The 144,179-nt window shown below is 45.3% G+C and overlaps 3 protein-coding genes, 1 long non-coding RNA gene and 1 pseudogene across 10 annotated transcripts in view; 1 reads left to right on the top strand and 4 right to left on the bottom strand.

Moving 5' to 3' along the window:
- Positions 1-20,999, bottom strand: part of LOC133510585 (uncharacterized) — a 29,293-nt gene extending 8,294 nt beyond the window's left edge. The window contains exons 1-2 of the long non-coding RNA XR_009797648.1: positions 20,557-20,999; positions 7,174-7,213 (exon numbers count right to left, since the gene is read on the bottom strand). This is a non-coding gene — a long non-coding RNA (uncharacterized LOC133510585). The remainder of the gene's footprint in view (positions 1-7,173; positions 7,214-20,556) is intronic.
- The window catches only part of bcl2b (BCL2 apoptosis regulator b), a 39,572-nt gene extending 10,551 nt beyond the window's left edge, over positions 1-29,021 (top strand). Inside the window, exon 2 of the mRNA XM_061838649.1 lies at positions 25,388-29,021. Within this exon, the coding sequence (XP_061694633.1) occupies positions 25,388-25,528 (141 nt within the window). The 3' untranslated portion in view covers positions 25,529-29,021. The remainder of the gene's footprint in view (positions 1-25,387) is intronic.
- A 4,598-nt stretch (positions 29,022-33,619) lies between these two features.
- On the bottom strand, positions 33,620-65,518 carry prkag2b (protein kinase, AMP-activated, gamma 2 non-catalytic subunit b). Of its 3 annotated transcripts, XM_061838646.1 has the most exons (17): positions 65,179-65,518; positions 63,190-63,252; positions 59,131-59,377; positions 47,121-47,347; positions 43,402-43,453; positions 42,116-42,222; positions 39,879-39,960; positions 39,355-39,413; positions 39,237-39,282; positions 38,199-38,253; positions 37,981-38,107; positions 36,985-37,150; positions 36,864-36,901; positions 36,639-36,785; positions 36,452-36,545; positions 34,638-34,698; positions 33,620-33,652 (listed from the first exon to the last, which is right to left on the bottom strand). In XM_061838646.1, the coding sequence occupies exons 1-16, from the start codon at positions 65,260-65,262 to the stop codon at positions 34,667-34,669; spliced, it is 1,626 nt and encodes a 541-aa protein (XP_061694630.1). In that variant the 5' UTR covers positions 65,263-65,518; the 3' UTR covers positions 33,620-33,652; positions 34,638-34,666. The 3 variants fall into 3 exon arrangements, with proteins under 3 accessions (XP_061694630.1, XP_061694632.1, XP_061694631.1); XM_061838648.1 differs by lacking the exons at positions 59,131-59,377; positions 63,190-63,252; positions 65,179-65,518 and adding an exon at positions 57,120-57,141 and having other exon boundaries at positions 33,620-34,698; XM_061838647.1 differs by lacking the exons at positions 47,121-47,347; positions 59,131-59,377; positions 63,190-63,252; positions 65,179-65,518 and adding an exon at positions 43,760-43,902 and having other exon boundaries at positions 33,620-34,698.
- Positions 46,416-46,535, bottom strand: LOC133511601 (5S ribosomal RNA; annotated as a pseudogene).
- A 3,934-nt stretch (positions 65,519-69,452) lies between the features above and the next one.
- On the bottom strand, positions 69,453-143,272 carry kmt2cb (lysine (K)-specific methyltransferase 2Cb). 5 transcript variants are annotated; one of them, XM_061838641.1, is made up of 61 exons: positions 142,330-143,272; positions 134,477-134,665; positions 122,883-122,971; positions 121,344-121,494; positions 120,335-120,541; positions 118,950-119,059; positions 117,885-117,994; positions 117,219-117,381; positions 116,975-117,146; positions 116,617-116,731; positions 115,961-116,136; positions 115,141-115,493; positions 111,846-111,905; positions 111,092-111,759; positions 107,101-107,223; positions 104,077-104,193; positions 103,811-103,915; positions 103,446-103,550; positions 102,637-102,818; positions 102,383-102,547; positions 102,204-102,310; positions 100,857-100,928; positions 100,556-100,768; positions 99,448-99,570; positions 99,072-99,197; positions 98,427-98,563; positions 97,397-97,589; positions 95,089-95,181; positions 94,813-94,860; positions 93,655-93,795; positions 93,497-93,529; positions 93,228-93,374; positions 92,996-93,137; positions 92,674-92,909; positions 92,485-92,558; positions 91,843-92,043; positions 89,673-91,607; positions 87,895-88,190; positions 86,261-87,789; positions 85,841-85,952; positions 85,563-85,629; positions 85,412-85,472; positions 85,048-85,280; positions 83,047-84,672; positions 81,893-82,084; positions 80,590-80,754; positions 80,376-80,505; positions 79,955-80,102; positions 79,673-79,857; positions 79,444-79,580; positions 78,998-79,262; positions 77,426-77,565; positions 77,157-77,261; positions 75,589-76,693; positions 75,347-75,483; positions 75,128-75,270; positions 73,246-73,414; positions 71,900-72,016; positions 71,751-71,824; positions 71,164-71,272; positions 69,453-70,220 (listed from the first exon to the last, which is right to left on the bottom strand). In XM_061838641.1, the coding sequence occupies exons 2-61, from the start codon at positions 134,662-134,664 to the stop codon at positions 70,128-70,130; spliced, it is 14,718 nt and encodes a 4,905-aa protein (XP_061694625.1). In that variant the 5' UTR covers position 134,665; positions 142,330-143,272; the 3' UTR covers positions 69,453-70,127. The 5 variants fall into 5 exon arrangements, with proteins under 5 accessions (XP_061694625.1, XP_061694626.1, XP_061694627.1 ...); XM_061838642.1 differs by having other exon boundaries at positions 80,376-80,502; XM_061838643.1 differs by having other exon boundaries at positions 91,942-92,043.
- Between the last annotated feature and the right edge of the window lie 907 nt (positions 143,273-144,179).

The following is a 144,179-nucleotide window of genomic DNA, read 5'->3' as shown; positions in this document are numbered from 1 at the left end:
AGGATACGTACACGGAATTAAGATTTTGGACGGAGCGGGACGCGATGTCAGAGTCACAGCAAAACGTTGGCGATCGATGCAAAAAAAAAAAAAAAGTTTGACGCCTGACAAACTTCATATTGAAATCCAACAGGATCAAATAGTGGAATCGTACTGCGCATGTAAAGCGGGGTTGAGTACTTTTTACTTGGAAAGATCACGAGTAACATCATTGTAGTCTTTGGAAGTGAGTTCGGTTCCATTTTCTACATTTAAACAGTGGTGATGAAGTCAAGTCGGTACCGTAGTCACCAGATGAAAAAGTTTGACTTGGCTTGTAATGGAAGCCAGTGCTCTGTCTTAAAAGTCCGATTTGATACAAATAGGCAAATAGACATAATAAAAGACAAACATACAGGCTTGTGTTTGTTGATATTGTCCACATTTAGTTGTACGTGCGCTCTTGCGCGACCCTTAATCCATCGTAGACACTTGGTCGACTGTGTTTTAGGCTTTGGAAAATGAATCGAGCGGCCCCCTTGTCACCTAGCCGGGTATCTTCCATCAGAATTGCACGTTTCCCAAGCGCATCTGAGGACCATTTTCTTCGTAACATTATTTTTTCCAAGCGCACGCTACTGGCAACCAGTATTGCTTGTGGGACGATACGAGGGGCGTGTCAAGCCAATGCGGCTATTTGATTGGCTATTATTCCACGAGTGATTGACAGGTCAATACTAATCCCACTTTTTATACAATACCGTATTCTGTACGTGGTTGGACTATTCAGTTTTTAAGGTTTTTGCCTGGCCTGAAACCAGCAAGCTCTATTTTAGTCTTCGATTTAAATAACTGGATGTTAAAAACCTCATTCAGGGAGCTCGTTCGATAAATAAAACGTGTTTGTACGGTAGGGAGTGTTCATGTTTGAAAGTTGAATTCCTTCTGCCCCAAGCTGTCTTTCTATCTAGATTAGATTGTTTTACATTCTTGCATGTTAGCCAACTTGACGTCGACGAGCAACTGACATCGGAGGATAGAACTAACATAAACGGACGCTAGCTTAAGGTAATAATTAGTAGTTAGCATGTTGTTATCATGCGTTTGATCTTGTTCGTGGCGGTGCTCTTTAAAACATGCTGAGCAGACGACATGATTAAGCCTTCAAGGTGTCACTCAGATATCATTATGAATGTAATGGTGGCGGCTCCGGGACGGTGGATCAGCTGGTAAAGCGTTGGCCTCACAGTTGTGAGGTCCCGGGTTCGATCCCGGTTTGCATGTCCTCCCCGTGCCTGCGTGGGTTTCCTCCGGGCGCTCCGCTTTCCTCCCACATTCCAAAAACACGCAACCTTAATTTGGGCACTGTAAATTGCCCATAGGTGTGACTGAGAGCGCGACCGTTTTTTGTCTCCATGTGCCCTGCGATTGGCTGGCGACCAGTTCAGGGTGTACCCCGCCTCTTGCCCGTTGACAGCTGGGATAGGCTCCAGCACTCCCCGCGACCCTCGTGAGGATAAGTGGTGAAGAAAATGGATGGATAGGTGGACGGTGGCGGCACGGTGGTTAAGCTGGGAAGCGCTGGACTCACAGTTCTGAGGACCGGCTGTTCAAATCCCCCCTCAAATTGCCACTCATCCTCATGAGTGCTGGAATCTATCCCAGTTGTCAACATCAGGAAGCGGGGTACACCCTGAACTGGTCGCCAGCCAATCACAGGGCACATGGAGACAGACAACAGTCGCACGCACAATCACACCTATGGACAATTTAGAGTGTCCAATTAATGTTGCGTGTTTTTGGGATGTGGCAGGAAACCGGAGTGCCCACCCGGAGGAAATCCACGCAGGCACAGGGAGAACATGCGAATTCCACACAGGCGGGGCCGGGATGGAACCCGGGACCTCAGAATTGTGAGGCCAACGCTTTCCACCTGAGACCACGGTGCCGCCCGAGTTATATTTCATCAGTTTAGATGGCAACAATATGTATGCAATCTTTTTCGAGAGCTCACCGATGGTGCAGTGGTCGAACCCACGTCCTCAGAACTGTGAGGCCGACGCTTTAGCAGCTGAGCCACTGTTGACGCCAGGCTCACAAAACTTAACATTTATTAAAGTCAGTTTTTTCATATGTGGCCTTTCACATATTAAAAAGTGACTCTGGGGAGAAATGGATATTTATTACAGCGATGGGCTGCATTCGCCCTTTTCAACTTCGCACACACGCGCAGGCAAACAGAAGCGGATGTGCTGGTGCAAATCAATTATTTGCCGTCCACAAATGGCGCCCGTGCGCGCCGGCAGTGTGTACACACGCACAAGCGGATGTGGCGGTGTGAATCAATAATGCCGTGTTGTCGCAATGTGACATGTGAGCGCGGCGGGGAGCAGATGGCCCCGGGGTGCCCGCTTGCTCTCTTAGATTCAGGACACACACACACACACACACACAGTATCAGTACCACAGCTGGGATTTCCTGGCGCAACGCTGGCCATTAACAAACAGTATGCTATTATTATTGTTGTCCAAAATGCACGGGTGGCGTGTGCGCACCCCCCCCCCCCAACCACCCCCCGGCAGCATCTGGAAACGGGATCTGTCCACAGAAAACGGCAAAATGAGGTCAGCCGTTGCTCGGATATCATCGCCGTATTGATTTGGACGTTTGAATGCGCTCCAAAAGAGATCGTTTCTAAAGGTTGGATCAAAAATTCGGCCTTTTCGTGGCGATCAACGGCGGCTTTTTCGGCACGCTCGTCGACTTTACGCCGAACGTCGCGTGACGCTATCCGGAAATTGGGAGAACTGACTTCCTGTGTACGCTACACCACCGATCATCGCGACCATCTCATGACAATTATTTCAAGCTGAACTTGTTAAATTTTGTCCTCATTATGGCTGGTGCATTTGCCAAAAATTAATTCATGTAAATGATTTATCTAGACCAGGAGTCTCAAACTCAATTTGCCTTGGGACCACTAGAGGCGGAGTCTGGCTAAGGCTGGGCCGGACTTATGTGGAATTTAACTTAGAAATTAAAAACAATCTTATCTTCTCAAAGATAAGATGAAGAAGGACGCTTGTGTGCAAAAACTTCCCCCAAAAAGTTTTTTAAAATATATTAATTTGTCATCGGCATTGGCCAGTTCATTCTGTCACGGACCAGCGGGATGGGGGCGGACCTGAATGCAGGACTCCCAGGCAAAGGCATGATGTTCAGAGTGGTTTTATTCCAAAAAACAGGTGAATACCAAAAGGCAGTGCAAAACAAGTAGAAGCACAAAAACGCTAGGTGAGTAAGCAAGGTCCAGATACACAAACGAGGTCCGATGACTGTGAGGCCAACAGAGAAATATGACAAGACGTGGTCAGACTAAGGAGGCACAGGCAAGCGATCGCTCTACACTAAACCTTTGCACAGCAGCAAAGTATCCAAGGAAGCAGCAACGAACCAATGCCGATGACACATTTCCCATTCAAGAACTTAGTCCATTATTGTCCAAATGTGACACATTTGTGACAACTGTCTGAAGTGGCCCCGCCCAGGGCAGTGGCCTGGCCACGCCCCTCCCAGGAAGCGCCGCCCACGGCAGTGGCCAGACAATGCCCGTGACAGTTTACTTGTTTTCAGGAATCTTGCCAAGTCAAATGTTCTTTTTCTATTGGCAAACAAGAAGTCGAAAGGCGAAGCTCTCAATTTACCAGTCGATCTACGTTCCTACCCTCATCTACGAGCATGAACTGCGGGTCGTGACCGAAAGAATCAGATCCCGGATACAAGCGGCCGAAATGAATTTCCTCCGCGGGGTGTCCGGGCTCTCCCTTAGAGAACGGCTGAGAAGCCCGGTCATCAGGGAGGGGCTCAGTGTCGAGGAGCCAGATGAGGTGGCTGGGGCAACTGATCCGGACGCCTCCCCGGTGAGGTGTTCTGGGTATGTCCCACAGGAAAGAGACCCCAAGGACGACCCAGGACACGCTGGAGAGACTGTGTCTCTCGGCTGGCCTGGGAACGCCTCGAGATCCCTCCGGAAAAGCTGGAAGAAGTGGCTGGGGAAAGGGAAGTCTGGGTATCCCTGCTGAAGCGACTTCCCCTGCGGCCCGAGCCGGAAAAGATGGATGGATGGATGGATGGATCTTTAATGAAGTAATATACAATATTCCTCATTTCGTGACTTTTCTCTGAGTTTTCAGCCGAGTTTTTTCAAGTGGTCTTATGGTTCCCAGTAGCGGGCGGGCGGAGGGGCGGTGGGGGGCATCCATTTCACTCAAGGCGCACATTTTAATTGGTTGTCGGCCTGTCGCTGCAACTTCAAATATTGCCATCGACTTCAAAGAAAATGGCGAGAATTGGAAACGAAAGAATTTGACAGACTGATTTCTCCCCCCCCCCCGAGCCGTTTCGATTTGCATTTTATTTTATTTTCGTGTGTGTGTGCGCGTGTTTGACAATAAGGAACGCCGGCAGGGATGCCGCCGTGCGCGTTTTCTGTTCCAGTCCATTTTTTTTCCAACGCCTTCAATCCATCGACGTCATTTTGCCGTACAGAGGACGTGTCGACATGTCTAGACGAGGGCAGGGGAGGAAGCTTGCCGGTCTAATTAAGTCTGCAAATTGACCTATAAAGTGCTTCATTTGTCTTTCACATTTGATAGCAGAGGGCTGCAACCAAAAAAAAAAAAAAAAAAATCTAATAAGAATCTATTTTCTCTCCATTTAATCAACGTAATTTGAAAAGATTAAAGTAGCTTGCAGACTGACCTTCATTTGCTGCTTTTTAAATTTTAATTTCAGAACGTCGACTCATTTCATGGAGGACGAGACAAAAGATTGAAAAATATTCCAAGACGGAGGTTCTTGGAAAAAAAAAAAAAAAAAAAAATCAAGGCAAGGACTTCCGAAGACCTCGTTCTACCGCGGGCCCGACATGAGGTTCCAGGGTCGTGCATGGCATGCAGGCAACTATTTAGCGTCGTTATGATTTCATTCCTGAGCCGGTTCGTCGTTTAGCGCGTGCAAATCCGCCGGCACGGAACCCCCTCGGAAAGCCAAAAGTCTTCTGGAACGCAACGCGGCAGTGTGATATTTACCAAGTAGAGGTGAAGCAACGGCATCGTGCAATCAACGTTCTGGGTTGTATGAAATGGTGAAACAGGACAACCGGTTGAGACGGATTCAAAAAAACGAAAGCAGGAGACGTGCTGTCCGTTTTTTTTGTTTTTTTTTTTTTTAGTCATCCGACTCGACGATCATCTGATTCTCAGCTGACGCGCCTGCTGACTGCGACGGACCCGTCCAAGCGTCCACACCCGCAGCGCTGAACGTTCTTTTGGGAAGGAACGTTCTGAGTCAATGTGCCATCATCGGCCATCGCATCTGTCGGGAGTGCGAATGGAACAAACGCAAAGCTCAAGAACAAACTTGTGTTTACAATGGAACTGAAAATTCCACAAAGTTTATCTCAAGCGCTGTCTCGTTGCCCGTGGCTCGGCATTTAACGAGACCTCGTCCGGTCTGGTTCTTCCAAAGAAGTTCACCGGCGACTTTGGGGTCTCATTCCGACTGTTTGTCCGGCTACATTTTTTTGTTTTGTTGGCCGTAAAACGTATTTTGTCTTTTATCACCGTCTTTCCTGCTTGACTTGTTGTTAACCTTTGCCCGACAGAAGCGTCCACAACAGGAAGTCGCAATCTAAAGACGTTGAGAACGCAGGCGAGGAAGTTCCCTCCCACCACACAGACGACGGACCTCGGCTGTCACAAAAGCGGACTCGTTCTTCTCATTTGTCGGATGCTCGTTTCCCTGCGATGGAGGTCAACGCCGGGCCGGTTGCGCAGTTCAAAGCGACGTGCGTCTCGCACAAATGCACCGCAGCGCGAAAAGAGGAACGAGTGGCGTCAGGAGGAGTTGCTTCATCGCCGGAGAATGTTTAGATGAAGTTATTCGGTTACATCATGCTCAAATGAATGCGTGGAGCAAAATTCCCCCGCAAAAACTGCAGACTTGCTTATCCGGAGGCCGACTCCCTGTCGCTCCTCTAAAACGGCTTGTTTGTTTCCCCGCATCACTGCGTTCCTGGCATTCCTCTCCATGAAAATCAGCTGGTTTCCAGAGCGAGGTCATTGAACTTTTCCTGAGACTGAAGAGGAGGGCGGGGGAGGTGAACGCAGGAAGGGGAGGAGGAGGAGCGATCTCAGAGGAGTTTGGCAGGATTCATCCGATTGTTTTGAAGAGGGATGGTGAATTGAAGCAGGGGGTAGACGAGACTTCAAAAGTGAGAGACTCCAAATATGATGAGAAAAGTGGTTTTTTTTTTTTTTGTTTTGTTTTTTTTTTTGCTCAAGTCGTTTGCGGTGGACTTGAGATAACCAAAACCGCGCAAAACCAGATCTCTATTGAAAAAGGTGAGTGTTGTATCAAGACTGTAGACTGGAATCGCCTTGGACTACGGTGTTCGCAGATGATATTGTGATCTGCGGTGAAAGCAGAAAGCAGGTGGAGGAACCATCAGAAAGACGGAGGCACGCTCCAGGAAAGGAGAGGAATGAAGATTAGCCGAAGCAAAATATGTAATATATGTGCGTGAATGAGAGGGGCGGAGGGGGAAGAGTGAGGCTACAGGGAGAAGAGATGGCGAGGGTGGATGACTTCAAATATTTAGGGTCAACTATCCAGAGCAGTGGTGAGCGTGGTAAGGAAGTGAAGAAACGGGTCCAAGCCGGGTGGAACAGTTGGCGGAAGGTGACACAAGAGTCTCCACTAGGATGAAGGGCAAAGTCTACGAAACAGCGGTGAGGCCGGCCATGATGGACGGATTAGAGACGGTGGACAGGAAGCAGAACTGGAGGTGGCAGAAATGAAGATGCTGAGGTTCTCGGTCAGAGTGAGCAGGTTTGGATACGATTAGAAATGAGCTCATTAGACCAGACTTTGATGGTTTGGACATGTCCAGAGGCGTGAGACTGAGTAAATTGGTAGGAGGATGGTAAGGATGGAGCTACCAGGGAAGAGAGAGCGAGAGGAAGACCAAAGAGAAGGTGGAAGGATGTTGTGAAGGAGGACATGAGGACTGTGGGTGTTAGGGAGGAGGAAGATCCACGAGATAGGCTTAGATGGAAACAGATGACACGTTGTGGCGACCCCTAGAGGGACAAGCCGAAAGGAAAAGAAGAAGAAGTTGTATCAAAACTCACCTGTGGGAGGCACTGTGGTGCAACAAGACTTCTAGACTGTCTGAAAATAGAAAGAAGAAGGAGCTGTAGTAGAAGAAGAAATGGAAGCGGCTATTCCACTTGTTAGCTTGATTATCATCTACGGTTTAACATTTATTCTCCAAGAATGAAACATCGCTCTTAGCACACCCCACCCGTCAGGATAATCTCACGATATTCATCCATCCATTTTTTGGAGCCGGGTATTCTCACGAGGGTTGCGGGAGTCTCTGAGCCTGTGCTCAAATGTACCCCAATTATCATTTTATGTGTGCCCAGCTGAAGAACCTGGATTGGTCTTCCGTCTGGAGGTCACAAGTTCAAATGAGACATGACGAGCAACGGGACTTCCCCTTCTTACCTCATTATTTCACTTTCCCTTGCCGTGCTCTTTTGACCTCAGCGTCCTGACCTGACACCGACCTTAACGACACAGAAACCTCACCCTTTAGTTACCCTACCACTGTGGTTTTTGCACACGGGTGCCTAAAAGTGGCAAGGTACGGATGGGAAGGATGACAGTGGCAGTGTAATGGGAGACATGCAGCAAGTAAAAGTTGACTTCCTGTCCCACTGGAAATTTTCATGTGCGGTAAAAAGGTCAAAAAGCTCATTGAGGTCCTTGCAAACGTTCCCTTCTCCCAGTTTTCAGGACTACAGCACTGAAGTCACTGATGGTGTAGTGGTACACACGCCTGCCTTTGGTCCAGGCAGTGTGGGATCGATTCCTGCTCAGTGATGGTGTCGATATCTGCCTTGCAGCTAGGTAAGGGTGCAGTCTGCCTTTCAACCGAAGCTAGCTGGGTTTGGCTTTGGCTCTCCTGTGACCCTTGTGAGGATAAGCGGCTTGGATAATGGCTGGGTAGATGAATTCTACTGTGGAAAAAGTTTTTTTATTACACTACTTCCTCCTTCTCTATGTACACAACCACTGACGTGGGCTGCCAGGCCTCGAAACCTGTGGACTGTTATTGCGCCTGAGTCCACCAGTCCGGTATTGAGGATTTTCGGCCATTCGGGGCTTGAGAAGTGTTCACTCCGAAGCCTCAAGTGGGCCACACCGGTACCAACAATCGGGCCAAATTTGGGCATTTCCCTCCCTTCCGACCAAAGTCAGCACAGGCCCGTCTGCGTGCGGGTGCCCGACTTCTTGCGCACAGAATTTCGCGCCGCAATCCTTTGTTCCGTATCAAAAACTGGTGCCGCTTGCCAACTTTTTTCGGTGGAGCCAAAGTAAAATAGTAAGAAACGGCGCTGCCGGCTGGCTGCAAAGTGTTAACAATACGAGCTGCCTCGGCTGCGGCTCTGTGGGAGTTTCTTCAGAGCAGAGTCGACTCGTCTGTTCCCACTTCAAAGATTCTCCCGAGGGAGGCGAACCTCAAACGCTCGATTGTCTTCCGCGACATTATCGGACATCTGAACTGTCGGATCGGCTTCGCTCCGCCGACGACTCCCACCCCTCCGTTCTCCCAAATACCGGGGGCCTCTCTCGGCGGCGCGAACCCGAAACCGCGTCCGGTTCTCGTCGAGCGAGCGAGGAGCCCCCTCCCGGATGAAAGAGGACACCGAAGCAGACGGCGGAACTTTGATCTTCCTCTACTTTCTATCATCCGACGTGTCGAATTCTTTCTTAGATGTCATTAGACGGCGCTTGTTTGGCGAATCCCCGCAAATTACAGGGCCAAGTTGGGATTCCGTCAAAGACCGCGCATTTCTTTTGAGGGGAGTCAACTTTACTCGGGGCGAGATCTCAGCAAACGCTTTCAAGCAAACCGAAAATCTCTTGGTTACGACATCTAGTGGCGCGCTAGCCCTCCCTTTGCCGGCTTTGTCTCCGCGCTATATGAGGGCATGTTTGGCCCGCCTGCACTCTTTCCCTAGTTACACGCTCTCATTTCACCATACTTGGCTCTGCCACAGTCCGGCTTAAACCAGACGATGATGTCACCCCGGGGGCGTCTGGCACAGGAAGTGACTTTACACTAAGTGAACTGTTGAGAACTTTAAAAAAAAAAAAAAGTTGCGCAATCACTCCCTGAAAAGGTTCTTTTCAACAAAATGTCAGTCTTGTACTGTTGCTTCACTTGGGAGACGACAATGGAGCACTTGAATGCAGCGCGGGGACAAAAACAGAAACCTCAGTGACGTTATTGCTCGCTTTTCAAATCGAGAACAATCGGCTACCTTATATGCACACACAGGCGCATAAACACAAAACATTTACACCATTTTCCCGCAGGACAGATGACGTAAATGTGACTTTTCAATGTCTTGTAAAGAGATTGCGATTGCGTGTCACTCGTCAAATGTTAAAATAAGCTAGTGAATTGTTGTCTTTCCAAACAAGACCTTCTGTGGTTTACCCAACAGTGGCAACACAATTTGGCAAATTTAGATAATCGCTGCCCCCCCCCCCCTCCCCCCCGCACACGACTTGACAGTTAGGGACTTACCTCAAGCGACGGAAAAATACAGCAAGCGCGATCATGTGCCAAATGTTAGTGTAGCGTTGCGTTTACCGTTAGCCCTCGGCGCTACTAGCGTTGATGTTCGCTAATTCACTTGAACGTTCATATGAGTTGCCAAAGTGGGTGTTTGTTTTTGCCGATGTCACGAAACGCACAGCTGCACTGATTGACGGTGTATCGTTTGAGAGCTCGGTGCTGCCTCTGCTGGTGAAAACTTGTATTGGCACTGGAGTATGGTTAAATTAGCCCGTGGTGACAATGGACGTTTCTGACCTTGAGCTCCGCCCCCTTTGCTACAGTTGCCATGGCCCACAAGCTTCCAAAATGGGGATTGAACAGAACATGTTTGAAGTCGATTCTCTATCGCGTATTCCAGATATGTTTTTTGCCAAATGCGTCAGACTTGTCCAAGAGAGTTCTGCAGAGAAGTCTCAACTATGTCAGATTTACAGCAAAATGTTGGTGATCGATGCAAAGAAGTTTGAAGCCTTACAAACTTCAATTGAAATCCAACAGGATAAAATAGTGGAATCGTACTGCGCATGTAAAGCGGGGTGAGTACTTTTTACTTGGAAAGATCACGAGTAATATCATTGTCGTCATCCTTGGAAGTGAGTTCGGTTCGATTTTCTACATTTAAACAATGCTGATGAACTCAGTCAGTACCGTAGTCACCAGATGAAAAGGTTTGACTTGGCTTGTCATGGAACCCACTGCTCTAAAAGTCCTGATGTGTTTTGACATAATAGACATAATAACAGACGAACATACAGCCTTGTGTTTGTTGATATTGTCCACATTTAGTTGCACGTGCGGCTCTTCCGCGAGGCTTGATCCATCGTAGACACTTGGTCAACTGTGTTTTCGGCTTTGGAAAATGAATCAAGCGGAATTGCACGTTCCCCAAGCGCATCTGAGGACCATTTTCTTCGTAACATGAACTTTTCCAAGCGCACGCTACTGACAACCGGCATTGCTTGTGGGACAACACGGCGGCAGGGGCGTGTCAAGCCGATGCGGCGATCTGATTGGCTATCATTGTACGAGCGATTGACAAGTGGGAAAGTCAAAACAAGAAAAATCACTCCATTTCTTGCTAGTTGCTTTTATGAAAAATAATCACGACACAAAACTTGTAACGCTGAGAAGGCCGAGCTCCGCCCCCTTGTTGTCATCATATTTGACAATTGCTTGAACTGATGTGCAGTACGCTGTCATTTTTAAAAATCCTTTTGTGTGTCTGACCAATGGGGAAAAAAATGAACAAGTTGTGGCTTTGAGTAAATGCGGCCCATTTGCAGTCTGGATGTCCAAATGTCACCCCCCCACAAATGAGTGATTTCAACCAGGGTGTGGCAATATTAAGGCTTCCATAATTCTCTATCCTTTGTTTATTCTAACAGAAGAATGTTCCATACAGACTTCTGGCTCGTGAAAAAAATGGCAAAATACTGCGTATGTCCTTTCATGCTAGCCGAGTGACAGGAAATGAGATCGTCTGGCATGTTGATGGCTTTTGCGACGGGAGCGCACACCGGACTCCGTCCCACGCTTCACTGTCGGGACGTTCCAATCCGAAGAGGCCAGACTCCGAGCGCTCGCGCTGTTTTGGTTTTGTTTTTGTTTTTTTTTTCCATGGCTAGCGTTGCGCTTCCTGTAAACACTGAACGAGAGCAACGTGAAAGATTAGCCAGCGTGTGATCACGGAGCGGCTAACAGATCCTTCTTTCATTCACTCCGGTGACTCATGGATGTATTCCCGGGAACTCATTAGAGCTTCTCAGCAGAAGGCGGCTTCCGTGTAAGCCGCAATCGCGTCACGGCAGCAGCTGACGGTCTTTGCCGGGGAGCCGTTAGCCACCGGCCGCGGCAGACACGGCGGCGTTACTGGCGCAGCAATGCTAAAGCCCGATGATATATTTGCCAAGGCTGTGACTCAGCATCGCTTTTCCGTCTTTTGAAAAGTCGGGGGCAGCTGCGACGGGCCTCCTTTTATTGGGTTTGCCGGCGCTGCGCCGAGAGCCCGGGCCCGTCGTTATTTATAGCGAGCGTCGCGGCACTCAAGACTCTCCGTCCGACTCGCCTCAGTCGCTTCCTCTTCCGACCGAGCGTTAGAACGGCGGACGTCGGCCCCTTTTAGACTCTCCCGGGAAGCCATTTATAGAAGAGCGGGATGCCCGACTCACTCCGTCTTCGTCAAGCTCGTCATTTGAGGCTTTTCATATCCGTCTGGACTCAGACGGACGGAGGGACAGATTTATTCCAAAAAAAGGGGGGTTTTGTTACAACGCTTGTTATTAAAAAGTGGTTCCGATCTCTCAATTAACATAAACTAGATGCAGTAATTTGCTTTAGCGGGCCTCATGAAATGCTGCGCTGGGCCAGGTCCGGCCCACGGTCCTCGGGTTTGACGCCGGTGCTTTCAGGCTTTCAATTTCAAGGTCAGAAACTCAAGTGGTCCTGGTTTGAAACAATGAAAGCGAGCCTCAGAGGCGAGGTGATTGATAGTCTCTGCATGCTAAAGGGGGAGTGAAAGTAAATGATGAAAAGAAGGAGGAGGAGGAGGAGGGAGCGCAAATGACAGGAGAGCAAACACGATCTGCATCCATCCCTTAATACTCGCCAAAGCCCCACAGGTCACCTTGTAGTCTGGTTCACGTCGGATCGATCAAAGGCATTAAGGCCTTCTGTAATGGAAGTTGGAGCCATCCACGGTGCGACATAAACAAACAAACAAACAACGGCGTCTTTGCCCCATTTGTGGAAACATTTTCATGTGCGTCAGAGCAGAAACGTGCGCGCTTGCTTTTTTTTTGGAGGTTGGACACCGGATGATAATGGAGACAATAGAACGGCAGCGGGCGAGCGTGGGCGACGTCGCCGCGACGGCGTTTCGTGTTCCGCTCCCACGGGGGGGGCCGCGCGCGGCGTCGCCGCGCGTGTTTTGTCAACACACAAACGCTGCTGACGCACATTTGAATATCGATGAGCCTCCGGGCGTGCGAGCGGCGCGGAAAGAGTTCGGCGGAAGCGGGCCGGGCCGGCCCCCGCGACTGCGTCTGTTTACTGGCCCGCTCGGACGTGAACGGTCGTCGCGCAGCCTGGGGGACAGACGAGAACGCCGTTAATCAGCGCTTGATAAGCCGAGCGCCGCCGGCGCCAAATGGATCCGGTTTGAAATGTTTTCCTCCACCGACTGAAGCCAACAATTGCCACATGAATGAGTTTTTGTTTTCGAAGCTTGACATTTTTGTTATGAAGTCGACTTTCGTTATTAGCGCAGTGCACTTCATTCATTGATTACACAAACACTGACGACAAGTTTATAAAGGCAAGACCACGCGTGAAATGAAATGGCTTCTGGTTTCTTCCCACATCCCAAAGACATGCATTAATAATTATCCGCCCATCCATTTTCGGGTTGTTTCGGGAAGTAGCTTCAGCAGGGATACCCAGACTTCCCTTTCCCCAGCCACTTCTTCCAGCTTTTCCGGAGGGATCCCGAGGCGTTCCCAAGCTAGCAGACAGACATAGTCTCTCTAGCGTGTCCTGGGTCGTCCTCGGGGTCTCTTTCTGGTGGGACGTGCCCGGAAAACCTCACCAGGGAGGCATCCGGATCAGTTGCCCCAGCCACCTCATCTGGCTCCTCGACACCGAGCCCCTCCCTGATGACCGAGCTTCTCACACGTTCTCTAAGGGAGAGCCCGGACACCCTGCGGGGGAAACTCATTTCATCCGCTTGTATCCGGGATCTTGTTCGTTCGGTCACGACCCACAGCTCGTGTCCATAGGTGAGGGTAGGAACGTAGATCGATTGGTAAATTGAGAGCTTCGCCTTTCAACTCTTTACCGCAATGGACCGATACAAACAGACGCCGCACCGATCCGTCTGTCTATCTCCCCCTCCATTCTTCCCTCATTCGTGAACAAGACCCCGAGATACTTGAACTCCTCCACTCGGGGAATGCTCTCATCCCCGACCTGGAGAAGGCACGCCACCCTTTTCCAACTGAGGACCATAGTCTCGGATTTGGAGGTACCGATTCTCATCCCAGCCGCTTCACACTCAGCTGAGAGCTGGAGTTCACGGCTTGATGAAGCCAACAGAACCAGATCATCTGCAAAGAGCAGAGATGCGATTCTGAGGTCACCGAACCGGACACCCTCTACGCCTCGGCTGCGCCTAGAAATTCTATCCATGATCGGTGACAAAGGGCAGCCTTGGCGGAGTCCAACTCTCACCGAGTCCGACTTATTGCCGGCAATGCGGACCAAACTCTGACAGTGGTCGTACAGGGACAGAAGAGCTCGTATCAGGGGATTCGGTATCCCATACGTTAATAATTAATGCATGCCAAATGTTGGACACTCCAAATTGCCCTTTGGTGTGATTGTGAGTGCGGACAGTTGTTTGTCTCAATGTGCCCTGTGATTGGCTGGCGACCAGTTCTGGGTGTACCCGCCTCCTGCCTGAAGTTAGCTGGGATAGGCTCCAGCGCTCCTGCGATACCTGTGAGGATAAGCCGTTCAGAAAATGGATGGACGAAATGACTTTACACGTGATATTCGATACCGCCTCATTCTGCATTTCCTGCACGACACGGACTTAACCTCCCATCTACTTTCCATACCGCTCATCTTCATCAAGGTCGCGGCTGAGCCGGAGCTTATTGCAGCTGACTCGGGGCGAAACGGCCAATCGGAGGCCACATCGGACAACCGCTCACGCTCGCATTCACACCTCGCGACAATTTACATCCATGCATTTATAGCTGTTATGATTATTTGTAGGTTTTGCCGTTTTTGGGGCAGCCATGAAGACTAACAAAACGGGGGACCCTGCTGTCTCCGGGGGAATAAGCCCAGCTAATTAGCACCAGCGCAAACGACTCAATCATCTCGGTTTTTTTTTTTTTTGTTTTTTTTTTGGGCAGCGGGTCAATGGAGCTCACACGGGGGACACGCACGATTGATGTCCACCTTGCCGCAAGGTTACGTTCCGTCTTGCCGTTGTGCCCGCGGGAGGTGCGTCCGTATCGTACTTGAAGATTCACCCGGCGCGTGAACACTGAAAACGAGCGAACGTGCACTTCTGCTTGCTCTCGGCAGGCCCGCTTTGCAACGGGGAAACCGCGCAAATGTAAAAGCGCTCGTCGTCTAAAAGTACTCCAAAAATCACCGGTCCGGTCTGGTTCGAGGTTGACTTCGGGTCCGGTCGGGGAGGAAACTGCAAGGCAAACGTAAAAAAACCCAAACAGATTTACTGACAAAATGAAACGTCGACACCTTAAATTCTTGCTTCTTGGGAAAGTGGAACATCAATAGTTTGTCTTGTTTTTGGAAATCAAAGGATGCAGAAAGGTTTATTAAAATGACATTTGTTATTGCTTTGGCTTCGTCTGAAGAAGCATTTTCAAAGCTGATAGAAGTTTTGCAACATTGATATTTACTTTCTCGACAAAAAAAAAAAAACAAAATACAAAAACCTACCGCTATCTCTTGCGTCAGTTCGCCAGAAGCAAAGGATTCCTGTGTTTGTCAACTGGGTGTGTGTCGAAAGCACTGACACTCGCCGCTCACCTCACAGGTCTCGTGTCTTATTGCCACATTTATTGCTTCTGCTTGTCACTTTCCTATGAATAACACGTATTTTGTACGGTTTTTATGCCTCCTACCCGATGACCACCGGAATTGGCTCCGTCACTCTCGTGACCCTTGTGAGGATAAGCGGGAAAGAAAAATGGATATATGTCTGTGTGTGTGTGTGTGTGGTGTGTGTGTGTGTATATATATATATATATATATATATATATATATATGTATATATACTGTATGTGCGTGTGTGTATATATATGTGTATATATATATATATGTATGCGTGTGTGTGTGTGTCTATACAAATGTGTATACATATATCTGTATATATGTATATATATATATATATATATATATATATATATATATATATATATATATATATATATATATATATGTACGTGTTTGTATATATATATATGTGTGTGTATACATGTGTATGTATATATATATATGTGTGTATATATGTGTGTGTATGTATATATATGTATGTATATACATATGTGTGTATATATATGTGTATATATGTGTGTGTGTCTATATATTTGTGTGTAAATATATATGTGTAAATATGTGTTTATATATATATATATATATTTATATATATATACACACACATACATATATATGTCATTATCCAAGCTGCTTATCCTCACAAAGGTTACAAGAAAGCTGGAGCCTATCCCAGCTAATATATATATATATATATATATTTTTTTTTCCCCCTTAGTAGCATTATAATTCATAGCCTATTGGCAAGGCAAAAGTATGCAGTTACTGTATACTCGAAGGGTTAATTTGAACCTCTTACAGTATGACCCGTGTGTATATCCAGATCAACACAAATTTATTACACGAGACATAATTGTCTCGCTGGCTTCCCTTTTTTCCATCCATTTACCCTCCCTTGACTCCCGCTTTTGTTTCTTTGACTTTAATTAGCTGAGCAGAAGTCCGCTGGAAGCTCATTAGCTCATTTCAGAAGAGATTTGAAAGTTCGGCTACTGGTCTGGAAATCACTAAATTGGTTGAGGTCCTGAATACATGAAACAAATACAAACCCAGTCGAGCTCTGAGAGCGACTGACTCGGGTCTAATACTGGAGTGCGGAGTCCGAAGCAAACATGGCGAAGCAGCAGCATTCGGCTATTATGCTGGTGCTAAAAAAAAAAAAAAAAAAAAAAAATGAAATAAGTAATGTCAGCCTTGAGTGCGAGTGTTTTCCAATCCAGATTAAAACCTTTTTTAAAAAACTTTTCATCATGTAAAAGGCATTGAGTTACCTTGTGTATGAAATGCGCAATACAAATACATTTGCTTTGCTTTGCTGAGTGTGCAGTATTTCAAATTACCGTAATTTCCAAGCCTACAAGCCGCCACTTTTTTCACACGCTTTCAACGCTGCGGTTTATGGGGTGATGTGGTTAATTTGTGCATTTTTTTCTAACGTCCGTAAGGGGGCACTCGAGCAGAAAAGGTAAGAATGAGACCTGCGGAATATATGTGCCGAGGAAATGACTTTTACCTGCCCTGTTAGTGCTGTGCTAGTGTTATAGCGCTGTGCTACCGTGTTGCTGCTGTGTTACTGCCGTGTCTCAGTGATATTTACCAGTAAGTTTTAGTTTAACTGGCCCTGTTACAGTTAGCGCGGCACCAGTGTTAGCACTAGCTTTAGCACAACATTAGTGTTAGCGCAACTGTTAATGCGACGCTAGCGTTAGAGTGGCGCTAGCATTACCGCTAAACTCTTTTTGTGTACCGTCTTTGTAAATATCTCGTGCTGGCGTGCCTCAGTGATATTTACCAGTAAGTTTAATTTTAACCGGCCCTGTTACCTTTAGCGCTAGCGCAACACTAGTGTTAGCCCTGGCTTTGGCACAACGCGAGCGTTAGCGCTAAACTCTTTTTGTGTACCATCTTTCTTTGTAAATATCTCGTGTTGGCGTGCCTCAGTGATATTTACCAGTAAGTTTAATTTTAACCGGCCCTGTTACCTTTAGCGCTAGCGCAACACTAGTGTTAGCCCTGGCTTTGGCACAACGCGAGCGCTAGCGCTAAACTCTTTTTGTGTACCATCTTTCTTTGTAACTATCTCGTGCTGGGGTGCCTCAGTGATATTTACCAATAAGTTTTATTTTAACTGGCCGTGTTGCCTTTCGCGCCAGCGCCACACTAGTGTTAGCCCTAGCTTTAGCACAACGCTAGCGGGTTTGTGGGTTTCAATGTGGGCACTTGCGGCTTTTCCACAGCTGCGGCGTGTGTACGCACCAAACGGAATTTCCTTTCCAAATGTACTGGGTGAGGCTTGTAACCAGGTGCGCGCTGTAGGCCGGGAATTACGGTATGTCAGAACGCATTGGAAATAAACAGCGTTTAATCTGGCCGATCCACGTCGGGTTCCTTTAATTACGAGCTGAACTTTAGCCCACATCCCTTTCTCTGCCCTGCCAGGCAGCCAGCCTGCAATTACCCGCCAGAACATTCACACACACACACACACACACACACACACACACACACACACACTCGTGTGTGTGAGTCTTGTTGTGTGTTGTGCTCAAGATGAACTCATTTAGTGTCCTGACAAGGCCTCTTGTGGAAAGGTCCGTTCGAGGAGGTCCGAAATTCTGCGAAAGGCAAACGCGAGGCAGCCCGCTGATGGGAAAAGCAAATGAACGAGGTAAACAGGACCGTCAGGTGGCTGATCCGTCCCCCGGCCCGGCCCCAAATGCTCCAATGCAGGCCTTTGCCGGGAGCCGACCTGGCAACCCTGGTAGCTCCCGTGACCTTTTAAAAGCCGTTGATCCAAACCCCGCCGCCCCCCCCCCCCCCTTCCCTCCCCAAAAAAAGAATCCCACAGAGAACTGTTAACCGGATTTTATTTCCCAGGTGCACACCTGCTGTCAAAGGCAGATGGTTTGCTGCGGGCGAGAGACGAACCCGAAGTTTACACACTCGATTGCGGTTGTGATAAATGCTGCCGTTTGCGCCCCGGCTCGACATTTGTGTGCGTCGTCGTGTTGCCAGCTGCCTGATTAGGATTCCTCAAAGTCTCGCATTTCCATAATGGAGGTCACGTCAAGAGGAGCAAGGCAGGGATTCTGTTTGGAAGGACTTTTGGAAATGATGAGCTTTCACTCTTGACGTACGCTCAACAGTGCTACACCTCCCATGTGTGGTTCTCCATTCATAATTTCACATGTTCACGTTTTTTTTGTGTGGAACCTCTTCTCGGCCATTCAATGAAACATTCGCTTACTCACATATTTTTGTTCATAATGAAGAAAAATAGGACAGAGGCGTGTGCCCAGTAGTCACAGGGTCTGCTGCGTTGTTGGTGTGCTGTCATATAATGATTCCGCTGTAATTTTACAAGTGATCACCTGGGGGACTTGTTTGGCCTTCGTCAAAAGATCAAACGATTGTACTCGTACTATATTTTCGATTGAGGTCTGCAGAATGTAACGAGGCAGGCACACTCCAACTTCACGAGTGTGTTCGGTGACACTTTGCAAATGGGAGCGAATGTGTTCTTTTGGAATACATACAGTATTATAAGTAGTATAAAGTGGATTAGTTGAAAAATATTAGTTTCGGAATGCTTTGGTTAAAACGCTTCATGCCAACAGCCTGATTTTAAGGAATTTATTTTGCCTTGTAACGGTAGAATACAGCAAATATTTTGTCAATATAGTCAGCCAGCGCTTGAAGAATGCAAAGTTATCAATGTCCTTTCTTTTCGGTCAAAATTTATTGCATCTTTTGGTCTGCAAATTCCGGACAAAAGTCCCGTCTTTGTTTTAATTCCTCATTAAAATAAAAGAAAAAGACATGTATGAGGGCAGCAGAACAGCGGTGAGATATGGCGTAGGTGTGTCAGAAGAATTTAAGGTGGAGGTGCATCAGGGTTCCGCGCTGAGCCCCTTCCTGTTTGCCGTAGTAATGGATAGACTGACGGACGAGGTTAGGCTGGAATCCCGTTGGAGCATGATGTTCGCAGATGATATTGTGATCTGAAGGGAAGTCTGCTCTCTCGAACCTTGTCTCCAAAACATCCATCTTTTGGCTCTCCCTCGAATAAACTCATTTCTGCTTCCTGTCCACCGTCTCTAATCCGTCCATCACGGCCGGCCGGCCTCACCACTGTTTTATAAACTTTTCCCTTCATCCTAGCGGAGAGTCTTCTGCTGTCACATAACACACCAGACACCTTTTCGGGTGTTAAGAGAGGCGGATCCACGAGATAGGCTTAGATGGAAAAACGGGACAAGCCGAAAGAAAAAGAAGATTTAAAAAAAAAAAAAAAAAAAGAGAGACAATGAGGCACCGGAAGTCATATTAATGGTAAGACATACTTTTGTCGTTATTGGTTAGCAACAACGTAACAATGTTATGTAAAAGAATTCCGACACTTATTGTACTGTGTTGATCTTAAATAAATGCGCATATACACCTGTAGTTAGGTTTTAAAATACTGTATGGCTCTTTTGAAATTACATTTTAAAACATTTGGCATGGTGGCGCAGCTGGTAAAGCGTTGGCCTCACAGCTCTGAGGTCCCCGGTTCAATCCCGGCCCCGCCTGTGTGGAGTTTGCGTGTTCTCCCCCGTGCCTGCGTGGGTTTTCTCCGGGTACTCCGGTTTCCTCCCACACCCCAAAAACATGCAACATTCATTGGAGACTCTAAATTGCTGGGAACCAGTTCAGGGTCTAGCCCGCCTCCTGCACATTGACAGCATGGACAGGCTCCAGCACTACCCACGACCCTCGTGAGGATAAGCGACGAAGAAAATGGATGGATGAATATTTGGCCTTTATGGCTCTCCCAGTCGAAAAGGTTCCCGACCCCTGAGCTAGACTGATGCGTTCAATGCCTCATGTTTTCTGCAGTTTCTGCCAACGACCATTTTGAGGCAGAGACGCCCATATCACAATCCAGCCCTATTTTATTAATTTTTTTCTTTACAGCTTTCTATGTTCACTAAAATAGTGAGTAATCCATATTTAAATCATGCAAATGTCGATTATAATGCAGTAAAACTCCATCATCTCAATTTTCTGTGTCGGGCAGAGGTGAACGTGAAAGTTCGCCTTTCCGCGAAGTCACGTGATTGCGTCGCTGGCTCTTAACAAAGCGGGTCAAAAGTTCCGGGAGGGAAAAGCGAAGCACGCTGGAGTCTCATGACATCCACCTGACGAGGCTCCGGGATCAGCGAGCGGCACCGTCCCTCCTCCTCCTCCTCCCCGACTGCCTCACGGGATTCTTTTTTAACATCCATCAGAGCTCCTCGCGGCCTCTTACCGTAATTGGCTGTCTTGCGTTTCCGATGGGGAACACGCGATAATCCCGTGCGGTCCGTCTGGGTCGCGTCGAGGACACGCGTCGTGAGCTCGTATCGTCAGCCCTCACGTCGAGATGTCGTTTTTTTACGGGAAGAGGTGGGGAAAAAGACGGAGGGAGGCAGAGAAAGAGAGAGCCACCGAGCTGGAGCAAAACATTCCCCTCGGCTGGAGGTCGGACGGGAGCGGCTTGTTCTCGCGTCCTGGAGACCGGGACCGGGAGGCGGTAGGAGGAGGCCGCCACGTTTTCCCCAAATCAAACCGCTCAACCGAGGAAATGGCGTGCGGTTCCGCAAGTGGCGACAGTTTTGCCACCCGAGGGGCTCCGAGGACCAGCAAAGTGCTGATACTGACACCCGGAGAGAGAGAGACCACCTAAAAAATCCCCCCCCCCCCCCCCCTGGCCTCGGGAATGCCATAGGACAGGAAGAGGGGGAGGGGGAAACAGGAAATACTTGTGTCTCCCCAAAGCGCGTATTAATAATTGAGCTTGCCTTTTTATAGTTTTTCTTTTGTTCCATAAACGTAGCACAGGATGCTGCAGAAATACGTGACTCAAAACATGTAAATATTGAGAATCTCGCGTTCGTATCCATGTTGCGTTGAAACCAAAATACTATTGTGCGGATGCTCCGAGTCTCGGGATTCAAACGTTCATCGCCGCGCAGTTGCGGCGCAGAGAAGTGACCGCGAATGCTCGAATTTCAGCTTTTCCCCCAAAAACTCTTTTAAGGATTTGTACAAAATCAGCGTTGCGCTGCGCATGTTGGGCCCGGCCGGGGCCTGAACTCGAGGGGGCGGGGCTTAAAGTGCCAAAAAACCACATCGCGAGGCGTATTGGCGGATGTTTACCAGGCGGCGCGACTTTGCGAAGGTGATCATTTAAAAATGTAAACACTAGCAGACATTTATAGAAATAAAGATTGCAACTGTTTGTCTCGACGTGCCCTGCAATTGGCTGGCGACCAGTTCAGGGTGTACCCCGCCTCCTGCCCGTCGACAGCTGGGCTAGGCTCTGGCACTCCCCGCCCCCTTGTGAGGATAAGCAGCTCAGAAAATGGATGGATGGAAGAGTTGCATATTGATTTCAACTGTTTCCTAATTACTGTGCAAATTTAACCCGTCTTTACGTCGACGAAGACCACAAATTATTAATAATGGCACGAATCCTATTAAATTAGCTGCGAGACAACGGCCAACCAATCGGAGGCCGAGGAAATCCAGGGTACGGCAAGAGAAACATGTCAGGGGGGCTGTGCGGCGAATGACGTGAGAAGAGTCAATATGACATCCGATTGGTTAAGGGGACCAGCGGTCAACGCGCTGAAAGCCGCAATGGCGAACCAGAACGCGCCGAGGGCAGATTACGTTGACGTGAAATCTGATTGGACCGAAAAATAAAAGCAAAACAACTGGAAGCTGGACAAGCCAAGACAAAAGACGATTGGAAATTCCATCCATTTTTCTCTGCCGCTTATGCCCACGAGGGTTGCGGGAAGCGCTGCAGCCTATCCCAGCAGTCGACGGGCAGGAGGTGAGGTATACCCTGAACTGGTCGCCAGCCAATGGCAGGGCACAGAGAGACAAACAGCTGCATGTTTTTGGGATGTGGGCGCAAACCGGAGTGCCCACCCGGAGAAAACCCACGCAGGCACGGGGAGAACATGCAAACTCGAACCCGGGTCCTCAGAACTCTGAGGCCAACGCTTTATCAGCTGATCCACCGGTGCCGCCCTATTGGACGTTAAAAAAAATATATATATATCTTGTGTATAATAGTAACCGATAATAATAATAATTGTGTGTGTCGTTTTCAGCCACCAGGGGTCATATTTGCGCGGCATCTCGGTTTTGCTGACGTTGTGCGAATGCAATTGAAGCATCTTTCGGAATTCGGGCTGAAATCCGCCGCGAGTGATTGTCAACGATCACCGACCCGTTCAACAAGAATTGCACGGCACAGCTTCGGAGCCGCCCCGTCGCTGGCGGGTCACGCTGAGGTCGACGCCTTCGAAAGGAGGCCCCGCGATGGAAAAGGGCCCGTTAGCCGACAGCCATCAGCCCGGGAACTGAACGGGTCTCGTTCTCCTCAGCAAGTCGGCTGCATTCTTGTTTCCTTCACGCATGCCGGACGGCCGCTTTCGCAGCGTGACTTCCTGTCCAGCTGTTGCCGCTGTCAGTACGCGTGAACAGATGCGTGGGTGGAATTTGTCTCTCACATACACGCTGACGGGCTTTTCTCTCAGGCTCGTTTCTTTGAGGAGCCGACATCTTTGAAAACACTCGACTATTTGTTGTGCTCGAGGAGCGTCGCGCCGCAAAAATGCGCCATCTGCTACAAGCGTGAGCAAATTTTTTTCGGGGGGGGGGGGGTGATTCCCGTGTTTTTCAAGCGCGTCCGCGTGGGCGGGTGTGCGGCAGCGTAATGCTTCTGCCGGCAGCGCGGGTGCAATAACAACAACACCCATGTTGAAGGCTGTGCTGAGGGGGATTTACATTTTTAAAAAAAATATTTTTTTTGCGTTTATCTCAAGTGGGTTGCCCCCCCCCCACTCCAAACTGACTCCCACCGTTGCGAAGTCTTCTGGGAAAATGTTTTGCCGTCGAATGTTTATTCACGACCGCATTGACGGCCGTGCACTTTGCTCCGGTTTTTTCTTTTTTTTTTTTTTTTGATCGACGGCGACATCTTGACTCCGCGCAGACGTTTCGCATCCCGCCAAGTGCGATTTGTAATCGCCTAAATAAAGTTTTGGTTTGTTAACGCCGCCTCGAGCTGTCATAACATGTGACGATGTTGCAAAATACAAGCGAGGAAGCGAACAATCATTTCTGTGACGACGACGATGATGGCCCCTCACCCAAATTACACCGGCTGTAATGTCTTTAGTTAAAAGATTTGTATATTTCACAAGAAAAATATGTGGATTTCATGATGCAATGTGTTAAAATGTTTTAAAGGAAAAAGCCTCAGAGTGACACCTCTGAGGATCATTGTGGAGGGAGCACTCTGTTTATGGCAATAGAAGATCTTTGACGCATCTCCGTGAAAAAATTAGCATGGTGAACATTAAGTTTGAGAACAATTCATAACTACTCTGAATGTGTTTGAAATTTTGAACCTTGGGAAACATTCGTCTTTAAGTATCGTATGTTCACAATTACATTTTATTTGAAGGCTCGACGTAAACGAGAGATCGTTTTTTTTTTTGTCGCGTTTAGCATAAATAAGCTAGCTGCCAGCACTTTGCACAATGGCACACAGTGCACAGTCTAACGTATATTTTTCTGCATTTTTCAGTTACGTTTATTAATTCGTTTACCACAAGAGACCAAGAAAAGAGCGCCTTGCGTACGGAGTTTCTTTATAAGTTCGCTGGCTGTCGAGCTTCACTCGGTAACGCGAGGACAGCGCAACTGGGTTTTAGTTCGACTCAGCAGAACCCGGATTCAAAACCTGCTAAATGCAGACGAAGCTAAAGTGGCGTTGCTCTCAGCAGGAACCTCGACCCGACCGTCACCTTTTCAAGGTTCGCGGATGATCGATGAGTCTCTCTCCTGGACTCGTATTCAAATTCTTTCAGGATCATATCCTGCCTTTCTTCAGAATCCGGAAAGAGAGGAAGAAAAAAAAAAACATGTTGCTAGTTTTAAGTTCTGCTGAAGTCAAGCGCGTGCCGGCCTCATCTGGGAGTTTATTCGCTCTGGATTCTGCGTACCGTGGGACCGTCATGCGGTCGCGTTGGGACGGGTCGTCCTTGCCTGAACGCAGACGAAAATATTGATGTATTTTTTTTTGTTTTTGAGGCAGTTCCTGCCTCCAGATCCCGCCTTTCTGCCTTCTGACCTCCATCAGGCACAGGAACTCTAAAATCCATTATCCTCGCTCCCAGGTTGTTTTTCTTTTCTTGTTTTTTTTTTGACTGTCGGTCCCGAGAATCAGAACTGAACTTGGAAAAAGGGACTCTAAGGTTGCTACGCCCTGTTTCCTGGAAGGCTCGAAGCCTCAAGATCTGGTCTCGTTGGAACTTTTAAGACCTTGGTGGAAAACAGGGAGGCGGGCGCATCCGTTTGTGGAGGCTCTGATTTTTGTGCCTCTTGAAATATTTCATATTTTCTTGTATATGGGATTGTTGAGTTCTTAACCTCTTGAAAAAGGTCTTGTCATCATCCAAGCCGCTTATCCTCACAAGGGTTGCGGGAAAGCCGGAGCCTATCCGAGCGAAAGCCGGACTCCACCCTGAACTGTTCGCCAGACCATCGCTGAGCGGGAATCGATCCCACGCTTCCCACACCAAAGGCGGGCGTGTGTAACACTACACCATCGGTGACTTCTTGAAAAAAAATGTCTTCATTTTCCTGGTGACATACATATTGTTGCCATCTAAACTGATGAAATAGAACTCGGGCGGCACGGTGCCTCAGGTGGAAAGCGTTGGCCTCACAGTTCTGAGGTCCCGGGTTCGATCCCGGACCCGCCTGTGTGGAGTTTGCATGTTCTCCCCGTGCCTGCGTGGGTTTTCTCCGGGTACTCTGGTTTCCTCCCACATCCCAAAAACATGCGACATTAATTGGACACTCTAAATTGCCCCAAGGTGTGATTGTGAGCGAGGCCGTTTGTCTCGATGTGGCCTGCGATTGGCTGGTGTAACCCCGCCTCCTACCCGTTGACAGCTGGGAGAGGCGACCTTCGTGAGGATAAGCGGCTGGATGGCTAGATATTATGAGACTGTCCAGGTGTTTTGTTTTGGGGACAAACTAACGGGAGCTTGTTGTTGTTTTTCTGCGCGCAGGACGCTTTCGTGGAGCTGTACGACCGTCAGCAGAGGGACTCGGTCTTCAGCTGCTCGTGGCCCTCCATCAAGACCGTCTTCGGCCTGGCCGCCCTCGGGGCGGCGAGCCTCACCATCGGAGCGTACCTTACGCAGAAGTAACCCGCCTCGCCCTCCCCCGGTTCACGCCCCCCCCCCCCACCACCACCACCACCGCCATCACCGGTAAAAGACACACCGAGTCACGTCCGCGCCGCCGACGGAGGACGACGGAGGATTCTTCTTTTTCTGCTTTTCCCAAAGCCGCCCGCTTCTCTGCTAGTCGTAGCGTGAACCTCGTGTTAGTGTAGAGCGTAGTTGCATGTGTCCGAGCGGGAGACGAGACGAACGGGACGGACGGCCGCGGCGCCCCTGCATGCTCGGGCGGAGGACCCCGTTTGAAAGCGTGGACTCCGGTTACGCCCTCGCCGCCCACCCCAACCCCCCCTCCCTCGGCAGCCGCCCGTCAAAAGGACTTCCTGTGAAGAACAGCTGCTCAGAATGTATAATGGGCCGGCCGGCTGCGTCAGCGTGCGCGTGTGATCGTGTACGCTGTCTGGACAGAAGTATTGCGACGCCTTGCGGGAAGCCGTCGTACGGGAACCTCGAAAATCGAACGCCATCCAATTTGCTCCATCGGAAATCACAAGTCAGTTATGACTTTCGTCGGAGGGCCGCTACGACTCAGAAACTAATTTAAATGAAAGATGACCTCGTATGCTGCAACTCCGTAGAGCACCGGTGTCAAACTCAAGGCCCGGGGGCCGGATCTGGCCCGCGAAGGCAAATCATGTGTGCGGACTTCCGCGATCCTTACTCAAATCTGGACCAAAATTTCACATTTTCATGTATAATTATGATGAGGTGATTAAAAATGTGTATGGTTTCACAGTCATAGAGGCCTGAGGGAAACCGTAACTACAATGTGGCCCGTGACAAAAATTAGTTTGATATTCTGCCATAGAGTATACACGACAGATTGTTTTGAGAGCAGAATCCTATAAAAACACATTTTTCAACTATTACATTTCTTTTACAAAGCTGATTGCCATCTCAACGGTATTACACCGGAACACTAGTAGCAACTTTGATTTCCTTACGAATGCCAGATGTGGCCCCCGGGCCACCAGTTTGACACCAGCGACATGGAGAGAAAGAATCGGTTCCTGGGTCAAACTACCCCGCGAATAATTTAAAAGATAAAATCAATATTAACGCAACAGGCCACGTTGGCGGGCACCTGAGACTTGAATGGGGACGCAGACGACTGGTCGCGCAACGTACGAGATCCGCCGGACGTCGGTCACGAGTTCTGCTGCGATACTCGGGGATGAGAATGACCAATTTGGAAAAACTCTGAAAATGTCGGCCTTAGGCGCGAACATTTTTGATGAAACACACTGTTAAACGGTGACCTCTGGTTACTTCCAACAGTGTAACTACAGGGCAATCATAACATTTTGAAAACTTAAAAATATGAGTCCGAACAACCATAATAATTTTGCCAAAATTCAGACGTAAAAATATAGACTGAGTGAAATTTATATCGCTTACAGGTTTTACTTCAGAAATAAGTACACAAGTAATTTGTGTGTATATATATATATAATATATATATATATATATATATATATATATATAGACAGCCTCACCCCGCATCAAGCTGCACCCCCCCCCCCCAAAAATATACACGTTTCACAAAAACGACATTTTCAGCTGAAAAAACTTTGAAAATTCTCATCCCTGAATACTGCAAGAATTTGAATCGCGGATGAAGGGCGTCGCAATGTCACAGACGTAACGACGCAAAATTTGCATTTTGACCGATTGTGAACTTTCCGACGAGTATTTGCGTTCCATTTTTTTTCCAGGTCCGTCGCGTCAAAAGGTTTGTAATCCATTGGTTCCGTGTCTTTTGCATTTGATTTCATTTCAGATTCCAATTAGAAATTGAACTGCATTACTAATGAGCTGGAAAAAAAAAATTGTGGCGTTGTAATTCGTGACCTTTGATAAAAGGCGCGTCCGTCCCGCTACTTGTGTTCACGCATCGCACTCCATCCGGCTGGGTGTTGAAAAGTTTCCGCGGGTGGAACTTTGCCTCCAAATCGAAATGGAAAGGTTTTGGGGGATGCGAAAAAGAAGAGCGACGGTGGAGAAAAAGGAAGGACGAGCACGTCGAATCGAGCACAAGCGATTTAGCATTTTCACGAGGGGAAGTAGCAAAGCAGCATTCCTGGTGTTAAAAAAAAAAAAAAGTCTGCGCCAACTTCACGACATGTTTTTTTTTGTTGTTGTTGTTCTTGTCGTTGCTTTTTTTCCACCTGCGTAGCACTGACACATACTCATGTGTTCCAGCTGCTGCTGTCCCTAAAAGCTGGCTACACAAATATAACTCTTATTTTGATATTTTGGTGAGCGCGCCAACACATATCCCGAAGTGCGCGCCACGCTAAATACTGAACGCGTTTAACGTTGACGATCGTCTCACCCGACCAATCTCACGAGCGGCGGACGTCGCTCGAGATCGTCGTTCAGAGACGTACGAGAATCGGGATTTTCCTTAAATTTCACCGGAGGTGGGAAAAATCTTGAAAATTCTTGGCCCAGTTGTGTACAAATTAATGTTAGGCTTGTGGTCCGGTCCACGAGTGACTTCAACCGTTAGAATTTGCAAAATCACAGCAGCAGCAGCAGCAGCGGCGACCCCTCCCCCAAAGAAAAAGGTTCCTGTGTGCCGGAACCCGAGAAGTCCCGCCCCCTCATCGATGGACTCATGTTTTATTGATGTTTGTCTTGTGTTTCCGTCTGAAGCAAAAACTGGAAGTGATCCATTTTTTTTGTGTGTGTGTGCGTGTGTGTATGTACAGTGTTTTTTTTTGTTTTTTTTTAAATCTTAAAAAGTCTTTGCATGAATGAAAAGACACTGATGTCTCACAATATTTATAGATCAGAAAATGCACAGAAGGGGACAACAACAACAACATTGTCTATTTATTGGGAGGTATCAGATTTTTAACAGTAAAGTCAGTGATTTTTAACCTATTTTTTTTCCTCCTTTCTACAAAATAACACTGTAACGACATTATTTTCTGGCTGCTATTGTAACAAAAAAAAAAAAAAAATGTTTTCAAGTGAATTTCAAAGTGTCCGTATTGGCTTGAGGCTGCCACACAGTTAATTTCACGTATACAGCTTAAACTGCCAGAGTCTCGTTGTAGATAGCTGCAAACCAAAGTCCATTCATGTTCTATTCCTGTCGAATTTAAATTGTCTACGTCACGTTGTGCGATACGTATAACCCGCTTCACGCCGTCAGTGGTTCATTTACGTTTCCGCGACTTCATCTCCTGCAAAAAAAAAAAAAAGATCGGCAATACAACTGTATTTTTCTCTGTCGAAATCCGTATTTCCCCCGTGCATATAAGAATGTAGGCACGATGGTTTGCTGTACTGTTTCACACGTATAATCGCAAAAACCTGTAGCACTTAAAAAGAAAAAAAGAAAAATGTTGTTTTTCTGTTATTTCCTGCTATAATCCACGATAAGCTAGGGGATCCCGTCGTTCCTAATAAAAAAATAAAATAAAAAACACTTCTGTCGAGTAGCCGCCAACTCTGCCTGTCGAGTCTCATTTTTTTTTTTTTTTTTTTTTTTTGGGCCGGCATGGTACATCGGTCACATTGATTGGAGACACATTATTGGGTCAAATGTGAAATTGAATAACCAAGTCAGTTTTTGCCTGCTTGGAAACGGAAGTGAGGCCGAAATTGCGCCACACAGTCACGCTTAATGGTCCGTTCCGACTCCGCCCCCTTAGCTACAGTTGCCATGTCCCACAAGCTTTACTGCTCGGATCCAAAATGGCAACCGAACGGAACAGGTTTGAAGTGGATTCTCTATCGCGTATTCCAGATAATATTGGGGTAAGTTTTTTCTTTTGCCAAATGGGTCAGACTTGTCCAAGAGAGTTCTACAGAGAGGTCTCAACTATTTCACCCGAGGATGTGTACACGGAATTAAGATTTTGGACGGAGCAATACGCAATGTCAGAGTTAGAGCAAAATGTTGGCGATCAGTGCAAAAAAATTTGACGCCTCACAAACTTCATATTGAAATCCAACAGGATCAAACAGTGGAATCGTACTGCGCATGTAAACCAGGGCGAGTACTTTTCACTTGGAAAGATCACGAGTAACATCGTTGTAGTCTTTAGAAGCGAGTTAGGTTCCATTTTCTACATTTAAACAACGGTGATTAGCTCAGTCGGTACCGTAGTCACCAGATGAAAAAGTAAGTAAAGTAAAGCACTAAATAGTTAAATCAAACTCAGAGAAGATTCTTCTCCCTCACTCGCCTTGGCACATACGGCCTTGTGTTTGTTGATATTGTTCAGATTTAGTTGTACGTGCGCTCTTCCGCGAGCCTGAATCCATCGTAGACACTTCGTCGACTGTGTTTTAGGCTTTGGAAAATGAATCAACCCAGCAGGATATCTTTCATCAGAATTGCACGCATCTGAGGACCATTTTCTTCATCGCATGAACTTTTCCAGGCGCAGGCTACTGACAACCGGCATTGCTTGTGGGACAACACGGCGGCCAAATGCGGCTATCTGATCGGCTCTCACTGCACGGGTGATTGACAGCTCGGAAAGGTCCATTCCCATCATGAACTAGCCCCCCTCCGGCCTCCGCCACCACACACGTAACAGATTGGCAACTAAAATGACCGAAGAGGGACAGTCAAGCCCGTGGATCTGTTCCACAAGTGGGGAGACGTGAAGTCTTCCTTCGGGTCCGCTTCACCTCGCAAAAAGAAAACTCGCATGCGCCTTTCGCCACCTCAACACCTTCGAGCGGCACATAACACGAAAATTAATTCAACGTACAGCTACAGACCGCAATGTTCAGATTGCTTGCAGCGGTTTACTCATCGCAAACCTTTGAGGGCGGCGGGGAGAGTGGCCCACGATTTGCGTTTCGGGTCAAGTGCTCCCCCACCAGTAAATGTTATTTCATCATCTTTATGGGCACTTTGCACACTCCGGGAACCGCTTCCGCACGTGCGAGTCACCTCGGTCCGAACCCATCAGGTGCTGCCCGCGGTTGTCATGGTAACAATCAGACGACTCACAACCTGGCTGAGCGGAACACGAGGCGGGGGTCCACGTACACTTGCTGACTCGCAGCAGACCGCCACTTTCAAATGACGCATAGTAAAGCGTGCTAGCCGGACAAAAGAATGAAATGCAAGTTATGAAAATAATGCCCAACGTGTCGTTCGGGTGGAGCGGCTCCCGTGACGGAGGTTTCGCATCAAAGCTGCACTTGCCAGACTGACTCCCATCCGCCACGAAACACAAGTGCAGAAAAAAAGAAAAAAGATAAATGCCCTGCGGGCAGGTTTTTACACCCCCCCCCCCACCGCCTCTCCTCTGATCACATATCCCTTCAAAGGCAGCAGCTCAGTAGAATTTGCGAAAAGCACGATGGGCTAAAACTAATGTTGAAAGAGTGGAGAGAAAACGAGCGCGGGGGGGGGGGGAGTGTGAGAAGGCGAGCGGGCGGAAGACGAGTTCATTCGGGCGACCCCGCCTTTCGCTGTGCATGGAAAATGCGCGACACACTCGGAGGGGGAATTTTAAATTAGCCCGTGGATTTTCAAAAGACGCTCCGGCCGGCCCGAGTGCGGCTGGCGGAGGAGGGTGGAGGGAAGGAAGGAAGGATGGATGGATGGATGGATGGATGGAGGAGGAGGAAGAGGCCCTCCTGCCTCTCCTGGTGTAGCAGGAGGCGGCCATCCCATCCCAGCGCCGGGCTACCACAGCGGTGGGTTGCCAGATCAAAGCGGGATCAGTCTGGACCGGCTCGCTTCCCTCATTTGGAAGTCCGTCACATCCACTCGCGGTCCCGCCGCCTCATTTACGCGCCCAAAAGTTCCTGCTGAAACGGACCCTTTTCCCCGCCACACATCAAACGCGCGCGCAGAGTAGCGAAATCAAGCGCCGGACCGAGATGGAAATATCCAAGCGGGGCCCGGGGCCCAGGGCCCGGCTCATTCATTAGCGCTTGACTGCGCCCCCCAAACGGGATTCAAGTGGGATACAGCGCCACCGTGTGTGGCCTTCAAGGGTTGCACTCTTTTGAAATTCAACTTCGGTATAGAATGATCCATTCATGCATTTCCTTTCTGATGCGTATCCTCACGAGTGTCGTTGGGGAGCGGTCGACAGCCAATCGGAGGGCACACAGAGACAAACAGTCACACTCAAAATCACACCTCGGGGCAATTTAGAGCGTCCAATTCATGTTGCCTGTTTTTTGGGAAGTGGGAGGAAACCGGAGCACCCAGAGAAAACCTACAGAGGCACGGGGAGGACATGCAAACTCCACACAGGCAGGTCCGGGATCGAACGCGGGACCTCAGAACTGTGAGGCCAGCGCTTTACAAGCTGAGCCACCGGATAGAACGATGAGGATCAGAAAAAAATTCAAGGACTGCCAAAGTCCGTTCCCACTTAATCGTTTTTAGCGTTTTATAAAAAAAAAAAAAAAAAAAAAAAAAAAAGCATATATTTCCTCGCTATTGCAATTATAACGGACTTAACTTATTCATGGATTTTTGCAATTCACGACTGCAGAGATTCTGAATCCAAACCCGGCAAATCCAAAGATTTCGGGTCGTCATTTTCTCTTCAGCATCCGGTTAAGATTTTACAAAATGCCATTTGCAAGTGAACACTCCGATCCCAGAAGAAAAGTTCATTTTAATCTAAGGTTACTCGTGCCGACCATTACCAGGCGCCTTTGCGTTTGGTTTCTCGGGAGTTCGACTCTTTTCCGGTTGACGAGAAAAGCTCACAAGGCGGCCACCCAAGAGTCGTCCTTCCAAGTGAGCACTCGACGTTGTTACCCCAAAGTGGAGAGGTGATGATAAAGCCATTTAACAAGCACCTGACTCGCCATTCTCTCACTTCTGAAACAAAATATGAAATACTGTGAAATGAAGCGCCCGAGCTAGTTTTGGCGCTTACTCACCGTGGAAAATTTACCCTAACACGTCATCGTTGAACCCCCATCACTCAGCGTCACTAAAATTCCGAGTCGAAACATCGTCATGATATAATTATATTATAAATATTGTAATCGCAGATCCGAAAAGCCACATCGCCTCACAGGGGCGACGGCCCGCTCAAAGCCAAAATTCCACGTTCACAAGCATAACAATCACCGTAATTTCCGGCCTATAAACTGCAACTTTTTTTCACATGCTTTCAATCCTGCGGTTTATGCGGTGATGCGGCTAATTTTTGCATGTTTTTTTCCCTAACGGCACTTGCCCGGAAAAGGCAAGAGACTGGTGGAATATATGTGCCAAGGAAGTGACTTTTACCGGCCCTGTTAGAGTTAGCGCTGTGATAGCGTGTTGCTGCTGTGATACTGGCGTGTCTAAGTGACATTTACTGGTAAGTTTCATTTTCACCGGTCCTGTTAGTGCTAGCATTAGCGTGGCGCTAGCGTTAGTGCTAGCTTTAGCACGGCACTAGCGTTAAACTCCGTGTACCATCTTTCTTTGTAAATATCTCGTGTTTCGACGTGGGTTTCAATGTGGGCACTTGCGGCTTTTACACAGGTGCGGCGTATGCATGTACCAAACGGTATTTCCTTTCCAAATGTACAGAGTCAGGTTTATAACCAGGTGCGCCCCTTAGGCCGGGAATTGCGGTACTCTTCTGCCATGATTGACAGATGTCTAACACTGATTTTTAAATAAGCATACGTACACAATATCACTGTCAATCTTTTCAGGAAATGTGACAAAAAGCCTTTGCGAACATCGATGGAAAGCCAGTGAGAAAATTTTGCCCAACTATTGTATACGTACACCACACGAAAAAAAAAAAAAAAAGTATACATAGACAAAATAAAAACAACTGAGTTTAACATACATTCAGTGTCTTTTATTTTTCCCCCAGGCAGAAAAATACAAAAAAAAAAAAAATGCAAAAAAAGATTGATACTGCTGTTAAGTGTAGTATGCGTCATGCTTGCACATTTACAGTACGTGTGGCTCCAGCATTCATATTTACAAAAACCGAAAACAGCAGCTTCTCTAATGGCGCACTCATAAAAAAATAAAGCTTCTGTGACCCCGCCCCGAAAAAAGAATCCTATTTACAGTCCGCCGGGAAGATGAGTTACACGTCCAGCCGCAGTCATGTTTCTTTTATTAACGTCATCTTCCTTGGAAGAAAAAAAAAAAAAAACGCGCACTTCAGACATCATGAAACGCATGACCCGTATTTCCGCAAATATCGCCCGTCTGCGTGTCCCAGTGCGTCTCGTCGCCTTGCAAGAAACCCAAACTGTCGACTCCCTTTATCGCCCCCCCACCGGGAACAAAACCGGTAATCACTCGAGCAACCTCCTAAATCTTTATTGTCGCTGCACAGATTTTAGAACGACACAGAACTGCGTAGCCCTTTATTTGGCCGACCAACGCAAACCAACAGCGTCAGATTCATTGAGTGAACCGGGGGTCCATTTAAAGCCGATTTTGGGTTCTCTTGAAAAACGATTAGCAGGACCGCCGTCGCTCCGCAATGCTGTGCGTATACAGTAGCGGTAATATTTCAAAATGACAAAACTCCCGACTAATACATTTCTGCTGTGATCTGCACCTGAGCACCTGCTTGCAAGAAATACGGTATTTTCAATTTGTGTTACTTTCTTATTTTTATCCAAAAACTGGAAAAAAAAAAAAACATTTGAAGATGGAAATGACGCTTATTAGCCAAAATGAACGCTGGCTACACTCATGTTATAAACATTAACATTACGTTTTGAAACATCGCCGACGCAAAAATGAACCGCAAAATAATATTTCTCTAAAGTTGGACTTTTTAAAAAAAAAAAAAAAAAAAAAACCCTTCGGCGTGACAAAATTCTGGCAACTCAAAGCACTCGAGAATTTCCAAGCCCGTCTGCTCTGGTCCGCCTTTCGCCGGCAAGGCGACCAGAAGAGTGTGTTTGTATAGTATTTCATATTCATACATTGCTATGTACACAGCGTATTGTACGTACACGTACTGCTCCGATGGCAAATTATCAACACATACGGCACATTCAACAAGCGCAGTCCTCTTTGGTTTCTAACGTAGCATCAGCTCGCTTTTGCTTTTGAATGTTTTGGTGGTGGTGGTTGTTGTTGTTGTTTTTGAGCTCTCACCACGTCTCCTCTTCAGCTGACGCCTCCTCTCACTCGGGCAGGTTCTCCTCCTTGCAGCCGTCTGAGGAGGACGTAAGATAGTCTGAGGCACGCGTCGGCGTTCGTATTTACAGTGGTAATACGGTATATTCATCTGTCGAGGGGGTTTTATGAAAGGCTTCAATCAGAATTTGCGCATAATAAAATGCGAGCGCGACGTAACTCAAACTGAAGCAAAGCGCAGCCTGCAGCAGAGCAGAGCGAGTGTTTGCGGAAGCTCGTCACCTGTTCCCACGTCAACATGTCAAAGTTGGTCGTCTGCGAGAACCAAGCGACAACGGGGCCTTGTGTACGGGGGCCCGCTCACCTGACCGCAACATGAATTAGCCCACTTGCTGCTTTTATTACGCACTCTGATGTTTAAAGACATATTTGTCATGTAAAAGTACCACTTCCTGTACTTAATTAAGTAGACTTCACATATCTGTACATTACTTAACCGCCCCCCCCACCCCCCCCTGTCAATTTTCACTTTTACCCACTACATTTCCTAAATTAAATGCCCACTTTTAGTCCACACAATCTGAAATCCGACAGGGAAGCTGGTGACGAGTACGACGCCGGCGCCAGCAGCGTGCAACCTGCGTTCCGTCAGCTTTCTCAGTCCCCGCCGGCCGACGCTGGCGTCGTGCTTGACGGCCGCGCTAACTTGGCGCGTCACTAGCCAACGACCGCGGGACACCCCTTACCATTTGTTTCCGGCCTATAAGCTGCAACTTTTTTTCCCCACACGCTTTCAACCCTGTGACTTATGCTAATTTGTGCATTTTTTCTAGCAGCCGCAAAGGGGCACTCTACCGGAAAAGGTAAGAGTGAGACCGGTGGAATATATGTGCCGAGGAAGTTACTTTTACCGGTATGTTTTTATTTTTTTTCCACCGACCCTTTTAGTGCTGCACTAGCGTTAGCGCTGCGCGTACGTGTTGCTGCTTTGTTACTGCCGTGTCTCAGTGATTTTTACCCGTACGTTTTTTTTAACCGGCACTGTTAGCGCCGTGCTAGCATGTTGCTACTGTGTTACTGCCACGTCTCAGTGATTTAGATGTTTTTTTTTTTTTTAACCGGCCCTGTTAGTGCTGTCCTACCGCGTTGCGACTTGTAGCTGTTTTTTTTTTTTTTAACTACTTACTATTACTTCTACCGTGTTGTTGCTATGCTAAGCTAAGGTATTAAAACTCTGTGTACCGTCTTTCTTTGTAAATCTCTCGTGTTTCAATGTGGACACCTGCGGCTTTTACACAGGTGCGGCTTATGTATATACCAAATGGTATTTCCTTTACAAATGTACTGGGTGATAATCAGGTGCGCTTTGTAGGACGGAAATTACGGTAGGCTACTGAAAGTTTTTATCAAACATCTGACATCCAAATCGACCCCATGGGAACCTGCGTTTCTACCGCGCGTGACTACTATGGTCGCATTCCTGCAAAACGTGCACTAACTACGGCGAAATCAAATGAGGCGCAATCGCTATCTACCGACCACCGACCTCAGCTACCCGCAGAACTAATTGACAGCTGTAGGTGCAATCTGGCTTTGGCAGGAATGCAAAAACGCTCGTGCTGACACCGCAAAGACAGTCCACACCATTGAGCCTCACAATTTACACAAACTCAAGCAACCGCCGACATGCCCAAACCCCCACCCACACCCCCGGCGTGGACGCTTCCTACCTGGGAGCAAGTGAGAGGGCGGGGCAGTAGGGGTGGGGGGGGAGGGGTCGACGTGTCCGGGACCGAGGGGAGTTGCGCTTTAGCTACGCTGAGCGTCGATACCTGCCGGGCTGAGCACCAGGGCCTGGAGGATGTCCGACAGGGAGACGATGCCCTCGATGCTGGAACGCTCGTCCACCACCACCAACCGATGCACCTGGTTCGCGATACACAAAGTGTTCAATGTCCTACTCGGGGACGCATCGTATAAAGCGGAGGCCTCTATTTACGGAGAAAGCTGAAAACTCACTTCTGCTTTCACAATTCTGTCCACAATGGTCTCCATTGTTTCCATCTTATGGCACTTCATGACTCCTTCGAAGTATTGAGAGCGATGCTTGAGGGCCTGGGTCACCGTGATGTCCAGGTTGTTGTAAGTCTTCTCGGCTGCCAGGTTCTGCACACAGAGATCGCTCTTGTGACTCCCCGACACAGCGGCCCAGTCTCTGCGCCGGCCCGATGTTTTTCCACTTACGATGACGTCAAACTTGGAGTAGATGTCCACAACCTTGCCTGAACGGGGAGAGCGAGGAAATCGTGAGCCCTCCGGAACTTTTCCCGACAACTCGTGAACACCGCGCGGATCTTCCGCTGACCTGACTCGTCGACCACGGGCAACGCGGACACTCTCCTCTCCACGAAGATGTTGAGGGCTCGGATGATGGGCGTGTCGGGGTGGATGAAGGCAATTTCCTGGTACGTGCCGATGCCCAACTCCCCCAGGGTCTGCTTCATGAAAGCTGGCTTCGGCATCTCGCACATCTGGACAAGGCGGCACAGCCAAAGCCAGAAGTGGGCCGCCGGGAGATAGCGGACCAAAGAACGTGAACTGGCAGATGGACTAAGGCAATGGGACAAAATGTTTGTGCAAGACCTCGTGATTCAGACAACAAAGAAATTTAGGGAAGGCCCGTTTCCGTTCCTAGCGTGGTAAACAAGAACCCTCAAGGCGTCCAAGAACCTGACTTCAACCCCATCAAACACCTCTGTGACGACCTACGATACATTCAGGAGGGTTTATGACCATGGACGGCGCACATTGTACTAGTTTGTACAATTCAGGCGACATTTTTCATTTGTTTAACATTTATGACCTAAACGTTTTATTCAATATTACTGGAATTCCAACTTTGCTACTGTGTTAGCTTGGTTAGTACAAACTGCTACAGGAACATTCGTAAACAGAGGACTCTCAGTATTATGAGCCGAGCTCGCTCCTGTATTTCTAGACAAAGGACAAAAAAATATATACTGTAATTCCCGCCCTACAGAGCGCACCTGATTACAGGCCTGAGTACACAGACAGAGTTTAAAGCTAACGTGGGGCTAGCACTAAACTCTTTCTGTGCACCGAGGCTTAGAACCAGGTGCACTAACGCTAGCGCCGCACAAACGCTAGCGCCGCATCACCGCAGGGTTAGGGCGGAAATTCCGGTAGAAAAATCCCAAAGCCGCACTTGGACCGGGACCTCATACACAGTCGGCCTTCTGATACAATCTGCAACAGAACTCCACGTGACTTGGCTTTCCCGAGACTTTTGCCCTCCTACTGACGCCTCCCCTTTTGGTTTTCGAGACGGCGATGGACTCACAAAGAGCTGGAGGAACTTGAGGATCCTCTTGTGCGTGAGAATATAAAGTGCGTTCCCGGTGACGGGGTCGATGACAGGCAGGCGGTGAATTTTGTTTTTGATGAGCGTGTACACGGCGTCGAAAAGGCTGCAGCACAAACAAACACGATGACGGCAACAAACCTCCGAAAAAAAAATGAAAGGTACCGTTCTCCGTTTCGACGTCACGGCGGGCGTACCTGGCGTCGGGCGATATGTTGACAAGGGGTTTGAACGTTGCTTGAAGGTAAACCTCTGAGGGGGCAAAAATCAAAGTAGAATACATATGCATTTAACCTTTAGGATCAGTTTTTTTTTTTTTTGAAATTTTAAAATTTTCATCCTATAAGCCGCGACTTTTTCCCCACACTCTTTCAACCCTGCGACTTATGCGGTGATGCATAATTTGTGCATTTTTTTCCCAACGAGCGGAAATATGTAAGAGTGAGACCGGTGGAATATACGTGCCGAGGAAGTGACTTTTACTGTTTTTTTTTTTCTTTTTTTTTTTTTACCGGTCTTGTTAGCGCTGCGCTAGACTTAGCGCTGTGCTAGCGCGTTGCTCCTGTGCTACTGCTGTGTCTCAGTGATCTTTACAGGTATGTTTTATAAACTGGAGCTGGTAGCACTGCACTAGCATTTGCGCCGTGCTAGCGTGTTGCTGGTGTATTACTATCGTGTCTCGGTAATTTTTACTGGTATGTTATTTAGTTGTTTTTTTTTTTTTAACCGGCCCTGTTAGTGCTGTGCTACCATGTTACCGTGTAACTGCTGCGGCTGTTTTTTTTTGTTTTTTTTTTTTTTTTTTTTAACCAGCCCTGTTCGTGCTACAGTGTTGTTGCTATGTTATGCTAAGCTAAGGTATAAAAACTTTGAAAACTCTTTCTTTGTAAATATCTCGTGTTTCAATGTGGGCACTTGCGGATTTTACACAGGTGCGGCTTATGTATGTACCAAATGGCATTTCCTTGACAAATGGACTGGGTGGGGCTTATAATCAGGTGCGCGCTGTCGAACGGAAATTACAATATTTGTGTGGGTACAATTTTTGCTCAACTTCTACGTGCAACACTATTAACTGAACCTTAATTTGGGTCTTTTAAGTTCTTGCATTTGAGGGGGGTCTTTGTTGAAACGGTGCACAATGTCACAGTGGCTTACGTCATTAAATATTATTTGACTACATTACTTTCAGAAAAATACCGTGGTTTTAGGTCGGGAACTGGTGTCATGCTCACCTCTCCACGTCTCAAGCTTGTGTTCTTCCAACTCGTATATTTGGACCTGACACACAGCGAAGGAAACGGACGTCAGAAGTCTTGCGGGGTGAACTCGTCGCCATAAAAGTGCACCTACCATTGGCGACTTGTAGTATCTGTGGAGTATGATGATGAAGTCTGTGATTGTCAGCATGCCTGCGATGACAAAACACGGCGTTAACAAACTAATAATGAGGATGATGATTTTTCTAAAAATGGCGGGAAGGCGCGGCCCGATCGCCACATCTTGACTCCCTCTGCTTCGTGGCTGCGTTTACTTTGCATCCATTATTTATCCCAGGCGGTGACTCGCTGCAATCCAGTTTTCCCTCAAACAGTCCGACTCCTGCTCAATAGCAGACGCTGAGCTTTGGAGCACTTTTAAGGACCTTCATACATAATCTCCCGCGCCGCTAACCGTGACCGGCGGCGTAACACAAAGTTTCCACTGTTTTCATTCACCAGCGGCCCAAACGCGGCAACGTGACGACGATGACATTGTCGAGCGGGCAAGAAAAAGATTAAAAGGATGAAATGTACGAACGCAGACGCTGAAGACCGGAAGGAAAATAAATGGCTCCCCGACGAAAGACTAAGCTGGACTGGATATGGACTTCTTACCTATAAAGCTTTGTTTTTCGGTGTCCCACAGCGGAGCCGCTCGCACGCCATTGGCGACCAAGGCAAAGAAGGCTTTCTTCACCTGCCAAATATCATTTTCATAACAATATCAGCTTTCATTGGGACTTTTTTTCCCCGGGTGAAGGGCGTTAGGCTTTACGATCGAGAATGCAGCGATAAAGAACAGAGCGTCTACACATTGAAATGATATTGGACTGAAATTGAAAACTTACTTTCATGATCAACATTCCATTGACAAACAATGCCTCATGCCTACTAGCAGCCATAAAATTTGGACTACTAGCCAATTTGGGATGTTTGTATCAGGATGCTGTTTGGTGGCAGAATGCAATATTCACGATACTTCGTGAACATGTTCTTGTGGAACTAGCCGTATTTTTGCTTCTCTATTACTGTGTCCAGTTTCCTTTTATTTCCTATCCTAAGATTGGCAGAGGCAAATTATTATTGCCTCGAGCGGTTTGTCACCTTAAATGTTAATTTGAAGTCCTTTCAAAACAGTTTGACTTCAAAAAAATATTAGCCAACGTCTGTTAGCTTCATGCTAACAGGCAAGGGGTAATACCAGGAACAGGGCGGTACGGAGGTCGGTTTTAAATAGTCAAAATGTTTTCTTGAGCAAAAGCACGGCAGTTACAGTAATGACTCAAATGTACGTACATACTGTATTTTCTCTGCACTTTGTACAAAATTGGAACCACTGGAGTTTAGCGTTAGTTACCGTAATTCGCGACCGATAAGCCGCGACTTTTTTCAAACTTTCAACCTGCGGCTTATGCGGCTAATTTGTGCATTTTTTTTAACAGCCGCGATGGGGCACTCGAGCGGAAAAGATAAGAGTGAGGCCGGTGGAATACATGTGCCGAGGAAGTGATTTTTACCGGTGGTTTTTTTTTTTTTTTTAAACCAGCCATGTTAGCGCCGCGCGTCTGTGATTTTTACCAGTATGTTTTTTTTTTTTTTAAACAGCCATGTTAGCGCTGCGCTGGCATCAGCACCGCGCTAGCTTTAGTGTGTTGCTGTGTGTCTCAGTGGTATGTTTTTTTTTTTTTTTAACCGGACCTGTTAGCACTGCGCTTGCGTTAGCACTGCGTTACCGTGTTGCTGCTGTGTTACTGCCGCATCTAAGTGATTTAAGTACGTTTATTTTTAACCGGCCCTGTTAGTGCTGTCCTACCGTGTTGCTACTGTGTAGCAGCTGTGGCTGGTTTTTTTTTTAAACAGCCCTGTTCGTGCTAAAGTGTTGTTGCCATGTTAACCTAAGCTAAGGTATTAAAACTTTGTAAACTCTGTGTACAGTCTTTTTTGTAAATATCTCATGTTTCAATGTGGGCACTTGCAGCTTATGTATGTACCAAATGGTATTTCCTTTACAAATGTAGTGGGTGAAGCTTATAATCAGGTGTGCTCTATAGGATGGGAATTACAGTAGTTAGTATTCAGTGGGTGCGGACTTTATAACTTAACTTTTTACAGTAGCGGTAGTTTGCCTTTGAATCATGACATTTAACAAGGACATTCGACACACGGCATTCGTGTTTTCCAAGATGCTCAACGGGCCGGCCGGTGCCTCCTTTCTCACGGGAAGTGGGAAGCAGAGGAAGTCGTGCGAGGTGAAAGCCGACCTCTGGATTCTCTTTCATCTGCTGGGAGTATTTCCGCTTCTCTCAGATAAGCGTTTGTAACCCTCGTCTCTGTGGACTCGGCGCTCGGCGAGATACACTTCAAAGACCTGCTAGGATTACTCTTTAACAGCTTTATGACGCTCTCGTCTCCATTTCAGCCCGGAGCCAAAAAAAAAAAAAAAAGTGCCCCGGGGTCAAATATATCACCCCGGTCTCCATTTAGTATTAACCCGACGGTGCCAAGAACAAATGCTCTCAAAATAAGAAATCATAAACCAGTAAAAGAAGTGGACTTCATCACATGTACAGTGAAAAAAAAAAAAGACGAACCGCCGACCTCAATGTTCGCCCATTTAAAAAAAATCTCTTTTATGGTTCTTTATAGATTATGGTAAGAAACAGAATAGTAGTGACAAATCAAAAGAAAAAAAAGTTGAAAGTACACTATAGCGGATGTACATACAAATGTGAAATTTACCATCCGTCCATTTTCCGAGTCGCTTATGCTCATAAGGGTCGTGGGATTGCTGGAGGCTATCCCAGCTAACCAATTTACAAAATAAAAAAAAAAAAAGAACATTTCGTACTCACTTGTAGAGCTGTGTCGAACACAACCAGCTTGGAGCTGGTTGGCACAATGTCGTAGCACTTGTGTGATTTCATAAAGCGCATGTAAATATCGCTCTCGGGCTCAGCGGCTGCAAAGAAAAGACAAAAAAAAAAGGAGGGTAACGCTGAGGACTCTTGAAAACAAGGCGCTTTACGGCCTAAAATGGAGCGCTCGCTTTGATTTGAATCTGAGCGACTTTCTGACTTTGCAACCCTTTATGAGCATCAGCCACACGTTTAACAGAGATGAGAATGCCTCAGAATTGTAAAAACACTGAAAATGTCTGCCTTGGGGGGTTCGGACTTAAACATGTTGAAACAGTTTTCGTTCCTATACGTCGTACATTACACTTTTTTCAAGCCATACGCATCTGAAACTTTTTTTTTTTTTTTACCCCGTTCTTTGTTCCTGTTACCGTTACCGGCAAACGTGCAGATCGCCCGTTAAAATATGCGTGCGTATGCCTATCATTATAACTATGCCGTAGTAAACAGAATGCTTCTCTATGAAATGTTAGCATCAGAGTGAAAATACTGCCAAAATGCTGCCGGAAATCGGAATGTCGTCGTTATCGTAAACAGATGGAGCAGATAGCAATACCGTTTTCCGCAATTAAAACAACAAATAATTAAATTTTACAATTCTCAACGGATTTACACATTCCACAAAAATGACAATTTTGGCTGAAAAAAACTCAGCGAACCCCTGGATTTACTGAAAATGCAAAAAAAAAAAATCAAAATCAGGAACTAGTTTAGTGTATGTGTGGTGGAGCTTTGAGTTCCAAGGGGTGTAATTTTTGTGTGTGTGTGGGTGGGGGTGGGGGGGGGGACTGGAGAAGTACAGTAATGAAAGTGTTTCCACATTTGTTTCACATGCACGAGAGACGCAAAAGATAAAATAGGATTCAAATATAACTATTAATAGTATATAGTTATATGTATGCAAATGTAGGAGAGGCAGCTGTTGTTCGGGTAGTTGCAATTGCTTTGAAACGTTCCCCCAAGTCGTAAACATTTTTTTTGGCATGAAAACAAAACAAAAAAAGATGTCGCAGCACCTGCCCTCCGGTCAATTCGCACTTTCATTTTAAATTCGTCAGCTTGCGGCGACAACTGCGACGTGGACAACGAAAACGGAGCACTGATGGAATTCAGTTGAAAACACCGAAGCTGACGCCCACCCAGGGAGTCCGTGCAGCCCGACAAAAAAAAAAAAAAAAAAAAAGTGGGCGCAAGCGGGAGCCTTAAGGCACCCCTCAACTTACCGTCGTCGTCGAGTTCAAGTTTCTCCAGCATGCCTTCGAATAAGCCGGACACCTAAACGACAGGAAACACCGAGTTTGTACTGTGGTTGAATTCCCGAGCCACTCCGCCCCCCACCTCAAAAAAACCCAAAACAAATTTCAAATCAAAACTCAGGAAGAGAAGCGCATCCGCGGTGCACAAAAATAAACTTCCCAGCTAAAAACTGTGCCACCGACGTGAGGGGCTTTTTCCCAGAAGCCACCACGGCACGGCAGACGACTACGACCGGCGTTTGGACCCCCTCCCCTCCCCTCCCGAGCCACCGAACCGCTCCGGTTTGGCTAAATATACACACGCGCCGATAAAAAGGAGAAAAACCTTCGCTCGCTTGTACGGCAGCCGGACGCTCCAAGCCGGAAGCGGAAACCCCCACCGGCCTCTCCAAGCTTAGCCCGACTGCTTTCAAGTCAACGCCCGGCACGCGGAGGAAGTCGACGCCCGGAACGCGGCGGACGACGAGCAGGAAGCAGATCCGCGCCGGGCGGCGGCCGACGCGCTCCTGCGCTCTCGCACCATATTTGGGAAGGGCTTGTTGCTAGGCAGCAAGAAGCTGGGGATGCCTGGCCCCGCCATTGGGTGACGGGAGATTTAGGGCGGGGCTGCGTTCCACCCAACCCGGAAATTGACCGGGGAGCGAACGGAAACGCTTGCTAGCAAGAAAAAAAAAATAAGAAAAAAATGGCTACTTTAGGTTGTGGTCGTACAAAATAGCGGTTTGGCACCATTAATTATTAGTTGATTGATAGTTATACTTTATCACTGCTTATTCCATAAATGTTGGTGAAGATTTTTTTTGGGGGACAAATGTAATCATGGATGCAGATTTTTGCTACTTGTGGTCTGGCCCCGCCCCACGTACAGTCAACGCTGCTGCAGGTAGGCAGGTGGAAACACAAACGTTGAGGCGATCTCAGCCGTTTATTGAAAGGTACAAAAAGTACACAAACACAAAATGAAAACACTTGCAATGTTCACAATTTGGCTGACATGCTTGTTTTGTCTTTTTCATCAAAAATACAAACTACTTACGATCCATTTCCAGTGTGAAGTAAACGCAAGCAATTGTCCTTTTTTTGTTACTCTTTTTAATGCGGTTATTTTATCCTCCTGGCTTGCAGTGTTCCTCAAAACAAATATTTACTGTAATTATACTACATAAACAGTTTCAAGCTTGTGAATGAGAGTTAACTAGTTAGCACCACTGCATCAGAATACGTCGTCCAGCACAGAAAGTCACAGCCATAATTACTGTTGTTTACTTTCATACAAAAATGTACTGTAATTATGACTTATTAAATACTGCATTAGGATACGCTAGTGAGAGACTATAATGCGTTCTGACCTGGGGTTAGGTCAGCAGCTAGGTCTGTTATTTCCAACCTTTATAGCGCCAAGGCACATATTTTAAAAATTGAAAAATCCCACGGCACACCAACGAAAGTAAATGTCACCAAAAATGGATTGATGAATTACTGTATGTACTTCCTGCCATCTAATAGAAGAGGATTTTTTTTTTTGTTCTGTCTGTCATTGTGCCTCACTGGCATAAACAGATGAATGAAGATACATTATTTCTTGGAAATATTTTTTTTTTTTTTTTAGCAATTACATAAAATTGGTTAACTTCCCACAGCACACCTGAAGTGCGCTCACGGCACCCTGTTTGGGAATCACTGAGCAAGGGAATGGAACTCTGTTGTAAACGGTACATCCGTCCATTATCTGAGCCGCTTATTCTCACAAGCCTATCCCGGCTATCTTCGGGCAGGAGGTGCGGTACATCCTGACTCACAGTCACGTTCACACCTACGGCCAATTTAGAGCCTTTAATCAACCCTTCATGCATGTTTTTTGGATGTGGGAAACCGGTGGGTGTACCGGAGAAAACGCAAACTGCACACAGGCGGGGTCGGGATTTCAACCCCGGTCATCGGGAACTGTGAGGCAGACGCTTGAACCAATTGTCCTCCTTGCCGCCTATATTTCAACAATTCAGTACCGCATTCTTTGTCTGAATTCACTTTACTTGAAATTCATTTACAACGAGGATTACAAATACGTCAGGGCCATCAGCCATGTTATTTTTTGGGTTATGTTGAACTCGGACCACCTGGAAGATTTTCAGATCAGATCCAGTAAAGCTTGGAGTGGGAAATTTCCTTCGACCCTCCCCGCCGGACGCATATCGGCATGACGTTGCTTGCCACTGCGGCGGCGAGGAAAGCCGCCCTTGCCGCTCAGGCACGCTCATCCGCGTCGCGCCGCAATCGTGACGCAGCGGTCATCCGGCCAAACATAAATCGGCCGCATCCCGGCGGGCCTCCTCGGCCAACTCCGGATGTTTACGATCCATTAAATGGATTGCTTTTAAAAATTGGCTTTTGGAAAAAAAACCAAAAAACAAAAGTACAGTGCATCAGCGGCGCCTCCTCGGGCGTTTACCCGCCCCCCCCCAATCATGAGCGGCGCTCCTTGGGTGTTAATATCAGCAGTGCGCAACACTGGAGATGAAATATCGATTCGCGCCGGCCGTCTGCGCCCGAGCATCCATCACCGCTTCGCAAGATTTTCCCATAAATCAGCGCGGCGCACTCCTCACTCACGACAGCGGCGGCACGACTCACATGTGAAGAGAGCGCCGGATACATTAAGGCCGTTTCAGGTATGGCCAACGTCCCAGGATAATAATAATAATCAAAGCAGAAATGTATTTAAAAGTGCCAGTGCGGGACCGCGACGAAACAGCAAGCGCTTCTTCCTCCAGCAACACCTCGACATTTATCGGTATCAGTAATAGTGGTACTCGTCCTGTTTCTAATCACGTTTACATTCTTCTTCTTCTTCTTTTTCTTTCGGCTTGTCCCGTTAGGGGTCGCCACAACGTGTCATCTTAGAAGAACGCATATTTGTTTGGCACAGTTTTACGCCGGATGCCCCTCCTGACGTGACCCCTCTGTATTTAGCCGGGGAGAGAAGCTTGCAGCACCCGGAATTCCCTGGCGGTCTCCCATCCAGGAACTAACCAGGGCCAAAACCCGCTTAGCTTCCGAGATCTGACGAGATCGGGCGTTCTCAGGGTAGCGTGGCCGTAAGCTATCGTGTTTACATCATAAGTGGGCACTCCCCCCACCCGATGCCGTCACAGAAGAGGAAAACTGTGGCCGCAGAACCGCAAACTGTACACGTTTCGGAGCGCCTATGAAATCTGTTTGCGTGTCAGGGCTGTAGAAACCACGAGATGGATGAACTGAATCACCGCGTGTCCTCGTAGAGTCCAAGCGGGGCCAACCCAAGTAAATTTTCTGCCCACTGATGATGACACTTAATTTGACTTCTACAATAAAACCTGGTCGTAAAGTTCGTCCCAAGTTCACCCAAGTGAACGCTTTTGAAGCTACGACGCGACCTTTGAACCACTTTTGTAACTGTGACGTGAAAAGCGTTCCTCCCATGAACGAAAGGCACTCTGTCCCCACGTCAAAACCCAAAACAGCAATTTTCTCATACGGCGGAGTCCTGCGATAACTCGCCTGCAATCATGAGGAGTTACAGCCTCATTTAGTTCTGGATTAGCGTTCAAAAGGACGTCAATGGTCTTGCGGCCAACGCATCTTTAAATAGACGGCTTCTCCCTTTAAAGGCCTTACAAGATTAGGAACATTTTTCCGGGGTGACTCACTTGTTGTGAGGTAGAGAACGCCGGCACGGGGCTGGAAGAAGCTTTCGGGGGTTTGGCGGCGGGAAGGCCGAGGCGCGGCCCCGCGTCCAGCGGCGTGGAGACCGAGCGCGGGCGCGAGCGTTCCCCCGGCCGTTCCGGGCTGGGGCCGCCCCGCGGGGCCTCCTGGGGGAATGCAGGCTGGCTGGGGGCCTGCGTCGGGGTGGTCGGGGGGGTGGACAGTCCAGAGGCTGGAAACAGAAAAGTATTACAAGTCCATTTCAACGTTTTTTTTGTTCCTCTTACTGACACGACAGGTGGGATTTGACGGCTTGGAGGCAGTGGAAGGATGTTGTAGATGGCAAAGTGATGGAATGCAAAACTGAGATAAAACCTGGCCTCGCTGCTGACAGACAAGGATGAAGTAACTTCCAACTCTGGATACAACTTAGTCGCAGTAGTTTTACGATGAGCAATGCCTTAATGTCGAATATGCTCTGCCGTCTGTCTATCTGATCTTGGGGGACTCGGCATGCGTACAAATTTTGAGATCGTGGGGCATTGTTGGGGCGCGCCAATCGATGCAACAAACAGAACTGGCACATTCAACACGGCGGATGAACTGGCATATTCCCGCCGATGGCCAATTTCGTAAAGTTACAGATGATGGAGAGCGCTCGGTCTCAGAGTGTCACGATCTGGTGGGTGAATTTCCGAAAGCACCTGGACACCGAGACGAACCTGGGATTGGGCTGAGATTGCGCAACGTCACGACAGGAAGCGGTCTTTGGCCACTAAAGACTACGACGAAAGATTCCGCTCGGTCTTTCGTACGGACGCTGTTCCACGGTGGGCACGGCGCTAAACCTTCACCGACCCTATTGTTTGACTCCATTTTCAAATACTACATGACTCAACTTTTCATCCAGCCTCATAATTGAAGATTCACCTCAGCCAGAATAAAAGAACCGGCCCACAACTAAAACCGGGCCGCCACCTTTTCTTTGATCTCTTTGTGACCTCGAGTAATTCAACCCAATCTAAAGAATAATGCTTGCGTCAAGAGCCGAGTGTCAGTCGGCTGCAGCTCCCGCTTGGAGCCCAAAGTGTCAAGTCACATGACGGGGCGTCACAATCTCACGCGGGCGGACATGTGACACCGCCCACATATTTGCCAGGGCGGACAACGGGTGACGCGGGTAAAACGCGCGCTCGGGAGCTCGCGGGGGCCGTCGCCTTATCTTGACAGGATCTCAAATGCCCGCCGTTCAAAAGTTATGAAAGCCTGACTCGAAGACTGTATAAATAGTTGGGTCTCTAAAGTGCTCGCCCGCCCTTCAAGTGTGACGTTAAATGAAGAAAAACATTCTGGGAATGACGTGCGCATGGGAGGCCGCTTGAGCTTGGTGGGGAAGTGCTGCACCCTTGAGTGAAAACACAATCGCAAGTTTCTCTTGGGGCAAAGCATCTTTTCCTCCGGAGCGCTTCTCAAAGTCGACGGTGACGACAAAGTCGCCGGTCGTTCTTTTCCCTTTGTGTGATTTGGACGCAAAAAATGTCAGATAATATCCACGTCATCACTTGCGAGAGACGGAACGCGCAACTGAGATAAAAGCTGAGGCGCTAACAGACGTGACGTGCAATTGCTCTGGCGACGTCTCCGCGATGATTTGACGGCGACGTGGGTCGAGGGCGGCCGCTTTTTTCCCCCCTCCACAATTTTTTAAATTGCAGCCTTCAACTAAAATATAAAATATTTTTCCTTCGAAATACTTCTCACATTATAGTAACATGAAAAGGTTTTTTTTTTTTTTTTTTTTGCAAATTCATTCAAACTAAGAAACTAGAACATAACATGGACGGAATTATTCACGGTCTTTGGCCTCGAGCTCAGGTGCAATCTGATGCCAGAGTCCAGACATCAATCCGACTGAGAGAAGGATGAAAACGGACAAAACTGTGCCCAATTTGCGGACCCACTGTCAAAACGACTCCTGACTGCTCAAAGGTGAATCAGAAAGAATTCCTTTTTTAATTTTATTTTTTTCAAAATTCTGCAAAAATGATGACATTTATTCTATTTTGGAATCAAACTTGAGGAAAAAAAATCAAGTTCTGGCCAGGATGCAATGTGTACGGTGTAAATGGTTCTATTGGGCTTTGGTGCCAGTGCAGTTGTGTTCCGAAATTTTTATACGGCAGCGAAATTTGTAAAATGAGTGAATTAAAGAAATCATCAAGTCATCAGGCAAAACACTTTTACAGTATTTCATTTTTAGAGGTATTCAAATGAAACTATGGCATTCAGAATATCACGTTCATTTAAAAACAAATGAAATGGTCACAGTAATTCTGTCATACCCCCCCCCCCCCCACCGAAATGCCAATATTCCAGAAATTCTGCCAGTCCATGTGCCGTAATTCCGGGCCTCCAGAGCGCACCTGGTTAAAAGCCTCAATACACAAAAAGAGTTTAACGCTAGCGCGGCGCTAGCATTAGCCCGGTGGTAGCGTTAGCCTCTTTAAACTCTGTGCACCGTGGCTTATAACCAGTTGCGCTAACGCTAACACAGCACTAACGCTAGCGCCGCATCACCGCATAAACCGCAGGGTTGAAAGCGTGTGAAAAAGTCGCGGCTTTTGTAGGCCGGAAATTACGGTACATCAATTTATGAGCACAAGTTCGAGTGTATGAGTTAGCAGAAAATTTGAAAAACAGATCAATTTTGTGTTTATTGCCGCTGGCATTTGAAGCTTACCATAAACCCAAAACACGAGCAAAGTCAGGGGTGTCAAACTCGTTTTTGTCACGGGCCACATTGCAGTTATGGTTTACCTCGGAGGACCGTTATGCCCATCAAAATCCCCTCATAATAATTGCCGGATCATATTTACACACAAAATTTATGAGCTCCTTTTAGAATCAGAAATCAAGTGTCTGTTCATGTTTAGTAACACAAAAATGCTTATATCGCCAAGTTGTCACTCATGATATATGACAATTTGAAATTTTGGTACAGATTTTCACAAGAATCAAGGAAATTCACACACATGAGTTGCCTTCGAGGGCCGCATAACATCATGCGGCAGGCCGGATCAGGCCCCCGGGCCTTGAGTTTGACACCTACGAGCTAACTGAACTAGCTACAGAAATTCATACAGACAGAGCAAAGGCAAATATTTAAAGCTACTGCGTATACTGTATTGTGCTCTGCAAAAAAAAATTATGTGAATGGACACCAGATTTAACTGTAAACCAGATCAGTTTTCTGCAATCCTGCCAAGGGTCTCCTTAGCCGGGGGATAACATAATCTCGGCGTGCAACTATTTTAGGGAACGGCACGGTTGAAAAATAGCGGAGGCCCTTTTCGCGCGGTACTGCCGATCAGTGGGCCGGCCCGGCGGCCTCTCTTGACATTTAGTTGGCGTGCGGCGGGCGCCGCTCGCGCCGTTTGGCCTTCCTATTTTAGCCGTGCTGCTGCGGCACATTCCGCAGGCGGAGATAACAGCGGGGCCGGCCCCCGAGCGTTCGCCCAGGAAACAGGAAGGGGGCGGGTCGGAACCTTTACCGACCACAAACAACGGAGGGCTCTTTGGGTTCTCCTTTTTCTTTTCGTATTCTAGCCGGAAGTACTCGGAGGACACCGTTGTTCAAATTCTACACGCTCGGGAAAGGTGCGTCCGTGCAGGCTCCCAAACGCTTTTAGCAAAGGTTGCTCCTAGGCAAGCTTTTCAAAAAGCCAAGGAGCCATATTACCCACAATCCTTTGCGGCAGCAACATTTAAAGCAACAGAAGAACGGCAAATTTTACAGACCACGTGACGTCCCTTGACAGTTTCACGTTACGGTAAATTTGCACGAAGCTTTTATTCTGCCCATCCATTTCCTGAGCTGCTTATCCTCACAAGGGCCACGGGGAGTGCTGGAGCCTATCGCAGCTGTCAATGGGCAGGAGGCGGGGAACACCCTGAATTGGTCGCCAGCCCATCGCAGGGAACATGGAGAAAAAACAGCTGCACTCACAGTCACACCTTGGGGCAATTTGGAGTGTCCACTTATTGTTGCAAGTTTTTGGGATGTGGGAGGAAACCAGGGTGCCCCGGAGAAAAGCCACGCAGGCACGGGGAGAACATGCAAACTCCACACAGGCGGGTCCGGGATGGAATCCGGGACCTCAGAACCCGTGAGGCCGACGCTTTACCAGCCGATCCAATCATAAAAAGTGATAAAACGAATTAAATTGAGAGCTCCACGTAGTTAACTTGTGTGCGTAGGAACCCACAAGCAAGCCGACCTCAAATTACTCCTCCACTGAGGGTCGCCCGTCGTCGCTCGTACGGCAACGACGGATCCGTCCGGCCGCACGACTGATGCTCACGGGCGAGCTGTCGGCACGTCAAACCCGCACGTGATCCACCCCGCCCGCAGGACGGAATCGACTCATCGCGGCCGTTAGCTCAAACCGTCCCCGTCGGTTTGGATTTAAGACGCGCCAGTCGTGGCGAGGAGGCTCCTTCGGTTTCTGGCTGACATTTTCCATGTAGTCTACAAGATTCTGTGCATTTTATTCAATAATTGAAGAATCCAAAGCATGTAATTCGTCTTCTCCTTTACAGTAGATAGCAAGAAACGATGCACTTTTTTTCTTAGATTGTTTTCATAACTTAGAAAATGTGAGCTGGGGCCCATCCCAGCATTTTGGGCAAAAACTTGACCAGAACATCGCAACAGTCATTCAGACCCATGGGCAATATTGTGTTATTAATGATTCCGATATGATCGTTTTCGGAACGTAAGAGGAGGCCAAAGTACCCGGACAAAACCCACGCAAGCGCAGCTTGGACCCGGGAGCTCCATTCACCCGTGCCGGGTCTGAGATGTGGACCGGAGACCTCCCGACGGTGAAATGGGAAACAAAACAAAACCAAAACCCATTCACACAAGTTTTTCCACTCTAGACCGTGCAGAGTCTTCAAGGAACTTTGACGTGTTTTTCAACGTGGGCGGGGATGAGGAGCACGTGAACTCCAAACTTAAAAGGACCGTCTTGAGATTTGAACCGTGGACCTCAGACTTGGGAGGCAGAGGTGTCAACCGGTCAGCCACGAATGTTTCAACACTGTCGTTTTCCATTCATCCATTTTCAAACGCGCTTGTCCTCATGAGTTTTGGGCAAAACGCGGCGCACACCGTCGACTGACGACCAACATTCGCATTCTCGCCTATGGACAATTTAGAGCAGCCGTTACACTCTATCCTGTGGAATTGCTTGGCCTTATCATCATATATACAGTACAGGGGAACCTTGGTCCTGAGATTCAGTTTTTGACTTTTTTTTCCCACCCACATTTTGCCCCAGTTTTCAGACATCCTCGAGGTTTTCGTGCAGTTCAAAATGGTCTAAGCCGCCTCACGGACCTGCCTCCCGGCTAACTTTCTGATTTTAAAGTACTTGCCATTTTTCTTCAACATTATTAAAGGTGAAGAGAATTTGGGTCCAAAAGAACAGGATTTTACTAGGCCAGTGGGTGTCAAACGTATGGCCTGCGGGCCGGAACTGGCCCGTAAGAAAGTTTGATCGGGACCGCAGGATAATTTAAAAGTGGGGGGAAAAAAATGCATAAAAGACACGGAATATATATTTTTAAGAGGATGCAATTCATGGATTGATCAGAGTAGAAGAAAGTAGAAAAGTCAGCGAAGCAGCGGTAAAAGCCAGCGTGTTAATTGCTATCGAATTCGAAACCGTACTCCGATGAAGGCGGCTCAACGTGAACGTCCCGAGGAGCGGAAAGCTTTTGCCAACATTAGCCCGACGGGGAATACTGGAGCAGAGAGGACTTCGGACTTATGTGAATGAGAAAAGTCAATTGCACATTTGTCGAAGGAAATCTGAGGTGCTTGATGAAATATGTAAAAGGAATGTTCATTCAATTTCAACATTTTCCTCACGTTCTTGTGCTTCTTTACACCAAAACAAAAGTACGGTCTAATTTTAATGGTCTGGCCCACCTGACATCTTCCGAGGGCGTCTGTGGCCCGCGACGTGTCCTCCGTGGACCAACTGGAATGACACAGCGGGCCAGATCTGGCCCCCGGTCTATGAGTTTGACAGCCGTCATTTTGCGTTTCCAATGAACCCGACGCGCGTGTTTTCGGAATTCAAGCCGATTGTACGCAGATGGACGTCAGGGGGAAAACGGCGAGCACGCAAGAGGGCGAGTTACCCGACAGGCCTGCCGCCTCGGAGCGCTGCCTCCCTCCGAGCCCGTCTTGCTCCTTGCGTTTCTTGCTCCTCCTCAGGCTGCCGAACCTCTTCATGGAGCGCGGCGGCGGGTCGCGGGCTGGACGCTGAACTCGGCCGCGACCGTCGGCATTACGACCCGGCGGGCGACGCGGCAAACGGGCTCCCGAGACGCTGGCGAGGGGGAAGCGACGGGCCGCTTTTCCTCCAAACGAGATGCGGCGGTTTTAATGGTCAGGCCAAAAAGTCAGGAGATCCCGGTAAAGATTAATCTCGCGTATCCACAATCCTCGGAGCCGGGGCATGACAAGTCGCTGAGCTGTAATTTCTGCACGGTGAAAAGTTGTCCTCCCGCCGATCAGCTGCATCGGAGTCGTAAATTGTCAGGTGCAGCTGTGGGTGGCGTCTCTTCTAATATAGCACCCGCGGTTAAAAAAAAAAAAAAACAAAAAGAAAAAGGGGTGGGGGGGGTGGGGGGCAGCCTGCCGGTGCAAACGCCGGCGATTGGGCGGCATCTGCGCCTTGCGCTTGGGCCCTCCCCCCCTGCAGCACCGCCCCCCTCCTCAGCCAAGGCGCTTCCGAAAAAGCTCCGTGCAGACTGCAGAAGTGGAACAATCGCGCGTGGGGCTGTGAGCTGCTGCTGCGGCGGCGGCGGCAGACATTTTGTGCCGTCAGCTGTCATTAAGTTGTTTTTTTTTTTTTTTTTTTTTGGGGGGGGGAGGAGGCCTTTAAGAGACCCTGTCAGGTGACAGCAGCGTTGTGGGGGGGTGGGGGCGGGACATCCACTTTTCACTCAGCGATGACTTTCCAGCATTGAATGTTTCATGAGCTCTCATTTTCTGAAAAGTCCATCCGTCCATTTTCTTTGCCGCTTATCCTCACGAGGGTCACGGGGAGCGCTGCAGCCTATCCCAGCTGTCAAAGGGCAGGAGGCGGGGTGGACCCTGAACCGGTTGCTAGCCAATCGCAGGGCACAAGGAGACAAAACAGCCGCACTCACAATCACACCTACGGGCAATTGAGAGCGTCCAATTAATGTTGCGTATTTTTGGGATGTGGGAGGAAACCGGAGTGCCCAGAAAAAAACCCACGCCGGCACGGGGAGAACACGCAAAACTCCACACAGGGCTGTCTGGGATTGAACCCGGGACCTCAGAACGGTGAGGCAGCTGATCCACCGCTCCGCCCACAGAGAATAAAATATTTCAGAATCGAGATAACTTGAACATACAACGGAGCTGTCATCATCACAGCGCTCGAGTGGTTCGCACATCTGCCTCACAATTCTGAGGTTCCGAGTTTGAGTTTTGACTCCAGCCTTCCAGCGTGGCGTTTGCACGTTTTACCACACACACGCACATTCTGAAAATGTGTCAGGTTCAATGACAACTTGAAAATTGTCCACAGGTGTGAACGCAGCGGCACGGTGACGCAGCTGTTAAAGCCTCGGCCTCACAATTCTGAGGACCCGGGTTCAATTCCAGGCCTCCCTGTGTTGAGTTTTCATGTTCTCCTCGAGGGTTTCCTCCCACATCCCAAAAACACGCAACATTAATTGGACCCTCAAAATTGCCCCAAGGTCTGATTGTGAGTGTGGCTGTCTTGTCTCGATGTGCCCTGCGATTGGCCGGCGACCGGTTCAGGGTGTACCCCGCCTCCTGCCCGTTGACAGCCGGGACAGGCTCCGGCGCTTCCCGCGACCCTCGTGAGGATAAGCGGCAAAGTTATTTAGATGAATGTACAAAAGGAAAGGCCAAAAATATAGCTCGTACCTTTATTTACTGATAACAAGCAGCACACTGTAGCGACACAGAGAGAAAGAAAGAAAGTGGAAAAAAGGAGCAGAGGGGAAGGCAAAGAGCGAGCCGAAGCCGAGTCACTTCCAGATAAGGCCACGCACGGAAAAGGCCGAAAGTTGGCGGCCCAGGAGGTGAGAATCGGGAAAAGATGTACGTGAAAGCGTCCTCACGGTTGTCATCACGCCATCCAAATAACGATAATGAAATGAAATGAAAGACAGAACTTCAACTCACGTCGAAGAAAGCAAACTGAGCTTTTAGCGCACCCTTGTGGCCAGTGGGAGAAATCGACAAGCGCGTCCCACCGCGCGTCAGTGAGAGAACTGAAAAGCTTCTGCACTATAACAATAAATGATGTTTTTTTTTTTTTTTTTTTTTTGCAAACACCTTCTTAAAAAAAAATAAATAAAAAATGATTACCCTCAGGGGTGGTAAAACGCTGGCCTCACAGTTCTGAGGACCCGAGTTCGATGCCGTTATGACTGTCTGAGCGCTCCCGGTTCTGCAAAGTCTCTTTGTGAGTCATGCGCATGCGCATATATTTTGTAAACTTCCAGCAATTCTGAAACATCCCCATCCATGCCTCAACGCGTGCCATTCGACAACTTGTCGCCGTGACAAACACAGTGAACGTACATATATGTGTACATCTTTTTTTTGTTTGTTTTTAATCAACTTTTGTTTTAGGGTTTGGTTAGGGTTACGTTATAACGTATTTTGTCTCCCTTTACGTAGAAGAAGGGGAACTATGAGACCGGGACATTTCCCAGTAAGCATCTGCTCCGTACTCAGAGTTCCCCTGTTAGTAACGCGTGCGCATACATCACGAGGAGACTTTTCAGCACGGGGGAGCGCTCAGACCGTCACACCGGCCCCGCCTGTGTGGAGTTTGCATGTCCTGCCCGTGCCTGCGTGGGTTTCCTCCCGGCACTCCGGTGTCCTCCCGCATCCCAAAAACACGCAACATTATTTGGACACTAAAAAAATTGCCCCTTGGTGCGATTGTCTCGATGTGCCCTGCGATTGGCCGGCGACCGGTTCAGGGCGTACCCCGCCTCCTGCCCGTTGAACGCCGGGATAGGCTCCGGCACTCCCCGCATGAGGATAAGCGGCAAAGAAAATGGATGGATGGATGATTATCCTCACACACACACGGGAGACTAAGAAAATAGCGTGTTTGAGGCCCTCTAGTGCCCAGGAGGCAGAAAGCAGCCTCTTAGTGTACTAATGAGTGACGTCAGCTTTACCTCAATGAACCTAGCGCATATTTTTGGATGGATCGAGGAAACGAGCAAACAAACCACGCAAGCACCGTGCAATACTCCAATCTCCTCACAAAAAGACAGAGGATCAAACCCAGAACCTCAGGACTGTGAGGCAGCCGTACCGTACCGTACCGACAACGACGTACATCAACTAATTATTTTCCAGCACTTTCACTTCCCGTCGGCGCAACGTCGAGCCCGCGCAATACTTTTGAGGCATCCTGAGCAAACAGGAAGGCCCGCAGAGGTGAGCTCGTTTCGAGGCCCGCTCGACGTTCAATAACAAGTCCAAACTCTGCGATTGCACTCGGCTGGGTCGGAGGAAACGGGGCGAGGACGGGCGCTTGCCTGAGCCAAAAAAACATGAGTCATCTTTTTGACACTCGCTGTTTCCAGCGGGACCGTCTCCACGCTGTTATGCAACACCCCGAGCAAACCGCCGCTCGCTCCGAGACTCCTTCCAGTCGCTCTCGCCTTCACGTTCGGAACGCCAGATCAATAACGCGCACTTACAATAACGTCAACGAACATTTGGCAATGTGGCCAAAACCACGGCACAATCCAACCGGGTTCTCCAGTCTTACCATCATGGAGTGAAAGGATGTTTGAAAAAAAAAAAAAAAAAAAAGAATCATAACAAAACACAAAACCAAATGTTTCCTTTTCCCGTGTGAGCGAGGAAAACATTTCACAGTGCACAAGCGATCACTTGCCTGGCGCACCTCGGACACTGCACTCGCAAAAACAAAAAAAAAAAAACAAAACAGACGACGCTTCACCGCCTTTCACTTCCTTGTTGGCATTTTGCTGGAACTCGAAGATATGACAGCAGTACACACACGGTCGTCAAATGCTAACTTTAGCTGCTAGCTGACTTGCCATTTTTCTCTCAGTCATGCAGTTTGTGATATTAAGAGGACTGAACCCAAGGCCAGGGACTGAGGACGGTCTGCTAGCCCCAGCCCTAGCAAAACAACTTTACTGCCCCCCCAAGGAACCACAAACCCACAGTTGACCGCATGAGGGTGACGGCCAATCACAACCGCTAACCCTGCACGGTGTTCGTGGGCTGTATTAAAAACTGGGCGAAACGTGTTGCTGGTGTGGGTAAGGCTTCATCATTTGGAATCTTAAAGGTCCACTGCATTATTTTTAGGAAGTTATTAATGGGGAAAAAAAAAGGCAGCCGGAATGGACCCATCCGTTTTCTCACCACACAACATGATTTTGACATTTACGGCTTTTTGTCACTCCCGCCATGAAAATCCTCTCGAGGGATTTGTTTTGGAGAAGAAGCAGGAAGTGACATTATTAGCAGACGACAGATACGAAAATAAACAATAGTTTAGGGGACGTAATCCTCTCAGAATGTAACAAAAGATCCAGATACGTAAGTCAGGGGTGCCAAATGTTTTGATGTACCCGTCAGCGCCATGGACGGCTTCGGCGGCACCTGCTCCACCGCGGACAGCTTTGGCCGGGGTGGGTCATACAAACTGTCTGGGATTGTCTTGTAAGTTAGAAGTGATCCGCGTATCATCTAAATACGGCTCGAAACGATAGGATAATATTGCACCGGTCACTTAACTCGATTGTGAGATGTTCTCTTCTGAGAAAAGAGCTTCCGTGTGCCATAGCAGGTGGCACAGCGTGGCGGTGTGATGTCATGAACAGATATTGCGGGCAATATGGCTGCCATTTGGATGTCGAATGAGACTTCCGCAACTTTGCGCACGGATGACGCGCTCTCCGCTATTTTTCCGTATTGACATTGAAGTGAATAATGTTAGATGTATTTTTCATTAGTATATCTTTTTTAGAATTTTTATAGGCATGTCATGATTTTTATTAAAAGAAACGAGAATTTTATGAAATATCAGATCATGGCCAAATCGTACCAGTGATTAATTAACGGCAGGTGGATCAACGAGTCAGTCGTGGCTTCGCGCACATGGCATTCATTTGCAATTTTAAGGGAGATTTTGAGATCATCACTAGTGGAGGGAAAACATTTGCTACGAGGATCCGAAAAGTCGCCCGATTTATCGAAAGTCATTAAGATGGCAACATGGAGTAGCCGCTGCCTTCGTTGCATCCACACAAATTTCATCCCAAATATGACAAGTGGATGTTAACTGTGGTGTGTCACTGATGGTGTAGTGGTCCACGCGCCTGCCTTCGGCGCGGGATCGATTCCCGCTCAGTGATTTTGTCGATATCTGCCCTGCGACTGACTGGCGACCAGTTCAGGGTGGAGTCTGCCTTTCGCCCAAAGCTAGCTCCAGCTTTCCCGCAACCCTTGTGAGGATAAGCGGCTTGGATAATGACATGACATATTAACTTTGCTGTAATTTTACCTTCTGTTTTGCATTTTGACCAAAGAATGTCAGAGACCTTTTACTGAGGCACATGGTTCGTCCCTTAAAAGTGCCCCCCCCCGAGTTATTATTTTATTTTTGGACTTTTTAAGCAGATTTAAGGAATGAATGGATGTCTTTTTTTTCGCTGGGGGGGTGGTGGTAGAATCAAGTCCTTCATTTTGGAACATAAAATAGTTCATATTTAAGGATCAGCAGACACCCTGATGAATGTTAAGACGTTACTTATGTAATAAAGGATTTATGATGATAATTTACCAGCGGCAAAAACTGCCTGAAAGTGGCAACCGCAATCTCATCCCAAGCAACGATGAGATGCGGTGGAAAAATGTGTTTTCGGGCTTACCTCTGCGGGCTCTGGAGAATATCTTGATGCTCGCCGGGCTGGTGCCGGACGAGGAACGGAAGATGCCACTGAAGCTGAGGCGGCGGGGGGATTTGGGCGGGGAGCTCTGATAGCAGGAATAGGCGAAGATGTTCTTCGGGGAACCCGAGCCGGACTTGTACTGCGCCGGGGCCGACCGAGGACACGGCGGCGGGTCGTCGGCGGGCCGTCCGCCGGTGGGGCTGGCCGAGCGGACGCAACGCTCCCCCTGCGACCCCGACAGGAAGTTCGTTTACGACGGGGGCTCGTGAATCACGATGGCAGTGTTGCAGGAAGAAGCAAATGCGGAAAAAAAAACCACCGGAAGCTGACGTAATTTTCTAAACGCAAACGGGCGCTTCTCTTTTTCCGCCCCCAACAGATACGCAACACCGATCATTTTGAAGAACTGCACACGGATGCGAGCGTAAACAACAGCTCGTGCGCCGTCATGCTGTCACAACTCACACTTACTGCCCGTTTCTTTTCGTTTCTCAGCAGGCCGATGGAAAAACGATGCGGCGTGGGGGATGGACCAAGACAATCACTTGTACGTTTTTTTTTTTTACCCCCTCACGCACTGTGAATTTAAATAAATGCACGCCCTCAATTAGCGGGGGTGGGGTGGGGTGGGTTAGGAGCCATCTGGGTGAGAAGTAGCAAAAATCGGTGGATAATCGAAGCCCATTGGAACTGCAGAGATTCCCCAGCCACTCTCAAAAATTCTTGAAATCAACAGGAAGCAACCACCCAAACGAAAGGTTGGTTCCACTCCATCCATTCTCTACCGCTTCTCCGGGTCTGGTCGCGGGGGAAGTAGCTTCAGGAGAGATACCCGGACTTCTCCTTTCCCCAGCCACTTCGTCCAGCTCTTGGCATCCCGAGGGGTTCCCAAGCCAGCCGAGAGACATAGTCTACCCGGCGCGTCCTGGGTCGCCCTCGGGGTCTATTTCCGGTGGGACATGCCCGGAACACCTCACCAGAGAGGCGTCCGGAAGGCATCCGAATCAGATGCCCCAACCACTTCGTCTGGCTCCTCTCAACGCGGAGGAGCAGCGGCTCGACACCGAGCCCCTCCCGGTTGACAGAGTTTCTCACCAGTTCTCTAAGGGAGAGCCCGGACACCCCGCGGAGGAAACTCATTTCGGCCGCTTGTATCCGGGATCTTGTTCACGACCCACAGCTCATGCCCATAAGTGAGGGTAGGAACGTAGATCGACTGGTAAATAGAGAGCTTCGTCTTTTGACTTAGCTCCCTCTTCACCACAACGGACCGATACAAAGTCGGCATCGGTGCAGACGCCGCACCGATGCGTCTGTCGATCTCCTTTTCCGTTCTTGCCTCACTCGAGAACAAGACCCCAAGATACTTTAGCTCCTCCACTTGGGGGAGGATCTCGTCCCCGACCCAGAGAAAGCACGCCGCCCTTTTCCGACTGAGGACCGCGGTCTCGGATTTGGAGGTGCTGATTCCATCCATAAAAGAAGAAAAATTGTGAATCGGTGGGTGCCAAATGGTTTCGAGTTTGTGGGGGCTCACCGTACACCGGCGAGAACACGCAGACAACGATTAGCGCAACCTTCCCGACTCTGCGGATTATTTCGGCTCCGTGTTTATTTTGCAAGGAGGTTCTTATCATAACTGGCAGGAGGAACAAACTGCCGCTTACATAAAGTATAACAAGCGTACGCTGCGCGCTTGCACGTCCTCGCGCCGAAGTGAGCGTACCTTCAGTGCCGCTTTGACTTTGTCGATTGTTTGGTATCTTTCTGATGATTGTTTCTGTTGTCCAAGGTCGAGGTCATCAACCTCGTGCCAAGCTCAGAGGGAGGAAGCCAAGATCTTCTAAGACTGTTTGGCCTCGGCAGCGTTACGTGCAACTGAATGTTGTTGCTTGCTTGGTTGGCATTTTCCTTCAACTCCCTTCCGACGAATCGGGACAACGTTCAGTGAGCCGAATGCACGAGGTCTCGTGGGTCTCTTCAAGGTGCGGTTCGGTGCCGATCCGTTATCGTGAAAGTTTTGCTTTGGCAAACGTCTGAGCTGGAAATTCCAGTTGGATGAATCTGTGCTGGCATTTAAGATGTTATTGTTAAACCAACACTGATAAAAATCAGCATTCTCCACTTCCCCCTAATAAAAGTCACGCCAGGCCACGGATGACATATCGGCGTCGCGCTCGCACTCTGACGATCACCAGGCAGCGTCTTTCGCAAAGTGTTTCTTTGTGCCTGCCAAGTTGCAGACGAACGCCGACCCGTTTGTCACGTCGAGAGCAAAGCAAAGCAGTCGCGGCAGCCCGTCAGAACCTCCTTCCTGGCCTGCTCGCGCCACCAGTTACTTTTTTTGAACCATTTGTTTACCGACTGTCCGGTCACCCCGGTCGACATTGGCATTTTTGCTAAAACAATAGTACAAACTGTAATTTCCAGCCTACAAGCCGCAACTTTTTTCACACGCTTTTAAACCAGCGGTTTATGTGGCGCTAGCGTTAGCGCGGCGTGAGTGTGGCACTACTAGCATTAGTGCACCTGGTTATAAGGCTCGGTAAACAAAGTTTAACATTAACGCTAGTGCCGCGCTAACGCTAGCCCAACGCTAGTGTGGAACTCTGTGTACTGAGGCTTATAACCAGGTGCGCTGTGTAGGCCGGGAATTACGGTAATAACGATGATCTGTGGGGGGGGGGGAACCAATTTCATTTACCAGAAACTACCGCAGCTGAGGAAAAACAACCAAAGTCTGATGGCATACCTTACAAGAGGTCAATTATTTGTTGTGCACACTCATCATAGGGATCATATTAAGACAACCGAGAAAGGAAATGAAAATGCAGATCTCCTTGAAGGCTCTCCACCTCTGAGGCACGACAGTTCACCGTCGGATGCACGCCTGCTTCTCTCTGCAGCGGGTTGACTTAGCGTCGCCAGAAAAAGCACCCGGCCACAGATAAGATGCGATCTGGACAGCTTCTGCTCTCTGGGAAATTATTACGTGTGAACAGTAGAAGTACTCGTTGGTTCCCAAGTGAGCCGGCGCTGTTTTGTCCGGTTGTGCTAACACGCCGGCGTTTGCTCGCGGCGTCCGCATTCAAGTTTATTTCCCCTTTTTAAAAAAAATCCCGTGACGAATGAACGCGAGCGAACGAGCGAGCTCACACGGGCGTCCGCTTTTGCTTACAGCCAAATTTTGCCCGCCATTGAGCAAGAAGAAATTTTGTGAAATTGGGTAGGGGCAAGGCGTGGCTCGCAAGAACTGTAAAAGTAGTTCAGCGCTAAAGCCAATGGTGACGCGTTGTATCGGGGCAGCTACAGACGGGAAGAGCCTGCAAATCAGAGTCCGGTATAAGTGTGCTCGAGATAGGCTAAGCTAGCCTTCACCTATGGGGATGAGCTGCGGCTCATGACTGAAAGAACAAGATCCCGGATACAAGCGGCAGAAATGAGTATCCGGACTCTCCCTTAGTTTTAGGGTGAGAATCTCTGTCATCCGGGATGGGCTCACTGTCGAGCTGCTGATCCTCCGCATTGAGAGGAGCCAGATGAGGTGGCTGGGGCATCTGATCTGGATGCCTCACGGACGCCTCCCTGGCGAGAGACCCCGGGGACGACCCAGGTTATGCTGGAGAGACGTAGTCTCTCAGCTGGCCTGGGAACACCTCGGGATCCCTCCGGAAGATCTGGAAGAAGTGGCTGGGGAAAGGGAAGTCTGGGTATCCCTGCTGAAGCTACTTCCCCTGCAACCCGACCAAAATGGATGGATGGATTCCTTCTCCTCATTTCATTTTGCGATCGTGTCCAAGTTTGGGGTCGAGCGCAGGCCTCCACCACCAAGGCCAAACAATACTGATCTGGGTCAGCAGCAAATTTTGTCATGGCGACACACAAATTATTGGCAATGGCCACATTCAAAAAGATCAAAAAGTAATCACACGTGTCTGTCACGCTTCTATCAGTTAAGTAGTTAGTTATCTTCCTCACTTTCAAAACTTGATGACGCGTGCGAGTAAGGCGAGTGTGGAAATGCTAGAAATTCTTTACCGTCTTTGGACTTCTTGCCGAGCAAATCATTTCCACCTGAGGAGAAGCAAACGGCGAAAAGTCCTGCATGAAAGAGACGGGGAAAAAAAAAAGTGGATGAGCAGAGATAGCGGAATGCAGTTTGGACAATGATGCAATTTTGCATTTCTGGATAAACGGGACCACGTTTGATTACAGTCTTGTCACGAGCCATCAGTGCGGGGGAGGACCCAAATGCAGGACTCCGAGGCAAAGGCATAATGTCCGGTGGGTTTTATTTCAAAAGCTCAATGAACTGGCAAATGCCCATGACGAAAACTCCGACGTAAATACATAATCAATTAACGTGCCGAGTGCCAGAGGTGGCGCCGCCCGGACCGGTGACGCCTCCTGGCAGTGCTCCACCCCCGCTCGTGACCAGTGTGAGCAAACTGTTTTTCCCTCAAAGCAAAGATAAAGCTTCACATTCCAAATTGACACACGGTGACCACGCGAGTTCTGCATGGAAAACGCATGAACATGATCAGGCCTTCGATTCCTTTGCAGATAGAAAGATGATCTTCCAGTTGCTGTAATTTAGTCGGAGAGCGGCGGCGTTGGCCAATAAGACGGCTTTGTGCCATCAGGAGAGGGTTTGAAGTCCACGCCCTGCAGTGATACGGACCCGAAAGAGTTCAAAAGTCTTCCTGGGAAGTCACACGGAGGGGGTGAGAACAACAAAAACAATCAAACAATAATCAGACAAAGTTGCGCAAATAACTCCTCAGCCACAACGTTGGGTACAGGAAACGTTTTATCATTAAAAAGTTGCCACTTCCTGCGTGCCTTCACGACTCGTCCGTGACATTCTTTGATCAAAAACGACAGCAAACCTTGCACAAAATCATTTCACGTCCTGCAACTTAACCCGTTTGAAGGGGGTGCTCCTGTTTGGCGAAAATGAGCAACCCAGCTTTGTTACCGTGACAACTGGGGGTGAAGCAAGGGATGCTTCAAACCTGTACAGGGGGGTGGGGGGGGGGGAAACCAGAGGACCCGGAGAAAAACCACACAGGAACGGGGAGAACATGCAAACTCGACGCAGGCGGGGCTGCTGGTAAAGCGTCGGCCTCACAGTTCTGAGGTCCTGGGTTCAATCCCGCACCTGGCTGCGTCTCGTTTGCACGTCCACCCCGCACCTTCGTGGGTTTTCTCCGGGTGGGCACTCCGGTTTCCTCCCACATCCCAAAAACATGCAACATTAATCGGACACTCTAAATTGCCCCAAGGTGTGATCGTGTGCCCTGCGATTGGCCGGCAACCAGTTCAGGGTGTGCCCCGACTCCTTCCCGTTGACAGCTGGGATAGGCTCCGGCACTCCCCGCCACCCTCGTGAGGATAGGAGGCAAAGAAAATGGATGGATGTAGAAAATAAACAAACACAACCTCAGCGTTGATGGTTATCCTTGAAGGATTTTCTCTGATTGATCCCAGCAGACTTTGGGCAAGAAGCTGTGTACAGCCTGGATCGGTCATCAGGTGATTAATTTACTAATTATTAATTCACCAATGCTAACTCAAAAGGGGAGATGGAAGGGGGGGAGGGGGCAAAATGAGCCCAGACTCAAACCAGTTAACCCAGAACCGTGAGGCAAACTTGATAACCACAAGGACACTGTCCGCCCCCCTTCCCGCAAATAACCCACACGGAAATGATCATTGCTTAAAATATTCATTATTATTTCAATACTGTCTTTTTCGCGTACTTGTGGCAACCCACCTGCAGGGGGTGCCTAATAAAGTGGCCCACGGTTGTAAATAAACAGCAGCCTCGACGCCCAAAACTTTGCTAGCTCCAATTCTGCACCGGACATGGCACGGAGGTGGAAAACAAGCAAACGTTCCGCTTTTCTAACCCGAGTTGGCGGCGTGAAAGGCCGTCAGTCAAAGCCGAGCGTCGCGTGCCTGCCCATTAATTAGCCGCTGCCCTATTTTATCCCCAGCAAGGCAAAGTCCACTTGAGCGACTTACGGGCATGTTAATGCGCAGACTTCGCCTCCTCTTGGGCAGCTTCTTGGAGCCTCCCTTGCCGGCCTCCATCACCGTGCTCCCCATGTTTCCGAGAAGGGCGCTGAAAAGTGTGCCGCCGAATAAAGCAAAAAAAAAAAAAAAAAAAAAACATAAAAATAATAATGAAAAAAAAAAAAAAAAAAGGCTGAATCACGAATGCGGAGCGTCCATCGGCGGAGCTCGTCGGAGTGGAAGCAGCGGGGCGTGCGCTCCGCTGACGGGCGGCTGGGTGCTCGCCTGCTGCCCGCTCCACCAGGAAGTAGGCTGAGCCCTCGGCGGAGGCAGGGCGCGCGTCGGCGAATGGCTTTGGGCCGCCGCTTGTTTACGGGCGTTACGGTACATCTGATGGGGAGGGACAAAATAAAATAAAAATAAATTGAATAAAACCCGGTGGAGCTGTCGCGTGTGTTGTTGGGCCAAATGTATTTACCACATGAAATTCATTTTGCAAAAATGCTCACCACTTTTGAGACCGACTTCTGTTACACATCAGGGGCAGAGGAAACGGGGTGGAGCTGGGGGCACTTGACCCCCACAAACACCCTTTTACTATTTGTGTATGTTGTGCCACATTTTGGCTCGGCCTTTTTTCAGGAATGGACAAATGCGATCACCTCTTGCCGGAGGTTCAAGTCTGGTCCAATCGCCTGACAGGCCAATTCACCGCCGATTTAATCCCCAGACCAATTTGACTCATCTCATCATCACTCTGAATGTCATTAAGGTTTTCATCTGAGTCATCTTTTAATGTACATCTTTCCAGTAGTGAGTGATATCTCCAACGCATCACAAACACGATCCGATTTTGTCAATTATACCCGAAAAGGTCGGCGGTGTGCACGGGGACTCTTAAATGTGGCCAGATTATGAGCAGGTGTACCCCGTTTAACACTTTAAATCATCATCGCCTAAACAATTTCCGAACGTAATGGGAAGGACAAGTTACTCTTCACGCATTTGGAATATCCAATAATAATTTTGATGACTTGATTTTCTTATGTCCGGATAATCAGTGCGAAATCTGCTTTAGCGCGATGCTATCAGATGTTCCACCAGCAGATGTCCCTCACACCCCCTTACGAATATGCTAGAAATACATCCATCCATCCATCTATTTTCTTTGCCGCTTATCCTCACAAGGGTCACGGGGAGTGCCGGAGTCTTTCGCAGGTGTCAACTGGCAGGAGGCGGGGTACACCCTGAACTGGTTGCCAGCCAATCGCAGGGCACTTGGAGACAAAGAGACGCACTCACAATCACACCTTGGGGCAATTTAGAGTGTCCAATGAATGTTGCATGTTTTAGGGATGTGGGAGGAAACCGGAGTGACTGGAGGAAACATGCAAACTCCACACAGACGGGGCCGGGATTGAACCCGGGTCCTCAGAACTGTGACCACAAAAGTTCAACCAAACGACCAGACTTGATTAAAAATCAAAATCGGGGAAGGCGGGAATCATACTGACCTTCAATTAAAAGCTTGCCCTTGTAATGTTTTTAACAACTCTAAAGATTATTATTATTTTTTTACTTTTCAGATTATGAGGTGCCAATGTAGAAGCATTTTTTTTTATTTTTTAAAGAAATTTAAGGACTAGAACATTACACAGCGGACACAACATAACTATGTACATGTACGATCTAAAACGGCTGTATCGCAAATTCTCAGATATTAACTTTTTGTTAGCGCTGCCACACCACCAGAACCAAGAGACCTCGTGCACCTATGTCACCGAAGTCACGTGACTGGCTGGATTGACGGTCTGGCAAAGCATTGCTCAATGCTCAGTTAGTTTTGTCCGATACCGTTAATAATACCGATAATAAACGAAGGTACGCGGAAAAATGAGAGACACTTGCCACAGAGGACCCGCATTTAATGTTGAAGTCGATGTTTTGGCCGATAAGAAATTGAACTGTTAACCCGCTTCCGCTTGTCTTGGCCAACTGGATCTACACACGGATCTGGTGAGTAAGTCGTCAAAGATATACACGGAAGAGTTTCAAAGCGTAAAAAAATCTGGATGCGTACAAATACTTTGTTGCTAGATCTGTTCTCAATCAAGAATAAATCCCACATAGCGATGGAGCCACTTGGATTTTTTCAAATACAAATACCAATATTTCAATAAATGAGCCCTGGTTTTACACAAACTCGCATTCATTAACTATGATTGGGGAGGGAAAAAAAAGACAGCGACTCTGCTCCTTCGTACACGGAAGCGTGTTGCGGCCACACGTTAAACTTTGGTAAACATCTCCGTGACAGACGTTTATTTTTATTTTTTTAAATATGCATTGTTTTCAATGAGTCCAGTGCGTATTTAAAAAAAGAAAATAAATACTGGGGTAGGCTTCAGCCCCGGTACACGGAAGCATGTTGCAGCCACACGTTAACCTACGTAAACCTCTGTGTGACCGACGTTTTTTCTTTTTTGAAATACGCACTGGACTCATTTGAGAATAATGCATATTAAAAAAAAAAAAAAAAAAACATCTGTCATGGAGAGGTTTACCAAAGTTTAACGTGTGGCTGCAACACACTTCCGTGTACGTTAGAGAAGACTCTGTCTTTTTTTTTTTATACGCATAGTTCTCAAATGAGCCAATTTGGCATTATAAATAGTTCTTGGGAATTTGAGATTGAGAATAATAATTCGTACCTGAAATGAAGCGATCGCTACACAGGCGTGTGCGTATTTTGGTTGTGCACCATCCATCACCTTTAATTGCCGATATCCATCGATCTTTTCTGACCTTGTCAGCTGGTTTTCTATAAAATGACCTCTTTGAATATCTGTCTCGTCCCAGCAGCACAACAAGACTCAGGCATTGTGAATATTCTGCTCCGGTTCAATGACTCCCACACTGTCGAGCGGCTCTTATTGACCTGCAATATGGCGGCGTGAAAATGGTGACATCACGTGCACGATCTCTTTACGACACACACAAAATACTTACGTGGCGGTGCATCCATCCATTTTCCGTCCGCTTCTCCCTGCGAGGGCCTCAACTGAAGAATTTGCTAACATGTAAAATAGTTTATTTCTGTAAATGTTTCTAAATTCAATTCCACAAACTCCATAGTCTGTACACTCCAAAAGGCATTTTTCAAAAACAGGGGGGAAAAAAAAGGGGTGGGGGCGGGTGACTACTTGACATGACCAAGAAAAAGATGTAGCACAAACACACTGGCAGGATGATGTCGTATCACACGAGAAAAGACAAAAAAAAAAAAAAAAAATATCCAAGAAACAATTTTGTTACAACCATTCATTGAGAAAATATATACAGTCTTCGGAAAGTTAAAAAAATACATGCCATATACATTACAAGTTCTAAGACTGTCTCCAAAATTTTACAGTCCACTTGAAATTGTGCACGCCCCAAAAAACAAACCAAAAAAAAAAAAACAAAAACAAAAAAAAAAAACCACGCTTCCATTTTCTACACATGTGACGTGTGACTGTGAGTTAGTATAAGAAATAGTTTTGATTCAAGACAATGCCATTTCTATCCAAAAGAGAGAAGCGACGGTGGCAAAAGTTCCCCGGCAATTCAAACACACGCACGCACACGCACGCACGCACACACACACACACACACACACACCACACACACACACACACACACACACCACACACACACACACACACACACACAGGTATGTCCATATCATCATCATCATCATCATCATTCTCATCAGACACTTGCACCTTGTTTTAAAAGCAACATAATTACACGGTCTTCCTATTTGTGTTAAAAAGTTACAAAGTTGTCCTTTTGGGTTTCAAAACCTAATTCACAGTTCATTTAAAATCAAACCTGATTGACAGCAAACAGACGCAGACGATCCGTCCGATATTTTTTTTTTCCGTTCTGCGACTGATGGTTTATCAACAAAAATAGTTTTTTTTTTTTTTGTTTTGTTTTTTTCTTCCATGTTCGTTTGAGTGGTTAAAGTGAGTGTGAGTCACAAAACACTACAGCTACAATACCTTACTTTTACAACAAAAATACTTTGTGAATTATTGTGGTTATATTACAAATTCTGTACATAATAATCATAATATATACTCTCAAACGGAAATAATGTTCAATCTTAAATAAATTTCGTTGACAAACAAAACGGGGGGAAGGAGGAGAGGAAAATCTAAAAACACCCAACATCGAGAAGGTTAAGGTAGTATTTGGTCGGTTATTCCTATACTTTTTCTTTATGTACATTTATACAAAAAAAAAAAAAAAAAAAAGTAACAGCGACGTCGTCTAACTTCACAAACAAATCTAGCCTTCCTTAACTCGTCATTCGCGTCGAGAATCAAATCCATTCGCTCGGTAATAAATACAAAAATTCCACACAAACCGCACGACAGAGAGCTATGATAAAACTGACTCATGGAATCAAGTATTTTTAAAGTTGTGTTTGTGTCCGTTTTTTTTTTTTTCCGTTTTTGTTGGATTTTTTTTTTTTTTTTTTAGTGCAAGTTAATATTCCCTTCGCAGTATTCATTGCTGTACATTCCTCATTCAGTGATGTCTACATTTAGTCATACACGTCCAGTACGAAGTATGACACACGCACGCACGCACACGAGCACACACGCACACACAAAAGGGCCTGCCCTTAGTAAGCAATAAGGCCGCACCCTGCACAGTGCTTTCTCATCCAATGGTGAATTCCCCACACACGCGCACACGTTGCAATAAAACGGCCTCGCGCATTATGGCACACATCGCATCCTGCTACCGTGTTCCGTTCACCTCCGTTGAACCCGTTCGCGAGACGACTTCAGAGTGAAACGGAGCCTTCTCGGCATCCGCGGGCCAAAAGCAGGGAATGCTCTTTAAAAAAAAAAAAAAAAAAAAAAAAAATTCGTTGAAAGGTTCGTCGTCGCCTTTTTCTCCCGTCAGTTGATCCACTTCCTGCATTCTGGAGCGCCGCAGTGGCACGCCGCCTTGTGCTGACTGGCAACCGGGTCGAACTGGTGGTCGAAGCACAGCTGGAGAACAAAAGAGAAGCGGACGCGTCAGCGTTCGACTCCATGAGGCTGCTGGTTCAAGGGAAATTCCGGTGGTTTGGATCAACAATGTATCCAATAGGTCACATAATATCTACTCCATCTTGATAATGTGATGTTAATCCTCTCTCATGTAACGGTGGTTTGCGAAGATTTTTATCGACAATTACGAATTTTCAGGGGCGCCGCCGTTTTGGCGAGTCGCATAACCTACGTGCGCGGATGTGACGTATGAGGAGCGGCGGGGCCATGAGCGCTACCGTTAGCTGAGCTCGCTCGTCAGAAAGACAGAAGAAATAGCAGTATCGGTCGATCGGGAAGACAGATTTGAACCTGTGACTGTAAATAATGTTGAATATTCGGATGGTTCTTCGGATGGAAATGATGGAGAGTCTGACTTGAGCGGAAAGGGTAAGAGTGACACCGGTGGAGTATATGTGCCGAGAAAGTGACTTTTTACCGGTATGTTTTTTTTTTTAAACCGGCCCTGTAGCGCCGTGCTAGCGTGGCGTGATGCTGTTGTTTTACTGCCGTGCATCAGTGATTTAGAGATGTTGTTTTTTTTAACCGACCCCGTTAGTGCTCTGCTACAATGTTGCTACTGCATTTTTTTTTTTTTTGACCGGGATTATTATTATTTTATTATTATTATTTTTTTTTTACCAGCCCTCTTCGTGCTACCATGTTATTGCTATGTTAAGCTAAGATAAGGTATTAAACTTTGAAAAGCTTGTGTACCGTCTCTTTTTGTAAATATCTCATGTTTCAATATGGGGACTTGCGGCTTTTACACGGGTGCGGCTTATGTATGTATTTATGAATTTATACGTAACCACATCATGCAAATGGTTCCAATGTGAACCTGGTGTGAACGCATCAGAAATCACCTTACGAAAAACAAGCGGGCAGAACTAAGAACGTGTACCTCCTCTCCCCTTTCAATCCGGCGGATGCAGCTGATGATGATTTTGTAACCCCTTTCAAATGTCACCACCTCAGCGACACAGTTCGGGGCACAAGAGTGGTTGATGTACCTGATCAATAAAGAACAAAAAAAAAAAAAGTTAAAATGTCAGAGCAAAATCACCGTGTGCATGAATGATCACTTTTTTTTGTTTTTATTTCACATTTGGATTGGTAACAGTTAAATGCACTAACACCGTATGAGACCCCGAGTTTGTATGATAGTATAAATCAGAAATGTTTGGCAGAAAGCATTATGCCAGTTATATACTGTACATGGAACAAGCAAAATAGTTGAGTTTTTGCTGATGTACAACACAAAACATTGAAATTGGCAGCCCGGGGGAATCTACCCACATGTAGTCAAGGTCGATCACGAGCGCAATGAGACTAACTAGAAAAAAACAAACGTGCGCAGACATCACACTCAACTTGCTCACAGCTATCTGCATAATCAATGACACATTGAGTGCTTTGTCCAAGTATGATATTTCTACCAAAAAGCCTAAAAGCTAAAGCGTCACTATGAATGTATTGGGACGTACATACCTGGCGAGCCCTCCTGATCTCGTTGCATCTACAACATGCTCGCTGTCGATGCGGAACATAAACACCGCACGATTCTGGAAAGGAAGATGAGCAAAATTACCCCCAAGTTTTTGCTAAAAAAATAAAAAAAGCCTCGAGCAGATGCAGACCTGAGCTCTATAGACCTTGTCCTTCCTGATGGCTACCTCATTACGGAGGATGGTTCCATTGTACTCGATGACCATCGTTTGTTTCTCCATGTCTCGAGAAGCAAACAGCCCCAGGCCCTGCGAATGTGCCATTACAGGACATTTACATTGCGATGCCAAAATCGTTCCACACCATTCATCGAGTTTTAAGTTCTGTGCTTATTTTAAGTCAATCCAGTTCAAGATAATAGAAAATCATCTGTTGTTCCACTCTAGAATTCCTTAACGACATTTCACAATTCATTTACATTTCTTGGTTTTGGTTCGGAAACATAATTTTTGACATCACCCCACAAATTCTCGATTGGATTAAGGTCCGGGGATTGGGCCGGCCACTCCATTGGAACCAGACTTTACTCTTGAGGTCAATTGATGTGTTCTTTGTCAAAATACAGCATCTTCTGCACGCATTTTTTTTTTTAAACAGAGGGACTTTTTGTTTTTTTGTTTTTTTTTGGGGTGGGGGGAAGAATTCTTGTCAATAGATTAGCATCACACGGACGTCTCCTCACTGTTCCGGTACTTTCAGTCACCACTCCAGACTGTTTTTGATCATCCGGGACATGATCATTGGCTGAGCCTTTGCCATTCCAGGTATTCTGCGATCCATTTTGATGGTTGTCTTCAGTTTTCCGCCACATCCCCAATTTTGCTCTCAATTTCGAGGCTTTAGCGACTATTTTAGCTGAACAACCCATAATTATTTGCTCCTTTTTATAACGTTTTCCCCTCACTCAAACTCTTTAAACCTTTAAATCAAACTGAACAACGTTTTGAATGACCCAGTTTCCTCAGGCTTTCAAGGAGAAATAGATATTCAACAGGTACTGGCTTCATCCTTAAACAGGGGCCACCTGATTTCCACCTGTTTTTCCACACAATTGATGACCTCACTGAATGGCACAATGCTATTTTTTTAACGCGCTCAATTAAAAAAATTGCCCAATTGTATAGTCACATCAAGAGTCTGTATGTCGTAACTTGTTTGACATGTAGCTTTAAAAATATACTGAAAACGTGGATTAATCTGGTTAGTCTCCTTGGACCGCTATTGTTTTAAACACTACTGTAATGGCAACTTTAAGTGAGAAAATTCACAAATCCTGCAGGGGATCAAATAATTATTTCCCCCACTGTATCTTCTTGAAGGCCAATGGCCTCAACCTCACAAGTGTGCGTACGGAAGAAATGCGACACATTATTAGATAGGATTACGGGTTCACCCAACAACAAGTTCCAGACAATTCAATCAAAATGGCCGATAAGCGTGTTAGACTATTGACTGTTACGGTAATTTTGAAACTCACTTGGATGCGAGAGCGGGCAAGGTAGACGTTGGCTCTCCACTCGCTTTTCATCCAGCGGTACTGCGATGACCTGGGGTGCACAACTGGGGGCTTGTTGTGCGGGGCGCCACCTTCACCTTGGGCCACATTCTGGTTGGACCTGGCACTGCCACCAGATACCGCCTGCGCCCTTTGAGGCAACGGATATTAAAAACTAATGAATCATAAAAACATAAAATACGGAGGAGCTTCTGTGCAAAACAGTAATGCATTTGAGTAGAATAATAATAATAATAATGCCCCAAAAATGCACGCTCAGTCACCGCTGTACTTGGTGTACTTATTTTATATTACTGGCTTGGAACTGTTTTTCATTGAAATATTTGATTCCATTATGCAGACATGCAAACACCAATGGCATGAAAATGGTGACCAAAAAAAAAAAAAGTGGGGTGGGGTCCGGGGGGGAGGCCCTGGGCACCCGCACAGAATGTTTTTGATTTTAACACAAATTAAGCAATTCGGATGACTCTGAAGAGTACATTAAGTGCAGAAAATCATTTACACCGCGAGATAAGACCCAAGATATAAGTTTACTTACACTGTCCAAAAAACACATTTCATTTTTTTGTCCCATTGTCTGAAGTCTAATCAGGCTAAATATCTCTTGTTTCAGGTCAGTTAGGATCGCCAAATGCATTTAGTTGCGTTAAATGCCACCATAATGAGAGAGAGAAATTATGAGAGAATTTTCCATTTTCTTCGAGGTCCGAAGTTTATATACATTCACTTAGTATCGAGTAGCAATTCCTTTGAATGTGGGTCAAACATTTTGGGTAACTTTCCGCAAGCTTCTGACAGTACTCTGCTGGAATCCTGACCCATTCCTCCTGACAGAACCGGTGGAACTTAGTCAGGTTTGTCGGTTGCCTTGCTCGCACACACGGCTTTTCAGATATACCCACAAGTTTTCGATGGAATTCAAATTAGGGCTTTGTAATGGTTATAAGAGATCTGAAATATTCAAGTTAAGTCAGACAGTGCCAAAGATGGTGGTGTTTGTCTAAATATAAACAAGATTAGCATCATTTACATTCAGAGTAACGACAAGATTTCCAAAATGGTGGCCACGTCGGCATGATGATCGGGCGAGCTGGCATATCAAGTGTTAATCTCTATACCCGTGAAACCCAGTTGACGACTACGTGTTATGTCATGTGACTTTCTCGTGTCGTTTGATTGGTGAACTAGACTTAAAGATCACCAGCGCTTCAATTGGATTGCCCCAAACAACATCCAATGAGGATGTGGTAGTCTCAAGCATGACATTGTTGATAAGCAATAACTGATAAATAAAAGTAGTGAGCGATATTTAGAGCATCGTAATGGAAGAGAACCTCTGTTCCTTCCTAACAGCGGAAGAGGCGGAATTGTTTTTTCTGGTCTCGTCAACTCCTGCGACTTATCCAAAGCAGGTCCCGAGTGCACAGACGGAGCCTCGGGCCCGATGCGCTTGCATATTAGTTCTCCGGAGAGTAATATTCTGAAATTACATTTGTGCGTGCATGGTGGATGTGTAGAATGGATCTGGCTGCCAGCGTTCAAGGAGTACGAAACAGCCCATGATGATGGTGACCCGCACCCAGGAAAAAGTCATCAGATCGATATGATTCTGTAAATGACCTATTTTGAGATTAAAATGGAGAATTTCGCCAAAAGGGGACTGACTTGCACGTATGATTATGACTTTACTTCTGCATTATTACATATTAGGACAGTAACAGACTCCATTGCATTCTGATTTAAGTACAAACTCAGATTACCAAAATGTCATAGGAATGGAACCTTGTCGTAAACAAAGGACCCGCCCGTCTGTAGCGATGCTACTGTCAACAAATATTACCTGATGACCAAAGAGGTGCGAGGAGAGCTGGTCCTTGGCTGGGCCCTGGCACAGCCGGCCGGATTGAATACAAGAGGCAGCTCCATGAGAGGGTTGCGTCCATAACGGAATGTATACCTGTCACAAGCTTCCACTCCAGGGAGCTGAAATAAAGAGTAAAACGAGTGTGTGTTACAATCTCCATTTAAGGTTGATAACGCTGTAAAAACTTTGACAAACCGATTCTGTGATCTTGGCAACAGCAGACGCCGTGAGCCCAAACAGGTCCTCCCCTTTGAGATAAACTGGGAAGAGCTTCAGTGTGCCCGATTCAGTTCTTCTTTCTGCAACAGGACCCAGAACCTTATCCCACACTCCTAATATAAGGGAAATCAGAACAGGAAAACGTTAAGGAAAAAAAAAAAAAAACCTCACTGTGGCTCAAACATCTTTAAGGAATTTGACGAGCTTTGAGGGCAAACCTTTCGCTGAGGTGTCAGTCAGGATCAGATCTTGGTAGCCCTGTTCAATGACTCTGATGATAAACTCGGGTTGTCCATCTTTTTCCTCAACGGAACAGACATACCGACATCGGCGGTTGCCGTGCCGCATGCTCCAGTATATACGGCACGCCTCGTAACCGACCGGAAAGATGGCGGTCGTCGAGTGGAAAGCTGCCATTTGCGTCGGCGTGAGTTGCCCGATGGCATGTAGCACCAAGCTGCCTATTCGGAAGGTGTAGCCCAACTCGGGTTGTTGTACAGCTGTCGCCATCTGGCGCATTTCGTCTCTTTGAACGTAAACGCGTCGAAATACGGCGAAGCAGCGCAGTTCGTGCTCCAGAGCGTGGCCGGCCGTGCCCCGTGGTCTGTGGGCGTGGCACAGCATGGTTTTGTCCTTAAAGAAAGTACAGTGAGCTTGGAGGGCACAGGTGAAATGGTAGACATTGGTACAACGTAAGCGGTGGCAGCCGCTGGTGGCGCCGGTCTGCTGGCAGTAGACGCAGCGCACGGTTTGGCCACGACGCAGCGCGAGCTCCACGTTGATGAGGGCGCCGGCTTGCGTCTCATACACTTCGGTGGACCAGAGGGCGCAGTTGAGGTGCACCCACACGTCCAAGTCGAGATTAAGCAAGCGAGCGGGACCGTCGGTGATTCCATCACCGAATTGGTGGCAGAAACAGCAGCGCCTGTGGTCCCGCAGTGAAATGGGAGGTCGTAAGGAGGCGCCAAGTTTCTTCAGGAGGTCATCAACCTTATCTTCATCTGGCAGCTGAGAGTTTCCTCTTGGCACCACAACCTGGACGGTCCACTTTCTCCATCGGAGACCCTTTTGTCTCTTTACCTGATGCCAGGTCTCGTGGGACCTCGGCCGGGCCTTTAGCTTTACCGTCACTTTGATGGCGTCAGACCTGGCTGTCTCCCCAGCCATGGGGAAGGGGACTGGGGGCGTGGACGGGGGCGAGTGTTTATGCTCAAGCTGGGCAAGGCAATGAACATCCATGGAGGACATGTTGTTGTTGTACTGGTGCTGGGCTTTCGAGAGGATCTCTTTCTGATCTGAAGTGGCAAGAAGGGTCAATGATTCCTGGAGAGGGAGAGGTGGAGAAGTAGAGAGAGAGTGAGAGAAATTGTGATACATATTGAAGAGTTGTCTTTTCAGAGATGTCAACAATGATCATCACCTCTCTGATATTGTGTTAGGAACAATTTGATTTCATCAGGAACATTTGGATCTCAGCCAAAACAAACACGCCTTCCAAACATCTCTGAATTATTTTTCAATTAATTGTATTTTATTTTTTTTACATGGAAATAAAGAAGATCAACAAACGTTACCGCGACTGGTTAATCGAGACCAAATCTTATGTCAGCCCATCACATGCCACGGTTCTTGGAGGCTAAGTCTGTGACAGCTATTTGAGTATTCACTGGCTAGCTTCAAGTTAACATAACGTGGATATCATCTCATTTTCGACTTCAGCGGAAAAGGTGGCAAAAGGCTGTCTCAGAACTCTTGAACTCTGATTGATGTTTATTTAATCACAAACCTTTGATTCCGTAGATGACCTGGACTGCATTGGTGAGGAGCAGTAGAGCAGGAAGCAGTTCTGACTGCAGAAGACCAGCTCATCTTTCAAACGGCTGACAGGATCCTAACAAGAGAAATATTTCCAAACATTTAGATTCTGTGAGGGGAACCTAATTATGTTAAAAGTAAAAGGAGGCTAAGAGCACTTTAACTTACAACAGCTTAGCTATAAGACTTAAGTCAGAGTGTTCAGATACACATTTTGGTTAAATATATGATGTATGGTACCCTTATGTGAGAAGGGAGATCTTTGATGGATTTCTGTACTCCGTTTCCCAGGACCACCACTTTACAGTTGCAGCACCACTGAGGTTTACATCCAGGGCTGCCAGGAATTCTCTGCTCAAGTCCTCGAGCTAAGGCAGAGCCTAAATCAAAAACAAAATAATGACAACGTTTCGACGAGTTCAATTAAGCAGGCAGCATTATGCCTCTTAAGCGGGGTAATTGGATTAATTAGCCTTCACTGATTGTGTTTGCTACTGTGGGGAAAAAAAAGCGAGTTTATTAAGTCGTACATCAAAAGTCAAAATTAAAACTCAGCACTGTATGTTCCGAGCAAACAAACACTGCTGATACGTTGATTTGGATAGGATAGTTTATGCACAGACAATAGCATAGGATCCTATTTTGTGGAATGTACTTGCAGAAATGTTTTCTCTTGAATGCTATTTTTGTACGGGCTCAATATACCACTGCTGCTAAAACAATACAAAATAAGCCATTTTGTGTGTGTGTGTGTGTATATGTGTTAGCTTTGAGCTAGCAATTTTTATGAAAACCAAAAGTCTGTGATGTATTTCATACAATAGGCGTAATGCTTTCATTGTATTTTTAGTTTCACAGTGAAGTTCAACTACGTTTTATTAGGATAGCAATATTCACTTAGATTCCTTGTTAATTTGTTAGCACCTTCGCAACCTCTTCTTGTGATCACGTAAGCTCAACATGTCCTGGTGTTCTGGGCACTTCTGGACAAAAGTGCTGGACTAGAGCATGGAATAACTGCTTGTATAAGAGCGCTTGCGTCGGGGAATTCAGATCCAGTCCCATATAATCCGATGCTCTTTTTTGGGGCCTGATATTGAATCAATATTCCATATCAAATGTTGAATTGGGATAGTCCTACTTTTCACACCCTTTTTCAGGTGACTAACCAATTCATTTTCAGCTTTAAACAGCATCCTGTCGTCGTGTATAATTTTTCTTTCCAAAACACAATTTGGCTGCTATGTTGCTGTTCACGCTTTGTTAGTCTCTGCTATAATGAGGTTCCAGCCAAACAAGTGTAGAACTGTATGACCCCGTCCTTTTTTTTTTTTTTTTTGGCTGTTTGGGTTCTACATGTCTCGATAGCTTTTAATGGCTTCACTGTCTTCCTCCTGTTAGCCATGCCTCATCTTCCCTTTGTAATCACGATACTTGTCACAAGTGTATCTTATTGGCTGCCATCAATGTGATGATTAGTGACGTATGCCGCGTTGACACCAGACATGAGGTGAAGTTTCGCCTTCACTTCTCCATATTGCAGCTAGCCAGGTGCAGCTTGTAGGTGTTTTTTTTTTTTTTTTTTTTTTTAAACAAAAGTGCACAGAACCACAGGTTTTCGCTTGCGTTATCAAAACATCGTCTTTTGGCCATGTTATTTTGATTGAGAATGGAAAAAGCACTTTTGGGCCATTTTTCGGTGAACACATTTTCAGTGCATCCTAGTAACGAGACGTGACGATTTTTCCTCAAAGTGTTGTACCCCTATTTTTCCAAATAATCTGTTTTTCAGTGTTCGTGTCATTTCCTTACCTGGGCTGCTGGGATGGAAGCGGAAATGATGCGCCTGCTGTTGCATCATTCCCATTGCAGCACCGGGCCTGATCATCTGTCCCGGCCGACCATTGATGCCCACATTGTCTCCCTGTCCGTGGAAAAGCATGGGTGGGCGAAGCTCCCCACGTGTACACGTGAGCATCGATATGGGCCCACGGTCTGGGGTGCTGCTGACCTCATAGCTGCTGGGGATTTTCACACAAAGCAGCTCTGAAATGGCTGCAACCACTCCAGTGATGTTCTGAAGCGTGGGAAAAAAAAAAAAAAAAAAAAAAGATGGCGTTATGAACACTCATGGGGTGATCCTGTATTTTTTGAGAGGCAAATAATGTGACATCCCATTCCACTATGTACAAAACATCCCTCCACTAATGGTTTTCGACTAATTCAAGTTAATCTTTACTGAACTGAAATAATCTTACCTCTGCTGCACCTGGTCTCAATGTAATAGCTACCGAAACAAGCCCTGGTTTGGAATCGTTCGACATGGGACTAAATGGGGGTCCAAAGAATGCTCCCGAAGGCTCAGCCTTAATATGTTGCAATTTGACTTCTGATCCTAAAGCGGGAAATAGCAAAATGTTTGTTTCTCATCGATAAAAATACTACAAAAATCAGTATAGTAATATGTGTGTATCAAGATGTATCCACCTTTCCCTTCTGCCGCAGGAAGCATGGGGAGCACAGGGGAGACGCAGGGGGACGGTGGCTCTCGCTTCACCAATGACAGGTCTGGATAACGACTGATTTCCATGCCAACCACACTCTCGGGGGACGAGGATGGAACAAAACTGTCAGGTGTGTCCCTTTCCTTGCAAAGCTCCTGTCCTCTGTTACTGATAAATACATACATGCATGACAAAAGTCAAAACTATGGAGTTCACAGTTTATGGGAAGCAAGAACTGTTTGGATGTTTTATGTGTGTTGGATACCTCAGTTCTTCCTGGTTGTTGTGGGGAGGAGTCGGAAGGGATGCAGGAACATCCACTGTTTTGGGTCCCTGAGCGATGGCCCGAGCTAGCAGATCTTCTTCAGTCCTAAACGGGACGTGTAGCGGCTTCGGAACAAGCCCTTTGGACACTGCATTTAAAAGAACACAGTCATTCTCAAGCCTCTGTGCAAACGAGTTCAGTATACCCCCATTCCTAACCTCAAAATGTCCTAATTAAAGTAAATATATATTCCTATGAAAAAAAAAAAAAAAAAAAGAAGCATCAAACGCAAACAAAGTACACCAGTAATTGACATGCCTTTTTGTGCCACGTGACTACACGTTCTTATCCCAGACCCCATTCACAACCTCAAAATGATGTAAACCAAGGATCCCAAATACAGTAAATGTATGTATTTTACCCATGGCAGCTGCTTTGCTGGCGAGCTCTTCTGTTGTAGCAAAGCCATTGATCATTTTCTGACGATTCACCGGTGGCGGGGTGGGAGGAAGAGATGCCGGAGGTGTCGGTGGGTTGCTCAGGTTACTCTGCTTTATGAAACAGTCGCGTGCCCGTAAGTTCAAAATACTCACGGAAACATCTCCTAGGACACCGCAAATTTAAGTAAATCTCACCTTGTAGGCCAGCTGGGAGTAATAGTCAGAGACGCCATCTAGCGAGGCACTGCCGAAGGTGCCTGACAAGAGGTTTTCTCCATTTAACTGACCGCTGCCGTAGGGCGCAAAGTGGGCAAAGTTGACCCCAATCAGTGGCTCCATGAGAGGCAGCAGAGAGAGCTGCTGTGGGAATACAGAAATGGGACAGGGGATTTAATCCATCCATGTATGCAAAAAGTAAACTAGGCAAAAATGAATTCATGATATATCCGTGGCTTGCCTATGTGGTTCAAAACTTTGCTTTTGTAACTTACTGAAGATTACAAGATTACATAGTTGCATGGCCGGCCGGACAAATTTATTTGACCACCACGACTTCAAATGCCCAACATACTTTCAATCGCAGTTAGCGGTTTTCAAAGGAACTCACTTTTTTCCCCTCAAAATAACTTCATTTGAGCCAGCTCATTTGGCTTCTGAAAGAAATTAACAAACCAGTATGCTTGCAATTTCACAGATAATAATTAAAAACAGCTTTGAACCAGCTCACGCACTCTTTTTCATGGAAAATCATCTTAGACACGGGCCTTGTAATTTGGAGTTGTCCATGTGTCTAACATACTTGCTACTTGATTGGGGCTTATTTGAATGCATTACCTCGTACAGTGATTTCCAACCTTTATGGAGCCAAGAAACATATTTTACCATGGAAAAATCTCACAGCATACATTCAGTACTGTATGTACAGTACTTGCTGCCATCTAATTGGAGACGTTTCATTTGTCCTGTCTGTCACTATGCATCGCTGACATAAACAGAAGAACAAAGATACATTATTCATGCAAATATTGTTTCTTTGAGCGGCACGGTGGCGCAGCTGTAAAGCATTGTCCTCTCAGTTCTGAGGACCGGAGTTCAGATCCCAGCCACGCCTGTGTGGAGTTTCCTCGTTCTCCCCGTACCTGCGTGGGTTTTCTCAGGGGACTCCGGTTTCCTCCCACATCCCAAAAACATGCATTAACCGGAGACTCTAAATTGCCTCTTGGTATGATTGTGAGTATGACTGTTATCTGCAGGGTTAGGGCTGGAATTTGACCAAAAAGGCAACTTCAAACCAAAACTATTGCCGTCTCGTTCTGGCAACAATGGGTCTGAACAAAAATAGTACAGTGTAAGCAGCGAGAGAAGAAGCATAGTGTGGGACGCAATTAGTTAATAGCTCAACAAGAATTCTTCACTCACCTCTCAGCACAGTCAATTACAGATTAGTTTTATATTAGATTTAATGAGCATTCTTCATTATAATCAGCATCAGTCTTACCTGTTTTATTTGGCTCATCACTGTGTCAGGGCAAGAGTGCATGAGTTGTCTTTCGTCGCCTTCCTTCTTCCTTTTCTTGTAGCGAGAGGGAGGTTTCTCTCCTCCTTTTGGCGTCCTTTTATTCCTTCCTTTCTTCTTCTCCTGTTCATTTAAGAGATGCCCTTGAAAGTCCAGGGTGCCATCAGAATATGCCTGAGGATGAAAATGATGTCACATAACACAAGCTTTGATATTCTTCAAAGTAGCCAAATAACTGACTTTAAGATATAGGTTTTCAAAGTGAGTCATACAAAAACAGACTTGTGTGAATCATTACAATTATCCTATAAGTAAATACAACAAGACTACTACCGTAATTTCCGGACTATAAGCCGAGACTTTTCTCACACGCTTTCAACCCTGCAGTTTATGCAACGATGCGGCTAATTTATGCATTTTTTTCCAACGGCCGCAAGCCATACTCAAGCAGAAAAGGTAAGCGTGAGAAAGGTGGAAGATATATATCGAGGACGACGCAAGTTTAATTGAACTTTGCGCTTTGTGCATGAATAAAATTAGCATGAACAGACCCTCATCATGGAAAATGCAAGAAGAAATGAATACGACGCAGCTTTCAAGTTAAAAGCAATCGAGCTGGCCGATAAAGAAGGAAACAGAGCTGCTGCACATAAACTCTGCAGAAATTCATCGATGGTGAGACGCTGGAAATGGCAGCGGGAAGAACTGGAGCAATGTAAAAAGACGAAAAAAGATTTCAGAGGTAATAAAAGCAGGTGGCCTGAACTTCTTCGTAAATATCTCACGTTTCAATGTGGGCACGGGCGGCTTATAGACAGGTGCAGCTTATGTACGTACAAAATGGTTTGTCCTTTAAAAATTTACTGGGTGAGGCTTATAATCAGGTGCGGTTTATAGTCCAGAAATTACAGTACATACAATGGTCGTTAAGACTTAATAAAATGGTTGCTAAAATCTGAGAGCGCGCACACGGCCTGAAAAAAAAAAAATCATCATATGCGTTCATATCTTTTGAGTTACTTAAGCCTGATTGTCAGTATGTGTGAAGCCTGCTTTTAGTTGCTGTTCACCTAACGACACTGCCAACTGCGAAAATGCTCTCGAACCACAAGAAACAACTGAACAAAATGACTGACCCCACTGCTGTCCACGGAGCTTTGCCTGAGCAGGACTTTGCAGTCTGCTGGTTCCTCCTCCTCCGATCGCAGGCTCTCCACCGACTGCTGCTGGGAGAATTCGGGTGGAGTCGCACTCTTGTGCTTCAGTAGGTGCTTAAGTAGCTCGTTGCCAGCTTCACCCTTGTTCGGACTCTGCCCGGCAAGGAAGGGAGACCTGCTCCCTTTACCGCCCTCCTCTTTTACAGAGCTCATCTCGGTGCCCACAGGACCTTCTCTTGACCCGTGACACTCGCTGGCGTCGGTCTGCTCCAACTTGATGTTGCTGAGGATCCTGTCGTGCTCCTGAGTCTGGGCCCTCGTCGCGTCCAGCAAAGGTCCAGGTTGTCCGACAGAGAGTTGCCTCTCTAGCTCAGAGTGACTCGGAGTGGAACATCCAAGCGGGGATCTTGACAGGTCTTGTTCTCCAAACAGATGAGGTGTCCTCGTTGGCGTCGACGAGGTGTCCGAGACGCACGGCGTCAGTGGAGCTGTAAGGTCTGAGTGTGGCGTTGAAGGCGTTTTGATTGAATCTGCATCGTCATCTTTTTTCTTTTTGCGGGTTCTTTTCTTTTTTCCTTTCTCGTCTGGTATGATGTTGGAGTAGAGCTGGATTAAAGATTGCCCTGAGCCTGGGAAGTTCGATGGAAGAGGTGTAGCGGAGTCATTTGCAAATGGCGGACATTCGCCTGGCATTGGAAGCATCATCCCGGGTCCAGTAAACTGACGAGGTCTGTGCTGACCCTGTGGAAAGTTGGACGCTGGTAGGCTGAGTTTATCAGGCCCAAAACCGGACCCCATTTCTGGAGGTATCATCCCGTTCCCTACCATGGCCCTCCGTTCACCTTGCATAAACGCGCCAGTTGATGAGCACATGCCTTGCTGCTGGGGAAACACTGGTGCGCGTTGTTGCTGCTGTTGTTGTACAGGAAGCCTCTGGGGCTGCATGAACTCCTGCGGTAGCTCCGAGTTAAAAAACGGCATCTGAGTGAGCGGCGCTATGTTCCCATCTGGCCCTATCATACCTTGCTGCTCCATTTCCATGCGGTGTTTCAGGGCTCTCTGCCGTTCAACTTCTTGCATAAGCTGGACCCGCTGTCTCTCCTGTTGTTCCCGGAGCCTCTCCCGTCTCTCTCGCTCCTGGAAGCCCTCACTGAATGGGTTGTTATCGTCAAATTTCACACCCCCCGCCGGTATGGGTTTAACAGCCCCTTGAGGAGCTGCAGTCAATTGGGGGTCCACTGGTACTTGTGAATGTTGAAGCATGTTAGTCATCGGCATTTGATGAGGCTGCACTGGGTTTCCTGCATGCGGCTGCGGGGGCATAATAGGTGGCATAGCAGGTCCTCCCATGGGACCAGGAGTGCCAGGGTGCCACCCCGGTGGCGGATTGGGCATTCGTGGGGGGGCTTTGGGCGGGCCGGAATGAAGCGACATTTGCATCATGGGGTTCATCTGAGGCTGGACCATTGCTGGCCCGCCAGGAATGATGCCAGCGGGACCCGGCACTGAATGCATCCCAGGCATTAAGGGTGTCATGTTGTTTTGTTGCTGTTTCACTCTGTATTCTTCGATGAGTTCAGCATGCTCCTTCTGCTGCTTGCGGATCTAAAACAGCACAAAAGGGTACATACAATGATCACCTTCTGTTTTTTCATTTGATTGTCGCTCTACAATTGCTTGGCAACCAGTTCTGGCCCAAAGGTAGCTGGGATAGGCTAAGCACTCCCGCCACCCTTGTGAGGATAAGCGGATCAGATAATGAATAATTTCTATTATAGTAAACAAAGCCCCGCACCCCAGTTTTACAGCAATTGATAGTAATTTTTTGCACATTTAATATACTCTATTAGAATGACGCGCACATTCAATTTCAGTAGCTTTTCTAAGCTACTGAGGAGTTCTTTGTGTGCAAGCATTTCGATATGTGAGGTTGAGTCAAACATGAAGCGGAGGAACTATACAGGTCCAACTCTTCTTTACCTGTTCTAGTTGTTTCTGCACTACACCCTGCTGCTCTGTGACATGCTTGAGCTGCTCAGCATCCTCCTCTGGGAACTCTCTCCCCGCCTTCTTCGCCGTTCTTTGCTTGGCAGACAAGGCTTTCTTTGACTTCCTATGAGCTCCAATCTTCTCCTCTAGAAACTTCTGCTGCATTTGAAGTAGTTGCTGAGTCTCCTGCAGCCACTCCTCATACTGTGCCCTTTGAGCATTGTCTGAAAGAAGAGGAGTATCTTTTGTTAGCATGCTTGGCAGAATAGGAGGGGGAAAAAAAACTACATCGCGAAGCCTAACAAACCTGCAAATCAAACTTTACTGATGCAAATATATTTTTGGGGAAACTTACTGACAAATCCCGGTCCGAAATTAGGGGGATTTGGTCGTGGTACTTGTGTCAATCTGCCATCCTGATGAAAGTAAATATGTTTCAGATATGTTTCTCGTGTATAACAGCTGGAAATTGTTTTTTAAAGCAGTCATATTCAGAGTAATATTACCTGTCCTACAACCTGTGGGGGGAGTGCTGCACTTTCAGGAGAAGGTGCTATGGGGCCAGGTGGAAACCTGTGAGATAAACAAAAAATAACTTGTATTTATTGTTTCTTAAAAAAAAAAAAAAAAAAAAAAAAAAAAAACAACCCCCATCACAGTAAAGTGGTTCAGGCCAACCGGCCAAAAGAAAAATTCAATCAAATTTATATACATAGCCCTTTTCATATATAACACTGCAGCACAGAGTGCATTACAGAAATGAAAACCAACAATTAAAATGTACCTGTTCATAACTATTGGAGCCATTCCAATGTTGTTTTGAACCATGACCTTGTTGATGCCTTTCAGGGCGACCATCTTGGCTTTCATGATTGGGTCAGTGATCGCATCGAAATCTTGACAATGACAAAATTATCGCAGTTAAAAAAAATCAGTTAATCATTTACTGTAGACCTATGCATGGGCATCTCAATAAATTGAACTTTGCGGAATATTCACAAGAAACGATATAAAAGAATATTATAAAACCAACCCGAATAATTTTAATATGAAAGTAAGGTAGGAATTGAGCATTTGAAAGCATTTTCCCAAGTGTTCATTGAATCTGCATCCTTTTTTTATTGAACAACTGCTGTAAATGGACTTTTCCATGATGATCATTCTAATTTAGTGAGATGCACCAACAACTAAGAAGAAAAATTACCAATGTTGGGGAAAAATGAGTCATTGGAACGCTGTCGTATCATGGCCTGCATCTGTCTTTGCTGCTGTTGCTCTTGCTTCTCCTGATCCAACAGGTCTTGCAGCAGGAGGGGCTGTTCCTCCAGCAGAAGTGGACGGTGCTGGCCATGCTGAACCAAGGCCTGGTTCAAAACCTGCTGCTCCACCTGGTGGTCTTCCCCAAAGTCCGTCATGGAAGATTCTTCAGCCACAGTGTTGCTGGGTATTGTCTGACCCACAGGAAGAGCAGCTGTACGCTCACTCTCAGTGGCTTGGTTCTGCTTGGGCAGGAGGTTACTGGCTTGAGTGACAGATTCAACCATTGCGTTTAACGACTGCTCTTCAGGTTGCTCCTTAATGAGTAAACTGGACAGGACAGGGGTGGATTCAGAGAGGGCTCCTTGCTGGTTTGATTCCATGGACTTCCCAGCGACCTCTGGGGATTTCTGACAGTCGTTGACCTCCATTTTGATTTCTTTCCCATGTGCTAAAGGAGCAGAATCCTGACTTTCAGAAATGTCGAGCTTGAGCTCATTTGATAATTTCTCACCTGGAGCGTCTGTTTTCTCCAGTGCAGTTGCTGAACTGGGTGAGGTTTCGCTTTGATTGGGGTCCAGATTTTTGGTCATCACAGCGCTTTCAGCACTGTCATCCATGGGATCACTGAGATCCAGTTCCTCGTTGAACATGTCTTTTTTGATGTCATTGAGATCAGGGTCTGTATAAGCAATAATGTCAAATTTCCCAGACGTCAGAAAGTCATCAAGATGTAGGTCATTTGTTTCAAGGTCAAGGTCTTTGCCATCTTCTGGATCCAAATTTAGGTTTTCTAAATCAGCATCCACTAAGTCTTTCACCTCGACATCTTCGAGCTCTTTTACTGCTGATTCCTCTGTATCCAGTTTCTCCTCTCCAGTTTCACTGGCAGCCGCACTATCATTCAGGCCAGTAGGGGGAGCAGACAGGATGATTGACGCAGACATGTTCTGGGCCTCATTTGGAGCAGGCTGGCTCATGGATCTCATCAAAGCAGGTTGTTTGAGTGTGTTACTCACTGACATTTGGGATTGCTGATGAAGATTGTCCATGCTGCCGGAAAGCGGTCCATGGTTAGTCTGGTTGGCCACTGGCTCCAACATCCTGGGCCCCTGAATTAACGGAAATCTGTTTTCTGCCGTCTCTGGCAGGCCTTGTGGTCTTTGAGCTTGGAGGTTGGGATCCATGTTGTTTCCTTGCAAACCAACTGGTGGAAATGCCATGCGTGGCCTGTTTTCTGCTGCTCTGTGCCGCAGTTCAATGAAGGGCTGGCCCATAATGTTATGCTGTTGCACTGGAATACCGCGTGGAGGAAAGTGCTGAGGCAGAGCCATAGGATTCCCACCAACCGCCTTAGTCATTTCGGCAGAGATGGATCGTCTCATCTGAGGAGGAACATCCTGCATTGGATGTTGTCCACGAGGAAACAGTTCTTGGGCTGGATGAGGTCTTTGAGCACCAGATGGAAATGAAAACCTACAATAGGATAAGAACATAAGAGTCCAGGCGTACAATATTGGTAAATAGCCATCAATTGCAAGATAAAACTATGTAAGGAGTAAACATCAAAGTTAAACAAACCTTGGCCCCTGGTGTCTCAAATTCGGATCTCCGGGGTGTGGGCCCTGAGTCATTGGTCCTTCATGTCCTGCCGGAAAAGGTCCAGGAAACCTTATTAGCCCTCTTATGGGTCCTTGTCCAGGATAAGGTGGAGGAGGTCGGTTGAACATATCCCCTTGCTGTCCGGCGTCTTCCTGGGGCCAGGGCCGTGGTGTTCTCGGAGCCATGTTGCCGGGTGCATCTTGAGGGCACCGCTCTTGTCGAATGGCACTCCTTTGTTGCTGTTGCTTCAGGATTAGTTCTCGAATTCGTTGTCGCTGCAAAATGGAACGTCTTATTTATAAACAATAGTTTGGTAGAGTTTATAGTTTATAGTTTGAGACTGTAAACGAAGAACAGAATGGTCATTGTATGATTTTTTTTTTTTTCATGATTGTATGAAGTTTGCAAAGACAGTCTGTAAAAGGTCAACATCAAATTACAAATGTTTTGCAAAGACAAGATAAAATACGCTGTTTTTTCACAATTGCAAAAAATGTGAAAAAAATCAGTGGCTTTGTCAGTTCAACTTTTCATGTTTTATGAAACATGTAAACATGGAGTGCACTACTTACGCAAGGACCTACCCAAACAGTCGATAAATAAATCAATATAAAAACATAAATATAAAAGCCAACTGATCTCCAGTCACTAACATCACACATACTAAAGTAATACGGACAAATAGTCTCGAGTATCTCGTCGTATTTGGCCCACTTGGTTGACAGATTGGCAATTTTATTTTTAAGCCAAGGAGTAGTTATTAGATTTACGGACAATTTGATCGGCCTGATTGGATCGCCCGAAAATTTGCCTTTTTTTCTGATTGGCTGATTGGTTTTGATGTCATATTTCGGCAATCTGATCAGTGACATCAATGATCAGCACAGAGAAAGACATTTAATCCTTTTCGCTGCTATGCACAGTATATCGGAATTTAAAGGCTAGTTTATTTTGATATAGTAATGTTTACATAGCTTTTTCGTGTCTTTGGACATAGGGAGGTAAATTCTGATGGCCAATATATATAAAAAAAAAAAACAACTACTGCAATAAAATGTTCTGACACCACCACATCAGTTTTATATGATCATTGAGCTTTATCGATTTAATTTAACTTGACTCAAATGCGACTGAATACAGTCCTTAGAGTGGGCATAATAACAGGAGTAGATCGCTCCAACTGAATTATCAGAAGAAAATGGGAGAAATGTGTGTTGGTGGGTACCGGTGCTCAGTACAGGAAAGGACATTCGTGTAAGGCTTGCTTGAGGTACGTTCACGTAGTTTTAATGTGATACAGCTTGCAAGGCATCAAAACGTTATGTGGCCTAGCAAGCTAATGCTACCACTCGTTGTTGTTTCTAAACATACTGCTGTTGTGTTGAACACATGATATGAACAGTCGCACCTCTGTGTCCTCTCTCGGTTCTGTTCAGGCCATTTTTAAAGATGTTGTAGCGCAAGCTTTTGTTTAGCCACTACTGTTTTGTTGGAGTGTTGTGTTTTTTTTTCCCCTTAACGTTAAGAGTGACTGAATGCAGCATGATAGTGTGAAAATGTCACGTTTTTTTGGGGGTTCTACACTATGCCGATCAGCAGTGTTGATGTTCACTAAAATTGTTCTAATAAAGTCAAGGGACTAACCTCTGCCAGGAAATTTGAATATTCTCAGTATTGATAGACAAAATAAAGCAAACTTCTCAATAGTGCACTAGAACATCATGAAGACAGTAGAATATGACAGGAGAATTATGTACCTGTCTGAGTCTCTCTTCATTTTCAGCCATAGCAACCTGAGCATCAGAGGACACAGCAGGCATTTGAGAGTTGGTAGGCAGTTGGCTTGGGTCTTGAGGCACAACCGCATTGTTACCCAGACTTGACGGATCTTTAATTTCCATCTTCTCTGACTGTGGACGAGGGGTGTTAGGTGCTTGTTCAAAAGTGTCTTGACCAGGTGTCTGACTGTGTCTCCTCGATGGTGACCTGGTAAAACCATCATCTGGTACACATGGATGTTTGGGTGTCTGTGAGCCTGGATGAGGAAAATTTTCCTGAAGCCTGCCCTGAGGGGTAGAGAATGGGTCCTGAGTTGCCATAGATCCTTGCCTCAATCCTTGTCTATTGACTCCATCAGGCGCAGGATGGAGGGTCCCTTGAGACTGGGCATAGGGGTCATTTATTATTGTCCGAGGGTTCCCAGGCTGGGAAAACATGTCATTACTCCCTGGTCTTGATGACCCAGACGCACCGGTAAATGCCTCGACTAGCCCTCGACCGTTACCTGGTGACTTGGGAAACCTCTCCACAGCAACGGGTCGGGGTGTACCTGGGGGCTGAGAATAAGGGTCCACAGAGTGGGAAGGTGACATCCTCTGGGCAGGGTGTGACTGATGAAGGAACTGGTTCATTCCACTGGAGTGAGGGGTGGTGGGTGCATGCAAGTAAGTATCCGAAGACGGGCTTGGGGTGTTTGACGGTTGATTGTAGTTGTCGTGAGGACGTGGGGTGCCGGGAGGTCTAGCGTAAGTCTCAAAAAATGGACGAGGTTGAGCATTAGGTTCGGGTCGAGTGTTACCTCCAGGCTGGGAAAATGGGTCGTATGTGAAGTGATCCGGCCTTGGAGTGGAAGGTGCATGAGAATAAGGATTTCTAGACATTTGTCCAATTTGTCCTTGCTGAGCAAATGAGTGCGCTTGAGGTTGATGTTGGCCCATACGAGGTGGACTGGTAAAGTTGTCGTTTCCAGATGGTCTTGGGGTGTGCGGGGGCTGTGCATAGGGGTCAGCCTGTTGATTCTGAGAGAACCTGTCTGCAGGATGTTGACCTGCTCGGTATAAGGCTTCGTGAGCCTGTGGTGGGGGCATTGGTGTCTTGAACAGTGGTACAGAGCCAGACTCATTGCTTCCAGGGATCGGCGTCAGTAGAGGTCTTGAGTAAGGGTCAGACAATATCATCCTGTTCTGAGCCATACGTTGGTAAGCTTCATTTCTTATCATGGGCCTAGAGTATGGATCTCTGCCTGGCGAGCCCATTGGAGGTCTTCCCTGAGCAGCGTGGCTGGACCTAGGTGGCCCCATGGGCTTCAGAAAGGGGTCCATTTCTCCAGATGGCCTTGGAGTGTCAGGAGGTTTGGCATATGGATCACTGCTAATGGATGTCGGCGAGCCAAATGTATCGTGGGCGGGGGAAGGCCTTCCTCGGTCCTGCTGTTCCATCAAGGAGGTGGGAGATTTACCAGATTCCATGGGCATTCTACGACAGGCATTTGGCCCAAGAGTTGGTGGTCTTGGTGTCCCTACCATCTTTCCGTATGGGTCCCAAGGAGATGAAGGTCTGGATCCAGAGGAGCCCGGTGAGAAAACCTGCGGAGACTGTGGCTGGGAAGACGAGCCAGAGGGAGGAGGTGGAGGAGGTCGTAAGAATACATCATCGGAAGGACATGACGTTGGTGTCCCTGGTAACTGTGGCCTCGCAAAGCTGTCTTTAGCATTTAGCTGTTGCATTGGGGATGTGCTCCCATTGCTAGGCAGTGAGGCTGGGCTCTGGTTCCCACTGTTATTGCCATCTCCTTCAGGCTGCATGTTGGTCTGTTGCAGCTGCTGTTGCTGTTGCAGTTGCTCATTCTTAACTTGCTCCAGTTTCTGAGTAGCTTCGATTTTGGCTTGCTGTTTGCTTTTCTGCCTCATTTGCTGTTGGAAGACCAAAACACAATATTTGGCATTAGACAACAGGTTGAAGGCAACAAATGACATTTACTAGTCTCATGCAAAAAAAAGTGAACTGGGCCTACTAACCACCAATGTCATCAGGTTTAATGCGGAGGGATAATGTGGTTGTTTTGGGAGCTTTTACTAAACCACCTCTTAGATGTCTTAATATTAAGTGGACCTGCTGCTGCCCTGACTTAATTGTATACCCTCTTACCTGTCTAAACTTCCACTCTTGTTCATGCTCTGACTCTTTTGGTTTCAAAGGGTCTTTAAACAGCAGTTCTGTGTCTATTGGTATGTTGGGATCAAACACCTCAGGGGGCTGTGGATGCTGTGGATGGTGCCTCTTCACTGTCTCATTGGACATCTGGACTTTGTTGATGCGCAGGGCGGCTCGGTTATCTCTTGCCTTTTGCTGAAAGGCACATCAATAAACATTATCAAGACAAATCGCATAAAGACAGATTGCAGAAAACCTAGGTAAGTAACGCCAGCAATTTTATCAATATAGCAATCATAATTACTTCAAAAGATTTTTTTCCCGTTTTGGTTCTGCAGTGAAGTCAATAGAGATTCAAGCAATATATGAAAGAAAGGCAATTTTAGTCTCACTAATGCAAGCTATCTATTTTTACTTCAAGGTTTGGTCACTTCAAACCCTTGAACCTCATTACTCCGGCCAATGTGAAATGAGCACGGTGACCAATATTAATCAGAATGGCCAGATTTCACATTGAACTGGCAAGAGGCCGACACAGTACAGAAGTGTGTTAATGAGAAACTAAAAGTGACATAGGCCTTACACTTTGCTCATGATGTGTTCAGAGACTGGCTATTTCAAATCTAACGGTCTTACCACATATGGGGCCCTGTCTTGTGAACTAGCTTTCCTCCACAGTTTTGCAATTTGCTTTACTCTGGTGGACCAGTCTGATGAGAAGGAAAAATACAACAAAGCTCCATAGTTATCATTTGTACTTCAGAGACCGTGTTAAAAAAAAAAAAATAAATAAATAAATAAAAATCTTTAGTGCCATGTACCAACCTGGGAATTCCTCTTTGAGGTTAGGGAAATTGATGTTAGTGTAAAGGACAGGTGCTACAGTGGCAAGCTCCCCGAGTGTCTCCTCCTTCTCCCACTTGAGTGTACTCCTTTGGGCATTGGACATGGCTTCGGTTTCCCCCTCAGGCAATGATCCTGGGGCTGTGGCGCTGGGGCCATGGACAGTGGGGGGCCATGGACCAACTGCTTCTCTAGGCATTTGACAGAACTTTCTATCCCTGTAAAGGAAAAACAAATATAATTGTGTGACAAAAGACCAAAATTGCATGCAACCATCATGCAACACAAGCATCGGTATATTCACCTGGGATTGTCACTGAAAGGCATACGATTGAGCGGGGAGAAATTTTCTGGGATTAACGGCCCTGCTCCTGAATTTGAGGGAAAACGGTGGCCTGGAGCCATCATTCCATTGATCACTGGTATCCTTGGAAACATTGGATTGTCTGCAATTAAATCAAAAGGATGCAATGACTTATTACCACATCACATTAATACATTCAGTAATAGACACGTGAATGTAGCAAATAATGTACTTGTGTTGGCATGAGGAATACAAGATCCAGGTGTGGTCGGGAGGGGCCCAGGACCCTGGCGATGAGGCACCTGTGGTGGAGGTGGTTGGCTTGTGCTGGGGCTGAGGACTGCAGTGAAGAGATCCTCCACATCCTTGCCCTCCAGCTCTGTGACAGTACAAAACAGATCTCAGCTCTCTGGGCATACTGCGTCTTGGTTTGTGTGCGTGTTTCACCAAAATTGGATCAATAGTGACAGACAACCAAAAAAATTGGGTAAAATTGCAAACCTGGAATTTTGTACAGTTTGCTGAGGATTGATTCTGGAAAAAGAAAATAGAACATTTAGGGATATTTTAAATCTATGAGCATAAAGAGCTTTTCTTTTTTTTTTTTTTTTTTTATATTGCCTTTTCCCTGAAAAGATGGCCTGGTCCCTCGCACTTACCATCAGTGACCATCTTGTCTAACTCTGGACTAAGAATCCCATCCAGGGGTTCCTCTGGAAGGCTTCGTGGCGTCCTGCGACCAGCCTGAGAGTGGGGCACCACTGGGGAATTATTTGTGAGTGGCCCCACGTCCAGACCAGCTGTGGAAACACGGACATACAAAAACAACTTTAAAACTCCCCACAAAAACACCTGGCTCATTATGTCATTGTACCAGAAATGAAGAACAGAAAAACAAATTTGCCTTGTTAGTTTTGTTGGAAAAGCAACAGCATTAGAAGAAGCCCACACCATCTACTGACATCACGAAATTACTCTCAACTAAAATTCTGCAACCTAGACCACAATTCAAAAAGAAATGCATACAAATAACTGTTTCTAACTACATTTTCAAACATGCATTTTAGTGGCAACTGTTAGGCAAACAAACATTTACAATGTGCAAATGTGGGAAGGGTGATGCAGTGTGGCTCAACTTTTAAGCATCCTTTTCATGAATTTATTGGATACTGCCCACAGGAGATGGATATTTAGCAGTGTCCTACAGTTGTGCTGGTGACTAACATTAGATGAGGTCTTACAAAAATAAAACCCAACGTTGTTTTTCAGAACCATCTTGTTGGATTTGTTGACTTATTTATGTGTTACATTTAACAAGCTCATTCCCAAGACTCCCCTGCTATTTCACAGTTTCACTTGCACAAACACACACACACATGAACACTGTATACCCCCTTCTGCCCCCCCCCCCCTTTTTTTTTTTGATCTTTCCATTGTTGTACTTCCTTTAGAAAATTCTGTCCGGACCGTAACACTTCTCCCCTGTTTACATATTTTGTACATGGTTGTGCATTTGTGTATTAGCACTGTACATTTTTACTTTTTTGTACATTTGTTATTTGTATCCTAATTTTTTTTTTTTACTGAGGCTGTTGGAACAGATCAACACAGTAAATAAGAAACCGTTTTTAATGTTCTAACATTCAATGAAATCTCGATTTTAACTGCTATGACAAAAGGTTAAACACATCTGGCTGACACAACTATGTTAGAAGCATCCAAGAGTGTGAAGCACTTTCCATGCAAAGTCAGATTGTAAGTGTAAAAAAGGAAGGCTGCATTAAAGCAAGGGGATTAGTACACCAGTGAACCCTTACCAAAAGAAGGAGATGAACCATCAACCTGGAAGGAGCAAAAATCAAGACCTAAAAGAACCAAAAACCAGATGAGTGGGAAAACAATGACCAAAATATGATTTGGACAATGCAAACAGAAGATAAAAGATGAACAAAATATTTTATTTTTAAAATGGTGAAAAAAAAAAACATGACTTTTTCTGCTGCCTGAGGTTTCTTCACATAGGGAAGAAAATCAACTCAAGAGCAGATAAGAGATTGTTGCAACCCCAACCGCCTATAGAATTAATGACGCACCAGAGTCACTGCTTGTCTTTCCGAGCATTCCCAAGATGTCTGCATCAGTATTCAAAACATCAGATAGATCAACTAATGGCTCCTCGGACGTCTCTGTAAATGGGGGGGGGGGGGGGGGGTAAAGGAAGGAAAAAAAAAAAAAAAAAAAAAAAAGGAAAAAATGTGAAATTATAACTGATAATGAATGGCGATGACTTGAAACTTGAGAACAAAAACACAACCTTAACAAAAAGACAACTGTGAGCAGTCTGATATCTATAAACATCATTTTTTTTAGTAATAGTCATAAATTAGAATGTTCAGGAGGCAGAGCTTGAATTCCATTAAATCGTAGTTACCGGCTTGGTGTAAATGGACTCTTTTGCACTGAAAATAAACAAAGCAAAGGAAAAAACTTGGTTCTAAGGATTGATTTACACTCCAGGCTCAAGTGCCCAATTCTTATTTAATGCCTACATCTGTCTATATTGACTTCCTCTTTCAAGTGACTCATAACCCAATGCAACCACTTCCATTCAGAGAAGATGATACAACATGCTGACAACCAAATTGCAAGTGACTAACTCCACAGATGTCAACACTGGGCAATGACGACACAGTGCAGGGTAGAAAGTATACAATATTCCAAGTACAGTATTAAAGATGACATAGTGTGGCCTGGGCTGACACTTACCCCCATTAATTGAAATGAGGGTGACCTCCATATTACTCAACAGGGCACCAATGGCAAGTATTGTTTTTTCCTGTGTTTTTTAAAATGTTTGTTTGTAATGATGAATTTCTAAAACAGTGGTAGCTCTACTTATGAATGTCTAGTACTGAAAAATTCAGGTTACGAAACCCGTCCCCGGACAAATATTGTCTCTAGTTATGAAGGAAAATTCAGGATATGAAAGGTAAAAATAGGCCTTGGATTCGCAGCCCCCAAATTCCGTAAACTTCCTGGTTTGTGTGTCGCGACAGAGATGCTCTTCCATTAGCTATCGCCGTAGCGTCTTCCTGGCATCCCATTGGCTAGGGGGGACGTCAATCCTTAATTATGATGCACATCCTGTATCTTAGTTTGTGAGGTGCGATAGAGCAGGTTTCCTATTGGCTATCGCCGTAGCATCTTCCTGCCATTCCATTGGCTAGGAAGGGACGTCAGTCTTTACCCATGATGCATATCCTGTAACTTTGTGTGGCGCAATAGAGCTGCTCTCCCGTTGGCTATCACCGTATCATCTTCCTGCCATCCCACTAGCGAGAAGGGATGCCAATCTTTACCCATGATGCTTTTCATTTCCCTTGAACACTCGACTGCCACCGAATCATGCTAGCATACATTGGAAAAATACAACTTTTTTTGTTGTTTGTTTTTCTTCACCATGGGCCCCATAAAACTTTAATGGAATTAGGTTGTGTGCGTGTGTACATTTATATGTATGTTTTCCTCTTAGCTGTTAAAAATTTTCATTCCTCCTCCATCCCCCACGATGCCTTTTGCTTGTCACTCACCCTTCACTTCGCATAGTCGCCCAACACCAAAGATAAATGAACATAATTTATGTTGTTCTTGATAATATGTACTTTGAATGCTTATTTTTGGCATGGTGGTTTGAGAGGCTTGGAATGGATTAAGCTGTTTACATGTAAAATGTGCTTCTACTTACGAAAAATTCATGTTATCTAATGAATTCCGGAATGGATTCATTTCAAAAGTAGAGGTACCACTGTATAGCATATCTTATGGTCTCTGATATTCTTGCAGTGCACATTTACAAGAGCTCTCTTTAATGATGGTGTTTGGGCAGTGTGTATAAGTAAACAATCTGCATGATGACATGTGGCATTCATCAAAGGGCATTCATTACCAATATCTGATATGTATCAGATTTGTAATCCATTTTTAATCAACATTTGCCTTTGACATGTTTCTGATGTAACGATATCAAATTACAATTGTCCGACATGAGAGAGGAAAAAAGATCTGTGTCACGAGCATCCACGCTGTGTAACAGACGAATCTCTGCTAATGAGTATAGAAATTAGGGAGGGGGGGGGGGCAAATCAAACTGCATGACTGAACAATGACTGAAATGAATTTGTAGCAATTGCAATCTGTAGAGTGGACCTGCAGTGATAGGAATAACATTCTCTGTACGTAAATGTAACAAAAAACAATGTAGGTGGAGTGAATAACCATATAACAGCCCATTATTAATTTTTGGGAAGTTCATGAAGATTTAATCTATTAATAACAACGTTCGAATTGGTGGTAAAATGGTACTGGATTAACTGAATGATTAAATTGAAATGTAGTACATACGTTCTGCAAGTGGTCTGGAAGGGAGGGAAGTTGCGGGGGCGCTAAGCAGAGGATCTGCCGAAGAGTTCAGGAAGCCGGTGGTAAGGCGCCTCCTTTCGAGTTGGTTTTGCCCTTCTTCCATTAGGCCCGACTCCACTCCTTGCTGCCTGCTCTGTTTACTTTTGTCCAGAAGGTCCTTTCCGAAGAACGCTTCCTGAGCACAAAAAGGCAAAGCACTGTTCAAGAACTCTTCAAGAACCATCTCCGACATCATTATCAGAAAGGCACCTTCCCAGTGGGGATCACATTCAAATATGCATTCAAGGACTATGAAGACATAAGCCCTGAAACCAAGAGTAATCATGGAGCTGACTTTACTTTTGTCAGCATCTATGAACTCCAGAACCCCTTCTTCCCACACAGTCTCCGCAATCGTCGAAGACAAGTGACAGTAGCGGGCCAAGCTGCACACGGACATTAAAAGCCCAACGTGTTACCGGTTTAATAATGAATGAAATACTTTGCAGAGTTGGGACCTTTCAGTTTGACAGAGCACCACCCGCTTCCGTTGTGGCGGGATAAAGAGCACCGCTCACAGCTTGCCTGTGGCTTCGTGTACATCGCATTTCTGTGTTTCAGCCAACACAAAGTGACGGTGAGATATTGTCTTGAGAAAAGGAATCTTGAAGTCACATCCATTTAAGCTTTTTTTTTTTCTTCCTTTTCTGACTTAACACAGATGGGCGCTATTTAAAGGGCATGATATGAGTTCTTTATGCCTTTAAAAAAAAAAACAAAAAAATAAAAATAAAACACACACAGAGGCACCGGGTGCTCCAAATTTCACCAAAAGGCTTTCCTTTTGAATTACCCAGCTTCCCCAGGGGTGAGACACAAATGCAACTTCAGATACAATTTGTCCAAATGATTCATGCAACAAAAATGTTGCATCCCAAATCAAATAGAGATATAACCATAAACAGTCACCAGAAAAACAAAATGGATTAGTGTGACTAATTCATTTGACATTCATCGTTGCAAGGTAACAGACCTGCAGGTAGGTGGGAAAAGCCTCCTCCAGTTTAGTTTTCTTTTTTCGGTAGCGTTTTTTAATTTTTTCCGCAACCTCTGCTCCCGGAGGAGTCTCCTCCACAGGTGTCTCAGGAAGTGCCTCTGTCCACCCCCCAACTAAAAACAAAAGAAGACACAGCAATATTTTTCCATTAACAAATCATCCAAAAGTACAAGGGGTCCTCAGTTTACGCCGATAGTGAACATTACGTTTTTTTTTTCCGTTTTTTATGTTTTCTACGTTAGGCAGCAAAGAAAAAAAAAAGGTAGCTCAGTTATTACCATACTTATTTTTTTAATCATCATCTATACATCTATGGCCTAGAAGTGTTTTTCATAAAAATATTTACTAGTTAATTAGTCATTATGACTTTACTGTACTAACATACTCGAGTAAGTTACGATATACAAGACGCTCAGTTCCCACTATACTTAATTTATCATTTCTATATTTTCTTTTTCCAACATATTGTAATTATGTCTAATCTTAGATTACATGATAGACTAGAGCATGATCCCACTTTGGTACAATTTCAGATTACGCCACCGGCAAAGTTAAACCAAGGACCCCTGGTAAAGCATTTACTGTATGTAATTGTCTACAGAAATGCAGAACTGCACACACCCTCATCTTTTCCAGTGTGACACTCCGTCACCGAGCCAGAAGAATCCTTTCTACACAGGGATCGTTTAGCCTTGCCCGGACCCTGGCCCGGTCGGCTTCTCTGGCGCACCATGAATCCACCAATTCCTTGAGGAGATTCATTAGCATATTTAATGCACAGACAATGTACTTTCATCACAATCATGACATGGTTTTTAATGTTGCTGAACTTTGTGTGGCCTGTACAAGCCTCAGTGTTTGGTGTGAAGTTTAACAAATACTAGCTAGAAGCCTGGGTTCATCAGGGAGCACAGTACTTGGTACGGCCATAGCGCCAGGCTTGTATTGTCACATTTCACGCTTCAGAGGAGCTGTCTCCTTCACTCAGGTGCCCTACCCGGCCGGTACGGTTTCCTCTTCCTCTTCTTGCCGCTGTCGACCCCCTTGGAGTCGTCTTCCACGGGCTCACGCTCTGGGCTGGAGTCCGACTTCCCCTCACAATCCAAGAGCTCCGTCTCCGCTAAATGAAGATAATGCTGATGAAAAGAGACAGCCCTGCGGCAGAGAACGCCATGACCATACCCCAACTCTCTCAACACAGCACCGTGGTCAATTCCATCTGAACCCCACTGAGCGGAAGGACATTAGCCCGATTGAAATCAAGTTCATTTCATTTGCTGCTTACTTCAGCGGTGGCTGTTTCCTATTATAATCTTTTAGGTACTTTTACTTACTGCTCAAGGGTGTTATGTGAAGAGCCCTAAATTCCTTGCAATTGTATGATTAGACACATTCTTCAACTGTTGCACTATTTGCTAAAGCAGTTCTTTATAAAGTGATGATCCTCGCCCGATGCTTTGATTGTGAAAAACAGCCTTTCCGGGATGCTCCTTTTATACCGAATAATGATACTCACGTTTCCAATCAGGTATATGCAAAAAGTATGTCCGCATCTAGCAAATCAAACAAACAAAAAAAAACATCCGCCTAGCTTGGGTGAATGGGGAAGGAGACCATTTCAAAGAACCCGGAACCTCAGAACTGTGAGGCCAACGCTTTTCCACCGTGTCGCGCTGAAATAAACTTTTACACAATATTCACATCTACTGACATCCATCCATCCATTTTCTGAGCTGCTTATCCTCACGAGGGTCATGGGAGTGCTCGAGCCTATCCCAGCTATTATCAGGCAGAAGGCAGGGTACACCCTGAAATGGTTGCCAGCCAATCGAAGGGCACATAGAGACAGAAAACAATTTAGAGTCTCCAATTAGTGCATGTTTTGGAGATGTGAGAGCCCGGAGAAAACCCACGCAGGCACTGGGAGAGAACATGCAAACTGCACACTGGCAGGGCCAGGATTTGAACACCAGTCCTCAGAACTGTGAGGCCAAAGCTCTAAACAGTTGCCCCTCAGTGCCATTCAATCTATTGACAATGGAACTGTACATACAGCAATCTGATTGTAGATGATGTTAGAAGACACGTTGATGTGATTCCATTACCTCTAGCATCCTCCATGTCCTCATCCCGGGAGTGTTCTGAGAGGGGGTCTAAGGGTGCCTGAAGGACCGCCACACTGTTTTGATTGATTATCTTCAGTTTGAGTTTGGGCTTGGGCTTCCTGCGCCGTGACGCTGTGGCGGACAAGCTTTGGAGCTGACAAAGCCCCGATTCTGTCAAGCAAACACCATCCTGGGTGTAGGTCCTTGATAGATCTGGAAAGATTGGATAATCATATCAATATGTCAGAGAGGCACCAACTTGTCCGACCCATGTTAGATATACTGTACGTATTAAACGTACCCATTTCTCTTGCTTTGGTGACAATCTGTGTCATGACAGCAGGCTCAATCGTGTCTCTGGGTTTGGTTAACACTGCAGGACACACACATACAAAAAAAGAGCAAATCAAATCATATAAAGTGCAAAGAAGAAAAAAGAAAATAAATAAATGTGCAAACTTTTATCCTCAATGGCCACATGCTTTTTAAAATTGATAGAGGGGCCAGGACATTGGTCAAAAAGATAAAAATGTTCATACAATAAAACCAATTAAAACCATCCATCCATCCATCCATTTTCTGAGACGCTTATCCTCATGAGGGTCGCGGGAGTGCTGGAGCCTATCTCAGCTGTGATCGGGCAGGAGGCAGGGTACACCCTCAACTTGTTGCCAGCCAATCGCAGGGCACATGGAGACAGACAGCAGTCACACTCACAATCGCACCAACGGGGTAGTTTAGAGTCTCCAATTAACGCATGTTTTTGTGGATGTGGGAGGAAACCGGAGTGCCCGGAGAACACCCACGCAGGCATGGGGAGAACACGCAACCTCCACACAGGCGTGGAGGCCGGGATTTGAACCCCGGTTGTCAGAACTGTGAACTCTACAGCTGCTCGACCGTGCCGCACAAGTTTTAATTAAATCAATTTGAAAATATTTACACACCCATACCCTCGGTAGGGTGCTCGAGGGTGCATGAGAGCTCACCCAATCAGTCCAGTTGTGCGTGTATGTTGGAGGGGGGGGTATTCAGAAGTATGAGGTACTGAACCCCCGATACGGCCTGTTCATAACTTTTATGGATGGAATTTCTAGGCACAGCCAAGGTGTACAGGGGGTCCGATTTGGTGGCCTCAGTATTGCATCTCTGCTTCTTGCAGATGATGTGGTTCTGTTGGCTTCATTCAGCCGTGATCTCCAACTCGCACTGGTGCGGCTCGCAGCCGAGTGCTAAGTGACTGGGATGAAACTCAGCTCCAATCATCCTCAGTTGGTGGCATGCCCTCTTCAGGTCAGATCCTGAACCAAGTGTCGCGGGGTGTTGTTTACAAGTGAAGGAAGAATGGAATGAGAGTGACTGGCAGATCCATGCAGCGTCTACAGTGATGCGGACTTTGTATCAGTCCACTGTGATGAAGAAGGAGTTAAGCCGAAAGGTGAAGCTCTCAATTTACCGGTCGATCTCGGGTCGTACCCTCACCTATGATCACAAGCTACGGGTTGTGACTCAAAGAACAAGATCTACTTACTGTGTCTGGCCATTCTTTAGAGATAGGGTGAAAAGCTTGATCATCCAGGAGCGGAACAAAACCGTTTGGGCCATTTTCAAATACCCGATTTTGAAGAAAACAACCATCACCGCCTACCTTTAACCGTCTTGAAATTTCGGCACATTGTGCAATCAAAGCAGTTCTCTGCAGCCTTCTCGACATCTTCCTCTGAATGGAGACCCTGACAAGAAGCATGAAACCACCTGTGGCCGCAACAATAGGTTTAGACTCGAATCCAAACGGGGTCCATTTTATCGTATTGACAAGCCGCACACCTGTCACATTGTCGGCACTGGAGAATGATGGTGCCTTCGCTGTATACGACGAGGCAGATGGGGCATGTTGAAAGGCTAGCGCAGGGAGCACACTGGGTGTAATTATTCTGCCAGTCACACCGTAGACCTGGCGTCGTGGCGCCACACTGTGTACAGGACACACACCTGCAGGGGACAAGGAAAACAGAGGTCAATGTTCCCAAGTACATTTCAAAGAGGACGACGCAGCACAAAAGTTCCACTTCATCACTTGCCATTTGCACTTCCAGCTGTCTTTGGGTACGTTCTGCAATGGGGGGTCCAGGCAGTACGTGTGATAGCTGATGTCACAGTCATCGCACAAAAGCAAGCGGCCGGGGTCAGTGGCCTGGCCGCAGGCCTCGCACACTGTGCACTCCAGACAACGCCAGCCTTTGCTGAGCACCACCTTGGTGATCTGAGAATGGAAATAACTACATATGCTTTATCTGAACACATGGAACATGCATTCTTAACATTTTACACTGACAAGCCAAAATAAAATGAAATCATGTGACTAAATTGTCTTTTGGGTTTTTTTTTTGTTGTGTAATTACTTGTTGGTGGGGGTGGGGCGGGGGGTGAATATGTTTCCCACAAGCACAAAACCCTTGACCGACCCTGAACTATCTTGGCCCCAACCCTAACCCTCACCCGAACCGTAAGAAACGTCTTCAGCTTCCTACATTACGGCTGGCATGGAAGTCTGGCTGATTGCATCCCTCCCACCCCCATAAAATTTAACTATGAGAAATGAGTAATATTGGATTGGATTTTTGATTAATAATTGGAATGAAAACATATAATACATGGATTCATTTCAAGCAAAGTACACACATAACTGGCCCAAATTTAGAGCATTTTCCCTGCCTTGCAATCAAAATCAGCAAAGGCCAGATTATGGGATGTCACAAAGGTTATCCCGAGTGATTTAAGAATGACTTTTTGCCCCCGACTTGCATGTGTGTACCTCTCTTAACACAATGGCAGATCATATTTACAGAAAAATATAGAGTGCGTGGAGATTGATGTAAGATTAGCATACCTTTATGCCGACACAAAACGGATGGTAGCATTGGCCACACTGAGCACAAACCAAAAGACGGCCCTCAGCACCAAGGCCGAAACTTCCACATACCACACACATGTCCTGAAAGAAAAAAACACTTTATGTGAAGTCCATTTAGTTGAAGCAACTCATGGCAACGTTTTCCTCTCCATATTTCGCCAGTTAGTTCAATAAATTCAATACATTTTAAACAGCATTCCTAATCTAATGTGAGAGTATTTACTCTTCCTAGTAAGTATTATTGCAAAGCAAAATTATTTGTATCGCGCATTTCATAATGTGCTTTACATGATTAAAAGCATTCAAATACAAAAATAACAACATTAATAACAAGCAAACACCTGCTTCAGTGTGAAACTGTCATTGCTGGAAAAAATGACCACTGTGTTGTGCATGGCGTTCTCCTCCTCCTCCTTGATGGGGTAGGGTGTTTCTATTGTGCTGATCTATAAGGCACAAAACATGAGGAAATATTCAACTGTTCCCCTCAGCACTCTATAACGTGCACACATTTGTAATTATGATCGATTGATTGCCTTAATTTTTTTTTTTTTAATCCGTCTAATATACAGTGTATGTGTGCACACATAGACATAAAGAGACACACCCCAGGGATGATGCTGGGACAGACGCCACTCTTGCCCCTCGCCCTGCCGCGTCCAGCTCGACCCGACAAACCAGCCCCTCTTGGCCTCCTTCTTCCCGGGAAAGCTGAGCCTCGACCCTGTGAAGACAAGGTAACATGAAGAAAACGTGCGCGATCATAAGTGACATATTGCTATTCGGGTACTTCACTCTTGATCATCCTATTCATTATATTGCTTGACCTGTTCGCAGTCATTCCAAGAACGTGAACCCATCACAATTGACTTTCCAACAACATCATAGACTGGCTGCCAGTCAACTATCTACCGTGCAAGTATTAATATTTGATCCCATGCCAGACCCTCAATGTAAGCGATGACAGATTAAATTGCCAATTTACTGGGAACACAGCGCAAAAGAAGCTTTTGATCCTGAGCATGCGAACCCATATTGATTAGCATAGCAAGACGCAGGCAGAAATATGCATAGAATGCTGCAAAGTTTGAGCTTCAAATGAACTGTTCACACTAAGAAGAGGAAGACAAACATTAGTGAACCGAGTGTCTGTGGAGCTACAGAATGAGGGGAAAATGTGCTCGACAGAGTTTTCTGCATGTCATACAATTTAATGGGGCTCAACTACTGTTCTATGAATGAAAGTTCTGTTATACTGCACTGTATATCTGGCAGAACAAATCTTAAATTGGGTGCACACAGGAACAAAATTGGGAAGGATCTGAACACCCCCACCGCCTCTTTCAATCAAATTCGGCAGCGATGGCTTATCTGATGTTTGCGAAAGAACATCCTGAGTAAATATAACCCGTGGTACAAAGTATGTTAGGTGTGAATTTTCCGACCCAATATGCTCAGGGCTGATAAAAAAAAAAAAAAAAAAAAAAATTATTAAATTCATCTACCGCCCCAATAAAAGTGAAATGAAACAAAAGCCGAATAGGAAATGACCTGGTGCGCGTGCTGTTGCCGGACACAGACGAGCAGCCGGTTGTATTCAAAGTTTGTATATCATGTCTCATAAGTCTTTGACCACAATAAAAATGACAAGAAAATCAATGCCATTACCATATTAGTTAACCTCGTTTTTATTTCTTCTACTAGGACACTTTCTTTTAGGTATTTTCAGTAAGTCTTAATGGCATGGCATTTTTTTTCTTGGTAGGTTCTCACCTTTTAAAAATCTGTTAAGAAGCTAAAAACTGACAGCCTAAATTGTGACTGTCATACCTTACAAGGTAAGCCTGAAAAAGGCTTCACCCAAAACTTCGCTCTACTCCCAACACTTTGTTCCCACCTCACTGCAACTTTGCCAGACGTACAATGCAATATTTCAGCCAAACGAATGACCACCAGGTATCACACCGAGCCAAAAGGATGAAAAAAAGAACACGACATAAGTAATTAGCAAGACAGATATTTGGCTTTGCCAATATGCTTCACTTTCTCTATGAAAAGTATTTGACCATCAATTCACCAAGGAGCTGCAGTCTCACTAGATTGTTAGGAACTAGTGTACATAATAATATACTGTAGATAATAGTAATATTCGGGAACACTCAGGGAATGTGAGTCGCCACGGAGAGCTAGGGACCATCTGCAAACCCCATTTCCAATGAAGTTGGAATGATGTGTAAAATTAAATAAAACAGAATTGCTATTTGCAAATCCCTTTCAACCTGTATTCATTTGAATCCACAAGAAAGACAAGATATTTCGTGTCTAAATGGATAATTTTTGGCAAATCAGTCATTTGGAATTTGATGCCTGCAACATGTTGAAAAAAAAATCTCTGACAGGGACCGATTGAGTACTGTGTTAAATCACCTTTCCTTTTAACAACACCTAATGAGCATTTGGGAACTGAAGACACTGATTGTTGAAGTGTTGTGTGTGTGGAATTATTTCCATTTTTTGCTTGCTGTACAAATTTACTTGCTCACCGGTCTGGGGTCTCCATTGTTACATTCTACACTTTATAATGCACCTGCACACATTTTCAATGGGAGAAATGTATGGGGGGCCTCACTTATCAAAAAGTGCATAGGACTCTTACTATAAGCATACATATGCAGAAAATCTGAAAATGACTTATGACCAACATCCTATGAAATCGTGCATAGGCACAGAGGCACACTTGCCTTCACTAGTCACGGTTGCACTTGGGAAAAGTATGCACAATTGCAAAACTGAACCGCAACCACCTCATGATTACAAATGAGACCGGCTAACGCATTGAGAAGGGTGACTTCTTAGTAACATCAGAATTAAGAAAAAAAAAAATGTTGACACGCTTTATCGGCCAGGTGGAGTGATGAAAGGGGCTTTGGAAGCACCACAAATGGAAATGCAATGAGGCAGGCGGTCGCTGTTGCGGCGACTGCAACAGGGAGGACTGGAAAGTGGAAAAAAAAGGTCCTATTTAAAAGTAGATGCCAGCCCGAAAAAAAAAAATAATGGCACCCATTGCCACACGCCAATTTCATTTTGCATCGGATCCATATCAACGAATCTACTTAATATATTTCCAAGGGCAATTTAAAGGCATGAGAGTGTCACTGTTAAAAAATAAAAGGATACAATACAAAAATATAAACAGAGGGCAATACCTTATCAAAAATGTACATTTCATATTGAAAGCGGACGTGTGAGGCATGGCTTCTTTTTGCCACCGCATGTGTTATTCACTATTTCATACCCCCAAAATGTGCCTACCTGTAGGGATAGCTTACATTTTCTGCATGTGTGCATTTTTTTTTTTTTTTTAACATTCCTCAACTTCACCAGTCCTGTGTTGTCCCTGTCTCTACTTTTTGGAACATGTTGGAGGCATCACATTTAAAATGAGAATATTTGCAAAAAACAACATTCATCAGTTGGAATATTAGATTTCTTGTCTTTGTAATGTATTCAACAGAATATAGGTTTCAAAGTATTTGCAAATCTTTGTATTTACTTTTTATTTCAGTTTTACACAACATCACTGCAGTCAGTGCATTTTGGGGTTTGGAGTAAGCCACACAGTAGTTACCACTCTGATGCTCCAGCTGGGGCTGCCAGAGTACTGCCTGGTCTTTGGGACATCCCACCCCTCTGGCTGGTCCGGAGACCAGGACAAGGGGGAGCTCATACTGCTATGGGGGCTCCATGCACCCTAAGGCAGGGGAGGGGAGGTGAGAGAGTGAGAGAGAGAGAGAGGGAAGGAGGAGGGCGACAAAATGCAGCAACGTAAAAACAAAGCCAGCAAAGAAACAAATGTACAAAGAATGATGTTAGAATGGGATGCGGTGAGTTTTTAATGTAGCCATATGGGAATATTCAATACAGTGGAACAACCCAAAAAGAGGGGCATTTTGGATTTCAGCCTATCTACCTGCTCTCTCTTCATTTCGTGTTTATCTTCAGAGGTTGAGTATTTTTTTCCGCATGTATTGACTCTAATTATGTAGTGCTTAACTTTTATTTAGACTTAATATGAAAGTTAGTACTATTAAAATGTTTTCAAGTGTTGAGTTGTTCTTTTGTCAAGGTTTAAGAGTTTGGAACTGATTCATAGGAAGAGCCATGTATCAATTTTCTACAGCATCTCATATGGGCCCCAGGTGAGCCGGAGCCCATCGCAGTCGACTTTTGGCGGGAGATGCGATTCACAGTGGGTCGGTCGACAATCACAGGGCAATCAACCATTCACATCGAAGCAGGTTCGGTCAACCCCCCCACAGGACAACGTGCCCTTACGGACCACAGTTTTTCAGCTTTGCAATTCAATTTGCATTGACAGCGTCTGCATGTGCATGCCTGTTGCACGTTCTCCACCCCACCGTTGTAACGGTATCTTGTTTCAAAATCCACAAAATACACCAGTCGCGCGAGGGAAGGATTTTTAAGGATGGTTCGGTTTCACAGTTGATGACAACGAAGAGGGAGTAAAAACTGTCATTTTACTGCGTGCAAGGGATCCTTGAAACATGTCTCTTACTTTCAAGGAAACAATACTGACCAAGCTTCTCCGGTCGCATCTTGATCAAATGTTTGCTGGTCGTATGACATTTGAGGGACCCGAAAAGATAGCACCAGAGAAACACGTCTATGGAGAATGCTTTAAAACACACCGACTGTGCCACTAAAATAAATAAGGAAACAACCTGTGCAGCGGGAGCGTTTACTGCTCAATATTTGCAGCCCTTTTCTGTCGCTGAAGGTGTGTGGTTCGGTCACATCATGAAAACTCCCAACCCACATTAAGCTGTGCTCATGCACATTTCAGCAACGTTTTAATGAAACACTTGGATTAGGTGTGAGGTCGAATCCACTCACACTTGAGCCAACTGTTACATAACCATTTTTTAATTTATATTTTTGCATGTTTTCAATTGTTCTACACATTTAATACTGTAGTATTGTAACATGAATGCAATCAGGCGAGGAAAAAGAACATTTACCACTTGAGTTATGTTTAGGTAATGGTTAACGTGAAATAATTCTGCACACTACAAAAAACTGACAAGCGAAATACATATTTTGAGAGAGAGAAACAAAGCAGGTTCTCTTATACGAAAATCTAATCGTGGTCCCAAAAACAGGGACACACCATACCGTGGGTAAGCTGTACTGTCCCACCCCTTTTTCACACCCACATTCTAACCCATTAATAATTTAGTCTTCAATTAACCTAACGTGTATTGAGAAAGAAAAGAAACGGGGCGAATAATGGGAGAATGTCCAAACACCACACAGTAAGGCTGGGGCCAATATTAAAGCCAGAACTGTGAGGCAGACTGGTGACCACTCGTCAATCGTGCTGCCCCTTTGGAAACATTTGTTTGTGGAATAACAAAATCCCGGTAGTGTTCTACTTTGGAGGTTCCACTGTATAAATCACATATGCAAAGGTTGGAGTCGATAAACTGTTGACGTGCAAAAATATAAACAGAATAGATTGATGAGACTTAAATTAAAGCAAATCATTTGGTTTTTTTTTCATGCATGTAGTGGACATCTTTTTAGTACAGCTATTGAACAAACCAAGCAACAAACAAAGCCAATCAGTGTTAAATGAAGTTCATGCAGCAGGGCGCCATGTAAAGAAGGAATCCCTGAAACGATGCCGTCGAGCACCTTCAAGGACAAACTGCATTAGAACAGCAGCAAAGCATGTGATTGAAGACCAACAATCTGAGTTGCTCCAAGCCTTGTGTAACAAACCATTTTACTTCGATTTTTTTTTCCTTTTTTATGAGATGGAAATCATCCACTGATTAAACCTATCCCAGCACCCCTAAATATTTTAAAAACATCTTTGAGAGAAAGCAAAATTAAAATAATGTGGTTGCGCAAGTGCACACACCCTAATATAGCTGAGCATGGGGATGTGTTCAGCATTAAATGATCACAGGAGCTTCTAATCAACCCCAAAGACAGTTTTAAATGGTGGGAAGAGTACAAAATCATTTTAAAGGCAAATTTTGTACTATGGAATCCGGTGGAGACACCAATCATCGTGTGGAGAAAATAGGACAACATTATTGGGAATAGAATTCCACTCCAAAATTGATAAAAAGAAGAACTGAAAACTGGTCAGGGAGGCATCGAAGAGGCCGGCAGCAACGTTGAAGGAGCTTCAGGCATTTCTGGCTATTTTTAACCATTTAGTACACCTCTATTTTTTTAACCTCAAATCATATAGTAAAGAAGAGTGACAACGCTGAAAACATCATCATAAACAAATCCACATACTGTACGTATTTGATTTTCAAAAACACCCTGAAATCTCCCAAACGCGTGTAGGAAAATGTTATGGGCGGAATCAAGGCTGAACTTTCTGGCGCAATTCGCCAAAAAGAATATTGTACTGACAATGACGCACGGTAGTGGGAATATCATGGTTTGCCTTTTCTTTAGCTTGAACTGGGGATTTATGAAAAGTTCCAAATACCATTCACTGTTAGCACAAAATCTTCACGCCTCTGCAACAACAACAACAACAACAAAAAAGATGAGGGTGAAGAGAAACTTAATCTTCAGCCATGACAATTAATAATAATCAAGATGTAGAGCACTGATAAGACTCATATCACATAAGTATGAGCTGTAATAAAAGTCAAAGCTGTTGGAAAAACGTAGTTTTGAGGTTGTGTCTATTTTGTAACCTGGTTGTTGTATGTTTATTTCTTTATTTTATTGTTCCTCTTAATCTCTTTAAAAATCAAGTTGTATAACGTACAGCTCAAATAATGGTGGAAGAACATTATGAAACTATCTCTCTCTCTCTCTTTATATATATATATATATATATATATATATATATATATATATATATATATATACACACACCCCCCTCTTCTCATTTTAACAGGGGTACAAACGAATGCCACTGGCTGGCGACCACTTCAGGGTGTAGCCCCCTTCAAGCTCGCAGTTAGCTGGGAAAGGCTCCAGCGTAACTGCGACCCTAGTGAGAAAAAGCGGTATAAAAAAAATGGATGGATGGATGTAATGGAAAGTGAGCATATGGTGTCACAAGAAAAACAAACGAAAATGAGAGTGGTTATTCATGTCCACAAACACTCCATCTCGATAGGCTGAAGTGTGTGTCACGTGCCCATGAAATGAACAGATGATATTGGGAGGTGGTCGGTGAAGTCTCAGTGAATGTTGTGTCAATTAAACGGGATTGCTATCATAAAAAAATAACTAAAATAACAAAATCATGTTTGCATAAACACTAAAACTAGTGACGCAGTGATGCACTGATATCCAAACAGATCATTCACCAACTGTTTTTGTATATTTCAAATAAAAACTGGACCGAGGACTCTTTAAATTAGGATCATACAAAACAACAGACAAGACAGTTGAAAAAAACTAAGTCACCATAGTCATCATCATAAAGCACAGTCCCGAGGTGACCCTCATCCAGACATAAGGAACTTACGGAGTAACTGTTTTCGATTGATACATTAACCCAGGAAAGGTAAGAGAGAGATAACATGAAATCACTGATATGATGTTTAGATTCCAACCTGTTTTACACGCGGCCTCCCCGGAGAAAACTTTCTTTTGGTGATCGCCGGCTTCCCCATTCCGATCTTCGGTGTGAGGGGTATAAGGGTAGTGGTGGGTATTACAATGCTGTGGTCGCCGAACGTTTGGGGGGATTCTCTCGGAGTTATCACTCGGGCCACGGGCGTGGAATGGGAAGGAGTAGGAACCATCTCTGCCAACTGCTCTACAGTTGTCTTGAGTGATTTCTCCTCCATAGACAGACTGGGAAAGGAAAGATGTGGCATCTTCTCTTGCGTCGTGTCAAGCCCGACTGGCGCAGCGGAGGCTGAGGACTGATGGAAATTGCCCTCCACCCTGTCCTTAAGGTCTTTTGGAGTACTTTCTAATAAAGAAGCCATGGCTACATCCATACACAAAGCCTGGGATAGTGAGACTTCTATTGGTTGGTCCGTGGGAGGTACTGATACAGTACTTAGTTCTTTGGTGGTTGAGATGATGGCCTTAAAATCCTTTGTGCTGGGGGTGACCGCGCCCTGCTCGGGGGAGGTCTCTATATTTGCTGGCTTGGTTTCTAAAGCGATTTCCTGCGTCGGTTGTGCCTCCATCAGACGTTCCGGGCTCAGAATCCCTGAAGCCGAGGAAGCGTCTGCAGATATGACCTGGTTTCTTGCTGCTGGTTCGGTTTCTGAGGGACGAAGCGTGCGGTGGTTAGATTGATTGATTTGCATATATAAGCACATCATTCATGAGAATATAAAGTTTAAAACAGACCAGGATTCGATTTTGTGGGTCCGTACACCTCACTCTCAATGTCTGGTCTCAGGGAGATGTCTGGGGGAAAAATAAATATATCAACATAAATGGGTTTGACACAGCGTGTCTCCACATGCACTGCAGAGTCAATGTTGCCAACAGTATATTTAGCGACTTTTACGATGCCTCAAGTGATTATTTTTTCACAAACATGAGCAGAATCAGTATAACATTGTTGTCACTCTGACATTACGCACCAGTGAAGTCATGTAGAGTTTAGAGTAGACTTTTATGACGTTAAATTGTTGAAGATTTAAAATGTTACTTTATGAAGGCTCGTGTTTGGACAAAAGGGACATTTTTCCAAGAGGAAGCACTTATTTTCACATCATTCATCAAGAAAACAAATCTATTGTTTCTGGATGAATAATAATTCATGAAAAAAAAAATACCGCCGGGGAAAAAAAATTCAAAGCTTGTTTGCTATCAGGCGAAAAGCAAATCTCAAATAGATGCAGCAGAATTAGAGGTCAGGAGTGATATTAGTTCTGATGAAGAGACAGAGGAGGTTATCTCGAACACCGAGATGAAGGAAATGTTGGGAGAAAGCTTCAGACTTTGTGGTGAAGAAACATCCAGAAAAGGTTGCAACTGGCCATAGATTGGCGCTATGTAATAACACATGCCTTCCAAATTTCAGAAACAGTCAAAAAGAAGTAGAAACAAAAATCTTTGGACAGGTATTTTTTTTAACTAGCCATCTGTTGACACAGAAGAATGCGATGCAAAAAAAGGCTAAAATTGAAAAGACCCAAAATAAAGTAAAACTGGAAAAAAAATATACAGTAGCAATTAAGTTCATTCAAGTTCAGTACGTGTACAGTAACATTAAGCTAATCACTAAGTAGCTAATTGAAATGATACAAATTAAGTTGACAAAAAGTGAAATAAAAACATCCTTGGAACAATTAAGTTCAGAGCTAGACTAAAGAAAAGAGTGACTGAGAAACCTCCATCTGCCTTCTCCCCCCTCCTGCTCTGTTAGTATCTTCTGTTAGCAAAAGTCATCTCATCTCCAAGATAAGTAATCTTTGCAATAGCAGTTCCTTTCTTTCCATTTTCTTTTGTTTTGACACAATACAATACTTGTCATTTAAAATTACACATTTTTTATAATTTAAAAACATTCCAAAAATTAAAAAAATGGGATGGCATTTTGAGGGCAGGAACAGATTAATGGCATTTACATTAATTTCAATGGGTAAATTAGCTTTGACATAAGAGCAACTTGAAGCAAGAGCTCAGTCACGCGGAGAATTAAACTCGTATCTCAAGGTACCATTCTATATGTGTTAAGTTGTAGGAGTCGTGTTCTAAAAATCTATGCACTGTTATACGAGTCGGGTGAAAAATCAAAACAAAATTGGAATAAACAGAGAAAGAAACCAAATAGAATCAAGGCTGAATGCTAAGTGTTTCCAATTTTCTCGTTTTTTAGTCTTCAAGTGTTCGTCTTAAATTGATGGGTTCCGTATCAAAGATATCAACAGCAGCCTGGCATGAATAGAAGCAGTCAAGCTTGGCTTTCAGGCAAACCCCATTGAAAGAAATACACCGCCAGACAGCCACTGACAGTACACACAGTCTCGTCTTACGGGGCCACCCACCATTTCTATCCACAAGTTCCCATGTCACCATGATCCTGACACCCACATGCATGCACCTGCGATGCATCTGTGCCAAGGAAGGGAGTAACCATGACAACCAACATCCCAGGGTCTGTTACCCTGGACTTGTGAGTGTGCAGCTTGCAGGTGCTCATCCGGTGCCTATGCCAGAAAGTCACTTCGGAGATGGCCCTCCAAGTCTCTTTAGTGTTCAGCTGTTGACCGAGCTAAACACACACCCCCATTCATATTAATGCCCCACTCCTCCCTTTCCTACATCCCCTACAGTGAATGAGGTGATGTTTGGATAAATACACTGCTTTTACTACAGCAGCAAACCCTTTGAGTCGCGCTTACTTGAGTTTCCACTCGAGATACTGCATTACGCCGTATAGTGGGTTGTTTAAGTGCCAATTACAGGAAGCCGTCTAATTGTACAGAGACTAACAAAGAAATCTTTGATTAAAATAATATCCCATCTATCCATCTATCTTCTACTGCTTTTCCGGGTCAGGTCGCGCGGGAAGTAGCTTCAGCAGGGATACCTAGACTTCCCTTTCCCCAGCCACTTCTTCCAGCTCTTCCGGGGGGATCCCGAGGTGTTCCCAGGTCGGCCGAGAGACATAGTCTCACCAGCGTGTCCCGGGTCGTCCCCGTGGTCTCTTTCCGGTGGGACATGCCCGGAACACCCTACCAGGGAGGCGTCCGGGAGGCATCTGAATGAGATGCCCCAGCCACCTCCTCTGGCTCCTTTCAATGCGGAGGAGCAGCGGCTCTACTCTGAGCCCCTCCCGGATGACCGAGCTTCTCACCCTATGACTAAGGGAGAGCCCGGACACCCTGCGGAGGAAACTCATTTCGGCCGCTTGGATCCGGGATCTTGTTCTTTCGGTCACGACCCACAGCGCGTGTCCGTAGGCGAGGGTAGGAACCAGTACATCAAAATTTATAACAAGTGAAACTGGACTTTATAGTAAAATAGTATTTGTAATTTTAAGCGTAAGGAAGAAGGGCAGAAAAAGCGCAAAGATCAGTGCTTTGGCTGAAGCTGAACTGAAATGCTGCACAATAAGATAGAAATGATGAAAACGTAGAATATCAGATTGAACTGCAGGACATTTGAAAAAAAAAAAAAAAAATCCAATTGAAAATCTCATAAAAATGTGCACTTATTAAAGTACATGTTTTAAAATATTGATAATTTTACTGGTTTGAACCATTTGAGAAATGAAGTGAATCTTTCAACCTTTCCTGTCTTTCGTCCTTCATTCTTGCTAGTTCGTTTGTTCTGTTCTTTCTACTCAACATGTACGTCATACTGAGGTGGCACCAAATACCGGAGACATTCCTTGTGTGTTGGCACATTAAGCGGATTCTGATTCTTAAAATGTGGGATTATTAAAAATGTGTGAAATTGTTCCCTGAATGGTCTAAATATTTTCAACATTCGAACGGTTAAAAGTGGTCGAGAAATGTGTACATTTCGTGGAAAACAGTTGTGTAAATGCTCTTAAGCATTTGGGAAACACTGAAAACCACACAATGAAAATTATTTGATTCCCGTCACACACAAAAAAATGGTAACATTCTGAAGTAGATGTACAGTAAATCTGCTGAATCCAAACTTTATGGGAACCAGGACTCACCAGGCTCTTGGACAGACATAGCTGGGTTCAGGTCCAGGACTGCATCCTCGACAGTCTGTGGATCTGAGGACAATGGCGCAGCGAGTAATTCCGGTTTGGGGTCATTGTGCATTTCAGGAAGCAGCCGAATGCCAGGTTCGAGGTCCATGTGCTTTTGAGCCAGCTGTGAGCCAGTTTCAGAGTCTGTGTGCGTTGAGGCTGGTTGAGGGAAAAGCTCTGGGCCAGTGTCCATATCCTCTGCTTGGAGCACCCGCGCTGCAGTGGGAGACCTGCAGTTGGAGCAAACGAAGTCCTCTCTGGGGTGGTTTTCTGCTTGGCCTGAGTTTTGACGCTCACACTCAAGGTGAAGCCATCTGAAATGAGTGCAGAGCTATTGGTTAACAGGGGTTTCGGGCTCCAGCACTCCCGGAAACCTTGTGAAGACAAACGGCTAATACAATGGATGGATGGACGGATAAATAAGTAAATAAATAAACAAACAGATACATATATAAAGTGGATTTCGAAGCCTGACTCAAAAACTCAAAACAGATTAATTGCAAAACCCAACAACTTGCCTGATTTGATAACATTTAGATAGCATGAAATGATTACTATTAGTAATAATTTACAATTAATGGGATCATCTTTAGTTAGGATAAGCGCTCCAGAAAATAGATGGATGGATGGATGGAATAGTTGTCGATTAATTGCAGTTCCTTTACAACAATTTTGGTATTATTATGAATTATGCCAAATAAAAATGATCTCAATGAGAAATCGGAGGTCCAGCAGGATGGATTGTGATTGGGGAGGAAAAAAAAAACAAGTTTGACATTACCTCTTACAAATATGGCAGAGGAGTAAGTCTTTGTGATGCTCAGGGTCTAAAATGCAGGCACACATTGGGCAGCTCAGAGTGGGATCCTGGTTTTGGACACAGTTTTCACACAGCAAGCTGGTGTGGTGCCACAAGCCGCTGGTTCGGGTTCCACACTGGATGCATACCCTGCAGTTCTACAAAGAAAAGTTTGCACATTTTTCCTTGCATTGCGGGATTCAAACTTCCCCAGTGTGGGGACTTATAAATGTTACCCAATCTAATTTTATAATTATGTTTTAATGGCCATGCTTTATTAATAAGGTTGTATTTACACAACATGGTCCAAGTGACATATGATTTTTAATTCCAAAATTAGATGTGTCATAGCAGCAGAAAATGAATCAAATATCTTTAAATCACAATCAGGCCTCTTCCAAATGTGGTTCCAAATCTGATATCTGCTATAAAAAGTATTGCCCCCGCCTTCTCAATTTTTTTAGACTTTTGCATAGGTTCCCCAAGTGACGTTTTAAGATCAAACAAATTAACTCACACGGACTTAAAGTGCTATTTTTAAATGAAATGTACATGGAAATAAATCGGAATTGGAACACTCGGACCACCAATGTGCATCCAGCCCAAGGACGGCAGCCACAGAATGAAGTTTTTCCTACCTTACATCTCCAGCCGTTGGTGGGGAGAGTGTCCATGGCAGGTTGCAGACAGAAAGTATGGTAGCCTTTGTCACACATGTCACATACCAGCATTTTAGTGTCCTCTCCTGGGTTCCTGCAAAACACGGTTGAATGATTGGAAAGATTGAGCTGCATTCTCTACGAAAACCCCTTGAAGTTGTTCCTGTTTTGATTATCAGCAATTACATCAATGACAAATTTTACAGAAATCCCCTTCTGTTGTACAGAACTGAAAAATCTTCAATGGTTAAGTGATGAGTAGCCATTTAAGAGAAGGAAAACATTTGGACTGCTGATGATTTTATTTTATTTCATTTTATGTGGCATGGTGACTCACTTGCATGTCTGGCAGACTTTGCACTCAGGACACTGCCACCCGGCCCTCCTGAGAGGGGTCACGGCCATGTCCAGGCAGATACCATGATAATGCTGTCCACAACTGGTGCAGAAGAGTTGGTCCAGTAGATCCCCTGGGCTGTCGCATAGCGCGCAATTTGCATCGTCAACAACTGTGGAGAAGAACATAACGCATTACATTATACAAAGTAACATAGACCATAGCACAATTAAACACGACTTACATTTATGCATGGCCAAATCAATGTGTTCTGGGCAGAGGAGTGACAGACTCCTGATATCCTGAAAGGCCCCTGCTGCCCCCGCACAGGGGTAATGGTAGAGTTGAATACATCCTTCAGCACAGCACTTAATGGATGCTCCAAGGCGCTTACAGTATGCACAGTGCTGCAGGGAGAGGGAGACATTTTGGGGAGGATGAATGTCTTTCTTCTGCTGAACCGTCAAATGTGGCATTTTCTGAATTGAGTTTTTCCCCCACTCAAGTGAAAATCAAGACCCTTGTCCATAACATTCCAAGTAAAACCTCGTCCAAGGACTTTTTCCCCTCTCTCTTTCTGTACCATGAGCATGCCCGAATCACTCCAGACGTCAAGCGGAAGATTTGCTGGGAAACTAAACAACCCATAGGTGACAAACAAACACAGCACACAGCACACAGTGCCTTTGCGCTAATGCTACGCAGCTAAGCTGCCATGAGAGCTCAGCCCCAGTTGAGTGGCGTGACCTTTTCCATTTCACAGTTGACAGAGCTACAGTGCCGAGCTGACCTTTACCAGCCAGACTGATCCATCAGCTTTACTGTCTCAGTGTGGGAGGCTGGCAGGCCTTCCCCAATACCAGTGGTGGTAATACTTATTAGGGCGCAGATGCTTCCCCCCCAGACTCACCTTTGTGCTCCCTGAGTCAATGGCTCTGTCCACATTAAGCAGCGATTGTCCCTCGCCCTCACAAACACCTTCGGACCATGAGGCACAACTCTGATGCGCCCAGCATTGCCCTGCCATTTGTAAAACAGCAAATAATACACAATCAACTTTCCGGTTATTGTGTTTAAGCACACAAACAAACAAAAAAGCATGTGCAAAATGGTAATTTACTAACTTTTAATTATCCATTAAAAATGTGTGACTAAGGACAATAGTGCAGTGGATCATCAAATCTTGAACGTCTTTCTTCAAGGATGATTAATTGATTTCATTGATTAATTTCAGCTTGATTGTCAGGACAACTTTCTTTGTTCATTTTAGCTGTTTCCTTAGTTGAGAGCACATCCTGGCTGATTTTCACAGCTCGCACTTTCTGTGAACAGAATGGAGCGGGTCTGTAAAGCCACCACCAGTTTGGTCATTTTGTTTCTCTATATTTGGTGACTTTTCTGGCCCCGACAGTGACGTCAGCTTTAAAACCCAAAAAAGCGACTTGAATTCACCACAAATGGATGGCAATCACAAAGGCGATAGCGCTTAATATTGCCAAAGAAATGGAGACCAGCTACTCATTTCAAAAGCGTGGCTTTATCGACATGCTGGAAATTTTTAAATTCTATTTTAGGTCACCTGCCTCAACTCTACATGACCGTGATCAAGGTGGACAAGGTGAGTGCATTATTACTCTTTGCTCCATGAACTTTGATGGCTCATTTTATGTGAATGTATTGACCTTTCCAAATGTAAATTTGAGGATTATGTTCTAAATGTTTTTCCAAGGAGAAATGTAAATTTTATCCCGTACATGTTCAGGGAAAATATTTACAGTTTTTCTATTTCTCAGCCAGAGGCAGCTACGAACAAACACTATTCATACGCAGTGAGAACACAGAATGGTGAATGCCTTCTGCTCTGGAGGTAGTCTGTGAGCGCTAACAAGCAAGGAATAATTGATTAATTGATCGTAATGGGAAGATTTGTTTGGAAATTTGAAAAGACGATTAGCTGAAAACCGCTGACTCCCACCTGACTCAAAGAGAGACTGGACGTTGAGATCTTGTGGAAGGCCAACATGAGAGAGTTCCTCCCAAAATCGACTCACTGGGTCTGGATCTCCCTCGCCGCTTTCAGACCCGCTGGAAAGAATAGAACAGAGACAGAAGCTCAAAACGTTTTTTTAAACGTAAAACAGCATACGACAGCAGAATAATTAGCAATTTTTAAAGAAGGAAAAAGAAAGATGATGATGATTGAATCTGTGGGTCAGAGAAGAAAGAAAGCCATCTTGACATCCGGCACATGTGCGACACCTGCTGTTAAGTCGAAAGAAAGGCGACACTGGCACCTTCACATTTGCAGAAAAATAAACACCCACCCTTCACCTCTGATTAGAACACGATGGCTACGTTCGGACTCCAGGGGATGATATCCAATTTGGATTTCATGTTCAATCTGATCTTTTTATATAGTCACATAAAAAAAAAAAAAAAGTGACTTCTACTATAGACAGAATGAGTCCATGATGTCATACTTCTGCACACAAAACAGGGTGTCACATTGCACACGTGCCGTGTTTACAGACGTAAATATGGCACCTCGCCGAAGTATTGTCATGAAGCATTCATCCATCCATCCACTTTCAAAACCGCTTATCCCGGTTGGGTCGCAATGTGTTGGAGACAATCCCAGCTAACTCTCGGCGAAAGGCAGACAACACCCTGAACTGGGCGCCACTCAGTCGCAGCGCACATATAGATGCTGTCGCGAAGTGAGCGCTGAACCCACGCCGCCTACACCAAAGTCAGGCAACCGTACCATTACACCATCAGTGACCTTGTCACGACGCATTTGTGTGCACTTCAAGGATTTTGTGCAACCGGAGCCAACAGTTTCTTATATTTATCAGTTGTAAAGTATCTTCTTCTCACCAATGACTGCTTTCTGTCCGTTTAACCGGCATTGTTTTGTGGCAGGTGACGTTTGTTGCCTTTTGATGAAGTATAGGCCATAGGAGCGCGACTTGTGTGTCCTAACTGCACTCAGATTGGATATGTATCCGATTTATACCCACATTCCCAGTGGGAAAAAAAAAAAAAAAAAAAACATATTACACTGGGGGGAAAAAAGAAGGGGGAAAAAAAAAAAAAATCAGAATTGACCTGGAGTGTGAACGTAGCCTTACTTCACATTTCTCTCTGTCACACATGTACCTCGCTTAAAAATCTGCATTTTTGCATTGCGCATCCTTATCTGTGGTCATGTGACAAGTGAAGACTACCCTTGGGGACTAATCAGATAGCAACAAAACACAACCAACTGTTGGCTAAGCTAACTGCCAGCATGTATTGTTATGGCTTTCATTACGTCACTGGGAACGAATAAAACTCATCTAGTTATACGGCAAAACTTACTTGGTAAGGTTCTGTTGTCCTGAGGTCGTCTCGCCAGCCACGTGTGGCTCAGTGGACCCAAAGTCATCGCCGCCATTGCTCATCGAGTCCTCGCCATCTTTGTGTCTGAGCAGCTCATCAAGTGATAGCGTGGTGCTGAACGCTCGCAGTTCCCCTTGACCCAACAGGCTATGAGTCCCGCAGTAACAGAAGGCACAAAGATGCTCACTGAAACAGAAAGAGGATGGCGGAATGTATTGCTGCGATATAAACAAAATTGCGACAAAGGTAATTTCATTGCGTGATTATATCTATACCGATTAAGTATAGAAAACAAGAAATACTTTGCCAAACACAAAACTGATTCATTCGCATTCACTTGTAAGTCTTTCCTCAAATTATAGACATACAAGTGCGATGAACTTCCATCTGGAAAAGACTTTACTAACACTGATTGACGAACAGTCAAAATATTCACATCAGTTGTCAGGCAAATTCACCGAACAGTAAAAAGGCAGGTGACACTGTATACTGTCATGTCGCATTCGCTTCAACAACAAAATGACAAATTGTGGTAAATTAATACCGTCTTTATTGCGCAAATCACTTGTCTTCAGCAAGTTTTTACGTCAAGCCTTCCTCCTTCAGAGTCATAGGAAGTTCTTATTCATCTGTAGAGTAGCTCCAAACCCCAAATCAGCCATCCAATCACAAATCAAACTCAGACACCTTCAAAGTCTCACAGACATTCAGATCCACCTAAGGAAGGACTGTGCTGTTGTGGGGGTGGAGGGGGGAGGGGGGGTGCCATGTCAAGAGTAGCGTTCCTGGTGACAAGAGACTTATGGACCAGCCAAGACGTTACAAACAAATATTTACTCTATGCCAGAGTGACAGAATGAATTGTGTAGATTAGTGAGACTAAAGCATGTTCGACTTATGTCACCACCGTGGGAACGAAAGTACTTTGTAGACAGAGAACCCCTGAAGCTAAAGCACATTCACAGTCATGTTCCTTGTTCTTGCTAACCTGCTCTGGACTCCACTAGTTCCTGGAACCGACGGTCCAGCGAGAGTCTCAAGCGGAGGGCTCTGGGCCGGAAGAGGAGGAAAGGGCGGATCCTCCTTTGGTGCATCACTGCTAACCACTTCCAGAGTCTCCCCTGCTTGGACTTCTGTTTCTAAAGGTGATGGACAACATGGAAAGATTAGTTTCTCAAAATATATAAAACACTACAAACATTTTATTGGAACAATATGACTGTAAACACAACACTGGTACCCATACATTCTATTTATTTAGGGTCAAGTTTGCGTTATTTATACAAACAGTTGGGTCTCGAGTGCAAAATGAAACCAAATAAAGTATATATTTTGTTACCTGCCTTTTTTTGAAAATGTATCTGTGGGTGAGCCCTATTAGACTTCCATCCCGAAGTTGTGCAAGGCTTGAGTTAATTTGGTCAACATTTATGACATGATCAGCTAGGCTGGTAGAAGATTGAGAGCCACCTTCAACTTTCCAACTGCTGTTAGAGCCTTAAACAATCGCTGTCTGTAATATGTGAAACGTACCAATGTAACAACTCCCTTATTTAATATCCATAGCTACACTGCAGTAACTCACAATGTTCAATATTCAATTCAGGAGCATCCAATGTAAATATCTGCTGAGTCTGTGTTTGTGCAATGTCTCTATTTATTTCTTTTTTAAAAAAAAGGTTTATCTTTATTATTGGAGTTTTATATATTTTTATCTTTGCACCTAATGGTCTGCACCTTATTTTTTTTTCATTGCACTTGTCGCAATGACAAATAAATCTGAATCTGAACCCAGACTATATACTGTTCGAAAGTCACTCCACTTCCCCAACGTCACCAGTGTGATCATTACGTAGCCACATGGTAAGCAGAGCTGCATTGACCACTCCCACCCCAACGCAAAGGCAAACCCAACTAACACATACTATGCATGCACACTCATACTAACAGTATAGTGAAATGGCCTGACACGGTCTGGTCTAATCAAGTAATTAGGAAGACAATAAACAGATTGTATACATTCTGCTATAACCATTCCCGAGTTACTGATAAAAGCACGTTATGTCAAGATATTTTATTAAAACACTAACGGAAAAGAATTTAAGATCTGTATAACGTGTGTGTGTGTGTGTGTTTATATATGGTATCCAGTGTAAATGATCATCAAAATAAATAACAACTCTGAGCAAAGCTCACATGATGTCATGTACACTACACACATTAAAAACAGTATAAATGCATATAGAGAGACTGATGGGATTTTAAAAAGCTTTTAGGGGGCATTAGCCTTGGGCTCTTTCCCACTGCACCTCAATGCCAATTTTAGAGCAGGAGGAGAGGTGGTGGCAGCGAGTGAGAGACGGAAGCAAGGGCAGGGAGGGAATATAAACCCAGTACAGCTTGAGCTGAACCCTTTCATTTATAGCCCTGAAGAGGAAGGCCAAGGTACTCCGAAAAAGCTCTCATCCATCCTCCTCTACCTCCGCTGAACGAGTGCTTCCCAAGGAACGGGGCAGTGTCGACTCACCTGTGTCCTGAGGGCCAATGGACTCTGTTATCTCTGTTCCATCCAAGCTGTCCTCCTCGTCCATGATAGCCCTACCTTTTGTGCGGCCCCTGAGGTAAGAAAGAAGCAAAAACAAATAAATGCTGGCGATGGAAATTAGATGTAGCCACAGCCGTCTATGGGCTGTAAAAGGGGGAGGAACCGTGGATAAATACTATCTACACACATAGACTAGAAACGCACTGAAAGTACATTCCTTGTTTCGGACTGAAAGACATTTTTTGCCAAAATAAAACTGCCAAAATAAACATGTTTATGTTGCCAACTCATAGCTTTGCTTTGGCCGATCCACGCTGGTACACTACATATTTAAAAAACTTTTGCAATTAACAAGCAATGGTCATTAAGCTTTGCTATGCAGTGAAGTTGACTGGGACTCTTTTTTTTTTTTTTTTTTTTTAAACAAAGCCTACAGTGCCAGGTGGATATTTGTTGAATGACAGTCATCCACCATTATTGAACAATAGATGTGACAGTGAAGTAAGGCGCACATTCAACTAGTGGTAACATAACCACCTATTACCAAAAAATGAATGCCTTTGTTTCAGTAATAACTCAAATTTGCTTGTCATGCATGTGCTTTTATTATGTTAGCTAGAGGCTTGTCCAAACTGCAGCTTCCCTATTGTCGGCTCACCTTGCCGCTTTCTGCTGCTAAGGTGGAATGCTTGTTACATGCAACATGTATTTGCGGAGTTCCATCTATGAGCTACAGTTAATGCGGCTGAACACAATACCAAGCCATGGAAGCGGTGACATATAATGCAGATCTGCAGAGGCAAAAGAACGCACATCGCATCCACTTGAGCCACTTAATCATCACCTTCATGACAGCAAGGAAACCACAATTTGGCTATCACGAACATGTAGGACAGCGGGAGTATAATATGGGGGAAAGACGGTGGCGAAGTCAAATGTTAAACTTGTGACCTGAAATCGCAAAAGACCAAAATAAGTGAGTACACTTGTCGCATAGGTCTGGCTGGAACTGCATACTGAAATCCGGAGATGAAGATGAAGCGCAAAACAGGACGCAAATTAGTACGCGTGAACAGAAATACTGAAACATGCAATAATGCTAGACGGCTACATGAACACAGGGACCGGAAAATTAATTAATGCATCACCACTGCATCATTGGAGGAAACAGCCCTATAAGGCTAAAAAAAAAATAAAAAATAAAAAAAAAAAAGTGTGGTTCCGATAGCCTACATTTCAGAACTGGGGTCGGTAATCCTTCTATATGACATGACCTTGGTTATTTCCTTTGCTCACAAACATCTAGAGGACATTTTGACAAAAACTTTTTTTCCTCTCGCCAATGCTTCCAACCATCATTATGTGGCTTTTCCAAGCATTGTATTTAATTTATGTTATCATCTACAGTTGGCCATGCTGGGAGCACAACTTCAAAACGTGTTGCAACCCAGCACTGTGGCGTTATAACCATTGCCAGGGGAAGAGAGCGGGAGGGTATGTATAACCTGGGACAGGGATCTGGATTGAGGGATTACTGGAACTGAAATCTTGTCAAACTAAAAGTCATAGACAATAAATAACCACTTTTGACATTAAAGCTGCCGTGCAAAGTGCATCCCTGAAGGTAGAATTCTGCATTTCAACGACAGAGCCTTCCCTTTGATATGCCTACTCCACACCTCCCACCATGTGACTATAGAAGCTTTTTTATTGTTATTATTATTTTAAAGCACAGCCCGGTGAGGTAATCATTCTATGATTACTTTCTGACAGAGAAACACAAAAGTTTTGAGACAAGAAGCAATGCTTTGCCCATTGCTAGGCAAAATGTGCCATTTCAAGTATGTCATTTTCCATGCGGCTGTAGGGGATGTTGCCGGTTGACATGAAATTGTGATAAAAACACAGCAATGGTAGAGGAGCTGATAGCGTATTCAGCATTACGTCATTGCCTCTACTGGCTGGGGTGACTCCCCCCCAAACAAAGAGTTACACAATGCATCTTTCAGTACAGCATTGGACGGAACATTGTAGCGTGTGGAAAAAATAATAATAATAATTTGAGAGTTAAGACCGTAATAACCAGCCGTGTCTCCTGTTACAGTACGCAAACTGTCCAGGAAGCATGTCGAGAAAATACTTGATATCATGATAATAACAGCGCACCTCGGTGTGGAACTTACTACTAGTGCTACGTCAGCACTTCAGATATCAACACTTGCAACCATCTGACTGCATAGCAGCTCATACAAATCTCACGCTTGCACGCGCACGCAAGATAAATACAGTGTGGAGCCTTTGTCAGCAACCTCCAGGAGACTGGGGGTGGGGTTGTGCTGACGTCATCTTGAAGACAGCACGTGGAGAGCATAATTGCGGCGGATGCGACTGTTAACATGCTAAACGGAGAGAGTGAACACCGCCCAAATGAGAGCAGTTGTGTCTCAGAGGTGCTCAGAAAGATACAGGCACTCGGAGGAGGAGGAGGAGGAGGAGATGGCAGGATGTGGGCTGGCATCATTTTGATGTCACCAGAGACAGAGGGGCAGGGAAAAAAAAACAAATAAGTGGGTGGATGCCAAATCAACCCCTCCCTTTAAATAACTTCCATGTAAAGATAAGTAACAACTCTAAAGTATGAAGAGAGCCAAACACTGACAGCCTTAAACATAGTTGAAGCGGAATCAGTCCGTCAAAAACAAGTGATGTGCGCACAGATGTGCCAAAAAGGAGGCGTTTTACTGTCATCACAAATATGCGGTAGAAATATGACAGATAATCGCAGTGTGACATTCTGCCCAAGCACTCATCATGGACAGGAACATATTCCCATACTAACTGCTACAATACTAGTATCATACTATACTATATGTGACCATGTCAGGTAACACATTAAGTTGGCCTATTATTTTGTTTGAACATTCATTTCAAAGGTCAGTAAAGTTTGATCATCTGTAAAGCAAAACTAAAATTTAAAAAAATATTACAATAACCTTTCGAGTATAGTCTGAAACAGCGGCGTCATTCGAGTTGTCAGAATTCCTTTTTTTTTTTTCCCTCCAACAACTTTTTAGCAGCTTTCGTAGTTCAAAGCCGTGCTTCTACTTTAAATGTTGCTGTGAACAGAGTGGAGTAAGGATAAGCGGCGTGGAAAATGGAAGAAGTTTACCAAAGCACAGTTAGGATTGCAAAACAGAGCAAGACTGTTCCTCCATTAACCGATATTCAAAATGTACTTGTGATTTTGTTTTTTTTCCCCGAGCATAAAAACATTACAATCCAGGGAGACAAAAGGTAATGCAAGAACATCGTGTGTGTGTGTATATAAATTCTTGTTTCGCGAGATCACACCGAATGCCACAAAATTTGGATCACGGTAGAGAACCAAACCTTCGCGATAGTGGTAGTGTAAAAATTTTACAATGCAAGTATTTCTGACGGGGGTTCATGGTCCTTTAGCAAAGCCAAACTGGTTATAAAAATAAGGAATTAATCACACATGCCTGAAACCATTGTGACACTGAGGCAGATGGGATATCACCAAGAACAAAATGTCCTTGCATTTCTTTTAGAGTGAAACTTTGCAGTCACCATCGACAAACATCGCTTATTCACCACTACTACCTTTGACTGTGGTGTACCACAAGGTTCAGTTTGAGGCCTGATGTTATTTTCCATTTATATGTTCCCCCTTGGCCCCAAAAAAAAAAAAAATCCATAAAGTGTCCTTTGATTGCTATGCAGAAGAGACAGATAAATCTTATTCAGAGACAAGAAGACACCTGAATGACCACGAAGTTTCAGCTTCACGGTCTTGTACTGTCTGACAAAACACTTTGCAAATGCGTTTTTAAAGGTACCATACAAATAAGGTTTTTAAAATACGGACGTATCGGGACATTCTCTAAGCTGGTGTGGTCACGTCAGAGTGCTTGCTTGGCGGACGCAATTGCAAGCATGTCATGGGGTGATAGTTGCGAGAATGGCCCATGCTGCACATGCATAAATTAGAGGGGAGACTGCAAAAATAAAGTCGCGACTTGTCTATCTTTCAGGGGAAAAAAAGCTATTGCCTTTAAGACGCATAACAAGGAGCTACAAATGCAGGAGCATAGACAGCCTTAGCGGGAGAATGACCCAGAGGAATTCGTATTCGGGACGATCTGTAAGCTAAGAAGAAACAAAGCTACTAGGACCGGTTTTTATTGAAAGTCATTGTAAATGAAAGTGTGGACTGCACAATGAAAAAAAAAAAGTTTTAGTTCAGCAAAAGTGAAGGGAAAAAAAGTCTTGCAAAAATGTAAAACAAGTAAAAATTAGTTGAGCAATTTACATTTAAAGATATTTACATTCTATTTCATTACTTTTTGTTTTGTTCAATACAATCCTGTTAAGTGCAATCTCATTTTTAAAAAATGTTTTAAGGGGGACTGCAACAGATTAATAGCATTTCCATTCATTTCAAATTATGAAAGAAGAAAAAAATACATGAAATACATGCATGGTAATGGAACAAATTAACTTCATATCTGAAGGCATCGCTGTATTCGATCAATCGATGAAATAATCGATTCTAAAAATATTCAACAGCGATAGCACTACTAATCATCGTTTTGCCTTGAAAGTGAGAGAGTCGCTTCCAGCAACAGACGTGCCTTGAATGAAATTAGTCCGTCACCTGTACCTTCTATTTCTGAATGCACACCTTTGCCAAGTGAAGGAGAACCAGTACAGGGCGGAAAAAAAAAGCCTCGTTCAAGCAGGACTTTGAACAATTTTACAGCACATACTGTTACAATCGTGTAGTTAAACTGCGGGCATTTATTTTGAAGAAACGACTTTACCAGCTATAGGATGTTTATGTCGATGATGTCCGAGTGTTGTCGAGCGGACTGAGAGGGTCTGTTCTGTGCGGTTGTGAATAAAAGCTCGCATTTCAAGATAGGCCTTTTCCTTTGTTTGAAATGGTTGCAACACAATATGACACACACTATCAAAGTGGTAACGATCGCATCTAATAATTATTCCACCACCCACGAAATGGTTCATGATTATTTGCAAAAACAGCACTGCTGGGGTGAGCCCAGAACAATGAAATTTCGTCCCATTTGGCCAAGTTGTGCAAACGTGAAGGGCACCCAGCAGCACACACCCAGAATGAGAGGAATTTCTTCTCTGGCTGAAAATTACATCACGCCTCACAAGCCATCAACCCCGTCCACGTCAATGGTCTTGTGTTCTAACATGTTTGCTGCGTGCATATAGCCATATCTGTAGATTGTTGCAAAGCATTCCCACCCCATATGACTGTGTTTTTTTTTTTTGTTTTTTTTTTTAATTGAAAGCAGGTTCTTGGGCAAATGTTTAGGGGCGGGCTTCAAATGATTTTACCATGGTGCATATGGGAATAGAAAGGTAATGGAGTTATAAGTTAGCTAAGAATGTCTTGGAGGTGAAAAGAGTGTAAGATAGAATGATGAGGCTGAAACTTGAAATTGAGGGTGTATGTATAATGTGATCAGGGGTAATTCCCTTCAGGTAGGATGTGACGTAGCGGTGAAAAACATTTTGGAAGGCACTAGATAGACAGTATACATGTAATTCTGAGCATCTCAGACAGAGAGAGCCGGGATAGGTGCAGGTTGTCATCGGCATATTGGTGAAGGAAAAAGGTGATGAAGAAGTAATGGATCAGGATCTGGGAAAGGAACCTCAACACATAGATAGGTAGATTTGGCAAAAAAAAAAGTATGGAGATGGCTGTATTGAACACTTTCTCCCAGAACAGGCAGAAACATTGGCTGACCTACAAGAGCAGAGGTAGAAACGTGCAGGTGGATTAAATCTTGTGCAGAATCTGAAGGAGGTTGCTGACTGTGAGGCTGTAGTAGTGGAGAGTGTGGCTAGACAGCATGGGATGGTTGTGTGTAAGATGACAGGTGGTGGGGAGGAAGATTAAGAAGACAAAGGCAGAGCAGAAAAACATGTGGAAACTGAGAAAGGAAGAGTGAGTGTTAGTCGGGTTTTTCCCGAGAGGAGGCGTGAGAGGCTCTGTGTGAACACGAGTCGCTTCTAGAAGACTGGACGACTATAATCAACGAGATCAGAGAAAGAAGCGGCAGAGTACCTGGTGTATCTTCTCAGTAGGAAAGGGGAGAAGGAGACTTGGTGGTGCAACCTCCAAGTACAGGAAAGCATAAATGGAAAGTAGTTAGCTAAGCAGAAGTGGTAAACTGAAGATAAGGAGAGGAGAAAGGAATACATTGAAATGCGATGTAGGGAAAGCTAGAGGTGTCAAAGGCCAAACAAGAGGCATATCAAGAACAGTTATCCCAGGTTGGACACTAAAGAAGGAGAAAATGATCTCTACATGTTGTTTTGACAAAGAAATCGAGATGGGATGGACGTGCAGGAGGTTGGGGTGATTAAGGACAGGAATGGAAATGTGTTGACTAGCGCCACTGATGTGCTAGATAGTTGAGGAAAAAAGAGAAAAGGAAGAGTAAAAGAGGCAAGTGCGGTGGACCAGGAAGTAGCAATGATTAGTAAAGGGGAAGTTAGAAAGACACGAAAGAGAAGTCAAATGGAAAGGCACTTGATCTTGATGCTTCCATACCTGTGCAAGTATGGAAGCATCTAGGAAAGGTGGCTGTGGAGTTTTTGACCATCTTGTTCAACAGAATTCTAGTGGGTGAGAAGATGCCTAAGGAATGTTATGCCCATTTTTAAGCAGAATGGTGATCTATGGGAACTCTAAGAGAAAAAAGTTGATGAGGCACAAAGTTAATGAAAGAATAGAATCGAGCCTAATGTAAGTATTTGGGAGAAACATTATGGTTGCTTGTCTAGAAAGATGACCGCAAATGCATTATTTTCCTTTAAAGTGTTGACGGAGCAGTACAGAGAAGGTAAAACGAAGCTATTCTGTGTCTGTGTATATCTTAGGTAAGTACTGAGAGAAGAACTGTGGTACTGCATGAAGAAGTCTGGAGCGGCAGAGAAATATGTCAGAGTAGTACGGGAGTTGTATGAGGGCAGCAGAACAATGGTGTGACAGATGAGTTTAAGTTGGAGGTGGGACCGCATCAAGGATCAGCTCTGAGCCACTTCTTGTTTGCAGTGGTTGTGGATAAGCTGACATGAGGAGTAGGACTGGAATCTGTGTGGAGCAGTATGTTCACAGGTGAGACTGTGATCTGCAGTGAAATCAAGGAGCAGGTCGAGGAACAGTTCGAAAGGGGGAGGCATGCACTGGAATGGAGAGGAATTAAGTAAGACTATGTGTGCATGAAGGAGGTGAAGGTGGAAACATGAGGGAGGAGGACTTTAAATTGGGTTCAACAGTCCAGAGCAATGGTGAGTGTGGTAAAGAAGTGAAGAAATGCATCTAAGCACAATGGTGCCAGGCGTCACGTGTGACAGAACAATCTCTGCTAGGAGGAAGGGCAAATTTTAGAAGACAGTGGTGAGGCCAGCCATGATGTAGAACTTAAAAGACAGTGGTACCGAAGAGACAACAAGAAGCAGAAATTAAGGTGTTGAGGTTCTGTCTAGGAGTGACCCGGTTAAAGATGATTTGAAATGAGCTCGACCGAGGGACAGACTAGGTTAGATCTTTTGGAGAAAACGCTAAACAAAGCACACTTCGATGGTTTGGACAGGTCCAGGGGAGAGGGAGTACATATACTGGTAGAGGGATGACGAAGATGAAGCTGGCAGGCAAGAGAGGTTGAGGAAGACCAAAGAGAAGGTTGATAGATAGAGCGAGGGAAGACATGAGGGCAGTTCGTTTTAGAGAGAAAGATGTAGGAGATAGGCTTACATGGAAAAATACGGACGGATGGACAGACAGATAGCTAGACCCTAATAATGTCCCTAAAATGTTTTGAACATTTAAATTTATCCTTCATTTCCAGAAAGCAGTTTTCACAATTTTGTTGGATATAATTAAATACTACACTTGTTTAATACTGCAGCAGAACAGCCAAACACTCAATTCTGTCTTATATTTGCCTCAAATGTATTTCTCCTCTAATAACATTTTCGGTCCATCCCAGACAGCCATGCAGAAATCAGCTGTGACTTTTCATCGATGCACGCCCCCCCCCCCCCACCCCACCCATCCCACCACAGCAAGAGGGGAGGAAAAAGGAAAAAAAAAAAAGGTGAAAATAATGCTGTGGTAAGTAGTCCCAGCTAGCAGTGAACTGCCTGGAACAGATGACAAGGATTTCCTGGCTCTGGAACTGGACTAGCAAGCAGATGGAGCGTGGGCAAAGGAGTTTATTTTAACAACCACTTCAACAAGACCCAATTGACATGTCTGTGCTTCAGAAAGATAAGCAGTAATATTTCAGCAGTAACAAAGACAGTTACATCAGTCCAGCGTAAATCTATTTCTATTCTATCGTATATGTATTTCCAGTTGAATCTAACCTTTTCACAAATTGGAATTACGTCCTGTCAAATTTTGCCCAAGAAGAAGCGAAATAATTTTAGAATGCCACGTTTAAGCAAATACTACATCCATTCGCTGCCAAAACAAGACCTCTTTAAAGCACACCTCCCCCCGTTCACTTTTCTTTAGAGAAGAGGAAAGCCGATCACCATCACTTTGTTTTAATGGACAAAGAGCTGCGACATTATGAATGCAATGCTCAGAGCAGAAGGGTAACAGTAAAATGTATATTTGCAGTGATGCAGTCTGACGAAATCAGCTTGCAAATTAGCCAATGAACTATTAATCAAACTGATATCAATGCAATGTGTAAATCGATTGCCTCGATCGCACGGTGATCTTTATAGAAACATCCTTTTTGCTTGTGACACCTGTTACAAGTTAAACAACAAACTAACTCAACGAAACTTGCTTTATTACATTTTTCAGAATTTATTTTAAGGATTTTTAAATAGGATTTGTTAGCATCTTTATTTCGTGCTGCACCACCAGTACAGTATACGATGTGTCTTTTTTTGTTTACATGGTTAAAACCAATGGTGCATTCGTCTTAAAGCCGTATAAAAACACATCATGGAAAGAGACTTTAAATTCAGATAAAATGGCAAATTTGGAGGTGGTCATTTTTTCTTCATCTGTTGCATCAGCACTTTGAATCAAGAGATGCTCAAAATCAAATGAGCAGGATTCAGGTCCTACAAAATGTGATTGGACATCAATAAAATACAGGGACGGCTTTGAAAATATATTGTGTATATATACACACGACCCTAAATCTAATTTATGAAATATATTGCTTTACAGTTATTTTTTAAATTATTTGTGGAAAAAAAGCAGCTCCACCTCAAATAAATTTCCATACCTACGATTGAATTAACATTCATGGTAAAAGTACATTTCCGTGACAAAAAATGCCAAGTCCTTTCTGCTAGTAACTCTTCAGAATACATTTTCTAACAATGAGTTGAGATGATAGATTCTGACAGATAACCACGAGTAAAATTATTGTGGTTTCACGGTATTTTCCAATGTTGTGCTAAATAGATCCCTGCTGAACACCCTCTATAGGTACATTACTAAATGTAAAATTAAAATAAAGTTGCATTTTCTGAATACATTCAAATTTTTGAACAACAAAAGTACTTGTTATTCAGAAAATGAGCTGCTATTTCTCTGTTCTCCTCTCCTCAAAGTAACATCAGAACAGAAACAAACTGATGCTAACCATCCTAGTTATCTGTATCGTATTAATTTGACCAAACACACTAACACTTGGATCAACGTGCAGACATTGATTTAATAGCTGCATCATAGCAAATTATTAACATCACCTTTGAAATGTGATACCCGTCCTTCTACCTACTTGCACCAACACTGATGTGAACCAACTACCTGCGCTGACTCCCCTGATGGTATAATTTTTGATATACAACTACAAAAAGAGAAAAAGACACTGACACGGCAAATGGCTTGAATTGAATGTCAGCGGTGTATTTTTTTTTTTTTTGTGGCGTTGTCATTCACTCCAACAACCGTGTCATCTTTTCCTCACAATCGAGGCACACATTTTCTAAACCTGTCAAATTTGTGAGCATTCCCCTCCCTGGTATTCAACACGACCAGCAAAGTTTCACCCCGTGATCTTCATCTTCAATTCAAAAACTGTGCTGATCTCAAATCCAAAGTAATGGAGAGCTGCCATCTCCTGGCATCTGGTCATCATTTCAAAGTCGGGCAGGATAGGCTCCACCTCACCCATGACCATCGTGAGTTTAAGATGGACAGAAAATGGACGGACCAATGGATTGTTATATTTAAGTGGTCCAAAGTTGAGGGCATGGCTGACCGTCAATTCTTGAGGTTGTTTCTGGGGTGAAATTAAATTGTCCCTACTTTAGCGTCATCCATCAGGAGCAAAATATCTGAGTGCATATTTCTTTCCTTTCTGGCAACACATTTCTGTATAAAGTACAGTTTTACCACTTCCTAAAGAAGAACCCCCTGAAATTACAAGACAAATAAATCAACAACAGTAGAAATAAAGAAAAAAAACAACAACACTGAATCCCAAGAAGCAAGAATTCGTCACAGCGCAGTTGGACAGAGATTTTCTATTTGACTGAGAATCTTCAGTGAATTTTATGTAACTGTCAAAACTGAATTTTCATCTAAGGAAGGGTATTTTCCATGAGTAAATGTATGGTTGTTATTAGCAATAGTCAGCGGCCTATTCTTGCACATCACACCCTGTTAAAACAAGACTGCCACATGCTTTAACACAAGGAATACAGTATCAGTTTAGCCCAAACCTCCATTAAGACCTTCTTTTGATCAAGGTTGGGAAAAGGTCTGAAGGCGTTGAAAAAAAAAAAAAAAATTATCAACACCAATGACCAGATAATTCAATTAAGGAGTTCAAGAGTGAGAGAAGAAAACCAAGCACAAATAGCATGAAAGCATCAAGAGTTGGAGAAACCAAGGAGGTACTTGAAGCAGGACAGAATGCTGAAGGCGTGCCAACAGTACCTGTTGGCGGTCACCGAGGAGATGATCAAATCAGAAAACCAACAATTTGCCCAGAGCGTCTCGTACAATCCGAAATGCCCACATTTCTCTTCAAGTTCAGCCACGCCACCCTTAAGACTTTTCATGTCACTGAGAATCTTGGTCTTGGAGCATTTCGTTCAAATTTTCCAGGGGGTGGCACTGGGTGAGTATTTGGCCAATATATTGAGCAGCCCTAAAAAGCATTTCCACCATAATAGAGTGCTCGCTCTTGCAAGTTTTTGAGCATGCTGAGCCCCCTAAAAAGGCAATTAATTTCTCAGAACAACAACAATGAATGTCACTATTCCAAGAGCCCTTTTGCATTCCCCGGGGCTTGGGCCCAAATTAAAAGAATTTAAAAGCAACCGTGTTTCTGCAAATTTTGACAAACTTCTCCCAAGTTTGATGGAAATCACACAAGTCGTTTTTGACCAATGGAAACACAAACCAGAACCATGCCCTCCTGATCCACTTTTTCCTCACGTAACGTAGCGGCCATTTAAAAATGGGTCACATTCACGCACCCAAACATGAAACTAAAAAGATGTCTTTACACGAAGCAAAAACATACTTCTTTCTGTTCCTAGAGGAAGCTGAGAGTTGCGTCTGGGGTAGACAGATGTCAGCATCCTTGCGTGGCCTGCCACGTGGTCGCTTGTCGGCATGAGCGGGACTCCCTGTGGAAGTGGCCCCTGCACAGCTGGAGGGTGATGAGGGTCCCTGGTCAGAGGGTTCCACAGTCTGTTCCTCTGATGACATTCTGACACAAACAAACAAAGATGCTATCATGGTGTCACATTTTCATCGGCATTTTGATCAGAAATGTTCCAATCAGAATGCTTTTGTCTTTCCTTTTTAAGTTCCTTTGACTCCATATTGCTAACTTTGGAGACAATCCACTAACCGAACGGGGAGTTTTAACCCTAACACTGGAAACGTAACCACCAGTTCTGCCACAGAAACTGGACTACGCACTTATCTTGTGTTCTGTTGATGTAGGGGATGACATCCAAATAGTGAAGTGTGGATGTTGACTCAATTACATATTATGTGTATGACAATGTCATATATCACAATCTGAAAGATGTTTTTCAGCCATTTGGTTGCCCTCTACTGTAAAATATGTATTCACATTGTCCTTGTCTGATTACATTCAACAACCTCACAAGTCTACTTTACAACAATATGTATTTTTCTTGAAGATATTCTCAGTATTCTTCTGGACTTAAGAGTACAACTGTGACACTCAGCGAAGGTACAAGCAGATGGAAGTTTCAGGATGAGCCCAACATTCACAACTCAATTTAATTTGACTTTCCCTAAACCTTTGCGTATGCTGACCTGTCCAATGTTTCAATCCCCTCTTTTTGCTGTTCTCTAACAAGAAGCTGAACGGCAAAATTCACAAAAGTTCTTCGATCCATGAGTCTACCAGTACATTTTCCGGTTCAATAAAAATCAGTATTTTTACTATTCTCTTCGGTTAGGTGTCTGTGAATATTTTTCTTCAAGCCGTTCATACTTTGACATCATGAGATAACATCTAACAAATCACTTAACTGTACATAACAACTGAAAGGCTTCAAAGATATATTAGATGATATTGTCAGAGAGACCTGCCCACCTAATCGAAATTGCAATTTCAGACAATGTGATCATAAAAGTACAAAAAAATATAGTAAAAGTAAAAAAAAAAAAGGAAAAAAATAGATTTATATATATATATATATGCACACACACACACACCACACACACACACACACACACACACACACACACACACACACAGGTCATGCAGTTCAAAGGAAATGCTACTTGATACTAAGGAAAAATGTATGTAAAATTTTGGTCTTGAAGAAAATTATATAAAACTCTTAAATTATCTCTCTCTCATTACTGTGGCATTTAACAAAATTAAATAATTTTTGGTGATTCTGACTGACCTGAAACAGGAGAGGTGTAGTCTGATTTGACTTCAGAGAGTGGAACAAAAAAATGAAATGTGTTTATGCACAGTATGTAAACTTCTGGTTTACATACACTGGTTGTCATTTATATCACCTCCAAATCTGAGACTACGGTCCTATATTGGAAAAGTGTGGCTTGCCCTCTCCAGGATGGAGATGAGGTCCTGCCCCAAGTGGCGGACTTCAAGTATCTTGGGGTTTTGTTAATGAGTGAGGGAAGAATGGAGTGGGAGATCAACAGGTTGATCGGTCAGGGTCTGCAGTGATGCGGACTTTGTATCGTCCTGTTGTGGTAAAGTAAAGAAGCCGCTGAGCCAAAAAGCGAAATGCTCAATTTACCAGTCGATGTACGTTCCTTGCATCACCTATGGGGATGAGCTGTGCGTCGTGACTGAAAAAACAAGATCCCGGATACAAGCAGTCGAAATGAGTTTCCTCCACAGGGTGTCTGGGCTCTCTCTTGGAGATATGGTGAGGAGCTCGGTCATATGGGAGGATCTCAGAGCCGTTGCTCCTCTGCATTGAGAGGAGCCAGATGTGGTGGCTGGGGCATCTGTTACGGATGCCTCCCGGGTGAGGTGGTTCGGGCACGTCCCACCAGAAAGAGACCCCGGGGATGACCCAGAACATACTATCTTTCTGGTGTTGAAACAAAATGTGACCCCCAAAAAAAATCTACGACCAGCACATAACCTGGGTGCTATAGATAACCAAATTGGAATTTGGATTTTATTGTTTTGTTGGACATGACATCTTTATTTCAGAATAGTACAAGGGGTAACAATTCAACTGTGATTCTCTAGTCATTTGTTGCTGTCAATGTTGATAGTGAATGGGGATATATAGACAGTGAGCGCAAGCTCTCCAAAAATTGTCAATCAAACCTCATTTGATCCAACCATAACATTAGAGTAACGGTTGGATTGAGCATGATTCAATTAAGCCATCCCTAAAAACTGGGAAACGGGGACGACAAGCTCATGTGGCAACAGTTATGGTTCCGCTGGTCACTTGTGAGCAGAGTTCAATCAATTGAGTCTCTAGAGTGTGCATGTGCTTCAAGAGTATCAGTTTGACAAGAATGACTTTGTACGGCACTCTAAAACTGTATTCTAGTAACCAAAGTTAATAATAGTCTTACTTAATTTTTATTTTTGTTTACTACACGAAATATTCAAAAGGTAAACTAGGTATCTCTTAAATTACTTCAGAGTCACCCAAATTTTTTCTTTGAATTTGTATAATAATGACTCATTTGGCACAGTGAACCCTCTGGTTAGAGTGTCTGCCTCACAGTTCTGAGGATCGGGGTTCAAATCCCCTCCGTGCCTGTGTGGAGTTTGCATGTTCTTCCCGTGGTTGTGTGGGTGTTCTCCAGGCACTTCGGTTTCCTCCCACATCCCAAAAACATCCATTAATTGAAGACTCTAAATTGCTCTTAGGTGTGAATGGTTATTTGTTTACATGGTCCATGAAATTGACTAGCAACCAGTTCAGGGTGTACCCTGCCCTTCTGGCTCAAGCACTCCCACAAACCTTGAGGGTAAGCAGCTGAGAAAACTGATGGCTGGGTGCATAGTGACTCGTGTCCCATCAGTTTGATGTAAAATAGGCTGGACCTTAATGAATATGATAAATATAACATTTGAATTGAAAAAAACTGAAAGGGATTTCATTTATACTTTAATTGAACAACTGGAGTACCATAATAATACATGGGTACATACAACCTTGTTTATGGGTTCCGCAAAAGAAAAAAATGCCAAAACTGCTTGCAGGAAAGTAATTAATGCTGAACTATTTCTATGATTGTATGATTATCACCATGGAAGGAAGAATGTCGTTTGTGTAATCAACTTTAGTGTGTTTGTCACGTGCAATCACTCAGTGTTTAATTTTGAAGTATCAAAACAAAATGAGTCAAACGGTAAATCAAAATCTCCATCGGCAGCCCAAACGTTGTCAGGCCACATCAATAACACCTACCCACTCCACTGAGATCCAAAGCCAAACATTTACCTTTAAAAAGACTGTACCGCTCAGTTTTTAAGGACACTCTCAGACATTTTCAACACTGTTTATTTACAGTATATGAAAAAAAAATACTCAGTGGACTTCAATCAAACTTAATGGAGGGACTGCGCTCCGACAAAAGGAAGAACCCCCAAATTCTGGTGCAGAGCCACACATCATCAACCAACATAATCCTGAATTTATTAATTGTCAGAACATGTCTATTACTACCTAAATTCCAGTGCAAGGAGTAGGTAGGCATTTAAGAAGGTGATTTCGTCAGCGTTTATCCTAATTAGGATTATTTGGCCCAAGGTTTGCACTTTGCCATGCGCAAATAACCAGGCAGCATTTCTCATTCCAAACCTTTCTGGCACAAATACTACTCAAGACTTCAAATCTTACAGGGGAGCTGCCACCATCTGACTGCCTCATCTCTTGTTCGCTTGTGTCTGATTGGTCTCAATCTGCCTACAGGCCCTGAAGACAGATGGTGGTCCAATAACAAGAAATACAAATCATTAGAAGGAAACTACTATTGTACAGAGTATCATCACCAACTGGAGAGAAAAGGCAACAACGCAAGAAGTAAGATATCAAATTACAAGAATAAAGTTTTTTCCCCCCTCCTCAGAATCATGTTGTACTATTACAATTAGAGTTATCCTAATCGTAATGGTACATCTCAATTACCAAGATCTAATAACATCATCGAAAACCAGGCCCAATCACGTGATTTTTAGCTGATCGGTAAGGGCTGAAAAGTTTTAAAGGTCACGAAAAAAAAAAAAACGCACAATAAGTTACAAATGTATGGCAAGTTAATTTGATATTAGACTAAGATTGAGTACATGTGGTGGCGTGAAAAAGAAGAGGGGGAAGAAATAAAAGTCCACATCTGCACAACTGTTGGAAATCCTCACAAATATTTTTTCAGACCCAGGTGCACAGCACCTATGTCTTCAAAACACAACCCCCCCCCCCCCAAAAAAAAGGATATCACTATATCTAGTACTAAAGGTTGAGTTTAATGACAAAGGGGTTCTTTGTCAGTGAGTCGGACACAAACAGAAGACATCGCTCGTTGACGTTGCTTCTGGCGACACTCAGGCCGTGTCCGCGTGGAAACGGAGCGACGATATTTTTGTTTGTTTTTCAAAAAGAGAACAAGCAGTAGATACATTAACAACAATGGCTGTGAATGTGAAGCACTGCGGGGTTCCTTTTTGACAGCATTTGTTCAAAGCCAAAACATGCATCAAGAGCCTCTTTACTTCACCGTCCCTCGGCTACAAGCGGTTGGACACGACTTGCGCTTAAAGAAATCCCGCCAAAAACAAGTGCATGACGATGCCTTCGTTTACCAGAAACATTGTTAAGCAATAAAAGACAAACTCAACCAAAAAATATTAACAAAATTATACTTCTGGGTTGTCAATGGACAAACAGCAAACAACTTCTTTTATAAACAATACAAACACAATGACTCCTGAGGAGTAAGTTAGGTCTCCCCACAAAAATGATCCACATGGAACTGGTGGGTAAACGTGAAGCCGGCGTCTGCAGTTGGGAAGTACACCTGAACTTGGATAAAACGGACCCCAATGTAACAGATATCAGATAAAACAGACCGTCAGGACTGGACAATACCTCCAAAACATTTCTATTTGTCCCTTAAAATCCTATTGACAATCGGTTGGTTCCGGAATTGTCACGGTTGGTCACTGGCGCTGTGGAGCAAAGAAGGCAGAGAGTAGGGCCGACAAATTCCTGGGTCAGAGATATACAATATGAATAGACGCAATTACGAAAGACTTATCTACTGTGGCTAAGTGGCGGCCATGTTGGCTGTAGAGCATTGACCTGGCAGCCATGTTATGATGGTTCTATCGGTTGTTTTGTGTACAAAGTACGATGGGAGTGTGAGAGCAACACGTCTGCCATGGTAACTTTATCATTTGGGGAGAAAAAAAAAAAAAATTTGGGGACCAATATTTTTTTTTGTTAAGCCGTTCACCTTTGACAACAGATTTAGAAATAGGAAGCACACAAATTCTTTGCAGCTAATGAAAGAGACCTGTTTTTTTGAGTATGTACATCATCACTGTGATCAAACACACGAGTTTTGATAAAATTAAGAACTTTCAAGCATCAAGCTTTTTGTCCATTTTAATTTACAATTGCTATACTACATTTGGCATTTTAGGCCACGAAACAAAAACTTCAACGATGTTGTATTGTATAGTAATGTGTGTGTATATGGCCTAAAAAAAAAATTTTAAAAAGTGATTCAATGTAATTGACAATCAGCTACATCGGACAATCCCCGTGCCCTATAAGTCTGTTCTGTCACTTCAATTTTGAAAGCTGAAACAGCAACTCGGACTGTCCGGAAATTAAGCATTTCCCATGCAACTGAGAATTGTTCATTTCAACACTGGTGTCTATATTCCCCACTACATTATTTGTGCAAAAATGTTGATCATTGTTTTCCAAAGTAAAAGCAGATGTTTGCAAACGCCTTATTTTGATTAAACAAATGTAAACGGTCTGTTTTTACGAAGGATGACAGAAAAGCTGAGAATAATTACCGTTGAGAGGCTGAAATTTCAAGGATTCGGACAATTATAAACCCCAAAAAAAGGTCACGAAATGATCCATCGGTTATCAGAACACTTGTTGAGTAATTGGCTGGTAATTAAACAGTTGTTGCTCCTCTACTCCGTTCTGCTTTACAGTGAAGCGCTGCAATCAAGATGTGGCTCTGAAATAGCTTACAGAATAAAAGGCTTGTGGCACTTCTCTGGCAGTTAGTTGGGTAGAGACAGTGTGGCAGAACCGGACAGCGGCTCAGCTCATCTGACGGCGATGACGCCCATCTTGCGTGCATCTGCGGGGAGCCTACCGGGTCGTCACAACTACCACCGAGTCCTCCAGTGTACACATTTTTAAAAAGTGAGCTTTTGTTAACTCGAGCTTGGGCACTCAATCGCTGGCTCGCGATAGCTGCTAGCCTGTTGTGTTGAACTGGAACAACAGAAAGAAAATCAAGCAAATGCGTGTTAATTGCACTTAATGTACTTATTCCACTTGATTCTGAGGGGATAAAGTGATCCACTGAGCAAACAGGTTAACCTTTGTGCGCAATTGCTTCATATGACTTAAAACAAGCGGCACAGTGACACAACTGATTAGAGCGTTGGCCTCACAGTTTTAAGGACCGGGGTTCAAATCCCGGCCCCGCCTGTAGTGGAGTTGCCATGTTCTCACCACGCATACGTGCGTCTTCTCCGGGCACTTTGGTTTCCTCACACATCCCCAAAAACATGCATTAATTAGAGACTCTAAATTGCCCGTAGGTGTGACTTGTCTGTCTCCATGTGCCCCATGATTGGCTGGCACCCAATTCAGGGTGTACTGCACCCACTGCCCAATGAAAGCTGGGATAGTTTCCAGTACTCCCGCGACCCTTGTGAGGATCAGTGGCTCAGAAAGTGGATGGACTTAAAATCAGTTGGCACGGTGAAATCAAGCGGTTAGAGGATTTGCCTCAGAGTACTGAGGACTGGGGTTCAAACCCGCCAGTGTGGAGTTTGCAAGTTCTCTCTCTCTGGGCACTCCGGTTTCCTCCCACATCCCAAAAGCATACATAACTGGAGACTCAAAATTGCCCTGAGGTGTGATTGTGAGTGCAAATCATTTTTGTTTCCATGTGCCCTGCGATTGGCTGGCAACCAGTTCAGGGTGTTCCCCGCCTCCTGCCCACAGTTAGCTGGGATAGGCTCCGTCACATTTGTGAGGATACGCGGCTCAGATAACACATGGATGGAGCTAAAACCAACGTCGTTTAACGGTGTAGACATCATGTTAGCAACATTTTCCCCAAAAAGCTTCGTTACCGTACATCTGATGATGACAACCAGGCAGCTAAGAGCAAACTTCCCAGACGGCGACAAGCGTCTGTGCGCATGCACGCGCACGGACACACACACACACACACACACACACACAACACACACACACACACACACACACACACACACACACACACACAAAGGCTAGGTCTTCTGAATGCAACGCAACTGTGTTGGTGAACTACAATGCCACACAAGTGGTGAGGATGCTTGCTTACATAATGGCGTGGCTTCAGCTCGTATTGCGCGCGCACACACACACACACACACACACACACACACACCCCAAAAATAAAAAACAGCATCGTTCGTATGTTTTGAAAATGTTATGATAAGTTACATTTAAATATTGCCGGTCATATATACCAGCACGAGAGAATGTTGGGTTTCGTTGAATAGTCCCGAGTCATGGAGAAGGCAACCCCCCCCCCCCCCACCGCCGCCACCACCAACATCAGGAGATGGATATTGTCGGTTCGAGCTGTCGCCAAACCAATATTTACATATTTCCTAACGCTCATTTGGCTTACCTTCCAGCCCCTAAGAATAGCGAATTATCCTCGTCATGTCCAGAATGGCAGGGGGAGGGGGGGGGGAGATGAAACGTCAAGGTTTGATTAACCAGCCAGCCAGCTAGCTAGCTAGCGAGCTAATGAAGCTAGCTAGCCTCTCTCCGATGAAGCGCAGCTCTCAAAAACGCATCGCGCGTCTCGTTATATTCCAGCGCCGCAAGGTTACTCCCAACTTTGCCCATTTGATGCAAGGAGCGCTGCTTGAAATCCGTCCGAAAAGCAGTTCCCTGGCACACGCATTTGGGATGAGCGGAGGGGGGGGGGGGGGGATCACTTTCCTTTCTCAAATGACAGCTGTCGTCGCACGAGTTGGGGTTATGTAGCCGCTACTCGCTGTTAGCCACCCAAGTCTTGTGCCAGAAATGTCTCGCGTTCGCCTTAAAGAAAGCCCCCCCGGATATCCAAGTCAACGCTCCATGACGGCGTTCGAATCCGCGGCGAGGCGCCAGGCGACGGCTCGGAGGGGGGGCGCCGCCGACGGCTCGCTTGCCAACTGGTTCTGTTTTCTTGGGCTGCGACGAGCTGCGGGAGCCAGCGGCCACCCTGCCACGCAGTAACGGGCGCCTCGCTGCACATGAACGAATAAACGCCAGCCGGATGGGAGCTCCGCGTCGGCCCCCGGCGAGGAAGAAACGGCGAAAGGCCAGCAAAATATCGCCAAAATGAAGTTGCCGTGTGCGCCTAGGTCCAGTCGCTAACTGTGGCCATGGCTAATGATAAGTGGCACCTAAGCACGACCCGTTCTTTGCTGCTCCAAAAAGTAGATCCAGCTAACGCCGCGCCGACAATTATTTCCGCCGTGGCGCAAACATCGATAAAAGGGTTGATCGCGTACGTAGCAATTTCCAAACAACGTCCGCGGGGGACAAAATCAACTACATCCCTCTTCACCGGATGCCAAATCTTCGAAATACTCTCTGACCCGGCGGAGGGATATCAGCATTTAGTAAATAAAATAATGGCGGGCAGGGCGTAAAACATGGCGCCCGGGAGGACGCCGGGCTGGACGGGATCGCGTTTGATGACCCTCACGCAAATGATCACAACGACCGATTTCAAATTCTGCCAAACGGGCTCAGCGATACACTTCAAGTCAGCAACTTTCTGCGGTGCGGGTTAATGGGTGGAATTGAACGGCACGAGTGCTGGTTCCGAGCCCGTGGGGGTGGCTCTCCCCCCCCCTCCGAAGGTTCTCGCCGCACGCACAAACCCGTCGGATATTCGCAGCGAGCTGCGCCGAACGGCTTCTTTCTTCCTCTTTTTCGCGTTTCGCCGCCACATTCGGCAATTGTGCCGCGTGTTGTGCAGAAGTGACCGACAAACAAGAATGCGGGCTGCGACGAACGGGTTAAATTTCGCGAAAGGCCCTGGGGTTGGACTTCTAGTGAATACAGTGGACATAAATTGTAAAAAAAAAAAAAAAAAACACTGGAGGTTTTCAATACTAATGCACAGAATATCTTCAAGCAGTTTGACTTCGTTGTTTTTTTTTTTTTCAATCTCCATACAATAAATTGCGTGCGTGTTTATTTCTTTAAAAGGAAGGCGAAACGTTGGCACCGCTTACTTGGACCGCGAGCTCCCCTTTGTGGACATATCTCAAAAACAGGGATGATTAATTTATTCGAAAGGCGTTCATCAGCGGGGGGGGGGGGGGGGGAGTTAAATCAGTTGGGCATCCATCCATTTTCTGAGCCGCTTATCCTTACAGGGGTGGTGGGAGTGCAGGAGCCGATCCCAGCCGTCATCGGGCGGAAGGCGGGGTACACCCTAAACGAGTCACCAGCCAATTGCAGGGCACATAAAAA

This window comes from Syngnathoides biaculeatus, chromosome 13, assembly GCF_019802595.1.
Source record: "Syngnathoides biaculeatus isolate LvHL_M chromosome 13, ASM1980259v1, whole genome shotgun sequence".
NCBI lineage: Eukaryota > Metazoa > Chordata > Actinopteri > Syngnathiformes > Syngnathidae > Syngnathoides > Syngnathoides biaculeatus.
Note: the sequence above shows the minus strand (reverse complement) of the source record. Positions and strands in the feature narration are given on the sequence as shown.

Excerpts from the sequence above, each read along its gene's own strand:
- prkag2b (XM_061838646.1), bottom strand. The coding sequence starts at position 65,262 with ATGGGGAGCACGGTGATGGAGGCCGGCAAGGGAGGCTCCAAGAAGCTG. Across the intron at positions 37,151-37,980 it reads TCAAGTTCCTCCAGCTCTTT|ATGTGCGAGATGCCGAAGCC; the intron begins GTGAGTCCATCG and ends CGCCTTGTCCAG. Across the intron at positions 36,902-36,984 it reads GCCCGTGGTCGACGAGTCAG|GCAAGGTTGTGGACATCTAC; the intron begins GTCAGCGGAAGA and ends CTCCCCGTTCAG.
- kmt2cb (XM_061838641.1), bottom strand. The coding sequence starts at position 134,664 with ATGTCATCAGAGGAACAGACTGTGGAACCCTCTGACCAGGGACCCTCA. Across the intron at positions 95,182-97,396 it reads TTCCAGACCACTTGCAGAAC|AGACGTCCGAGGAGCCATTA; the intron begins GTATGTACTACA and ends CCCCATTTACAG. Across the intron at positions 71,825-71,899 it reads ACAAGGTCTATAGAGCTCAG|AATCGTGCGGTGTTTATGTT; the intron begins GTCTGCATCTGC and ends CTTCCTTTCCAG.